The sequence below is a fragment of the Trichosurus vulpecula genome, chromosome 7 (genome assembly GCF_011100635.1).
Source record: "Trichosurus vulpecula isolate mTriVul1 chromosome 7, mTriVul1.pri, whole genome shotgun sequence".
Taxonomy (NCBI): domain Eukaryota; kingdom Metazoa; phylum Chordata; class Mammalia; order Diprotodontia; family Phalangeridae; genus Trichosurus; species Trichosurus vulpecula.
Window position 1 is genome coordinate 106,542,269 of NC_050579.1, and position 144,179 is coordinate 106,686,447.

The 144,179-nt window shown below is 39.7% G+C and overlaps 1 protein-coding gene, 1 long non-coding RNA gene and 1 pseudogene across 5 annotated transcripts; all 3 read right to left on the minus strand.

The window, feature by feature from the left end:
* Positions 1-51,219: 51,219 nt before the first annotated feature.
* On the minus strand, positions 51,220-97,266 carry IYD (iodotyrosine deiodinase). Of its 4 annotated transcripts, XM_036768501.1 has the most exons (7): positions 97,181-97,266; positions 86,694-86,908; positions 85,117-85,257; positions 60,988-61,179; positions 57,722-57,881; positions 54,629-54,785; positions 51,220-52,245 (listed from the first exon to the last, which is right to left on the minus strand). In XM_036768501.1, the coding sequence occupies exons 2-7, from the start codon at positions 86,734-86,736 to the stop codon at positions 52,063-52,065; spliced, it is 876 nt and encodes a 291-aa protein (XP_036624396.1). In that variant the 5' UTR covers positions 86,737-86,908; positions 97,181-97,266; the 3' UTR covers positions 51,220-52,062. The 4 variants fall into 4 exon arrangements, with proteins under 4 accessions (XP_036624396.1, XP_036624395.1, XP_036624398.1 ...); XM_036768500.1 differs by lacking the exons at positions 86,694-86,908; positions 97,181-97,266 and adding an exon at positions 68,939-69,022 and having other exon boundaries at positions 85,117-85,463; XM_036768503.1 differs by lacking the exons at positions 85,117-85,257; positions 86,694-86,908; positions 97,181-97,266 and adding exons at positions 68,939-69,022; positions 71,823-72,087.
* On the minus strand, positions 78,398-82,894 carry LOC118856407 (annotated as a pseudogene).
* A 744-nt stretch (positions 97,267-98,010) lies between the features above and the next one.
* Positions 98,011-107,788, minus strand: LOC118858060. Its single transcript, XR_005010924.1, has 3 exons — positions 107,729-107,788; positions 99,083-99,235; positions 98,011-98,115 (listed from the first exon to the last, which is right to left on the minus strand). It is a non-coding gene; the product is annotated as an uncharacterized LOC118858060 (long non-coding RNA).
* Between the last annotated feature and the right edge of the window lie 36,391 nt (positions 107,789-144,179).

Below are 144,179 nucleotides of genomic sequence, written 5' to 3' on the forward strand. Positions count from 1 at the left end.
TTCCTCCCACTGTCTACTCCATTAAAAAAAAAAAGAAAAACAGATTCCTTATAACAAACATGTATGGTGAAAAGTTGTAAAGGCATGCCCATCAAACCATGAAGTTTTAATTAGTACAATTCAATTAAGTGATTACCTCACTGAACTGTCTTCTTGTGGCTCAAAGAACAAAAGCAACTTCTTTTTAAATGTATATGTTTATTACATATATATTATTCTTTTCACTTGCAATAATCCATCTTTTCTCCCTCCTACTCAAACTCTACCCCTTCCCAATTAAGAACCAAAGAAAAATAAAACTGTTACAAATATCCATAATCAAGCAAAACAAAATTCTTTCTTGGCTATATCCAAAAAAATCTATCTCATTCTGCACTCTTAGTCCCTCACCTCTCTCCCAGAAGGTGGGGAGCATTTTCCTCTGAAATTATAGTTGGTCATTACATTTCACAGAGTTCCTACTTCTTTCAAAGTTCCTTGTCTTTACCATACTGTTGTCATCTTATTAGTTGTTCTCTTGGTTCTGTTCATTGTACTCTGCATCAGTTCGTACAACTCTTCCAGGTTTCTCTGAAGTCATCCCATTCATTTCTTATAGTACAATAGTATTCCATTACACTCATATTTCATAACTTATTGAGTTGTTTTCCAAGTTATAGGCATCCTCTCAGATTCGCATTTTTTGATATCTCACAAAGAGCGCTAAATATTTTTGTAATCCTTAGAGTTTCTTTTGCCTAGGACTAATTCCTCCCTTAATCCACCCTTCGTCTATTCCACTTTCATCTTTCTCCCTTTTCCTTCCTATGTCCCTACTGAGTGAAATGTATTTTTGTACCCAACTACACGTGCATATTCTTCTCTTCTTTGCCCAGGGCAGATGAGAATGAGGTTCAAGTGTCAGCTGCTCTGCCCCCTCACCTTGTTTGTATAGATGTCTACTTGGGCGCCCTGATTATGCAGGATAAATTTCCCTAACCTTCTTTTCCTTTTCTCCTTCCTTGCCCCACCATTTCTCTTCTTTTACCGTTCTTCTCTTAAGATCATCAAGTCGTAACCGAACCTTGTTTAATTAGACTTTATGACCCCTAATGAAGACTTAAAGGGGACATATGTATAATCATTTCATATTAGAATATAAGCAGTTTTTCCTTGTTTAGTCCTTTATAAATCTTTATTCATGATTACCTTTTTATGTTTCTCTCAACTCCCATATTTAAGTGAGTCGTGTTATTACAAGACACCTCTTCACTGGGAATTCCCTTCACCGATGACATTACAAGTCCAAATCTCCTTTCCCTCCCCTAACACCACCCCAGCCCCCATCATCTACCTCACTGGATTGTTGTATCAAATGATATTGACTTATTTATTGATATGTTTCTATAGGAAAACATTATTACAATGTGAACTGTTACTATTTTTCTATCCATTTAAACCAGGAGATGGACATAATAAGACATTTCCAGCACTGTATCTATAAGCCATTGGCTAATTCTTCTGTAATTCCTAAGCTCGGAGTCTGGGTAGCTCTGTTAGTAGAGTATCAGACTTCTAATCAGAAAGTCCAGCATTCAGACGCACATTGTTAAAGAATAACATCTAATTTTTTAAAAAAGGTTACCTTTACAAAGAAGAATTTATAAGTAATTAGAGATTTTAAGAGCACTAGCTCACATTTGTATGGCACTTTAATATTTACAAAGTGTCTACCCTCAGCACAAGCCTGTGAGATAATATTATAATCCCATTTTACAGATCAGGAAACCGAGGCTCAGAGAGGTTTTTGAGTGGCTTGCCTAACAAACGCATACCTTTTCAAGTTTAAAGAAAAAAAGATTTGTGGTGCATTCCAAAGTAACTTTGTTTCTACTGCTTCGATTCTCATTATGGGAATCATTTGATGGAAATGAATTAGATGCTTATGCAAGTTGTGGTGACTCAGGTCATTAGAACATCTCAATGAACTGGAAGAGGAAATTAACTAAATAGTGATTAAACCAGGTACTGTCATTCCCTTTCCATTTCAGCTTCCTGCCCCTCACTCCCCACATATACAAACCTTTCCCAATCCCTAAAGAATTCAGTGGAACCTTTAGAAGTTGCATCTGTTACTGTGCCCTTTCCAAATTAGATTGAAGTCCATTTTTGTTTTCACTTTCCTTTCAGTGTGGAAGGAAAGGGTCAAGGTAATTAATCTGATGTCAGTGGTTTTCTGCCTCCTACCCCCTCCCCTCCCTATCCTCATCTCCCCATTAATTAAGAAAACCAAAGGAGAAAGCACAAGCTATTTGTCTGTGACCCCGCATTCCAGGTCTTTTCTCCACTGCTTGACATTTTGATTAGAAATGAAACTTTGTGAAGTTACTTTTTTTGGTGGGAAACCAAAAGCTCTGTCATTTCTTTTACCTGCTTTTAGTGAGTATTTTAAAAAGAGAAAACCCACTAAATAAAGAAAACACAAACATATAAGAGGAGATCAGAGCAGAAAGCTGGTAATATATCTATGTGGCAGGGTCTGGGGGTCCAGCAAGAGGGGTGAGTTTGCTGATGTGGTCAACATTTTCAGTGCCATGTCAGCTAGCGGTCATGGCCATCTCAAGGTTAATGCCCCCTGTCTGAGAAGAGGAAGACAAATGTTGCCTTGCATGGACCATATCAGGGCTGGAAGGATGTGGGTCTGTCTCCATAAATATTTAAATAACAGTTTTTATGTGTGCTTACTATATTTCTTATTTTAAAACCATTCTGCAAACTTAATTGCAAACAAAATAGCATGGAGAAAGCATATGATATGACAACCAAAACTATTTTGTTTCTTTTAATGCACCAAATTCAATTCTCCTTGGCCATGCTTGAGGTTAAAAAGATTTTTCTAAAGTGCTTAGCCCCTCTTCCCCTCACATTTCCTGTCTTTTTTCTGTACTTATGGCTCCTTTCCTGGAATAACATTTAAATGATTAATCAGCAAATAAGGACAAGATTTCGTCAAATACCATTAGTATCCCACCCTCATTGCCCCCATTCTCCCATCCCACTCCCAAAGACTGGTCCCTCAAGAGTATAATAGAAATGTTATCACCGTATTATTTTTATAAATGCTGATCCTTGAATTTGTAAAGTGAGTCATTGGTTATATTAATCACAAGATTTAAATGAAAAATCATTGGACTGAGTTTGCATAAGTTATCTCTCCCTTGTGTCTGGAATACACTCCCTTTCACTTGCCTTTCCTGGTATTCCAAGCTCCCTTCAAGATCTGTTTTAAGTAAGATCTCCTTTATGTTGCCCTCTCTGAATCCGGAAGTTTTTAATGCTCAGTGTACCCCCTTCCAAATTGCTTAGTATTTATTCTGTCCATGTATACTATGTACTTGTCTGTTTACATTTTATTCTCTCCAGTAGAATGTATGTTCTAGGAGAGAGGCTGTTTCTTCTTCTTTTTTTTTTTTTTGTATTTACATATACCCAGTACTTTATATAATGTTTGGTACATAGTAACTAGATAATTAAATTAAATGTTCAATTAAATGAGATTGAAGGCAGGGCAGTTGTAGATAGAGGGCAGGCCTTGGAAAAAGAAAGACCTGGGTTCAAATCCAGTCTGTGACTGATACTGATTGTGTGGCCACTGAGAACAAGGTGCTTAATATCTCAATTCCCCCAAAATACTATCCATGACTGTAACATGAATTACTGATAGAGGAGGTTTCCACCCTGGGAATTTCTTATACCAATTAAATCACAAGTCTGGGCAAAAAAAATGAGGAAGGGAGTATTTTAGGACTGGAAGGGACTTTAGATATCTTATCTTTTAACCTTGACCACCCCCGTTTAATAAACGAGAAAACTGAGACCCAGAGAAATGAAGTTAACAGATCAAATTTCTGTAAGTAGAGCCAGGATTCCAATTCAGGTCTTTTCTCTCTGAATGAAGCACTTTTCCCACTGAACCAAGAAGTCTTTTTGCGACATTATGACATAGGTACATGACATTGACAGTGACACAGGGGAGAACAGAATACCCCACTTAGACTTAAATTTTTGGAAGGTCATACCTGAGTGAAGAGCAGAGTTAGCTCCATATACCACGTGTGCAAAGAAATGGATACAGAGACACTCCTCTCTCAGTCCCTATAAATAAATAAAAAATTGATGTACTGATATATATCTGCAGAAATTAAGGTAGATAGTTTACCCTTAAGGGGAAGAAAAACCTCTGGCTCCCACATCAAAATAAATGGAAAGGTATTAACTCTTGGCCATGTGTAAGAAAGACCACATTCAGCTCAGGCACATGCCCATACTATTCCTTTATCATCTTCTGTTCTTAACCTGTCTTTCTTCTCCCCAGGCTCTCTTCAATATAGTTCACCATCACTCAGCCCCAAAACAAAATGCTTTACACATCCTTACATCAACAGAAACACTATTGGCCACTTCTTTCAACTATCTATTCAATGACCCACAGGGCTGAGAAGGGTGTTCATATATGCTCCCCACTGTTACTTTCAAATCATCCCACTATGAGACCCAGAGAAATATTCCAACTTGTAGAGCAGGTCCCACAAAGAAGATTACCCCCGGTTCAATGTACTCTAGGCTCATATAACCTAAAAACACAGCTCACAAGCACTCATTAATGCGTTCACCTTTAACAGTCATCCAAAGGACACAATTAGGTCAAAGCAAAGGCATTCCATGAAATAATATAGTAAGAAAGTAATTTTAAAAGTATTTCCCCCCAAAACCTGGAAAATAGATGATATGTGGTAGTACTAGAAACAAAAACGTTATTTGTGTTACCTTCTTTGTAGGTCAGCAAAATTCTAGGGGGAAAAGTGATGGTTTTAGCTGTGTCTCGGATTTTAATATCTCTCCTGATCTTCAGACCAATACTTCCAATTGACTAAAGGGCACCTTGACTAGGTCCTCTCTTTGAGATCTTATATTCAACACATCCAAAGAAATGAGGACTAATTTTTCCCCCAAGTTTTCTCTAAATCCTGATTTATAACCCAGAACACTAGTCTCCCATATCTGCCACCTTGCAATTATCTTAAAAAAAATAAAACTTTAATTTGACCTTTCCAATTTCTGTCTTTCTTTGCCAATGTCCTAGAAAGAATAGTCTATATTTGCTGCCTCCACATCTTCAAACTTCATTTACTACCCAATCCCTTGTGATCTGGCTAATGACCTCAACCCTCTATCAAAGTTGCTTTCTTAAATGTCATCAGCGGACTCTTAATGACTAAATTCTATAGCATTTTTAAACGTTCATCCTTCCCTACCATTCTGCATCATTCAACAGTGTTGAATATTCATTTCTATTATTTATAGGCAAGTGCATGTGGGTCTCTGTCCTAGAGGAGACTGGAAGGCTGAAGCTTTGAACCTTTTGTGGTCCTTTTACATGCCATGGACTCTACTTTAGTAGTCTGGTAAAGTCTGTGGCATCCTGGGCCATCTCCTGTTGTCCTGGTGAATATCAGGCCACTGGACCCAGATGGCTCTGGAAGAGAAAGTGAGGCTGATGACCTTGCGCAGCCCTCCTCACTCAAATCAAAGTCAACTGCAAGTCACGGCATCATTTCCCTGATATCACGGTCCTCTTCAAGAATGAAGGACAAACACAACAACAGCAACAACAAAGTCTATGGGCTCCTTATTAGACAATATTTATAAAGTGTTAAGCAAAATGCCTGTCTTATAGTAGGTGCTATATAAATGTTAGATATTATTGTTACTCTCAGAATAATTTAAAATGCATAAACTATTTATGATTATGAAAGAAACCAATCAGATTGAATGCAGTTATTGAAATAAGCAGTACAGAAGCAAGCATAGATCTCTGAGGTACTCTGTTGGAGACCTTCTTTCAAGTTAACACCAATGATTGCTCCTGTATCTGGCCAGTCAGTCAATTCCTGATACATCTAAATAGGATATTGCCTTTTATACATCTTTCCATAAAAAAGCACAAAAGGTTTTCGAATACCTACTAAATCTAAGCCAATTATACGTAGATCATCTTCGTCTCTTTTGCTGGCTCATCATCTTACTCTTGTCCAGTAACACTGGGCACATTCCAAGCCCCTCTCTTTTCTCTACTTTCTTTTCTCTTTTTACTCTCTTCTTTGGTGATCTCAAATGCTTGGAACGGTTCATGTATTAACCCTACATACACGACTCTGGATCTATATATCTAGTACATATGTACTTTGGACTCTAGTCCAGCCTCTCCTGCTATTTACTTGATCTCTCCACCTGGATGACCTGTTGACAACCTGAACTTAACATGTATAAAACATAAGTTATCTTCCCCCTTAGACCTTTGGCATTTCTTCCAACTTCCCTATTTGTGCTGATAGAACCCCCATACTCACAGTCCACCCAGGCTCAAAATTTTAGTCATGTTTGATTCTCCCCTTTCCCTATCCCTCCCACATTAAATTAGTTTCAACATCTTTCACATTTGTCTCCCTCTCTCTATTTAGTACAGGCAGCTAGGTAGTAGAATAGACAGAGTGCCAAGCCTGGAGTCAGGAAGACTCATCTTCCTGAGTTCAAATCTGGTCTCAAACACTTACTAGCTGTGTGACCTTGGGTAAGTCATTTAACCCTGTTTGCCTCAGTTTCCTCATTTGTAAAATAAGCTAGAGAAGGAAATGGAAATTATTCTACTATCTTTGCCAAGCAAACCCCAAAAGGGGTCATAAAGAGTTGGACCCAACTGAAACATCTGAACAGCAAGAAAAACTCTACAACTCTATTCATTAAGACAGCCTATTTCACAGCCATAAAATTGTTCAGTATAGTAAAAGAGGCAAGTAGTCAAAGCTGGAGGAGCTGTGGGGAAAAAAACTAATATATACAGCTGGTAGAGATGTGAATTCAACTATTCTGGAAAAGAATTTGGAATTACATAAGAAATTATTTATACTCTTTGATCCAAAGATCTCATTACTGAATGTATATCCCAAGGAAGTTAACAACAGACATACTTGCTGAGGTATTCATAGCAACACTACTTGTAATAGAATAGTTAACTTGGGCTTTACTGGCTAGATTCCTTTTCCCTCCCTTCCTTCCTTCCTTCCTTCCTTCCTTCCTTCCTTCCTTCCTTCCTTCCTTCCTTCCTTCCTTCTTTCCTCTTCTCAACCATTTCACTCAGAAGCTCATAGACTGGACCATAATAGGTCCTTGCCCAAGCTCCACTTAATGGCTATATTTTGGGCCCTCCTGGCTCAGAGTGAATGTCAATGGTAACTGTTTGTCTTTTGACTAGCAACCCTGAGGGTCTTTCCCTCCCAGTTTGATTTTTCTTTCTTCTGATTAAAGGGCCATCCCTTGATTGGCTTCTTAAAGAGGCCTATTCACTGAGTGGGCCTTACTTCACTTAAAGTGATATATTAGGAAGGCAGAATTTATGATTTCAAAGAGAATCTCATATGTGCCTAAAAGGTCTGGAACCGCAGGATATAAGGAATTCTCTAGGCAGAAGGCAGGAGAACTAAAGCATGTATTTACACTCCACAGTAACAATCCCACAAACCAGAGTCCGCATTTTGATATTTTCATCAAAAGCTTCCAGGCCCAATAAGTCCGCCTCACAAGGGTTACCAGGAGGCCACAGAGAAGCGAGATGGTATAAGGCAAAATCGTATACATGCTTCCCCTCTACGGTAAGAAGATTACCCACTAGCCTCCAGTCAGCTCTGCTACCGGCAGCTCAGCTTCGGCTGTAGGCGTCTCTGGCTCCAACTGGAAAAGGAAAGGAGGATCTTCAAGCTGTCCTCTCCCCTCTTACAGAGTTTTTGACATCATCAAGCGCTGCCTGAACGACCAGGGCCGATTGGTTCTTGACTTGGCCCCTCCCCCAGCGCAGACCACGTTAACACACCTCCCCTCAGCCAGCGCCATGACTCATCACACAGGAAGCTCTGGCCCTGCCCCGGAAGAGCAAGCCCCAGCGTCCAGGGAAGCTCAACGAGGCGAGGCGAGCTGAGTCATTCAAAGAAAACAAAGTCCATTCTGGCTACAAGTGAGAACCTGAAAAGGCCTTAGCCTAAAAGGGCCAGGGCCTCCCAATGCATCCTGGGCCATCTCCAATCATCCTAGTAAATATCAGGCCACTGGATCCAGATGGCTCTGGAGGAGAAAGTGAGGCTGGTGACCTTGCGCAGCCCTCCCTCACTCAAATCAAAATCGACTGCAAGTCATGTTATCATTTTTCCTGATGGCATGGTCCTCTTTGAAAATGAAAGACAAATACAGCAAGAACAAACAACTTGTAATAGAAAAACACTTATGGTCTTCCTTAACTATGTGCCTAGCAAATCTGGGGTGGGGTAATTGAACAAACTGTGGCATATAATAAAGGTAAAGAATTTAGAGAAACAAAGAAAGACTTATATGAACTGATTCAGAGACAAGAAACCAAATATCAACATAACACAATGATTACAATAATGTAAATGAAGACAGTCCTAAAAGACAGCAGACTTCATGCCAAATACTATAGTCAATGTTGGTGCCAGATGGCTGAGGTTAGAACAACTTTACTTTCTTTTAAAAAATAGTCAATTATGAAAATAGAAATTCACATGTGTTGTTGATTACATTCACTATATTAAATGGTCCTGCTTAACTGATTTTTTAATAGGTTCTGTGCAAAGCATGTTTATTTGGAAGTGGTCAATATATCAAAATTGGCCAATATGTCAATCAATCAATAAACATTTATTTAACACAAACTATGTGCCAGGCACTGTTTGCAAAGCTTAATGAGACCCTAAAAGTCATCTAGCTCAGCCCCTTTATTTATGGCTGTGAAAACAGAGGTCCAGAAAGATTTCATAACTTGCTAAACATGCTGGAGTCAGAGGACTTGTATTCAAATCTCATCTGCCACTTATTACCTGAGTGACCATGAGCGAGGAACCTGACCTCTCTTGGTCCCTGTTTCTCATTTATATAATGAATAAGTGGGACTAAATGTCCTATAAGGTCTTTTTCAGCTCTAGATCTGTGATTCAATGACCCTGTGATCTTATGATCCTACCATTATACAGATAGTAAGGAGAAGAGCTGGGATTCAAACCAAGGTCTTCTAACCCTCCCTGTTCTCTCCCCTGGCTTCAGTGTATGTAACATCTACCGCATCTAAAATGTGAAGTTCCACCAAAGTGTAAAATAATATTATTGACTTCTAGCACCGCTGAGAGATGTTATCTACTATACTGGGATTTTCTCCATCCTGAGTATAATAAAGTATTTTTTTCCTTTTCATAGTCAAATATTCAAATGGATATGTGAGCTCATCAGTTTGAAGATGATGCAGATTACAGCCCATCCATAGTAATCCATCCTATGAGATTCTTATCCACGCTCTCCCACAAGTTCTTCAATGGGAGGCCCACCCAATATGCTGGAAGCTTTCCTCACTTTCTTCTGGCATCATAAGGATGCCAATAGAACACTCACCCTGTCATCCATCATCCTTGGCAGGTGACTGGCCCATCTTGTTTTAGTCTCATAAATTTCCCTGATAACATTTTAGGCTCCGGTTCTTTGAAGTTGGTTATATATCATATGTTGCAGCCTGCTCATGGCCACCGTAATCTCTCCCCTGCCCTCTATGTGAGACTCTTTCCATTCAGTGTCCTACGTCTCTCAATCATACAACAGTACTGTACAAAAGTGTAGACACAAGTTTGTGGAAAAGTGGCCCAGATACAGCTAAATAAAAACTAAAATAAAAAGAATTTATGGCAACAGATTAGTCGAAGAGTTCTTGAACTGAATGCAAGAAGGGAAGTAATTGTGTTTATATTTTAGCTTTAGTCACTAAATGGTTGGGATGACTAAGCTAAAACACATCTGTATTTACACGATCTATAAAGCACCAATTAGCAACACATCTGAAAGTTCCCCGATAAAATGCAAACTTCGTAGCTATTTCAATGTTCCAGCAAAGCAGTCTCCCAAGCCGGTTCCTGTTCCCATAGCTTCCCTTCAATGCTAGGAAGTCAAGCTGTCATCTGGCACAACTCCGCCATCTAGTGGTACTGTAGCAATAATAAATTACAGCGCCGGACCATGCTTTGAATTTTCCTGTTGTAATTAAGAACGAGTGGGTGGCACTCAAATGCAGCTGTTTTCTGCATTACAGGAAGTAACATGGGAGTGAAAGGCCAAGGATAAATCAAATCCACATCATACAAAAGCCCAATTTCAAATTGCCAATTTCAAAAGCATCATCAAGTATTTCTTAAAGGCTGCTGTGCTCCAGGCACTCTGCTAACCACTGGGGATAAAAAGAAAGGCGAATCGGGACAATATAAAACAACGACGGCAGCCCCTGCTCTCCAGGTGCTCTGAAGTCTGATGGGGGAGACAACATGTAAACAACCATCCACAATAAGATGTAGGCAGGATAAAATGGTGGGAAGGCACTGAGGTAAAGGAGGACCAGTAAAAAGCTTTTATTAAATATATACTTGCGTATCATGGCTGTGTACAAAGACCACTATCTAAAATGGTCCTTGGAGGCTAGATGTATATCATCTGATGCATGAGTCACAGTTTATGTCCCCGCAGAACATTTAGAAGCATCCTTACCCAGCAATAAAGCTGACTGATCTGAGTCTGTTTCTGTCTCCCCTTTCTTTGTACTCTTTGTCCTCTTTGTACTCTCGTCCTTTTCTAAGGGTGAAGGGATAGGCAACTGGAAGGAAGGAAGCTAGACGAGAAGAAGCTGGGAAGCCTAGATAACACTGAATGACCAGCCTGTGAGTCTGGGAGTTTATCACATTTTAGACAAAGTGAAACGGTCGTTTGTTCAGTCAATAAGCATTTATTAAGTGCTTACTAAGTTTCAGGAACTATGCTAAGGGCTAGAAATACAAAGAAGTCTAAAACAATCTCTGCTTTCCAGGAGTCCAAGGTCCAACATGGGAAACAACGTTGGGGAAAAATTTTTGTTTATGAAAGATATAGACAGTGTAAATGGAAAGTAATCTCAGAAGGAACTGGGGAGAAACAAGAAAAGGCCTCTGGCAGAAGGTAATACTCGAGGTGGCTCTTGAAAGAGTGAGAGAAGAAAAGAGACAAAGAAGAGAAGGGAGAACTTCCAGGCAGGAGAAAGAGTGTTATGTACGAGGAAGAGCATGAAGATCAGCACTGATAGATCATAGAGAAATTCCAACTGGAGCCTGGCATTTTAAAGGTCCCTGATACCCTCCACTTCAAGTTTGAAACAAACAGCTTAGTCAACCCAACTCCTGATCTCATCCTCATTCACTTGGCAGCTCCGTATTCCAAAGCATCATGTGGATGCATCTACATCCTTGTGTGGCCTGGGTAAGGTTTCTAGTGGCCATTATCATTTCCCCCTCACACTGCTTGTGGCTGGGCAGGTGGTGAACTTTTGTTTCATTTTGTCATTTGAGACTTGTCTCCCTGTCTTGCCCAAGCTGGAAATATATTGGCAACTTATAATCCCAATCCCAAAGGTGATGGGCATGGGAGCTTTGACCTCCTCCATTTCTGATGGGGCTAGTTTGTCCCTCCTTAGACAGCCTGGTCCCAATCCCAAAGGCTCATCCGTCGTGTTAATGCCAGATTTAGCGTGGACATTCAATCAGCTTTAACCCTACTGTGGCTTAGAATTCCTGAGCTCTACTGATCCACCGAGTCTTGGCCTCCCCAATAGTAGGGACCACAGGCATATACTACCACGCCTGGCCATGGTATTCTTTTGGGAAGATTCTCTTCTAGCAGCAGAGCTTTATGGCAATTGTAAACAGTAAATAAGCAACATTTGTTAAAACTAGTCTTCAGGGAGGGAATAATCATAGTTTTAACTCAAAAATAACCATAGTTTTAACTTAAAAATCATAGTTTTAACTTTGACTTGAAAATAAGACTAAACAATCTATTGCTGACATACTAAATGCACACACACACACACACACACACACACACACACTTGTTAACAAGATTGTTCCTAGAGTCTAGAAATTGAGGTTGGTGGAGAGGAACAAGATCAGCCCGTGCCCCAACTTGGGGGCCCCTCTGAACTGCCAGAGCAGAAGGGAGAGAGCAAGATTCTCCCTGAGGCCACAGGAGGTTTGAAAGGAATGATTATTTTGAAGTTACAGTGTTCCTATCAGGTTAGAGGTCTAAGACACTTGTGTAGCACCTCATTAAAAAAAAAAAAAGCACTGAATTGGGGTGGGGGTTCAGGGGAGATCTAGGTTCAAGTCCCAGATTTGACATGTACTTGTCATATGACTCTGGGTTAATTACATAGCTTCTCTGTGGCTTGCTTTCTTCATTTTTAAAATGGGGATAATAATACTTTATTAGTCCACATCCAATCTATATCTTTTCCTTAAACTTGGCTGATATAATACCTCACAGCAGCCTATAAGCTATGTTATTATTCATTGTAAACACAAACATTTGCATGTGCATATACGCTCAATCAACAAGCATTTATTGAGCATTTATTATGTGCCAGGCACTCAGCTAAGAGCTGGGAATACAAAGAAAGGCCCCAAACACAAACAAAAACAAAATCTATACCACAGTCCCTGCTCTCAAGGAGTTCACAGTATAATATACACATGGATATGGATATGTGGATGTATATATATATATGTTTCCTTTTGGAGAAATCAAATTTTCAGGATCCAATTTATATTTGGGTGTAACCCATATGTGAACCAATATGGCCTATATCTGAGCCTCTTGCAACATAATATTTCCAGTATTCCAATATGTTAAACCTCAAACAGAAGTTGACCTTGGCTGAGATACAGACATTTAAGATGTTGTAGATGAAGAATGTAGCAATTGTGAAGAAGACATCCATATTTTATTTTGGCAAAAAAAGTTCCATATTCTCTTCTGTAGTAATGGCGGAACGGAAGGAAAGGGGTCAGAGGGTGCTGGTCACAAAGTTTTTAGAACATTTATAAACTTTAAATCAGTTATTAGTACTCTAAGTGTAAGCTCTTTGTTAAATGTCCGGTGGCTAGATATACTCCCAGAAGAACTGAATCATGTCAATTCTGACATTCTCACTATACACGAAACCAGAAGTCAGGAAAAGATAGCAGCTAGACAGAAAGATTGTTCATTGATTCTCTATGTAGGGACAAACAAAGGAGGTGGAAGAGTTGGTTTTATTGTGTGTATGAAGCCAATAAGAAACATCATTTTATGAAATCTCATTTTGCAAAATATATTTGCAAAAAGATCATCATATAAACAAGCCACCTAGGCAAATATCTTTTACAGAGGATAGTCATAAAGAAATTCTAACAAGGTCTCAGAAAGATCCTCCGCATTAGATTGATATGCACCTTGTCCAGTGACGTCAATATAAAGGTGTGTGTTGGAAAATATAGACTCGGAATAACGAATGACAGTTGCCCCCAAAGCGTACTCTCATGCCGACATGTCTTGAGTGCTTTATTTCAGAAAATAAAACAAAACTAAAAAGTGTTGGACATGGCAAGCATTGAATAACATCACAAAAAATGAAATTGACCCAAATGATGTGGAAATTATTCTTAAATCAGCTGTTCGTGTAGAGGCAATTCACTCACTTGTTAGTGCAAAGTAAAAAGTAAGAAGAAAGACCAAGCATGAGGAAAATACATGGCTTGAAGTTAAAACAATCCCATGTTGACTTATTTAAATAAGTTATTATTGGGGCAGCTAGGTGGCATAGTGAGTAGAGCGCCAGCCCTGGAGTCAGGAGGACCTGAGTTCAAATCCAGCCTCAGACACTTGACACACTTACTAACTGTGTGACCTTAGGCAAGTCACTTAACCCCAATTGCCCAGCCTTCCCCCTCCAAAAAAAAAGTTATTTATAATGGGAAAATGGGGTATGGATGAAAGACAAGGCATACATACTGACTATGATAATTTTGTTTGAAAGTTTCAACTGCCTTAACAAAAAGACCAAAAGACCTAAAAAGTGCCTTAGTCCATAAACACTTGGATTACTTGCCAAGAGGGGAGATATGACAGCCAAGAACAACAATGGTTATAATGGTTATAATCTGGGTTGTAAAGTGTTAAAGGGAAGGATGGTGGAAGATTACAATGGTATCACCTCGTAATAAAGAGAGAAGTGGGGAGATAAAACTAGTTTAAATAAAGACTAGCAAGAAACTCAATTAAGCAAAGCCGTCCTGAGAGCATTTCTGGATAAAAATGGAAGGAGGGAATAAGGAATCAGCTTATGTTAAATGCCTACCATGTGCCAGACACTGTGTTAAGAGCTTGACAAATTTTATCTCATTTAGATAATAAGGAGGACAACGGAAGAGACATAGAGGAAACACATGCAAAGACTTTTGTAACATCCTTAAGGAGAGGGGAGACTCCATACTTGGACTCTTAACATCTTAGTCCTAGATAGGCTTAGAGAGGAGACAGAAAAATCACTGAATAGAATAAAGGTGGAAAAAATCAGTTGGATTAGCTGTGCAGGAGGCAACAAAGTTCTCAGGACATAGAGGGATTGATTCATAGGATATGTAAAGAAGAAGATGCAAATGCCTCTAGCAACAGAGCCATTATTACCTCTCAAGCCTGTGGTTTGAGAAGTCCATTCCATTTGGGTCATTTTATCCTTTCTTGAATACCTTAAGTAACAATGAGATCGCTACTTCACAAGTCAGCTCGTTTCAGTGTCAGAGGAATCCAGTTATAAGGAAGTGTTTCCTTACGTTGAAAGGAAATCTGACTCAATGTAATTTCTATCTACTAGTCCTCTGTCCTCCAGAACTATGTGAAATACATTTAGTCACAGTTTCACATGACCAGACAATCCTTCAGATCTTTCAAGAGAGTTATTATGTTGGCCTACATCTTCTCATCACCAGGACAAATAACTGTTGGCTTCTCAACCTATTTCTTGTGCCTTCTAGTTTTAAGCTCTCTTTTACCGTGGTCTTCTGGGCACTCTCTTGATTGTCAATAGCCCTTTTAAAATGTAGCTCCCAGAAATGAACTTAAGAATACAAGTGTGCTTGACCAGCTTGTACATTCCTTTAAAGAAGCAACCATGTTTGATGTTTCTGCACAGCTAGTTCAGTGCCTAACCTAGGATGCATTGCCCCTAGTTGGTTGGTTGGTGGTTGTCCACTCTCAAAAAGGACCAACATGATATCACTGTTGAAGTCAAGGTGCTATGTGTCCAGCTGTGACTGATCTAGACCAATACAAGCTCAGAAGATTCTACCACAGGTCAGGCACTAACAGTCCGTATCAACATCTGGAGGAGAGATGTCTCTAGGCACATAATAGATATGAATGAATCAATGAATGATCAGAGCAGACCATGGTAAAACTATTGTCTCATTTGTTTGAAATACTATTCTTTTAGTAATACAATCTAAGCCAAGGGTATGCTGGTAAGTATTTAACAATAAGTTGGGAGGCATATATATGTACTACTTCAAAATTAATCTGAATTATTAAGATTTTTAATCACTTTCTTAAACCTAGATCAGTAGTGTTAAACTACAATACAAACAGATCCCTGTGGTTATCATGTTGACTTAGAAAACCACGACTTAACATTATCTATGTTGTATTGTATTTTATTTTGTTAAACATTTTCCAATTACATTTCAATCTGGTTCAGGCCAATGAATATCCATTTTGACACCTCTGCCCTAGAGAATCGATAATACAATAATCCAACCTTGGTTTACAACATTTTCCAGTTTTCAAGAGGTAAATGCTCACTTAACAATCTGCTCTCATGAGCTGGTTCAAGCTGGCTCCAGCACATCTCTGGTCTAAGTTTATATTAGCTTTTTGACAACCACATCATGCTTGACATTGAACTTGCCATTAATTAAACCTCATAAATCTTTTCCATAGGACCTGTTACAGGTCAATCAGTGTGTCTCTCTCAACATGCATTTCTGCTACTTACTTTTTTAAAATGTGTGAATAAGATAATAAGGTTTCACGAACATTGAAGTTCTATAGTAATATTATCAATTATTATTTTTATAGAATTTTACCTATGAGGTAAAGGTGAAGAGGTAGAGTATTCCATGCATGGGTACAGTCAAGTTCAAAGATAAGGACACAGGAAATGGAACGTCATGTTTAAGAAACTTCATTGTAGTAGGATCATAGAATGTGAGGAGGGTAATGTAGTATAAAGAGCCTGGAAAGTTAGAAAGGACAAGATTATGAAGAGCTTTAAACACCAAACAGAGGACTTCATATTTGATTCTGGGGGTAATAGGAAGCCACGAGAGATCACTGAGCAAAGTTAGAAAAATCACCTTGGCAGCTGAGTGGAGAACGGATTTGGAGTGGGGGGAGACTTGAGGCAGCAGCACCAGTTCAAAGACATTGCAACAGACTTGGATAAGGGCCCAAAATAGGATTGTAGCTGTACGAGTGGAGGTAGGGGACTTATATCAAAGACATCGTGAAGGTAAAAACGGGAAGATTCGGCAATGTTGAGTGAGAGGATGAGGAGTCGAAGATGATATTAAACTTATGGGTTTGGGTGAGTGGGAGGATGGTAGAGACCTTGACAATAATAGAGAAGTTGGGAAGAGGGAACAGTTTTGGGAAATATGATGAGTCCTATTTTGGACATGCTGGGTTTGAGATATTTAAGGGACATCTAGTTCTAAGACATAGTAGGAAATGCATGACTAGCTTAGCAGAGAGACTAGAGCTAGAAATATAAATCTGGGAATCATCCTAATAAAGATGATAATTGAACCCATGGGAGCTAATGAAATCACCAAGTGAAATAGCATGAAGTGAAAAGAGAAGATGGCCCTTTCCACCTCTGGAACTTTTTGGCATTCTCTTTTTTCCTTCTCAGTCAATGTTTCTTCCAAGTAAGTTTTGATAAGTAAATATATATATATATATATATATATATATATATATATATATATATTTATTTTTTTATATATCTAAAATATATTTATATTTTAGTGACAAATGCTTTGTATAAGGTAGATAAACATTAATTGGCCTACATTTGGAGGGGTTGCTGGTGTTCTCATTTGGTAATAGATATACAGGATCAAATTTATATCTGAGAGGAAACCAGTAAGATGCCTTGCTAATCATTTATCTGTCACTGCAAAACCATTTTAAATTATGTGGGCCAGTGATTATGGGTTGTATTCAGATGGAGCAATTTCTAATTTTGTAGAGAGATAAGAGTTTCAAATACTTCATTTCCCACCTGGCTGCACTCTTTTGGATTTCTTTGGAATTCACCATTTTCTCTCTCCTTTCCACACCTTTTTCAGCTTCCTTTCCTGTGTTGTCTTCCCCCATTAGAGTGTAAGCTCCTTGAGGGCAGAGACTATCTTTTTCTTTTTTGTATCTATAGCACTTAGCTCAATGCCCGACATATAGTAGGTGCTTAATAAATGTTTAGGGCAGCTAGGTGGTGAAGAACATAGAGCACTGGGCTTGGAATCAGGAAGATTGATCCTCTTGAGTTCAAATTTGGCCTCAGGCAGTGACTAGCTGTGTGACTTTGGGAAAATCACTTAACCCTATTTTCCTCAGTTTCCTCATTTGTAAAATGAGCTGGAGAAGGAAATGGCAAACCAATCCAGTATCTTTGCCAGGAAAACCCTAAATGCAATCACGAAGAGTCAGACACGACTGAAATAACTCAACAACAGATAAATGCTTATTGACTAACTCAAATGCTTTCCTTGTTGTCATTACTTGGTCCTTCATCACCTTAACTAGGAGTAAGATTTCTCTTTCCCATATGATCGAACTTGCATTTTCATTATGTTGAATGTCTTGCAACCATATAATTGACCAGAAATTTTCCACTTCCTCCTTCTTCAGGGACTCCTCTCTCTCTCTCTCTCTCTCTCTCTCTCTCTCTCTCTCTCTCTCTCTCTCTCTCTCTCTCTCTCTCTCTCTCCCTCCCTCCCTCCTCTGATTTTTTTTTTTTTGCTTCTCAAGCATCTACAATAAAGTGTCTGATTGATATTGAACTGGTTTTTTTCCTTTGAGCTGCTTTGATTCCTTCTGTCATCTCAACCTTCTGACTTTTATTTTCAAATCTAATTAAAGGAATCTAAGATTTCAGATATGCTGTTGTTTTCTGAATTTCTTTCCACATTTCTTTTTTCATTGCCTTTAATGGGGCAATATGGCATTCAAGTTTTCCACTAAAGCAAATCAGATAAATTTTTTTGTTCTCTTCCAACACCTTTCCATAGATATTCGATAGTTCTCTCAAGTCAATTCTATGATGATGGTGTTTGATGCCTATCCTTAGGGTTATTCCTTAATAGTTCTTTCTTATATTTCTCATCATGGCAATGATTACTGCATATACTGAAATGTCTTTAAACTTTCTGTCAAATGTTTTGGGAAAAGTACTCTGGCATAAATGGTCCACTACTTGGATTCATGTCATCAAGCTCAAAAAAAATAATTTGAGACTTTGGTGCTGTTTTTCTCTTCTATTTGGTTGTGAATTATAATTTTTTGAGTACAGCAAGCGAGGATAATCTCAGGATCCTCAACTTTTACCTCCTCAGACTTAGTAGCTCCTTGATTTAATCTAGTTCAACTAATCAACACTTAGGAATGTGGGGTGGGTGTGATTGCTCAAAACTAGTCAGCAATATGTTGTGTGACTTGGAATGGAAGATACCATTGACAAAAAGCAACATGAACCACAACAAAAGGACAGATTTGTATTGTATTTGTATTGTATTGTACTGTATTCAAGGAGTGGAATAAAAGAGATTATCCAAAAAGTTTATGATCAGAAGAGGAGGAAGGCTAGTCTCCCAGTACATGACTCCTGATCTGGCCTCACCTTCCTCCCTTCATAATCTTGGCCCTACAGACACCGAGTTCAACTATTTGCTGTCATCCACCCTTGAATTCTCTGCCCTCCTCTTGTCATACCGCCATTTACATTCTGCCAGTCTTCCATCACGGGTCATTACCACTTTCTGTCTGCTTTGTTCTTACTCTTGTGCTACAAGATATAGCTGGAGGAATTAGTCTTGTCTATAATAGATGCCTAATAAATATTGACTGACTCAAATTGCTGCTGATTTATTTCTTGGGCCTATTCTTCCGTCCTGTCTAGGAATTCTTTATCCCCTCTAATGAGCTAGAACATATAAGATTCTTCAGATCTTTTCTCATCTTCTATCAGGGAGGCCAACTTGGAATTTTTAGAACAGAGTCACTGAACAGTTACGGTAGGAAGACAAATATAACCCTTTATATGACTGGAAGTTGCTTTAACTTACATGCCCTGAAAATTTCCATTACTAAATGCTCTAACTACGCCTGTTTGCCGCTACCAGGCATCCATGAACTGAAGATGCCTACTTTCAGTTCCTTGAACAGGACACTATCTCCCATCTCAGTGACTTTGCCCTGGCTGTCCCCTATGCTTGGTTGCTCTGCCCCCCTCACCTCCATCTCTTAGTTTTTCTGGCTTCCTTATTGAGCCGGCTTAAATACTACCGTCTGCAGGAGGCCTTTCCTGGTTACGGCATTTATTATTGCCTTCCCCTCCAGATTACTTTCATGAGCTTTGTACATATTTTGTATGTATGTATCTAAATATTTACACATTGCTCTCCCCTTTGGAATGTGCACTCCTTGAGAAAAAGGACTCTAGGCTGCTTTGCTTTGCTTGTTTATTTTCACCTTTATTTGTATTCCCAGGGCTTAGCGTAGTACCTGGAACGTGGTCTGAGAGTAAACAAAATACATATTGACTGTTGTTGTAGCCCTATTTCCAGGACAAAATTCTCTAACTAGTCCTTTAACATGTTTCCGTGTTATCTGGAAATAATTTACCTGGGTCACAAAAGTGAGCATTTAGATACTGTGTTAAGGCTGATAAAATACTTTGCAAATAATCAGTACATTTTATCCTTACAACTGTAGGAGATAGATGTTCTTATTAATCGCAGATGAAGAAATTGAGACAGAAAGTTGTTAAGTGACTTGACCAGAGTTACACCTACTAAGGGTCCTGGTCTAGATTTTTTTTAAAAAAATTATCTATTTATATATTTAAGCGAGTCAGTCGAGGTTAAGTGATTATCCAGGATAACAGAGCTGGTAAGTGTCTAAGTGTCTAGATTTGAACTCAGGTCCTCTTGACTCCAGGGCCAGTGCTCTTGGGCTAGATTTTAACTATAACTCCAGGTCCAGCACTTTATCCACGGTGCCAACAAGCTAGGTGGGAACAATTAGTAATTAGTAATGATTTGCTAATGTATTAAATGAAAATAAGCAGAGAGAAACTATGATGAGACTATCTGAAAGTCATTCCATATTTCCTGCTTCTTTTCATCTCCTCTGTGGCTTTCTGTCAAAACTACCTTTTTTTTCCTTTCCAGTCTTTATGAGATGACTTCCATCCCTTGTCAAGAGCCTGCCATTCTGTTATCATAAGCCATAGTGCAGGAAATAAAATCCAATTCTTCTACACCATTCCTGTGGCCAGCTGTTAACTTCCCGTGTCCTCCCTTCTCTTCCAAAGTCATGACCTTCAGCTTGAAGGACTGATGAAAACACCATCTGCACTTCCAAGTTTTTTCAATAACGTTCCCGGGACTTCAAAGTTGCTAGGGGAGGATTCCAAGCTCCTTTTAGTCATGTATTCTGGCCCCATGTGAATTAGCAAAAGAGCCCTGGAGTTTCAAAGCAGAATAATAGTCTTTTGACTAAGCAGAAATTAAGTAGACGAGGGGATGTGTAATTACTGCTACAAACTCAGTACAAGAGTGAATAAAAAATCCTATGTCATGCTGATTTGCAATAGCCCCAAAGAAATATAAGTAAGGAACTGGGCCTCTGATTTGATTTTGGTAAGGTTATTGATTCACTTTACAAGCTGAGGGGAGAAAAATAATGTAGAACCATTTTAGCCCTGGTGACTCCAACCAACGGATCCTCATTGGATAATGGGCCTTTGTTTGAGAAGACAAACAAGACAGCAGGTGGATGAATGGGTCATATTCATTCATTCATTTGGAGGCAACAAGGTTTATGTGACTTGCCCAGGGTCACACAGCTAGTGAGTGTCAGGCCACATTTGAATTCAGGGTCGTCTTGACTTCAGAGCCAGTGCTCTAACTACTGCACTGCCTAGATGCCTTCACATTTTTTTTTTTTTGTTGTTGAAGTCTTCTTTTAGCTTTCTGCAAACTTTCGTACTGATGTCTTTTGTCTTGACCTCACACTCATTTCTGCAAAGGTCACCTCCTCTACCTGGTGAGCTTTCCCTCATACCAAAGATTAAAAAACAAAAAACCAGTTCAGCAAAGTTAATAGACACGTTGACAGCATTTGACAATATATGTAACATTCCATACCCATAACCCCAGTGAAGGGAAGAAGGGGTGTTTTCTTACCTCTTCTGTGGAGCTTAGCTTGGTTTTCATAATTATACAACATAGAACTTGGAGTCGGGAAGACTATCTCCCTGAGTTCAAATCCAGCCTCAGACACTTACAACCTGAGTGACCCTGGGCAAATCACTTAACCCTGTTTGCCTCAGTTTCCCCATCTGTAAAATGATCTGGAAAAGGAAATGGGAAACCACTCCAGTATCTCTCCCAAGAAAACCACAAACGGGGTCACAAAGAGTCAGACGTGACCGGAAACAACAAAATCACAACCCATGACCAAACAACAAAATCACAATTTGCTTAACCATTACTCAGTTGAGAGGCACCTACTTGGTTTCTGAACTGTTCACATTTAGAACATTTATCTTTCATCTTTGGGGAATGAGGTAGTCCATATATGTGAATTTTCCAGATAACTAAAACATTATTTCAAGTACCAACATTTTAAAAAACATTCATAATGGACATTTTCTAAAATTAAATTCAATTAAACAAATATTTATCAAGTATCTACTATATGAAAGATATATAAGACCACAACCCAAGTTTGTATGAGGCATTTAAGAAGCATACTTCTTAGAAGAGGATTCGTCATAGGGTATAAGCTGGAAGGGAGCCAAGATGCCATCTTAGGTCAACTCCCTCACTTTAAAGATGAAGAAAGTGAGGCACACAAAGGTCAACTTTCCCAGACAGAGCCAAGATTCCAATTCTCTGTCTTCAAATCCTGCATTCTTTCCACTGAACCATGATGATAATCTAATATTTCTTGAATGATTGTGATCATTAGTCATTATTGCATTGTGCTCTATTAAAGTTAAGCAGAAAAAATGTAATAGAATGAATGCTGGGTTGGGGTTCAAATTCTGGATTTGCTCTCTGTGTGACATGGGTCAAAACACCTCACCTCTTAGGACTTCCATTTTCCTATCTGTAAAATGACAAGGTGGGATAAGACCAGTAAAGGTTCCTTTCAGCTCTGAAATTCTATGATCCTAAGGTGGTTAGAGAGAATTCAATAGGATATTTCAGGATGAAAGCTACAAGATAAGCTGTATTTCAATAGAGTCACTCACCAAAGATCCAGAGTCTGGTCTTCAACTTTGTAGGGTCAGAAAATCAATTTTTCAGCCCACCCAGGGAGATCAAATTATTGGGGAAGGAGCTGACTTGTGCTAAACCAGGGGTTCACAGCCTGAGGTCTGTGACTTTGTCTTTTTAGTATTTTGATAATTATATTTGGATAGAATTTGTTTCTCTTATAATGCTACATATTTTATTTAATGCACTTTAAAACATTATTCTGAGAAAGGATTCATAGGCTTCCCCTGACTGTCGCTGGTATCCATGACACAAAAAAGTGAAGAAAACTTTCATTAAACAAACTCTTGACATACTACTTAATAATATGATGAGCTGATTTACAATTTTTTTAGTCGAAGCCCCAGGATCAATTATTTCCACAGGGCTCTTTCTTCAGGTGGTAGAAAAAAAATCAAACCAGAAAATTAAATGCATAATCAGAAGGTTTCCTGGTTAGCAGAGACTTGGAAGAAAGGAAAGTGGAACTAGAAAGGGTTCACTCAAGTGAAGTTAGACTGATGAACTCCTCCACACTAGGGATAGTTCTGTTTATAGGTTGGGAAGCAGTGTTCTAGAACTAAAAGACTGTCTGACCTATGCCAGAGACGCAGATACTCGAATGGATCTGGGATGCAATCAATCAATATTTATTAATCCCCTACCAGCACCTATGACATGCAGGTAGCACAGTAGATGGCACTGGGCCGAAATCAGGAAGACTCGTTTTCCTGAGTTCAAATCTGGTCTCAGACACTTACTAACTGTATGACCTTGGGCAAGTTACTTAACCCTGTTTGCCTCGGTCTTCTCATCTGTAAAATGAGCCGGAGAAGGAAATGTCAAACCATTCCAGTATCTTTGCCAAAAGAACCCTAAATAGGGTCACAAAGAGTGGGACGGGACTGAAATGACTGAACAACAACAAAACCCCCTACTAAGTGCCAAGCTTTGTATTAAGCACTGAGGATACAAAATAAGGCAAAAGACACATCTTGCTCTTGAGGAGACTACAATCTAATGGAATTGAGGAATTGATTTGGAAATTCCCTCCAATGATGCTGATTTCCACCTATTCCTGCCTCCCCATCCTATTAGACTCTCGTCCATGCCCACCATCAGCTTCTTCACTATCAATAAAGCCACTATTTTGTGTTGTTTTCTTTTTTGTTTTTCTCTGTACTTGCAATTTCATCGATATTTCTTCCAATGAGGAATCTCATTCTATTAATGTACCTCTACAACCATTTGTACCTTATCATCTTAGAAAGAAGTTTGGGGTACTGAGGGGTTAAGTGATCTGCCCGGAATCACACAACCAGTAAATGTCAGAGGTGGAACATGAACCTAGGTCCTCCTGGCTCAGAGGTCAGCCCTCTCTCTACTACAACACCCTGCCTCTCAGGTATCTGTTAGCAGTTAGTTTTGCTGTTGATGGGTTTGCATTGACCATTCAACATGCCTGCCCCACTCATGACTGACCCATTCACTTTCTAGATGCCTCTCCAAAATGAAGGAGTCAGTCTCTGACCAAAGAGTAGATTTTTCCCTCTGTGGGGTAATAATTGTTCCATGACTGTCCATAAACCTAATTGCCTATAAATAAATAATTATAGTTGATTTTTTTCAGCCAAGTATACTTACAAAAATGCCCCCTTATTATATCATTTTATATTCATTCATTCTAAAATTATTTATTTGGACAGAGAGGTGGCACAATGGATCGAGTGCCAGGTCTGGAATCAGGAAGATTTATCTTCATGAGCTCAAATCCAGCTTCGGGTACTTTCTAGTTATGCGACCCTGGGCAAGTTACTTAACCTTGTTTGCCTCAGTTTCCCCATCTGTAAAATGAGCTGGAGAAGGAAAGAGCAAACCACTCCAATATTTTTACCAAAAAAGCCCCAAAGGGGTCACGAAGAGCCGGACATGACTAAATCAATACAACAACAAAAGAATTTACCAGGTACATATTATCATTAGGCACTGTGCTATATACTGGTGATACAGAGACCAAAAAAAACTAGCCCCTTCCCTCGAGGAACTTACATTTTCCTGGGGGGTGGAGGTAGGAAACAATATGGATACAGATAATTAAACACAAAATGTATTTAAAGTAAATACAAATTAAATACAAATGAGGCATGTATGTTGCCCATGTAATTTATGTTTATGTCCACCCATGATGTCTACATGAAGTTCATAGGGAGGTTTTGATAGTTATCTCTGGATCTTGTCCATACTTCTCCAAGAGAGAATTTGATTCCATCTTGAAAGAGAGCAGAAGTGGCCATGTGGCTGGCCCACTCTGCTCTCCACAAAGGAGAGGGTACCAGATTAGAATTATATCTCTCTGTTCCCCTAAATATTGCTAATCTGATGAAATTACTTTTTTTTTCTCCTTAGGCTTGAGCTGCTTTCCTGGCTAATATCCCTTAAAGAGGTAAGGATACTCCTGGCTTATATCTGAAGACTTGACCCCTTCCCACCAATGCACGTGCACACACACACACGACACTGGCTGGGTGGGGTAGGGGGTGGGAGATAACAACCAGGGATAGGGGCAAGAAATGTCTCATGTAGGTGTTAGCCCTCAAAGTGAACCTTGAATGGAGTTAGAATCTAAGTAGGCAAGTGAGAAGAGCATCTGGGATTAATCAACACCTGAATTGAACTGAAGTGAATTGATTTCATTCTAGGCATAGGGGACAGTCAGCCTATCCAAGGCACAGAGAGAGAAGATAGAATGTTGTGTATGGGAAAAGATAAGTAGGCCTGGGGTTTTGAATGTAGACTGTGAAATAACACAAATTCAAAAACACAATCCACAATATACAAAAGGCCCTATACATAAAAGTCAGTAAATTGGCTGCCAAAATGTACTTTTCGATGAACCTAGCCTTAAAAATGGTAAGGCTGATAACTAACTAGCCTATATTACAGCTTATTTTTTTCCCCATGATCCATGAAAGCAGTCCTGATGGTAAAGGAAAAATATGACATTTAAAATTACTTTTTTTCTGTATAAGACCTGGAGTCATTTTCATATCTCACAATGATTTATGCCTTTGAAACAGAGCTATTTCTCTACATGGCTATATTGCTTTTATGGCTGCTGCTATAAAAGCTGTTGCCACCCCATCCCTTAAAAACTGAGCCTGCAGCAAAATGTAGGGACTCAGCAGCTATTCCAGTGTGCCAACCTTTTTTCAAGAGGTCTGACATTTGGAATGAAGCAGCTTCATACCCATCACTTAAGACAGTCTTCTTCAATCAGTCAGTGAATTCACGGGCATTTCTTACATATTTACTCTGTTCCGTCTATCTGTTCACAGGGTATCTACAAGGAGCCTCTTTCTCCCCTCCATGGCATAGTAAATTAAAGAGAAAGCCTGGTGTAATTAAATTCAACCCAACAAGCATTTATTAAATGCCTACTATGTGGAAGGCTCTAGGCACTAGGGGTTTAAAGACAAAAATAATAATGTCCCTGCCCTCAGGGAATTTACATTCTGCTACGTGAAGGATGGAGAATAAGGGAAGGGAACAAACATTTATTAAGGACCTACTATAGGCCAGGTACTGTGCAAAGTGTTATTTGATTCCCCACAACAAGGTAAGGCATGATTATTATCCCTTTTTCACAGATGAGGAAAGTGAGGTAGACACTGACTGGGCCAAGGTCACATAGCTAGTGTCTGAGGCCAGCTTTGAACTTGTCTTTCTGACTCCAAGCCCAGTGCTCCATCTACTGCAAATGCCAGGACCTTTACAAATATCATCTCATTGGATTCTCGCAGCAACCCTGGGGGGCGGGTGCTACTATTGTTCCAATTTTATAAATGAGGACACTGGGGGATATAATGACTGGTCCAGGGTCACACATATAGTAAGCATCTGAGGCCAGATTTGAACTTGACTTCCTGACTCCTGGCCCTACCGCACCACATAGCTGCCAACAGACAAACAAATATAATGCACATGTACATATATGTGTGTATGCACATATGGATGTATATAACATTTCTATATTATATACATTGCTTTATATATAAATATTAAATTATATACTATTCATATTGCACACACACACACACACACATACATGCACACACCATTTGTTTGTCTACATACAAATGATAAAGTCCTTGCTTTCAAGTATGTTCTACCAGGTTGGGGAACAAGGGAAGGGAAGAAGCATTTATTAAACACCTACTATATACCAGGTACTTATATGTGTGCATATACATATATGACACACACACATATACATGTATATATAGACACACAATACATACACACAAATACACACACACAGAGTAAAAAGTAATTTCCGAAATCCATAGTTTAGGGGAGAGACACTAACAATTGGGGACTCAAGCAAGGCCTCTTACTAAACTAGAATTTTGACATCATTAGAGGATCTAGAGATTCCAAGAGGCAGAAGAGGGAAAGCATACTAGGCATGGGGCACAGCCTCTGCAAGAACATGGAGGCTAGAGATAGAATGTTATATATAGGTGAAAGGAATAAGTCCACAATGACTAGAGTGAAGAGTGCATGAAAGGGATCAAAGCATCCTGGAAAGACAAGTAGGAGCCAGATTTTCCCTTGGCAACAGCATCAGCTTTGCTATAGTCCCTAGCAAAGTGTGATATTCAATCTGTTTCTAAGCTCTCTGAAGAAAATAGATCGAATGGCTGCCATCTGGTGATGGATTCCGTTGTGAGATGCTCCATAAAGCACGGCGTTTAGCAAGATTTTACTCGGAGGACTCTGTTTTCATCGGGTTTTGTTTTCGTGACTGTCCACTGCAAATGTTCAGTTTGTGACCTGAGCCAACATACTAATGATTCAAAATAATGGAAGGCACCCACCAGAGAAATAATATAAAGAAATATTTTAAGCATCTGCTAAATAAGCCTGTAATTTTCCAGTTTTGAAGAATTAAAGCTACCATCTCTTTCCTTGGATTGTCATGCCCAGAGTAAACTTTAATTCCTATTTGCAGTACTTTAGTTGAACTTTCTGCTTTCTTTTCAGCTCAGCCTCTCTCATTCCCCCTCCCTTGCTTCCCACACGCTCAAAGGCTTCCCTTTAGAGGTCAGTGCCAGGATTTACTTTAGCTCTGCCTGAGATTGAGTTTCTGCCTCTAAGCTAGGAAACTCTATAAGTCTTTCCTCCACTGTGGAAAAAATATTTCACGGGTGCTAATTGGCAGAAGTTAAGTCATTTCATTCCCTTAGATCATAATTATATGAATTGCAGAAGTGTTCACTTAATTACATTTAAACACTTAACTGAAATACAATATGCCTTTAGTTTCTAGGGTCACAAACCTGTACTTCAGCGTCAGTGATCACAAAATATCTTCTGGTGGTTGCTCAGGTTTATAAACTGCTCTGCTGCTTACAACAGCATGGCTTCAAGCGTTACCTGAACCCAGGAAGCAGCAGAGGTGAGCAGTGGCAGGTGGGAGTGGGAGGCAGGGAGCGGCAGCTGTTGTCAATTGCTCAAGAGAGGCCTCTGGTCCCCTTTCCACTCTGGGACTGTCAGTGGGGTAATAATTACCAGCTGATTTTAGCTGATGTTTCTAAATTGGCCCCTATATTGTGACTGTAGACCTGATGATCTTCAGATAGTGAGATCTAGCAGAGAGGGCTGGATTTAGAATCAGGAGACACAAGTTCAAATCCTAGCTTGATAAAGAACAAGAGCCTATCACAACCCATTCTGAAAGCTTCGGTTTTCTCATATGTAGATTGGGGATGCCTTATGAGTCTGAAAGCACTACTTAAACGTGTTCTTGGTGTTGTGTCATTTTAGTTCACAAACATTGACTCAACCCGCACTCTGGAAGGTCGAACCCCCAGAACACTGCAGGCTGCATCTCTCCTCAGGGTGCTAGGGATAAATCCGAGGGGCTGGATGTTGTCTTTCTAACACTATTGTTCACGAGCCCCCATCTGACATGTTCCCCCAATATCATCAATCACTTACTATCTCCCCAATATTATTTAGTCAATTATCATTAATTACCTTTTTACAAAGGGACATTTTCTGAGAGGATACAGCAAAGACCAAAACACGACAACATCCCAAGGCAGGAACACACTCCTCTTTACCATCTTGGTCCCTGAGAAGAGCAGGTTCAAATGTAGAGCGGTTGCTACAAAATAGTCTCCCTACCAAGTTCCCTTCAGGGTGCAGCATAGTAAACGAATGCTCCCTTGCTTTCAGGACCCAGGCCCTTAGAAGCTAGGACAATTCATCTCTGGGTGGTGTAAAGCAGGTGACTTCTTGAGGCTGGCTCCTCACTGGATTCAGCTACTGCTGCTAGGGACTCTGGATGACTCTTCTAACCTCATGAAGCTCTCAAGGCTATAACCTCATTCATTCTGACTCCGATACTCATCTACTTAAGATCCAGAAAGAATGAAACACAATAGAGACAGAAAAAAATGGTGGTGTGTGTACAACAATAAGACACTGTTGCTTCTAGTAACTCTACCCCTATGTGGAGATCAATAGGATTTCTTCTTCCTCCCCACTGGAAAGTTACCAAGGAAAAGCCTCCCTCTGCTTAAACCTTTTGCATGCAGTTCAGTTCTACTTCAACAGCCAATTAAAAACCTTTTCACCACAGAATAAACCAACAGGGCCTTTTAGACTGGGGTCTGTGAATTTAAAAAATATTTTATTAAGTTCAATGTGAAGGTGTATGTAGAACCTATATTGGATTACATGCTGTCTTGGGGGGATGGGGGAGGAGAGGGAGGGAGAAAAAATTTGGAACCCAAAAACTTGTGGAACTGAGTGTTGTAAACTAAAAATAAAAAAAAATACATAGAAATTTTTATAACTGTTTTTCAATATAATTAATCTTTTTTTTTTATAAATCTATGCATTTAAAAACATTATTCTGAGAAGGGGTCCATAGGCTTCTCAAGACAACCAAAGGAAATGATGACACAAAACAGTGTTAAGAATCATTGAGTTAGAGAATACCTTGCAGACTCTGAAGCAGAGAAGAAAAGGGTTCCTCTATTGTGCATCTCTGGAAACAGGTTCACCAAACTTGTACATGGACATCACACATGCTGGACACCCAACGGCCATACCTCCCATTCGGTAACTGTTCGGTTGTTTTTCAGCTGTGTCTGACTCTTCGTGGCCCCATTTGGGGTTTTCTTGACAAAAGTGGCTTGCCTTTTCCTTCTCTAATGCATTTTACAGATGAAGAAACTGAGGCAAACAGGGTGAAGTGACTTGCCCAGGATCACACAGCTAGTAAGTGTTTGAGACCAGATTTGAGCTCAGGAAGAGAAATCTTACTGTCAGGCCCAGCACTCTATCAACTGCACCCCCTAGATACCCATATTTTCTATTACACTATTGTTATTTTTGAAGAGAAAGTAGGAAACCCAGTAAGACCTCTTCTTCGCAAAACAATGCATTTCTTGGGCTTTAAGTAGAATCATCCTGGTAAATGTTGTCTCCTCCATTTGAATGGGAACTCTTCTGGAAGAGACCTTGTAGATCATATAATCTGAGCCTCATGTTTTACAGTGAGGAAACTGAAGCCCAGGAATATTAAGTGACATGTACTAATGTGACACAAATAGTGTCAGAACCCAATTTTGAACTCAGACCCTCAAGTTCCAAGCCCAGGCTATTTCCACTATATTATGCAGACCTCCCCTTCATTAACAGTTTGTGGCATATAGTAAGTGCCTAATAAATGTTTTTTATTCACTCCTTCAATGACTCAGATCAGGAATTGAACACTTACATTGGACAGTCAGTAAAGGAAAACATGACTAAAACAGGTCTCTCTGGGGATTCTCCTAGTAAAGACCATATTGTACAAGAAACACCAGAAAGAGATCACTGGATAGCAGGCCCCTATATCATTCTTACTTTCCCTATATTGTACAGAAACAGGTTGAATATCAGAGTTTGTGTGTGCCTTTAGAGAAGTCTTGGGCATTGGGCTATGAGTCAAGTTGGGGGAATCCTTGGGCACAGGAAGTCCTGACGGGCAATGAGGATGACCCTGTTGTTACAAGGTCAGGGTCACCTGCATCTTTGACAATACTTGGAGTTGGTTTCTTTTCTCTTAGCAGTACCTGGCAGAGGCCTGCCAGGAAGACTCTTGCAGTTAGAAATCATAGGACCCTCACAACCAGCAGTTCTGGGAAATACACCCTTATTGGTGCTGTAATTTGAGAGGAGAAGGCAGAAAAGAGCACCCACTATAGAATGTGGGAGGATGGAAGAATCAATATTGAGAAACCTGTTTTGACTGGTTAGCCTGATGAACAGATGACTAGATAATCAGCTTCTAAAAATGTCACTCCTTTCAGGAGGGCTGGGGACAGCTGCTAGGAGGCTGATTGCTGACTAGTCTTAACCTTGCTCTCCCCTGGGTTCACCAAATGTAGAATCTGGTCATTTTTATGCTTGTGTATGCCTGAGTGACCACGTTGTAAACCAGACCTTCATTGACCTAATTCTGCAGGTGCAGCATATCAACCCTGATCAATGCTGGGGATGGCAGCTGGGCTTTGAGTGGCACGTAAGCCCTTCTGTAGCCTTTGAAATACCATGTTGAGACAAAGGGAGGGCTTATTTTTATCCTTCCCATTTCCTGCTGCTAGTTTAATTTTGTCCCAACAGGATGACATTTGGGAGGCTGCCAAAGCTGCAGTAGACAGTTCTTGAGTGCTATGGGTGGAAACCCTGTGTTTGATTAAATGCTGAAAAATAATTATATTTGATCTGCACATCCAAATATTTACATGGGAGTGGGCTGAGGAGCTAAGACGGATGAAACAGCCTTCCCAGCTTTGTTTTGCCTTGCCGAGGGGTGGATGGGTGCCGCTGCTCTACAAAGGAGTGTTTTCAGTTACCCAAGGGACAGGATTATATGGAATCCAGTTGTTTGCAGTGCAAAGACATTGGGGTCCTGGGGGCAGAGTCTATATTGATTCACTTCAGTTCTCTTCAATTCAGTTCAGCTGGATTCACTTAATTTTACATAGGATCATAGGTATTTAGTAAGTTCCAAATAAATGCTTTTCCCTTCCTTCTTTGGTTCAGATCAGGAAGTAAAATTTTATACTGGACACAAGTGAAAAAAACACACCAAAAACCCATTTATTAAGTGCATAGTACATGCTAGGCAGTGTGGATACAAAGAAAGGCAAAAGACAGCCTCTGCCCTCAAGGAGCTCACCATCAAATGGATATTCAGCCAAGGAAAAGAGGAGATAATCCTACGCCCAATGGAATGTCCATTCTTGACCTGAGTTATCATACTAAAGATTCATTAAGTGCCTACATTTATTAAGTGCCTAATTCATACAAAGTACTGTGTTAGGCACTAGGTATAGAAAGAGTAAAAAAATGAAACTATTCTTGGACTCAACGAATATGTGTTCTACTGAGTGGCAAGAACCCCTACCCAAATAAGCCTAATGCTTGGAAAATGGAGACATGAGAGGACAGTAACAATTAGGGTGGATCAGAAAAAGCTTCACAAAAAAGGTGTTGGAGCATAATTGTACCTCCAGCACCCTCTCAGGTCAGGTGTGTGGTTGGGAGGTAATGTGGTCACTGAGCATTTAACAAAGGAGGAGGTTTTGCTTTGACTTAACACAGTGAGAGTATGTAACAAAGATATGGTGGCAGGTACTTAGCTTTTCTGGATGCAGCCCTTCTCTTCTCTCACCATAAATGCTATCTCGTCAGTAAGTCATCAGGATTTAGCAACTCAAATGGTGTCAGGCACTGACCAAGTTAGAGAGGCCCTAACTGGACAAAGCTGGAAGCTGAGACCAATCAGGTTGCCTTGGGGAAGCTGGGGCTGCCAGGGAACTGGGATTACCAAAGCAACCGGGATTATCAGAAAACCTGGGGCCAAAGGAAGTTCTGTTAGGAAACCCCTGGTTGGAAACCCAAGGTAGCTCCTGTGCTGAGCCTTAAAGGGAAACAAAGATTTTGGCGGATCCAGGATAGTTTGGGATGGAAACCAAATGCAAATCAGCACAAAAGAGCAGCCAGAACAAACATGACCTGGAAGGAGTCACATTTTTAAGTCTGTGAATACATTTGAGGGGTCCCCACCCCAGCTTCAAGTGAATTCTGGGGTCTGCCATCAGAGACACAATAGGAGGAAAAATAACCCTTGTTCTTTTCCTTTGAAGTTAAAAATTGAATGTTGGCTGTGAAGCCTCACACTCCCTGCCCCCATCTTGAGTCTCTGCTTTGTCAGCACTACCTTTGCCAGGCCAGAAGGCCTTTCCTTCCATTCTACCCTCCTTGCTCCTGCTTTCATCCCTCCTGGCCTTTTCTGTGCCCACCCCCAACATCCTGTAGCAATACCCTTTGCATTCAAGCCCCTGGCCTACCAGGGGCTTGTTCTCAATGGTCTTCGGAAAATATTGGCTTCTGTTTCATTTTAGCAATGGATATAAAAATTACCCGAAAGGAACCCAGGACATCATGAGAAGGCCTACTTTGATAGCCAAGATGAACTGATATCGCAGTTTTCTGTCCGAAGATGAGGCTTTCCAAATCACTTAGTCTCATGCTTGTGAGCCATGACTGGGCAGTTCATACAGTTCAGTGATGAAAACAATGTTTTTCTAATAATAACAGCTCATACTTTTATAGTACATAATAAGATAACAATAATGATAGCTGATACATACAGTTCTTTAAAGTTTTTACACACTCTAAACATACTAGTCCTTGTGATCCTCTTAACAACTCCAGGAGGTAGGTACTATTATTATCCCAATTGTAGAGATTAACAAGTGTTCTCCACAGCAATTCCCTTGAGATACATAAGAAAAGTATCATTATCTCAATCAACCAACCAACATTTATTAAGCACCTACTAAGTGTCAGGCTCTATGCTAAGTACTGGAGATACAAAAAGGCAAAGTCCCACACCTCAAGGAGCTCACATTCTAATGAAAGACCATTGAGAAAGAGAAATCTAGGAATATCTGCTCCAGCCAGGGCGAAGAAGAACCAAGATCTAAGGTGACTTTTTATCATAAATTCGATAAGAGTTGAACTGAAGCCAGGGGAAAAAGTAGAGGATAAAGAAATTCAAAGAAGTATTCAAAGAACAGAGGTGTTGAGGAACCCCAAGCACAGAGAGGTGAGTGGCTTGTTAAAAGTCAAATGACTAGTAAATGTTGAAGCTTGGACTAGAACTCGAGTCTTTTGAGACCATGTCCAGATCTTTTCCTTCTACAATATGTTGTCTGAAAGGCCAATTAAATCAATTCTGAGATTGTACCTCATAAAATCAGAGTGCTAAAGATGACAAAAAAGCAAATGACAAATGTGGAGGGGCTATGGATAAACAGGCATATTGGGGCACTATTGATGGACCTGTGAATAAGTAAAACTGTTCTGGAAAACATTTTGGAAATAAACACAAAAAGTTTCTAAGTGCCCTTTGACCCATTACAGAGAGGCGATTGTTTTGTGGTGCAGAATTTTATACATATACACACACACACACACACGCATATATATATATATATACACACACACATAGACACATAAGTATACATATGTGTGTATATACATATATAATTTATATATGTATATACACACATGTATATACAACCATTGAGAACATTTGTTTTGTTTGACTATGCATATTTGTTACAAGAATTTTTTTTTGAAACTTCAATACAATAGAGGGTAAAAAGGAAAGAATATGTGAGTTCAGTCATTTTTCAGTCATGTCCAACTTTTCATGACCCCATTGGGGGTTTTCTTGGCAAAAACACTGGAGTGGTTTACCTGAAGAGAGTTATAATCTACGCTGAAGGAGAGAAGTTTATTAATAACAACTCTCTCCAGTGAGTGCAGCATGAATGTAATAGCAGTTGGCCCTGAACACAGGCCTTCCTTTGAAGACTATAGTTGAGTTCCATGAGGAGGCTAAAGGAGCTAGCTAAAACTGTGGTCCTGTCTTGTAGTAGAAAGGCCTGCTAACCACAGCACCCCCACAGCAGATAATAAATGTTGATGAAAGAGCTGTAAGCACTCCCGTTAAGGGAGAAGCTTACTAGACGTGGCACCCTTAGTGGAGGTGGACTGGGTATTAAGTGACTCTAAAGATAACTGGGCAGATAAAAACTACCCAGAGCCAAGTACAGTTCCTGAAAGGGGCCAATGAAGCAGCTGAGATGTGACGTCCAGCAGGAAGCATCTGAGACATGACAACTGGTGGAGAGTAGATCCAGAAGATGGCAGTGCCAAGCTATCATCCAAAGACACTGAAGGCTCTATAACGTTAGAGGTATAAGCCAATCTTCATGTTTGCTCTCTGGCCACCTATATTCCTTTTGTATCTATCCTCCATGTAGGTACCCTTAACCAAACATATCCCCCATGTTTATATGCCTAATGTCTGGTCCTTGTGCAGAACTATTCTTCCCAATGAGTATCTATATGTATTTGTAGTAGAGTGAGCTCAAAGTTTATGGGTGAAATGTTCTGTTATTTTATTATTATGCTAGATAGAGCATTTATTAAGTGCTTACTATATACTAGATACAGCGTTAGATGCTAGATACACAAATACAAACAAGCAAGACAGTCTCTTACCCCTGAGGGGCTTATATTTTAATTGGAGAAGACAAAACATAAAGGGGAGCTAGAAAGGGGGAAAGTGGAAATGGTAGCCATGCGGGGGCAAGGTGATTTGCAGGAAGAAGAAAAATGCAGAGAGTTGAGCCCTGGGTGAGGTGGGGCATGGCTGGGGCTACCTCCTGAAATAATTGAAGGAGATACCAGACAGAAGAGCACGACCTCAAAATAGAGATTTCTCTAGGGTGGGAAGATGGTTGGCAAGGAGGAAGAGGAGGAGAAACCTGGAGGGATGAGTTAATAAATGTTACTTCACTAGATATCTTTGCTTTAAACTGTATAAGTTTTGACTTAGGGGTAAAATTATATACAGTGCTTGGGGTTTGTGTGTTATCTTCTGGAAGCTATTCTGTCCCACAAAGTACCTTGATCCTGGCATATTTTCAGAGTCTACACCCCTTCCACTGATGCCAATTATAACCTCTATAATTAGATGGTTTTTAAGAGTTGCTTTAGATGAAAAATAAGAATTATTACTATAACAATTGTTAGAGCTCATTATAGCACTTTAAGGTTTGCAAAGTCCTTTACAAATATTATTTGTTTCTCATAGCAATTCTTCGGATACATGCTATATTATCCCCATTTTACAGATGGGAAAACTGAAGCAGATGGAAGTGAAATTATTTGCCCTGGGTCACAAAGCTAATAAGTATCTGAGACCAGATATAAACTCCTCTTCTTGACTGCAGGTCTGTTACTCTATCCGATGCTCCACCTAAGCTGTCTTCTTCAGCCTACAGTCAGCCTCTCAAAGTTTAGAAGGTTGAATCTCAGACAAAAGCCATATCATTGGCCACTGGTCTGGACTTTTTTAGCTTGGTAGGTTCTGCCAGAGATCATGCTGCACTGGTCAGTTTTTGGGAACCCTGAGCCAGCTCTACACTACGATGAGGTACTGGAAGATTACATTAGTATAAGCATGGATTGATAATGTTATTACATAATAGTTAAATTGGAAGAGGGGATAATATAATAATGATAAGATAATAACTTTAGAACTGGAAGGGATCATATAATCCAACCCTCTTATTTTACAGATAGAGGAACAGGCGCCCAGAGGTTGGCTCCCATGCAAGGATATTGAAATCTTTAGCTATTAGACCCTCCCTGAAGTATCGAAGAGTTCAAGAGAAAACGTAATGATCCTTACTACATGGAGATAGATCCTTTCATGTAACTAGTGCATGATGGTAATTGTACTATTAGGATTTGTTGATTGAGAAAACATATAATGATGAAGTAACAATGTTTGCCATGCATATGGATTTGGAGAACCCTTGCAATAATTCCACAGCCCCCTAAAGGTCCAAGGTCCACAGACTGGAAGCCACTACTCTGACAACTTGTAGTTTCAAGATGGATCCTAACTCATGAGTTCCAATTTCTAGTTCTTGAAGCAATCCTTTGCTTAGAATTTAGGTCAAATTATTAAGCAAAGTATGACTTCTGCAATGCTTCAATCTCTTTTTGTAGTCCCTCCTCCCCTTAACATATTTCTTTCCATTTTCCCACTCCCCTCCAGGGTCTCAATTATTTTGTTTCACTCAGGCTTGCTTTTTTGAGCAATACCCACTCCCTTGGCTTTTCCAAATATTTCCTCCTTTCCTACCCCAAACTTGTCAGTCTTAAATCTTATTCTCCCAAAATCCCATTAAGTGATTAGATAGTGAATCTGATAAACAAATTTGAGCTAACAAGTTAATGACTTTCTGCATCACTGGTCCTCTGGAGACATGACTGATCAGTGTGTTGAATGGATTTCTTTCATCTTTCAAAATCCTTCATTTTTATAATATTGTTGTTGTTGTATAAATTGTTCTGTTTCGACTCATTTCATTGTGTATTTTGGTTTATTTGACTGCATATTCATTACAAAGGTCTCCTTTTTCTTGTCTTTTTCAGTGGGGTGCTGGGAGATGGGAAGGAGAGAAAATAAATACTTCCTAAATGAAAAAAGTTTTTTAAAGAATTAATGGCTAATAAGGGTTTAATGTGTTACCATTACTAGTTTACAATTGCATTTTAACTGAGACTTCCCACTATATTCTGGGCTTCCTTATGACAATGCCTTAATCCTAAAGAGGCAAGGGGAAATATTTTTGGTAAGGGAAAGGAGGCTTTGAGTGCCTCTCAAATCTCCACACAGAGGTAGCAGGGGTGGTTCCATTTTTTAAAGAAAATTATAATTTCTATAGTTATCTGTGTGAATTCAGAATATCCCATACTAGTTCTATTATAGTCCCATGAGTGAGGTAGAGGAGAGCTGAGGAAGTAACAATTACAGATTGGTGTAGTTGAAAGAACATTGGATTTGGAGTTAGAGGACCCAGGTCCAAGCACTGGTTTTACTACTTACTATCTGTGTGACCTCTTTAGGCATCAGTATCTTCATCTATAAAACAAGGGGATTAGACTAGATCAAGACTTCTTAACTTGGGATCCATAGACCTCTGGATGGGAAAAGAAATTACAACTTTATTTTTTTTTTGCTTTTTGGCAGGGCAATTGGGGTTAAGTGATTTGCCCAAGGTCACACAGCTAGTACATGTGTCAAGTGTCTGAGACCGGATTTGAACTCAAGTCCTCCTGACTCCAGGGCTGGTGCTCTACTAACTGCGCCACCTAGCTGCCCCTACAACTTTATTTTTACTAATGTGTAACTGAAATTTAGCTTTTCCTTCAATTATGGGTTTTTTTTTAAAAGCATTCTTCTGAAAAGGGATCCATAGGCTTTACCAGATTGCTAAGGGTCCATGATTCTCAAAAGATTAAGAACTCCTAAACTAGGAGATCTCCAATTTCCTTCCAGTTCCTATCATGGAATCTGAAATGTAAAGGTCTCACTGGAGAGTATCTAATCTAACTGGTACCGTCCTTGAAGAATACAGCATCCCTGATGAATGATGATCAAGGCTTTGTTAGAAGACGTCAAGTCAAAGGGAAACCATGACTGTGCAAGGCAACCCCTTCCCTTTGGGGATAGCTCTGTTAGGAAGTTTTCTCTTCCAATAAACTTGAATTCTCCACTTAGTAACTTTTACCCATTGCTCCTACAGTGGTTCTCTGGGCTTAAGAAGAACCTCTTGCTTCCCTCTTCCACATGACAATTTTTAAAATACTTGAATACTGCTATCATGCTTCTCCCACTCCAAGTCTGCTCTTTTCTGGGTTAAACAGGCAAAGCTTCTTTAATGAATCCAAACTTCTCCTGGAAAAAAGCCCACCTGCTTAATACTAATAATTCTACCAGCATTGTTGAGGAGCTTTATCATGGAACATTATGATCTCTGAGTAATTAAAAATGTGAATCCCTCAAAGGGCAGTGTTAGTCACATGGGCATGAGGAGGTAAGACATATTACCAACATGGGATTATTCAGGTGAACCAGAGGAAATTATGTCGTCAAAAACAGATGAACAAAGAAGTAAATAGTCTGGTTGTAAAGGATAAGAAAGGGATAACTGATGGACTGCCCAAGCTCCACTGGTACCCACTCAAGGTCAAATGGATTCAAGGATGAGTGGACCCTCTGTGCTAAACTTGTAAGAGTTTGTTTCTCACAGGTGGGATAGGCATAGATCATTTGTGATAAGCATATAGCTTACTTCACAGATCCATTGGCAAATCTCAGTATCTTGTTTCATATAATCAACATCATCTTTAAAGTTAGTTATTTAATATGGATTTTTTAAATTACATTTTATTTTTTCAGTTATCTATTTTCTTTCCTTCCTTTTCACTTGGGAAAAAGAAAAATATATCCAAAATATATGTCTTATTCTATGCCCTGAGTGCAGCACCTTTCTGTCAAGGTTGTAGGCTTTGTTTGTGCCTCTGGAATTGTATTTGTATTGATTGTTTTGTATTGTTTTGATTGCATTGATTCATATCGATCAGGGTTCTTAAGTCTTTCTAAGTTACAACTTTTTTTGTAAATCTTCAAAGATCTGTTGTTTTTATGGTATAATCACTCTTTCCACTAATACAATTCACAAAACCATTAACAGCTGGTCTTCAGGAACAGCAGTGGCCAGAAAAATCCATGAGGTACTAGCCAACTGGATTGTGAGCCTCTCAGAACCTAGTCAGGCTGGTCCTTAGATGTGCCACAATGTCCATCCCTGGCCCATAATTGAAGCAATTCCAGTTTGGTAGGCCATGCCGGGGCTTGTATTATGCAGACATAGCATTTAAAAATCCAGGGTCACCCCTGAGTCATGATAAGGCATCAGAAAATGACTTTATAGAGACCATTAATTGTTATCACATTTTAAATGTAATTGTTCAAGAGGCTATTATTGGAGCAGTAGTTACAAGCCCAGGGACCAAGGATATGGGGGGACAGGAATGGAGTTTATGAGGGATCTCCAAATCCTTGTAAACACTATCCATTGTCATGTAGTCATAACATATTTTCTTAATTAATATATGCTACAAAAATAGCTACTATCAAAGGAGCGGTCTATAAAATGTTTTTCTATTTAAAAATAGGTTCTAATATTTTAAAAGGTTGGAAGCCGCTGATTTAGAGGATTCTGTTGGTGAATCCTATTGCAAAGTAAATAACCATCCTGGCTTAACTACTTACCAGGTTTACTTAAAGTTAGGGTAGGTCTATATATTAATTTTCCATATTATTAGGCAAGACCATAATAAAATCACATCAGATGAATGAGTCCTTCTCAAACCATGGTCCAGCGACCCTTGGGAGTCTGTGAACCCTTGTCTACAAGGTCAAAACTATTTTTATAATAATACTAAGATGATTTAGTTTCTAATATGATTAGTTTCAATGAATGTAACCCACATAAACAAAATCTCATTGGGAATTCTAAATAATTTTTAAGACTATAAAAGAGGTACTGGAATCAAAAACCAAAGGTGCTAGCCCTCCCTGGAACACTGAGGAGTTAAGTGACTTTCCTAAGGTCACATAGCCAGTATGTGTGAGAAGCAAAATTTGAACTTTGGTCTCCTGGCTTCATAGTTGACTCTCAAAAGTCAATTGCGTGGTACAGTAGAAAGAACTTTTCCTCTGCAATCAAAGAACCAGGGTTCAAATCTGGTCTCTGATGCTTATTGACTATTTGATAATTTCTTGCATTTAAAAGAAAAAAGGCCAAGAACTCCCATTAAATCTGGGGCCATCTCCGGTTGTTCTAATATACATCTTGCCACTGGACCTAGATGGCTCTGGAGGAGAGAGTGAGGCTGGTGACTTTGCATAGCCCTTCCTCACTTAAATCCAGTTCATTTGCAAGTCATGGCATCACCTGCCTGATGTCATGGTCCTCTTCCAGAGTGAAGGACAAACAAAAGAACAACAATTAAAAGAAGAAAACTTCCCAAGAAAGACAGTCATAAGCCCCATTTCCAAGTTTACCAAACGTTCATTGGAATGAAATAGGAGAAAATTTATTAAATGTCAATCACTGGGAATACAAATTTTTGAGATTTTAAAAAGTAGATTTGGTGTGACTAATTTTCTTTACCAAATTCAGTCCAAGTTATGCACCCCTAACTAATTTTTTCCCTTTCTTCCTATCATCCACACACTTCAATTGAGCCCCAGCATTTCAACACAAATTGTTTCCAGCTCTTTTAATTAATTATTCCCTTCAGTTATGAAACTACTGAGTTGTTTCCCTTGTTTTCAGGGCATTGAAACTGCGTGAGGATGTATCTTCAAGGCCCCAGACTATCTCTAACCTCAAAGGCATCAGCTTAACAGCTGTGTTTTTTACGTACTCCAGTGAGCAAGACATGAAAGTCAGTTAATTGGGGCTTGAGGCTGCAAAGGAGAGGAGAAGACTTCCCTTTAGTTTACCTGGCATAGGTACTGCCTGGGGACTGTCAGGATCTGCCCAGATCATGAATTAGCTACAGCAGTAAGTCTGACACATGCCTAAGGGGGCAGGGACTATTGGGAATTTACCGAGTTACACAGAAGGACTGTCCTTCGAGCATTGGGAATAATCCTGTTTATATTTATTGTCAGAGCTCCCCCTGCCTCATTTATGTAGAAATACACAGCGGGCTCTGTCAGTAAGGGGAACCTCTGTTCATCTGCCCTCTGAAGAGTTCATAGGATATCATAGGATCATAGTAATAGAGCTGGAAGGGACCTTAGAAAACATCTAGTCTAATTCTCCCATTTTACAGATGAGGTAACAGATGCCAGGAGAGATTAACTGACTTTTTCTATCTTGTATCGGTAGTAAATCACGCTTTGATTTCAAATCCATTGACTCCAAGCTCTATGGTCTTTTCAGTGAACAATAATGGCTCCCACAAGAACTGAAAGGAACATAGGCGATAACCTAGCCCATCTCTGCTAATTAATCATTCCCTCCAGTGAAGAAGAGATCTATGATAATTGCATCATAGATCCAGAGCCGGAATCAATCAGTCAACAAACAGTTCTTGAAATGCCTATTATATGTCGGGCACTGTGCCAAGCACTGGGGATACAAAAAGAGGCAAAAGAGTCCTGGCCCTCAAGGAGCTTACAAATTAATGGTGGAGATGAGATTTAAACAAATATGTACAAAGCAAACGAATTTCAGGATAAATTAGAAATAACAGAGGGAGGGCACTGAAATTAAGAGGGATTGGGGAAGGCTTCCTGTAGAAGGTGGGATTTTAGTTGGGACTTAAAGAAAGCCAAGGATGTCAGTGGTTGGAGTGGAGGAGGGAGACCGTTGTAGGCATGAGTGGGAGCCAGAGAAAAATGCCCTGGAAGGGATTTTAGAGATCATCTAGTCTAATTTCTTTAATTCATAGATGTGGAAACTGACTCAGAAAGATAAAGTGATTTGCCTAGCATCCCTAAACTAAGTTGCAATCAAACTGAAATTGGAAACCAGGGTGCGTCACTCTTAGCCCAGTACTCAGTCCCCCTCCACCATGCATGCTGTTTCATACCTATAAGCAGGCCTATTTTATAACCTCGGATGCTTCTGAGTTCAATTCAAGCCTATCTAAACCCAATGAGTTTGGTCATATGCCCCTTCAGCTCCCAGCACCAGTGGCAAACTTAAGTGAAAAAAGTCAACCCTACTCCATCACTCGAAGTGAGAAGAACCAAGAGAACATTGTATACAGCACAGAAATATTGTTTTAAGAATGACTTTGAGAGACAAAGTAATTTTGACTGTTTAAATATACAAATTAAAGATAAAGGACATGTAAAGAGAGACGCTATCTGCAACCAGAGAAGGAACTAATAAATAGAAGTATGTATAGAATAATTTAACATATACAGACCTATTTGTGTCTAATGGTTGCCATCTCTAGGGCAGGGGAGGGGGAGGGAAGAAAAAAGGGGGAAAAGACATTTACATGATAGTTTTGTTGTATATTTGGAGGCAATAGCAGGTTGTACATGGTGGATTTGCAGTTTCATGTGCAACATCATTTTTATTGTACTGTGTTATGGAAATGCTTGTTTTGTTCCCTGGTTTGAAAATAAAATAAATTTAAAAGAAAAACATTACTCTATCACTGGAAGAAACATTTTTTGCCCATATAATGAGGGACTAACCAAATCCAGCCCTTGTGAGCATGTACAGCCTTCTTGGCTTATGCAGCCTGCATGTGGAAAAGCCTGGGCAGCTTGCTTCCATGAAGGCTTGATGACATGGAATAGATGAGCTGTGTTACTTAACTCAACCTGTGCATAGATATTTTGTACCTGGTGAAGAGATGGACTTTTGGTTGAGTGCTGAGCTGAAAATGGCGGGGCGTTCAAAAGACACCATCCAGCCAAAGTGGGTCTTCGGCTGCTGTGTGTGTGAGAGGTGCAAGCAGTAAGCCTTTGGATGGGGAGAGACTTCAGGCCTTCCCCACCTGGAAAAAACAGGTAGATGAATGTGGGCTTCTATTCTTAGTCTCTTTGAACTGATTCTTTCCAATTTATAAATAAAGGAATATTGGAGATGGACACAAACTTACAAACTTCAAAAAGTCAGAATAATAAATGTCAGAGGTATGGGAATTGGAATACTAGCTTTTATGGCCAAATTCGATGGTTCAGAACAAATTGTGAGCACCTTGTTTGACCCAGCATCGATGTGGGATGCAGAGTATTTCACAATAGCAATTCATCCATCATCTAATGACTTCGAGCAAAGTTAGAAGTGGGCAAATACTATAAAAACACCTTTCCTTTTAAGCCTATTCTCCCCAAGGACTGAGTTGTTATAGGGAAGAGAGTGCCCCAAGTGATGGAAGGAAACATTTGTACAGAACTTCATAGTAAATATCCTTATGTAAAATCTAGTTTGTATTAATCCACTGAATTAAACTAGGATGCTACGAACTGGTGGCTGACATTGGAGATAACACACCAGAACGGGGGGACTCAAACCAATAGCATTAGGGATTCACCCAAACCCTTCAGGATTATTCCTAAAACCCTGCAGTGTAAGTAGTAATTGTTTTCCGTTCTGGCCAGAAACTCTGAGGGTCTTCCTCTCCCCGACCGATATCTATGTGATGGTAAATCGAACCATCTTTTGTCTCAACTCTTACCCAGTCCTTAGTCATTGAATGGGTACAGTCTCAGACAAACTGAGACCTGGGAAAGACCTTAATTTAGAAAGGCCAGGGCCAACCACTGCATCCTCCCCTACCGCCAGTCATCTTGATCTTTGTCTTGCCACTGGACTTCAATGCCTCTGGAGGAGAGAGTGAAGCTGATGACTTTGCAGCCCCTCTGCCCCACTCATATACAATTCATGTGCAAGTCAAGACATCACCCTGTTGATGTCATTGGTCCTCTTGGAGAAGGAAGGAGCAAGAACAGCAGCAGCAATCATGGTGCCTTCCCTCTGAGATTATCTTCATTTTATCCTGTGTGCATTTGTACATTATTGTCTGAATGTCATTTCGCCATTAGAACATAAACTCCTTAAGGGCAGGAACTATGTTGTCTTTTCTTGGTAGCACTAGCACTTAACACAGTGCCTGGCACATAGTAGGTACTTCATAAGTATCAGTTGAATTGATGAGGAATGCATGACCCTTACCCTTTTGCCCAAATGAATTTGGGTACCTACTTCTCGCTGGGGGGAGATGATGAGATTAACACTTGCCCTCTGCTCTGGGCAAATGGGCTGGACAATGGAATCAAAACCCTGGCTACACCACCCCCTTGCCTGCATATTGATTACCATGTTTCCTGTATAAGAATCCCTAACTTCTCCTGGCTAGCTGGCTGTCTCCCTTAAGCAGCCATCCCCCCTTAGAGGCTGCTGGGTTGCATTACCCCAAATAAATGCCTTCACTTGACTTTGGAGACAGCCTGAGCAAATTCTTTTGAGATGGCACTGTGACACACACACACTTTTTCACCTCAACAGACTGACTGTTAACTACCTGTGTAACCTTTGAGAAGTCCTTTCACTTATCTCTCTTGCCCTCAAATTCCTCAGCTGTAGAGCTGGAAGGGGACATCTAGTCAGAGGCCATCTAGTTAAACCCCCTCATTCAACACATGAGGAAACCTATGCCAAGGAACGAGGTTAATTGACTTGTCCAGAGGTAGGAAACATATTTAAATGCAAGATCTCTGACTTAAGAGACAACACTTGTTTCCACTGTACCTCCTAGACACTTTAGGACTAGATGGTTTCCAAGGTCCTGGTTAACTCAGTGGTGCAATGGATAGAGTGTTGGGCATAGAATTAGGAATACCTGGGTTCAGATCCGGTTTTAGACACGTCCTGGCTGTGTGACCCTGGCAAGTCACCATCTCTGTCTGCTTCACTTTCCTCAGCTGTAAAATGGGGATAAGGATAGCACCTTCCTCTCGTTGCTGTGAGGATCAAATGAGATGACCTTTTTGAAAGTCGCCTGCTTGGTGCATATTAGACACTTAATAAATGATGAGTCCCTCCCTTCTTCTCCTTTCCAACTCTACATCTATGACCCCCAACCTCTCCCACCCCCACCCCCCATGCTGGCCAATGATAACACATTTTGAAGTGGGGAACAAGCTGGGAGACTTTCCCAAACTGTGGCCCACAGAGTCTTTGAAGTGGCCTGGAACAAGGACATCTGGAGGGTGGGGTCAGGGAGGGGGATTGCTGGATATTTCACAATATCTTGCTCTGTTCTTGCTCCTGTGTACACATATCTGGTCTAGAGCTTCCTATAAGCTGCTATAGAAGTCCCAGAAACACTGCAAGCACCCAGATCCCTCCTCTCACCAGTTCTATTCCAAACCTTTTAATTTAACAAATGACTTACTTCAAGAACATGGAAAATGATGGAGGAGCAGGAAGGATTTTTTCATGTTTTCCTACCATTTATATGATGTTCCAACTAGTAAAATATCTTATCCCAAAAATCTAAAAGTCAATTGTTTGCAATTCAAGGAACATTTTCTATTCCATTTTATTCAAGAGGCAGCGTAGAATATTGGAAAGATCATAAGGGTCAGTTAAAAACCTGAGCTTGAATCACATGGTGTTTACTGTGTGATTTTGAGCCAATCATTTCACCACTCCAGGACTCAGTTTCTTTTTTTTATACAATGAGGGGACCAGGCTCCAAGATCTCCTAGAACTTTCTAGCTCTAAATCCTATGATAAAATTCAAATTAAGAATTATTGAGCACCTAATTATATGTAAGTGCTTTATATGGTGATTAGGTTCCTGTTAAAATTATTAAAACAAGATAGAATCTCATGTAGTATATTTTTGTAATAAAAGACTGTAAGTACAATACTGTTAATATCAATGGATCTGTGAGCTGCCTGAGGTATGTGTTCCCTCCAAGGATGCAAATTATATCCCACCTACACCTTCTTACCATGTGCACCTCTTGTATCTTCATATACATATATATGTGTGTGTGTATATATACGTATGCATGTATATGTGCATATGCATGTATACACATACATATGTATGTGTGTGTGTTGTATAATTTCTCTGAGTGTCCAAAATGTTAGAGGAGATAGAGGCCTTCTAAGCCCATTACCATTTCTTGGGTACCCCTACTACTTGGGCTGTCTATCTTTCATCCCTAGCTCTCAGTACATGCCAGGTCAATCTCCTTTTTCCGATCATACATTTCCTAGGTGGTATCTTTATGCTACTTCTTGTACACAAATCATCACTGGGAATGTGATCCAGCCTATTTATGCCCACCATACCTCTTTATATTGTCCTTTGGGTGACCCACAATTTTGATTCATTGGAGATAGTGATGTTTCATGATTTGCAGCCAGGAGAATACGGGTATTAAAAATGCGAGGTTTTATTTCATGAAGCAGCTTGGGATCCATGAAAGTGCCATGCAGTTTCTCAAATGCAGTCCAACCTTCTCTCTTCTTTTTATTCATTTCTGGATCAAGCTCCTTGCTTACTTACAGTTATTGTATAAAGTATGCATGGAGCAACTAGGTGATACAACAGTTGGACCTGGAGGCAGGAAGACTCATCTTCCTGAGTTCAAATATGGTCTCAAACACTAGTTGTGTGACCCTGGGCAAGTCACTTAACCCTGTTTGCCTAAGTTTCCTCATCTGTGAAATGAGCTGGAGAAGGAAATGGCAAACCATCTTAGTATCTTTGCCTTGAAAACCCCGAATGGGGTCACAAAGAGTCAGACGTGATCGAAAAACGACTGAACAACACACAGTACGCATACTGATAGATGACTCAATGGGTTGTCCATTTATCTTGAAATAGCTTGCACAGTAGGTATTCTTCGTTGGTTTTTACCTGTGATAATCATTAGGCTGAAATTTTTTGAGTTGTAAAAGAGTTCATTGATGAGGCTTGAGGCACTGTAGAGTGTTACCTGCAAACAGTGACATCCTGAGGCCCTCCCCACCTATGGAGAATACATCTTATATTTGGACTTTGAACTGGAACTTCCCTATGACAATGGTAAGCATTTTTGTAGAGGACTATATTTGGAGTCCATGTTTTATACCTCACTGTGTTGGTAAGCAAAATGGGCTCTTAGCACTTAGTTGGCTTTTGTTTCCTTTGAGTAATTCAGTGTATTTCATTGAGCCTTACTAGGTGCTAAGCCCCAGGCCCAAACCCCTATTAAGTGTAAAATCTATGTGGGTGTGACCTGGTAACCAAGGTGGGGTCCCAGGTGGGGCTAACTAAGGGAGGGCCTAGTTTACACATGAGTTTGAGTGATAGGTTTAGGACATCAGAGGCTCTTAGACCACATGGGTTTAAGTCGCCTCTTTGTGACGATTTTAGGTCATGTGGGTGAGTAGCGTGTGTGACTCACCCCTGACCCTGAAAAAGATATAAAACCAGGGGTTGGTTTCCTCATCTTTGGAGCTCTTTCCCACAGCAGTGGTGGCATGAGTGACTCTGGGCCAGCCCATGTTATGAGCTCCCGGGCTGAACCTAGATGTTGGTAACTATGAATCTGTACTTGGTCTGCCTGTTGATGTTTGTAATTTGTTTGTAATTTGCTCTGAAGTTCAGTGCGCTGGTGTTTTCCCCTGAACTAGGTGAATGATATTTGTATGCTGAATTAAAGTAAGCTTGTCAACCCTTTAACATAGCTTTCCTTAGTTAAGCAGATCAAAAGAAACTGTGCTTTTGCAGTGTGCTGGTAGCGTTCTTGTTGTTGGGCTTATGTTGGTCTTTCACCCCCACAACAGCTGCTAGTCAGATTGTTGAAACACTCACCCATTAGAATATAAGCGTCTTGGGGGCAGGGACTATTTCTCTTTCGTCTCTCTAGTACCAAACAAAATGCCTGGCATGTAATAGGCCCTCAATAAAGGCTTATTGATTGACAGTCTGATAACCATCCAACAAAATTATTTCTATTGTTATCTCTACCAAGGAGTCTTATACAATCATAACACAAGCATGAGACATTTCGTTGAAGAATAGCTTTTAAACTTGCATTTTACTCTATCATATCAAATACTTTTTATCATCTGCAGGTAAACAAACACAGAAGATGGCAGCTGGGAGGTTTGCAAAGCCCTAGATACATCATCACATTTGCTCCCCACAGCCACCCTGTGAGGTAAATACTACAGGTATTATCCTCATTTTACAGATGAGAAAACTAAGGCTCAGAGAGGTCAAGTAACTTGCCTGTAGTTACCCAGTCAACATAGGTCAAAGGTGGAATGTTGGCTCAGTTTTCCTAGCTCAAAGTTCAACATCTCTTTCACTATGACGTGATGCCTGGTGATGGCACAAATGATTCTGAGCAATATGACTTGGGCAAACTATTCTGCCAGCATCTTATCTTTATTCTGGTTCCATTTGCCTCACCTTCCAGCCCACACTCTGTGGGAAAACAACAAAGTTTTGCTCTTACTGATGACTGGTGATGGTAAATTGCTTATTATTAACAGGGGGATGTAAGTAGGTCATCGTCCTAATGGCTGACTCCTGTCTTACTTCATGGCTGAGGCCAGGAAGCTACTGTTCATTAAGGGAAGGCTTAGGATGACAGAATCATGTGAGACTTGTTCCTAGACAGAAGGTTCCATTACGAGGTACCAACCAGGTTAAAGAAGAAAAGAGAGGAGGGGAGAATGTCTGAGTTCAGCAACATAGCTATTTTACTGAAGGGGACTGAGAGCAGGAGAAGGTTGACACATGATTTGCTGGGCAAGAGATTCCAGTGTTGCAGCCGATACTCTACAGACTAGGCTTCTAGAGTAAGGAGAATTCCAGGAGATCAATACTACATGGAGGTAGCTGCCAGAACCAGAGTAAATCCCTGTACTGAAAGGTCTCTGCAGAGTTGGTGCATGTCAAATAACAGTTTTAGGTCTGGTAACCATTTCGAGATGGTCAAATACAGTACCAGCAGGAACCTTTCCTCAAATTCTCCCAATGCCTTCCTAAACGCAATGAGATCACCCTGATCTGCCAACACTTCCACATGCTTCCCACGAGATGCTTAAAAGTGACAGGGGCCATACAAATCCCTTGCATAAGAGATGAATTTGGTAGAATTCCAGTGGATAAATGAAGTCCATCTTTTCCTTACCTTCTTCTGACTTGGAGACCTCATAGTACCCTCTGTGCAAGTCCAACAATGAAGACCAATGGCTGTTCAGAACATCTCATATTCTATGGAAAATGGATTTACTTTGATTTTCTTATTCAGAGTTCAATTGTCCCTACATATTAGGATCTGCCCAGTTTTCTCTCATTCTACCGTAGTGTATAAGCCACAGAGACTATGAGACTCCATAATGATACAATTAATTTATTTTAAGAGATTCCTAAGATCTTCCATTTCTGCAAGGACAATTTTCTGAGACCATCCTCAAAAAGGACAGGCATTGCTGAGATGGATTTTGTGCATTTCTCCTTCTTTACATCCCACATCCCACTCATGCAGTGAGATCACTTGGCTCTTGTGCTGAACTTCTACCTCAGACAATCCCTCCCACTCTTGAGTCTCTGGAAAGCCCCAAAAGCCAAACTTCTCAGCATCTACTCTCAAGGTGGAAGGTTGGGTGTGTCTTTAATTCTCTCTGCCAACACTCTCATTTTTCTTCCCTAAACTTCTACACAGAAGGCTTGGACTGTCAGGGTGTTCAGCTATTAGGCTCTGACTCATTGCCTGCAATTCTCTTACCAGTGATTTGAGTAGGCTAGAAGTAGTCCCAATCAGAACCCAGACTTTGGAGATGTGTAAGGCTAGGCTATGTTGTCATACCTCTTCCCCGAGGCTGTCCTATTGATCCTGTGCCTGCTAATGAAATCTCTACATCCATGAACAAGTTTCACTGAATTCTGACATCCTGGGGCTTTCCCTATGAAAGGTTGATCCTTTGTTTCAGCCATTATGAGCAAGACATGGAACGGGAGACAACCATCATGGGCAACTGACATTTTGCACATGGAAGGTATATTTCTACTGTAAATCTGTACTGGATGGGTCTCCTTGGGGAAGGGATCATAAGCTACAAAGAATCTAAAGCTAGGAGAGACCTCAGAACCCACATAGTCCAACCCCTTCTTTTGACATTTGAGGGAACTGAGGCCCAGGAAGGTTAAGCAACTTGCCAAAGGTCACGAAGGAGATATCAGAAGAGAGATGTCCTCTGACTCTGTGGTCAGTGTTTGTTGTATTGCACCACTCAGATTCCCAAGAAAGTGGGCAAAGACTCATGCTGAAGATCACAGATTTAGAGCTAGAAAGAACCTTAGGGGTCATCTAGCCCAACCCCTTTATTTCACAAATAAGAAGACCGAGGCCCAAGAAAGTTAAATGACTTGTCTAAGGACAAATAAGGAAGTGTCAGAAATGAGATTTCAACCAAGGTCCTCTGACTCCATGGTCAGCGTTTGCTTGATTATACCACGCAGACTGGGCAGCTATGTAGCACAGTGGATGGAGTGCCTGGCCTGGAGTCAGGAAGATGAGTCTTCCTGAGTTCAAAGATGGCCTCAGACACATACTAGCTGTGGTGACCCTGGGCAAGTCATTTAACCCTGTTTGCCTCAGTTTCCTCCTCTGTAGAATGAGCCAGAGGAAGGAAATGGCAAAACACTCCAGTATCATTGCCAAGAATGACCCCATTTGGGGTCACAAAGAGTCAGACACAATCCAACAACAACAAAAATTCCCTTCCAGCTCTAAATCCTATGATCTCACTATGTTTATTAAAATATACCCTCCTTGGGAGCAAAGACTGTGAGTTATTATCTTTATACCACTCTAAACACCTAGAGCTATTTTTTGCATGTTGTGGACACTATCATAAGGAATGTTAATGAATTGAACTGGAAGTCATACAAGTCTTGGGTCCAGTCGGGTGTCACAGTGAATAGAGCAGGGCCTGGAGTCAGGCAGACTTGGATCCCGTCTGGTCTTAGATACTTACTAGCTGTATGACTCTGGGCAAGTCATTTAATCCCTGTTTGCCTCAGTTTCTTCATGTACAAAACAAGAATAATAGAATAATGATAATAATAATAATAATAATAATAAGAAGAAGAAGAAGAAATGACTTGGGCAAGTCACTTAACTTTCTTGGGCCTCAGTTTCTGTATTTGTAAAATAAAGGGGTTGAGCTAGAAGACCTCTGAAGCCCTTTCTAGCTCTAAATCTATGATCTTAGGCCTGATCCAGGTTCGTCATCGATCAAACGAAATAACAGTTGTAGATCATTTGGCACAGTGTCTGGCACATACTAAGTGCTATATAAATGTTAGCTATTAGCTATTATTACTTGTGAAATAGCTATTTCTACCTCACCGAGTACCCGTGTCCTATTTTTGTGGGCGGCCATCAAGAAAAGAATGGATGAAAAGTGCCACCGACTCCATAGAGCACATTAAAAACTGTGCATCCCAGAGGTACCATTTAATGATAGCAAAGCTCTGAATGGTGTGTGGCAAAAAAGAAAAGAAAAGAAAAGCATCCACTTAAATAAAAGCTATGGGAATCTAAGGGGAAAGGCTGCGTGACTAGTCTGAATTTATTTCAGTTTGAAAGTTAAATTTCCTAGAAACTCATCGAATTATCTGGTAATTCATTGCTTTCTCTCTAGCCAACAAAACTACTGATGATTTCATAAAATAAACAGGGAAACTTAAGGCAGACTTGAATTCCATTCTGATGCAGGGTTGGGAAATGTGACAGCAAACGGCTGCTTAAGTGGAATGTTGTCTGTTCACCTCATCAGACTGTCCGCTGCCTCAGGAATCATCAGATCCCAAGTGCTGGGGAGGTTAGAGTCATTTATTAAGCTTTGTGGCTGTCACGCCTGAGAAATGGAGTGCTACAGAGGTCTATCAACATCTACAGCGAGTGGCTGCTGAGCTTAGAGAAAAGGGAGGAAGGAAAGAACAGGAAAGACAGGGAGGCAAGGGAGAAGCTTCCAGTCTACACGACCACCATAATCTCCTCCAGGGGTTTTCGCTTTAAGTTGGGAACTGTGGCATCTTTCCTGGGATACCCAACAGGGAGGAGCATCAGCAACTTTTCATTGACAGGGCGGTCCAGCAGTGTCCTCAGGCGAGGCCCGCAGTTCAGAGGAGTAGTCGTGACAGTCACAAGGCCTGCGTTCTAAAAGAAGAGAAGCCACATGCTGAAGTCACCAGGGAAAGCCTCTTTTCTGGGGTCCTTTCAAATTCTGACTTAGGATCTTCAAGTCTTGGAATTTTGAATCTAGTGCCCAGAAGTTACAGGGCAAAAAACAAATGAAGGTTGCCTGCTGTGGCCATAGATAATTAGTCCCTTCTTTATCCCCAGACCCCAGCTACACACTTCCTACACATGACAGGCTCAATGATGTGTAACTTTACAGATGGAAGGGACCTTGGAAGCCAATGAGTCAAATCTTTCATTTTATAGACGAGGAAACTGAGGTACAAAGAGGTTAAGTGACTTGCCCCTAGGATTACACAGCTAATAACTATCTGAGGTGGTATTTGAACCCAGGTGTTCCCAATTTATATTTTGTAGGAATGGAATAGCTGGTTTTATTTGATATTTTTGCCTAAGAAAAAGCAAGGTATAATTTTCCAGGGATAGACGTTTGGGAAGTCCAACTCAGATGAAAGAAATGATGACAATGCCATATGGCTAAAAATCATATGTTTGTCTGAAATCATCCGGTCATAACTACACATCCAACAAGGATCAAATAAACCTTCATGGCCACGGGGTCACTGAGATGCTACTATCCCATGCAGCTCGGAAGCCCATAACCAGTCAATATACCGCTTGTCCAGGTGGGGGCTGTCTGGAACCATTTTTTCCTCTTTCCTTCCCTCATAAACCCTGGTTGTCATGTGTAGAAAAGGGTGAGAATAGGACCATTCATAACGTGGCTTGTTGAAAGCTAGAGGGCAGCAAATTCAACAGCAAAATGAAATGGGGAGAGGAAGAAAGTATCTGTGGCTGCTGGATTCTAATGCAACTCTATCAAGGCTTGAGCCCTTATGGCCTTCACTGCTCTGTGCAAGGACTGATGACTGAAGATCCACCTGTGGTCCAAGGAAGCAGAATAATTCTTATATTGCTCTATTAGAATCAGGCGTGGGGTGCAAAGCTATGTTAGAACACAACAAAATATACAATTTTCTCTCATATTATCATGGTATAGTGGGAATGATTCTAGCTAGATTAGGGGCTGAATTCCAGCTCTGAGATTCATTACCTGAACATTAAGAAAGGTACTTAATTCTCTGGGCCTCAGTTTCCTCATCTTTAAAATGAAGGGGCTGGATTAAATGACCTCCACGGTCCGTTTCAGCTTGAAATGTTATAAAGGAAAATTTTATCAATATATTTTTATTTTTCTATCATCTACGTTTCCCAATATATGTCCTTCCTGCCCTCCCAGAGAGCCATCTTAAACTTATAACAAAGAATGCAAAAGAGGGCAAAACTAACCAACATGTCAACCAAGTTTGGCATTAATGCAACAATGTTCCATACCCATAGTCCTCCTCCTCAAAGAATGGAGGAAGGTCCATTCTTATATGTCTTCTTTGAGGCCAGCCAGTTTGAAAGCTTTGATGATGATATTATTAGAGGAAACACTGGGGCAGGATGAAGAACAAAATGGTGGATGGGCCCATTGGGTTGGCTGCCATGACAAAGTACCGTAGTGAAAAAGTCCTGGCTAGATTTCTGATCCATGCTGTTCCAAGAATCACCCAAGTTCTACTGTGCATATGATTTAAAAAGCAAAAAACAAAGCCCACCATCCTAATGTCCTTCTAATTGCAATGTAACTCAAACAAATCTCTCCAGCTATGATTTCTTATAGAACCCCTTTCCTGTGATCTCTCACAGAGATCCATCCAATCATCTAGTCTGATCCAGTGGCAATAATGAATCCAGATACGCAGAGAAGGAAGAACCACTTAAAACTCCAAAGTTCTTAGGGCGTGTCTATCAGACAGGCTTAAGATTTGGTTGGGTTCCCCTTAATGGTAGTGTGCCTCCTTCCTGACGCTACCACCAATTTCCTCTGAATATACTTTGTATGTATACAGTCATTTGAATGTCATTTCCCCATCAGAATGTCCTCCCTGAGGTTGGGGGCTGTGTTATTATCTTTCTTTGTGTCCCCTGCTTAGGACAGTGCCTGGTATATAGTAAGTACCTAATAAATGTTTGTTAACTGACACAAAATGCTACAATTTCTCTGATCCAGTAACTAATCTGGAAATAACTTAGTACAAAAACTTCCCAGCTATGTTTTTGGGTCATGACAATCACCAAAGCAATTTTTCTGAATATCTTTTCTACTTGAGCTACCTTGCTTAGAAATTCAGAGATAGGATTTTTTTAATGAATAAAACACTTGCAAATCTCCATTGGGTTTGAAGTTCAATAGGAATTTTTAAGTAAAGGCTTCGATTGTATTCCCAGAAGATCCCCTCTTTTCTACCACCAATATCTCCCCTTTTTTTGGCTGGCTGGGTTAGTAACATACCTGCAAGGCAGCAAGGAGGATGCCACAAGCAATGGAAACACTGATCTCATTGTAGTAATGAGTCTTTTTTCTGCCACTCGAGGTTATGCCATAGATTTTTTTGAAAATGAGAATCAGAAAAGGGGCTGTATCCAGGTATTCTTTGATCCAGTTGGTTCTAAAAGAAGAAAAGAAATGGTTGTTTTTTTATTCGTTTATTGTCCTCAAAAGATCACTCAATTAAAATTTTAGAAATAAATCTAATTTTTGTTTTGTCTATCAGGGTACAAAAGGATAAAAGAGTCCTAGATTATTGTTTTTCTATTTCTCATATTATAATATAATAATATAAAAACTCTATTTCTCAGATATCTCCTTCTTTGATTACTGCTACTACCCTTTACATTCCCTTACCTCTGTCCGATGTTGACAATATAGCAAATCGTTCAAAGGAAGTTTGTCCAGTGCAATCTTAGTGCTTTTGAGGATTTTCTGTTAGAGAATATTATATAGTCTCTGTCTGTCAAAATCTTATCCATCCTTTACGATTTAGCTTCAAAATCACCTCCTCCACAGAGCCTTACCTGATAATCTCAGCCAGAGACATTCCTTCCTAATCCCATTCTGCTAAATCAGTATCAATAACAAGCAAGAGGCAAGCAAGCCTCACTTAGAACCAAACTTTAGTTCGCTTAGTTGTTTTTCAATCATGTCCAATTATTTGTGACCCCCTTTGGGGTGTTTTCTTAGCAAAGTGATTTGTCATTTCCTTCTCTAGTTCATTTTGCAGATGAGGAAACTGAGGCAAACAGGGTTAAGTGACTTGCTCAGGATCATACAGCTAGGAAGTGTCTGAGGCCAGATTTGAACTCAGGAAGATGATTCTTCCTGACTTCGAGCCTGGCACTCTATCCATTTTGCCATGTAACTGCCCACTGTGCTAAATGCTTTACAATTATTATCTTTTGATCCTTACAACGACCCTGAGAAGTAGGTGCTGTTATTTTATAGTTAAGGAAACTGAGGCAAAGGAGGTTAAGTGACTTGTCCAGGATCACAGTTAGTAAGCGTCTGAAGCTGGATTTTGTGGGTGTTATCATTATAGCCATTTATTTTATTATTATATACCCATTATCATACCCAACAGCCTTCCTGTTTCCAGATCCAACAGTCCGTCTACTGCACCACTTAACTGCCTAGGTACAATTCTGTGTTTCTTGCATAGTTATTTCCTAGACTGAGAAGGCAGAGGTGAGGGGTGATGTTCCAGAAATGGAGAGGAGTCCACTTGAATGCTCAGAGGCATAACATAGAGAGAATTAGGAGACCAGCTAGTAGCCCAAATTGGCTAGAACACATAGTGCATGAAAGGGAGAAATGGGAAGGAAATAAGCCTAGAAAAGAGGCTGGAAGTGGGATCTGTGCCTTGAGGAAGTTTATGAGTTAACTCATGTTAAAAACCGCACTGTTGCATTCAACTTAGTAACTCAAAACGTACAAAACATGGAAGAAAATACGAGGGTTTCCCTTCTGCGTCTGTGCTAAATCTGGCCAAATCTCTCCACTGGGTCTGGAAGAAATATTACACTTGTTTTTCAGCGTGTTTCTCACAAATAGACCAATAATGATGCACACTATTATGAAGATCACTGACTCATTTCAGAATCTCATAACACAAAACAATTTTTATAAATCTTATGTTTTTAGAGAGTGTTTTGATGTCTTTAGAGAATAAAGCGAAAGTAGACCCGATTGAGTCAATGTGGGCCCAGCCTCTGGCTTCTGTAGTCCTCTGAGAGCTGAAGGAGGAAAGGCCGGAAGAGCTTTGTTTCTAAGCATGGAAAAAGTGAGAAGGTTCCAGAACTTCAAATACTTGTTGTTTCTTGTTCTTATATGGTTAGGAGTACATATGGGCTCATTAGTGGAGGAAGCCTACTTGTAAATGGGTAGGAATCATATCAACTTCTGGTATGAGGTCAATGTTTAAGGACCTCTGTACAGGAGAACAAAGCAATTAATTCTCCTGCCAGGCACTGTTAAGTGTTTCACATACTTCTGCTCCAGTTCCAAAGAAAAGAGAAGTTTAATTGCCCTAAATCATATCATCGGTTCAAAGGTAGAAACAGGGAAAATTCCCTAATTCCCTCCCACTTAAAAATTCCTATTGAACTTCAAACCCAATGGAGATTTGCAAGTGTTTTATTCACAGAAGGGAGCACACAGTAATTACTACCAACGAAAAGGAAAAGTAAAAATGGACAAACCAAAGAATCCTGAGGGGGACCGAGAGGGAGTGACTGGAAAAATGATAGTATTTTATGCATTGAATTAATTTAAATGAAAATAGTTATGAAGCATTTAATTCTTTATATTGATATTTAATGCTAAGTTTTCCCCAAACTTTTAATTTTTGATTTTTTTATTACCTTTATTTTTAATATTTCTCTTCTTTCTCCCCCCTCTAATGAATTATCTTTTGTTACAAAAAAAGGAAGAAAGGAAGAAAAGATGGAAGGAAAGAGGAGAGGAACAGAGGGAAGAAGTGAGGGAGAGAGGAAAAGAAGGGAGGGAAGAAGGAAGGGAAGTAAGGAGGTAAAGGATGGAAGGAAGGAAGAAAGGAAAGCAGGAAGGCAGGAAGGCAGGAAGGAAGGAAGTAGGAAAGAGAAGGAGGGAAAAGGGAAAGGAAGGGAAGATAAAGGGAAAGAGAGAGAAAGAAAGAGAAAAGAGAAAGGCAATTTCACAAAACTAACCAACATACCAGTCAAGTGTACAGTATGTATGATGTTCTATGTCCATGGATACCAACCACTGCAAAAAGGGAAGGAATTTCATTTTCTTACTTTATTTTCAGTAGCAGTCAATGTTAAGCTTGGTCCATGTTAAATTTTCAGTAATACATTTGAAAGACAGAGACAGAGATTCAAAGAGATGGACAGAGAGACAGAGACATAGAAATAGACAGAGAGTTCCCTTGATGCTCACAATTCTTCCCAGAATTGGACTCAAATTATTTTTATAAAGTAAAGCTAAACTCACCCAGCACCTTCAGGAGTCCTACAGTTACCATCATCTCATATTTTAAAAACCTAATATTGATTCTGCTGGATTTCTTACCTTAGTTTCTTTAGGTCATTAACCCATCTGTCTCCCATTCTTTTCTTGTAATTTATTTCCTCTTCATCCTCAATGATCACTCGAATCTTGTGTTTCACTTCTTCATCTTGCACAACTACGAAGGACCAAGGCTCTGTGTGTGCCCCACTTGGTGCTGTTCCTTTGAACCAGTAAATTAAAATAAATAAATTAAAACCCAGAAGAGGAATGTGAAGGCAGATTAGAGAGGAACTTTGTTGTTCAGTCATTGCAGTTGTGTCCAACTCTTCATGGTTCCATTTGGAGCTTTTTTGACAAAGATACTGGAGTGGTTTGCCATTTCCTTCTCTAGCTCATTCTACAGATGAGGAAACTGAGGCAAACAGGGTTAAGTGACTTGCCCAGGGTCACACAGCCAGCAAGTGTCTGAGGCCAGATTTGAACTCAGGAAGATGAGTCTTCCTCACTTCAGGCCCAGTACTCTATCCATTTTGCCAACTACCTACCCCAAAATATGCTTCCCTGACCAGGAATCGAATCTGGGCAGAGGCAGTGAAAGTGCCAAATCCTAACCATTAGACCACCAGAGAGGAAAGAAGGTAATAAAATCATATTCTAAACATCCAAGCCAAGCAATGTGATTTGAAATGTAAAGTGACAGGACAAATTTATACCTTTCCCTGCTCCTTCAGTCCATTTTACTCAGCACCATTTTCTTTCAATTAACTTCATGTTTAAAGTTTTATTGATGCTTTTTAAAATTTGATGCTTTATTTTTTTATTGATGCTTTTGCATCATGGTCATTTTTAGATATCTTCCTCCTCCCTTCCACATCCACATGAACTTTCCCTTGTAACAAAGAAAAAGCATTAAGCAAAACTCAACCCTCTGACAGCATATATTGACATTCCATACTCCCAGTTTCTCATCTTTAAAATGAATAGGGAGAGTTGCAAATCCTCATCTCTTCTCTGAACTGATTTGTCATTTTAATTACACAAGTTTGTCTTCTTTGGTACGTTCTTTTCACTTCATGTTATTGAATTCATCGTGTATATCATTTTACTGGTTCTGCTTACTTCACTCTGTATCAGTTCATAAAAGGCTTCCCATGTGTTCTGAATTTCTAAAATCAGCCCAATTTTAAGTGCCTCTATGATAACTGGTTGGAACCAATATCGCTGCTTCTGGAGATTGCAGTGATTCACTACCACCTTTCTAATTATCTGGGGCAAGGCTGCCTGATTCGCTTATATTACCACAGATGCAAAAGTCCATTCATTCTGACAGCCAACAAAAAAATAATAAAGTTATGAAGTTTACCACAGAGGTATAAATTCAATTCAAAGGCAGAGTCAAAAAATTGTGCCTCTGAGACATTGAAGCACATGAAAATCAGGTCAATAGCTCAATAAATCTTTACAGATTTCCTCCTGTGTGCAAAGCACTGGACTATGTGCTCCATGGTATATGGCCCCTTCCTTTAGAGAGATTATAATCTAGTTAGGGAGGTGACATCAATGCAGGAAAGATTAAATAGCTGTTTCTGCTCTGTACCGGTAGATTAGTTGTCTGCAATGCCTTAGTATCTAGCATTGATAGGCTTCAATAGCTCACTGGCTCATGACCTTAGCCAGCTTGGGAGTTCCACAGTCACTCTGAAGACTCAAGATCAGGCCAGAAGACTGCAGGAGTGTCCCCATCTCCTCCTACTCCACGAGTTAATAAGTATTTGCTGAATGAATAAATACTGAAGAATGGGTGGGGACTCCTGTTAATGTCCTGTCTCATGTATATTCAGAATACCACACTCAGATGGCAGACAGGTAGTTCTATTCTTGGTAAGAGTGCTTAGCTTAGGTAAGAGTTTACTTTGGAAATGCACATTAGAAGCTATACAAACACCATGAATTTCAGGCCATTCCAGTTTTGAATTCCCTTTGTTTCTAAAGCTCTTCACTCTACCTTTTTTTGTATTTCCAAACAGAAGAAGAAAACTATTTTTCTTTTTATTTCAGCAAAGCCCAATTTCCCTCAAATTTGAAACTAAACTGCAAAGAGAAACTCAACATGTGTGATTTCAGAGAGATATCTCTCACACTGTGGAGGACAGCACACAATCAAAAAATTAGGGTTTCAGCTCCTGGATCTGCTACTTCCTATGGGGCCTCAGATAAGTGTCTGGGTCTCAGTTTCCTTAGCTATAAAGTGGGCATGACAACATTGACACCATCTGCCTCAGAAGAATACCGTGAATATCAGTGAGATATTGTAAGAGAAAGTATTTTGAAAGTATAAAAACCTCTGTGAATGTGTCTTTTAGATTGGAAGACCACCAAGGGCACGGATGACATTATTTTATCTTTTGCCTTGCAGATCATACGTACTTACTAATCCTTTTTGAATTCCATTTAATTTAACCCAAGCATTTGGCTGGCAGGCCCAGCAGCCTGCAGTGCAACTAGAGTAAGGCATTTGTGTACCCTCAGTAAGGTTTGAAAATTACACCAGATACGTGTGGCCATTCGGCAAACACTTTGAGCCACTACATAATTATATCAAAGACTCTGACTCCACACAAAATAATCCATACATTTTAAACTGAAACTAAATTTATTCTTGTTTATTTCTTTTTTTAGAGAGACAATGAATCCAGACATGGACCAAATTAATCTCTCTAAATGAATTAGAATGTGGTTTATATAGGAACAAAACACCATCAGATGAAAAAAAATCAAAGAAGGACTTTATTAGTAATCCTCCTCTTTCTATAACTCTCAAATCTTTCTCTTCTTTGGACAGACTCTTTCATACTGAAAACTAGTTTGCTTGGTTTTTATTATTATTATTTGTTCATTCACATGTGCATGCTAGCTAATCCGAATTTGTAATGGAGAATCATGGCATGCAGCTGGATAACATTAGTTCCAGGAGAAAAGAGGAAAAAAAATGACTTCCTGTGTGTCTGGGTCTTTTGGCATTTTTTTTTTAAATAAGCACTTGTTGGCTAGGATACTTTGGATTTATCAGAAGTCCATAAGTTTTTGCGCCATCTGCACCCAAGCCATGTGAAAGATGTGTGTTGCTTCTTTAGAGATAGTCAGGTTGTTGACAATAGAAAGCACAGGATTCCAGAAATGGTGCATCGGTGGCAGATAAGCATGTGTGCAGCCAAAGATGGAGCGCTATGCTTCACGAGCCGAGTTTGAAAATCACAAATTCCCCATTAAGTTGCATCAGTCATGTGGCTGACAGCCTCAAGAGACCCAGCTGCACAGTCTCATACCTGCTGTTCTGATGACATTGTCAATAACCTGCCGTGGGACGGGCTCATCACTTATGAACCTGACAGACCGCCTCTGATTGAGAAGCTCATAAAATGCCTGAGACCTCTTAATCATTTCATGCTCAGGAAAGCGTGGGCTGGAGAATGGGATGTGTTCAAGGTTTTCTTCTGATTCGTGGAAATCATCTACATCTGCGAATAAAGGCAGTGACAACAGTAATGAGAATGACATTCACATAATGTCTTACAGCTTATGGAGCTGGTTCACCCATAGGATCTCACAAAGGGAGTAAGGCAAGCCCTATTATTCCCATTTCACAGATGAGAAAACTGAAGTTGGGAAAAGTTAAATGACTTGTCTTAGGTCACATAGCTATTGCTGGCCTAGGTGCTGTTGCCTGGACTTGGCATTCCATCTCCTGATTTTGTTTTGTTTTGTTTTTTACTTTCTTTTTTTTTTTTTGTATGAACGATTGATTACTCATGCCTAGAATGTATTCTCTCAGTTCTTTTTCTTAGAGGATTTCTTCAACACTCAGCTCAAGTGTCACCCCCTACAGGAAGCCCTCACTGAGGCTCCCTAGTTGCTAGTGCATTCTCTTTCTCCTCAAATTATGCAGTATAAAAGATATTGGATTTGTTGTCAAAGGACCTGGTATCATGACCACCCTAGGTCTTCTCTTATCCAGGCTAAAATTTGGAGTTCTTTCAACCAATCATATAATACGTACTCAAGTCTCTTCACCATCCTAGTGGTCTTCCTCTGTGCACTCTCTCTCTCTCTCTCATTATCTTTCATTTTAAACTATTTTTATTACTCTTGCTGTCCCCCATGCCTAGAAGAGTCTCCCTCCTCATCTCTGCCTGCTGGCTTCCTTCAAGTTCCAGCTAAAAGCCCACCTTCTACAAAAAGCCTTTCCCAACTCCTCTTTAATTTTAATGCCTTCCCTCTGTTGTCTATTTCCAATTTATCCTGTCTATAGCTTGTTTGTACATAGCTGTTTGCATGTTGTCTCTTCCATTAAACTGTGGGTTCCTTGAGGGCAGGTACTATCTTCTGTCTTTCTTTATATTCCCAACACTTAGCATAGTGCCTAGCACATAGTAGGTACTTAAATAATGGTTATTAATTGAGTTATTGACTTAAACTGTGGTGTCCACAACTGAACACAACACCCTGGATATGGTCTGACCTGAGGCAAGTACAGAGAAACTAGTGCCTTGTTATACCTAGAAGCTATGATTCTCTATACAGCCTACTAATATTTCACTGTTGACATATATTGGGCTCAAAGTTCACTCAAATGTCCAGATTTTATTAACATTGAAGCCTTAACCATTCTTCCTTTAGCTTATCTCTGAGAAGTTGGTACTTGGACTCCAAGTATAAGACTCCATTTGTATCTACTGAAATTCATCTTACTGGATTTAGTTCAATGTTATAGGCTGCCAAAGATTGTTTGGTCCCTGACTGTCTAATTTAGAGCCAGTGTATTAACTATCCCTCCCAGCTTTATGTCATCTTCAAATTTGATAAACATGCCATCTGTGCCTTATGCCAGCCCTTTGCCACTAAGCCCTTCTCATATGCCAAAGGAGTAGGTGGTTTTAACTATAAAGAAATGAAAGGGAATCTCTAAAATCTTGACCAAGGGGATCAAAATAGAAATTCAAATTTGTAGTACTAGGCAAAAAAAAAAAAACTTCTGAAAGAATTGATGAGACCTTTAGTTTTGGTAAAAAAACAAGCAAACAAAAGAAAGCAAAAATCAAAATAAAGTTAGCCATGTGTCCATGAAGCAATTAACTGACTTCTGTGATAAAAATGGAAGCCAAGCCTGTCAAATACTGGCAGGTTGGCAACTGTAAGTATTTTAAAAATATTATAAATTTCTAATAAGCAAAGTCCAAATGGAATGGGACTTTAATCCCTTACAGTTGGGTGACTACTCTCCTGATTTTGATTGCAAAATCAATTAAAAAACAGTCCTGTTTCTATTCCTAATAAGTAATCCATATCGTGATAAGCATAATAATTCAAAAGAGTTGTGGGTAAAATGAGATTGAATTAGTTGGACTCACATGGATACCTAATAATTTCAGGAGAGGGATTTAATGGAAAAAAAGACTAAGTACTTATTTTATGCATTACACATTAGCCAGTTATAGTGTAGCAGGAAAAAAAATAAGGGAAAAGTCTTAAGTTATCTCTTGTTTTGGAGGAACATTGTGCTATAACTACAAATGCTCCATTTTAAAGATCCCTCCAAGGAATATACAATGTGTATAGCTTTTCCTTTCTTAGCTTCTACTCTCTAGCTAACAAACCTAAAATGTTAACAGGGCAGCAGATTCTTCTAACTTATATGAAAAAGAAAGCACTTATTTTACATCTGGATGCCAATGGAAGCCTTGGCATGGGCCCTTCGAATTCAATTTAAAGACAGAGTTACTAAGTTACAAGGGTGTGATAGGGGAGTGGTAATGAGAACCTATCCCCTTTCCAGCTACTAATTTTGAGCCAACATTGTGTCAAGGATAGACACTGGAAATAGAAAAACCCTGACCCTTGTAAACTGTGTAAACAGATTTTCAGTATCCAAGGAAAGCAACACCAGAGGCCTTCCTTATTTTTTCAAGGTTGAAGGGCTATCTGTAAATCAAATGTATGTGACAAGAGATCCATTAACAAACCCACCAAATGCTTTCTTAAGTGAGTTTTGATATATACATATCCATAAATGACACTAACCTGTAGGATATTTGTACAATATAAGGAAGGCATACACCTAAGATAGGCAGACTGTGCACTTGTGACTTCCATGTGGCTATTACATATCAAAACCTAAGGACTCAGTGTTGGATCCTGGATTTGTAGCTCAAAGGAACCTTAGAAGCCATTGGCTCAGTGCAATCTGAGTGAGGCTTGGGACTCTAGAGCATAATACAAGGAAGCATAGAAGACAAGACAGAATCTGCAAAAAGTAAAGCAAATCAATGTGATTGAGGCAATATTCACAATAAGAAGGGTCAGTAAGGGAAGATGGACACAGGTCAGGGCCACTGGAATCCCTGGTGGAATCAAGCACCCAAAACTGGTCAAATCCAGTGGGGTTTTACAGGGTTCATATGTGGGTCAGGCAGGACCAGGCATTGAGGGGAAGGAGCCAAGAGCATGCACCTCATGGGCAGATCAAGGTTAGTGCCCTGGTACTCATTCATGAGAGGGAAGGGAGGGGAGGAGATGACTGAGGAATTAGTAGCTAGTTTTTTTTCCCCAATATATTTTTATTTATTTCATTAAATAGTTATAAAATGTAAAAAGAAGTTTTAATATTCTTTTTTTTTAAATTTTGAGTTCCAAATTCTCTCCCTCCCTCCCATCCATCTCCCCTCCTTAAGAAGTCAAGCAATTTGATATCAATTATACATGTGAAGTCATGCAAAATATATTTCTATATTAGCCATATTGCAAAAGAGAGCACAGACCAAAAAAAAAAGAAAAAGAAAAAAGAGGAAGAAAAGAAAGTTTGTTCGTTTTTTTAAAGTAGGCTTTGAATCGCATCTAAATTCTGTAGTTTTTTTTTCTGGAGGTAGATAGCATTTTTCATCATGAGTCCTCCAGATTTGTCATGGATCACACTGCATTGCTGAGAATAGCTAAGTCATTCACAGTAGATCATCGCACAATATCGCTGTTACTGTGTTCAATGTTCTCCTGGTTCTGCTCACTTCACTTTGTATCAATTCATATAATTCTTCTCAGTTTTTTTTTTCTGAAATCATCCTACTCATTATTTCTTATAGTATAAAAGTGTTCCATCACAATCATGTAACATAACTTGTTCAGCAATTCCCCATCTGATGGGCATCCGCTCAATTTCCTCCACAAAAAAGCCACTATAAATGTTTTTGTACATATAAGTCCTTTTCCTTTTTCTTTGATCTCTTTTGGGATACAGATCTAGTAGTGGTTAGTAGCTGGCCGATATTCAAACTTCTAGCTTAGTGGGAAAGCAGGGGGGCGGAGTTGGGCTATTATTACAAGATTTACTTTGATAGCATGACTTTATCTAACAGGGTGCAGATGCTACTGAATTACTTTATAGCCATCAAGTCATAGAACCATAATTATGCTCCTGGAAGTAATTTTAGAGGGTATGTAAACCTACCCCTTCATTTTACAGATAAGGAAATGGAGTCCCAAAAAGGTTAAGTAATTTGCCCAGGGTTATATAAGTAGTAAAGAGGCAGCCAGATGGCTCAGTGGATAGAGGGCTGAACCTGCAGTCAGGAAGACCTGAGTTCAAATCCAGCCTCAGACTCTTACTAGCTGTGTGACCTTGGGCAAGTCACTAACCTCTGTTTGCCTTAATCCTCTGGAAAAGGCAAACCACTCCACTATCTTTGCCAAGAAAACCCCATGGACATTACGGTCCAAGGGTCACAAAGAGTCAGACATGACTGAACAGCAACAACATACAAGTAGCACTTGAACCCAAGTCCTCTGACTCCAAATCTAACACTGTCCCATACCTTTTTTTGCATGGCTAGTACCAGAAGGTAGTGTCAGAAGCTTGCAGTATTAGGAGTTATACGTTACTATGACAGTCCCAAAGAGACAGAGTAAAGACAGAGAGTGGATTTATAGACATTGACAACTGACAAATTTGAGGCTTCCTCTGAAGTGATAGCTCACATTTATGTTTTAGAGTTCATAAACTTGACATCAACCTGAGTTCATTTCCTTGCCAAGAGGCAGCCTGGTATAGCAGCTACAGTGCTGGGCTAGAAGTCAAGAGACCTAGATTCAAATCACAGCTGGGGTGCTTGTGAGGTCTGATTAAAGGCAAGTGGCTTAATCGATCAAGAAGCACTGATGAAGCTTTTGCTATGTGCCAGTCACTGTGCTAATCACTGGAGATACGAAGAAAGTCAAAACAAAACAAAAACCCATGGTCCCCGACATCAAAGAGCTCTCATGGTGGAGACAGCAAGCTAACAATGATGTACATACAGATATATGCTGTGTAAATGTGAGGTAATCTCAGAGGTAATCCTCAGTGGGGAAATCTGGAAAGGCCGCCAGCAGAAAGTGGGATTTTAGGTGAGATAAGAGGTGAAGAGGAAGAGCATTCCAAGAGGCAGGGGGGAGAGCAAACACTCTCAGAGTCTCAGTCTCCTTACTGTAAAACAAGGATCAATAACATTTGTACGAGTGCCTTGGAGGTTTGCTGTAACAAAAATGCTTTGCAAGTCTTAAAATTCAATGTAAATGTGAAATAATATCCCTGTTTTACAGACGAAGGAACAAGGCTCTCAGGGGTTAAGCTACTTGCCAACAGTCACATGGCTAGCTAGTTAAGTTTCCAAGGAAGAAAATGAACCAAGGTCTTTGGTTCCAAGACCAATCTTCTTTCTACTCACTGCTCCTTGCTGCAACAACTCTTTGGGTAGGGGCTGCTCTCTCAGAGTCCACCTCCCCAGCACATTGCCTGGGGACTCATCATTGCTGCCTGGAGAATGGTGTTCAGGTTTAAAATAGCGATGCAACTGGAGCAAAGAAGGCAACACCCAGACAAGAACTGCAAGGCAGGGGGAACCAATACAAAAGGTGTCACACTATTGGGCTCCCGAGAGCAACAAAGCACAGCTCTATTCAGGGAGGAAAGAACCCAAAAGCTGGGGAATTTTATTGTTGCCCAGTCTTCAAATCCCATCAGTTATGCCACTGGGGATAGGGGTAGGGGAAATCATTAAGGCAGCAAAGACTAGTCATTTCAAAGTAATTGTGTATAATCATGTCCCTTTTTCCCTACGTGTGATTCTGGTATTGCATATGCAAGCATGGTAATATGCTTTTAATATAAAGAGCAAATCTCTTTTCATCAAGTTTTTAATTCCAAGAGATCCTCAATTCTCTGTATCCAGGGGCAGCTGGTTTGCAGCCACAGCTACTCAAATGCTTCTACTTCAATAATGCAAGGATCCACAATTCCATTGATATGGAATGTTCCAGCCTGATCGTTAGCCAGAATTAAGCTATTCTGGTGAAGGTATTTTTCTCATTTTTTGGCTTTTGCCTACTCCCCAGTTCTGCTCCAAAGACTGATACTACTGCAAATGTCTAAAGGAAAGCCTCATTGTACTTTTGGAGTACTAAAGTACCTCTCCCCACCCCCATTTCCTTTATAGCAGAGGAGCATAGATCTGGAGCCAGAAAAGACTTCAGAAACCAACTAATACAATCCCCTTCAATTTACAGATGAGAAAGCTGAGGTCAAGGGAAATTAAGTGACTTTCCCAAGGTCACACATATATCAAGCATCAAAGGCAGGATCTGAACCTGGGTCCTCTGGCAATAAAGAGATTGCTATTTCAACTATACCAAATTGCTTCACCTAAAACATATTTTTTGTCGTTCGGTCATTTTAGTCATGTCCATTTGGGGTTTTCTTGGCAAAGATACTGGAGTAGTTTGTCATTTCCTTCTCCAGCTCATTTTACAAATGAGGAAACTAGGCAGTAGTACCTGACATTCTCTAGCATGTGGGACAGGGATTTTCAAATAATAGGAGAGACATCTTTAGGAGAAACAAATTTATTTTACAAACCTTGCAAGATTTGGGCACACCTCCATAATGGAGGAGGTGAGGTAAAAGGGAACCTGCCTTAATTTATACTCTTAATGAAAGGATTCCCACCCTCCTCTATCCCTTCTCACCATTGGCTGGGAGGTGGGCTTACAGTCTAGGCACGAAAACTAGACAGAGGACCAAGGTTAATCCAGTCCATTCAGGTTTTCCCTATCGGAACTCAACTGCTGGGGTGGCGTCTGAAAGTCTAGGAGAAGAAATGGGGTTGGGGGGAAGGAGAGACCTTCCTGGAGCAGAGAATAAAGAGCTCACAGGAAGTTCATTATCTTCTAACATCTGAGAGAGAGAGGGGGAAGGGCATGCCCACAGCTCCAGGCCCTGACCTTCCAGAATCACAAGGCCAAATCCCAAACCTCTCCTACTCCCTCAGACATACCCTGTGAAGTCTTCACAATTATCCATCCCATTCACTAGCATTCTCCCACTTAGATGAGATGAATTCAGTCATATTCAGGGTGGTATTGCTCACACATGAACAAAATCCCTGTGCACATATATACAGATATACATACATACATGCACATACACATATATACATGTATACACACACCACTTGTGAAACACAATACTCACTGACCACACACAATGCACACATAATGCATATAGCAACACACTCGAGGTTCATTCTCATTTCTTTGCCTAATTAGGTAGTCAAGTCCCAAGATAAGTTGCTGAGTCCCTTTTCTCCCTCCTTATTTTTCTTTATTCCCTGTGCCTCCTTCCCCAGAGGCTCAAAAAATACTTTATTTCATACTGTTAGATTGCAGCTTGAGGTCCCTTCCCCCCCTCCCATTTTTGCACAGACACTGAGAACTCTTTTGACTCAGCCAGAGTCAGTAAGCCTACTGGAGAAACAGAAGCTCAGATCCTTGATCTTACGCCTCCAGGGCTACTATTCTGCTTGTGAGAAAACTTTATTCCATTATTCTGAAGCCTCAATGCTTCCCCATGGCTGACCCATCAACGCCAGGCTCTTCAACCTGGCGTTCAAAGACTGCTACATTCCAAGTTCAGACAAGTTTTCTCTCCTTATCTTACTTAACCTTCCCTCATCTACTATTTTGAACCAAAGTTATGTATGTATATATTATATCTAATCCTATTAGATTGTAAGAGCCTTCAATGCAGCAATTCAACAAACATTAAATTCCTACTTTTTATAAGGTAGTGTGCATGGTTGCAGAGTTACAACCCTGAAAGTGAATCTTCACTCAAAGAGGTTGCATTCTACAGGGAGTATAACATGTACACCGAAAAGTAAACTGAAGCAACTTGAAGAAGGAGGAAGCACTCACCGGCTAGAAACAGGAAAGGCTTCACATAGAAGATAGCACCCAGTCTCCTTTCAAGCAGAGTGTCAAATCTATCTCTGTTAGTACCTAGTGGAATGCAATGCCTTGAGTAAGCATTGAATAACTGTTGGTTGAATACACTACATTGCAGCCAAACCAGATTATTTCCTCACTTTGGAATATGTCCTCCACTTCATCCTCCATAACTTTGTTCACATATTTCACTATATCTGGAATGTCCTCCCCTGCCATGTCTGCCTGTTGAAATTCTATCCAGACTTTGAAGTAATGTAGATAGCATTATTACATCTTAAAGAGCCAGAAGAATCTAAGGGTTTAAGTGTATCTATCCTTCTTTAAGGAGTCTATGAAGAATCTAAGTTTAATTGTTGTATGGGAGAAACTGAGGAGGATAGAGAAAAAAGGAAAAAGTAATTTCCTAAGGGAACTAGGTTTAAATCTTATCTTGCAAAGCAACATGAAACAAATTCTTGAGAGAAGATTTTAATTAGTATCCTGAGAAAACTAAATGGTGGAGCTGTGCTTCCAGAATTGAGGAGAAGTCAAAAGTTAAGAATCAAAGTTAAAGATGATTTAGGCTATAATCGAAATCATCCCATCTGGCTTATTGTAAATGTCTTTCTTTTATTATTGATTGTAGCATTAATAAATAGTATACCTACAGCCTTGATAATTAGAGACATAGATATATAGAGAGAGATAGCCTAGAAGATTACAGAGGTTGACAGAGAGAGAGAGAAAGAGAGAGAGAGAGAGAGAAATAAACAAAAGCTTATGGGAAAAGAGACTTCTGCAGTTTGTTAAATAAATAGTATTTAATAGATTGGGCTGGGAGCTTAGTGCTAATTAAAAGGGAGATATTGAAATTTTAGTAATTTATAAGGAAGTAGCAAAACATATGCCTTGAATGCCTTGAATCTGGGATGAGACTAAAGAAAAATGAGCTGGTAGCAGGTAGAAAAAGAGGTGATCATCTCTTCCCCCCACCATGCATACAAACACAGGCTACACATGAGGATGATTGGTTTCAAAATCTTCTTTAGTGGAAAAAGCACGGGACTTGTAGCTAGGTAACCTAAGTTCCAATCATGGCCAGGACGCTTTCTTCCTGTATAACTGATGGTAATTGCTTGTTATTTTCTCATCTATGATGCACTGCTACCCCACAGGTTTGTTATAAGGAAAATGCTTTGTAAGCCTTAAAGCACCATAGAGACATGAACTATAATTAACTTCTCTGAACCTCAATTTACTCATAACATCTCAGGGGGCTCGGTTTTCTCATCTGGATGAGATGGATTTTTGAAGTCTCTATCAGTTCTAAGTTCTAAGATCCTCCAATCATCCCCTTCCCTCAATCCTCATCTATTTCAGGACTGGTGCTAACAACCAAGAGTGATACTTATGTGCAGCAGCTTGCCTAAGACAGCAAATTCTGTGGGCAAACAGAGCCTCTCAGAGTCTCCACATAGCTGAGGACCTGGCTTGATAACTCATTCATTTTCCAGTGATGCACTACAATGCTATGCTTCATATTCTTGTCAGGGTCTGTTTCTAGCTCTCCCTAGGGTGACTCCCCTTGTCACACAGATTATGCCATTTTAAGCAAATGAAAACAGAGGGGAAGAGGACGATCCTGTTTGAGGAAGGAATACTTCCATCCTCTTTCAGCACACTCTTCCTTGGCCATGTTGTCCCTAGCTTTCTCAAACCATCTCCTGGTCTGAGAAAACCAAAGGACTTAACACTAATATAATTGATAAACTGTGCTAAAAGATTAACTTAAAGAAAAACATAGCATCATAGAGCTACCCTTAGAAGCCAGACCTATGCCCTCATTTTATAGGTGAGGAATCTTAGTACCAAGGTCACATGGGTAGTAAGGGCCCTCTGCTGTGGCACCCTACCCATCCCTTTTATACCTAGGTAGCATTCCATGTTTTATGCTTCGTAAAATTTGTACCAAATGATCCCTAATGTCTCTTTAAATTCTTCAATTCTATGATGAATCTGCTGAACTTCTTACCTTCTTTGTAAATTTACTTTTCCATGAGAACCTGTTAGCTAATCTGATAAAACTCGGTGGGCTATTTGATCTATAGATCAAATAGATGGTAATAGCTTAAATGTTACCCCTACCAGGTAGCATAGGTAGCACTTAACAAGAGCTTTCCTTGGCACAGGTTGTATAACTGTCCATGGAACAGTGACTTCAAGTACATGGTTATGTCCTTTAATGGTATAAACCACAACCTCTCCACACCATTCATCCTGTCCATGCCTTCCTATAAATACTCCACAGGGGATCCATCCAACATCCTGGAAGCCTTACTCCAGATCTCTTGAAATGTCATAGATACCAGTGTAATACTCAGTCTATCCAATGGTTATCCCTCATTCTCACCACAAGACTGGCCCATTTCCTTTTGCATTTGATCATCTCTCTGATGACACCCTTTATACCATTTCTCCCGCACACTTTCTCATTGGCAATAAGTTTCAGAATACATGCACTCATAGTATTGACCTCTGAGTGACCTACAATTTTAATTCTTTGGAGATTATGGTATTCTATGACTCATAGCCATACATCATCACTGGAAGAATGTTGATGTTAGAAAAATGACCCTTTGTTTCAATAAGATTGGGATCATTAAAAGCCCAGTGCAGCTTCCAAAAAGTAAGTCAACCCTGTCCAACTCTAAGCCCAGCCTATCGTCCATTCATAGTATCCGTCCAACGTATGTGCACTGATGGACCATTTCTATGGGTTGACCATCCAATTGCATATTATAATCTGAGCAATAGACATTCTTCATTTTCGTTATTTTTTGAGCATCGTCTGTGGGGTGATTTTGGATCTCACCTAGGAAGCCCTGCAGTGTTCTGGAGCCTATTGCAATCAGCATCATGCCATAAAGAAGAGAATCCAGGAAACCTCATTATTGAATCCTGAGAACTCCATCATCCACAGAAAATTCCTTCTTCCATTTGGACCAGATCTGAGCTGAGCATCTTTGGTGAGAGTGAGAAATATCTTTGGTAAAATTATCTCTTCCTGTTTTATAGCTTGTTTTATATTAATAATCAGAGTCATCTAACAAAATTATTCCTGTTGCTCTAACTTTCAAGGAATCATATGATTTTCACATACACACAGGAAACATTGTTGGAGGAGATTATTTAAGAAAATGCTTTGCTCTAATGAATCAAAAATTTTTTTTCCCATTCAACAAATTAGCACAGTGGGATTTTGTATTCACAAACACACAAATACAGTCAGTTGTGTAACTATAAATGTATGATCTACTGCAGAGTATCCTTTTGCAAAAGTCTGTCTGTTCCCTTCTTCAAAACTTCACCATCAAATATTCCTCTAATACATATTCATATTATTCTCAAAAGATTTTGTGGTGATGGAGAAATAGTTATATGGACCAATAGCAATTAGTCAACAAGAATTTATTAAGCATTTTGCTATATGCCAGGCATTGTCCAGAGTTTTGGTGACACAAGGAAAAATAAAACTGTTTCTGCCCTCAAGCAGATTACATTCTATAGGGAAAAATACAATATATTAGTATTAAATAATTATATGCAAAATAAATACAAAGTAATTTGGAGACCAAAGCACTAGCAACTAAGGGAATGAGGAAAGACTCATTTAGGAGATGGCATTTGAGCTGAGCTTTGAAGGATACTAAGGAGTCTAAAAGATGATAGGGTATATCCAAGCATGAGACATGGCTTGTACAAGGTCACAGCAGGGGGGTGATGAAATGGTACGTATGAGGAGTAGCAAAAAAAGTCCAGTTTAGTTGGATTCAAGAAGACATGAAGGAGAATAACACATAGTAAGGCTGGAAAGAATAATTGGAATCAGGCTGTAAAGGACTTTAAATACCAAAGAGAGGAGATGGCATTTGACCCTGTGGTCAGTAGGGAGCCAATGGAATTTAATGAGCAGAGATTACCTGGTCAGACATTTACACTTTGGCACCTTGTTTGGAGGATGGTTTAGAGAGGGGAGGCTAGAGCAGATTATAAAGGACTTTAAATGGGAAACCCAAGAGTTTGTATTTGGTTCTAGAAACAAATAGAAATTCACTGGAACTTTTGGGACAAAGTAGAAAATGGCCAGGCCTGTGCTTTAAGAATATCGATCTGGCAGCTGTGTGGAAGATGGATTGGAGGGCAGAATCAGGGACACCAATTAGACACCAAGCTATTACAATAGTCCAGGTGAGAATTAATGAGAACACTAAATAGGGATAATGACTATGATTGGAGAGAAAGTCCAAGGAACTTTGGGGAGCTAGAATCAATAAGACTTAGCGACTGATTGGATATATGGGTTGAGAGGAAGTGAAGAGTTAAAAATCCTGAGATTAAGAATTGGCATTAATAGACTGAAAGTGGTTCCTTCTCCAGAAATAGAAAATTTTGGAGGAAAAGTGAGTTTTGAGGGGAAAGACAATGAGTTCTGTCTGAGACGCCTATGAGACATCCAATGGGAAATGTCCAATAGGCAATTGGTGATAGTTAACTGGAGCTCAGGAGAGAGAGTAGGGCTAAATATATAGATTTGGGAATTGCCCAAATAGAAGTGACAACAGAACCCACTGGAGCTGTATCCGAAGAGAGGTAGCATAGAGAGAGAATAAAAGAGGGCCCAGGACTGAGCTTTGGAATAAACTCACATTTAGAAAGTAGGAATGAAACCAAAGAAGGCAGTAGGAGGGGAGTGACAGAGAGCATTCCAGGTATGGAGCATAGCCATGGCACAGACTCAGAGATGGAGTGTTGGTAGGTGTTGCCAGCATCATAAAGCACATGGAGGGAAGTAGAGTGTAAGAAAACTGGAAAGATAGGAATGGGGCATATGGTGAAGGACTTTAAAAGCCAAAAAGACCATCTTATATTTGATCCTGCAGGTAATAGGGAGCTGGTGGAGTTTGAGTCAGGGGTGGGGGTTGACATGTTCAGTTAGTTTAGGAAGTTAATTTTGGCAGCTGAATGGAGGACATACTGGAGTGGGGAGAGACTAGAGGCAAGGAGACCATCCAGAAGACTACTGTAACAGTCCAGACAAAAGATAATGAGACTCTGCCTCAGGGTGATGACTATGTGAGTGGAGAGAAAGGGAAGTATATGAGAGATGTTGTGAAATCCAAACAATTTTGAGGAAAAAAAGAACCCCCACTATGCCACACCCAACAGATCCAAACTTTGCTTCAATATGTCCAATAAAAGAAATCCTAAGACAGGCTGTTCCACTTTGAGAGAGCTTTGTTAGGCAGGTTTCCCTGACATCAAGCCTAAATTGTCCTTTTAGCAAATTCCACCCGTTGCTTCTGGCTCTATCCACTAGGGCCAGATAGAACAAATCAGGTACTGCTGACAATCCTTCAAATATTTGAACATAGCTTTCATGTCCTCCCCCGAGGCTTCTCTTCTCTAGGCTAAAACACCCTCAGTTCTTTCTACCTATACTTACATGGCAAGGACTCATGGACCTTCATCATCCTGTTTGCTTGAGGAAAAATCTCTATTCTATCAATGCTCTTCCTCCATTCTGGCACTCAGAACCAGGCATGACCAGATCTGGAGTCTAGGAAAATATTTTATCTTTTATCTATTTCCTATTATTCAGGACTATTGTTAAAGAGGTCAAGTAGGAGTTGGCTCATTTGTTTTCCATAGTTTTAAAAATATTTTTCTCTCTTCCACTTTGCTGTTGATTTTGACCTTTCCTGAAGCTAATCACCACTCTGACTTTTCATAGATGGCTGAATTGGAAATAATTCCTACATCAGTAAACAGTCATTTCTGTTGACTAATTCCACTTTTAGGAAGATATTTAATGCTCACCATATCAGCGCCTCTGTCTAACTTTCTTCTTAAGGAAAATGTCTTAATGTGTAATCATGAATTTTATCTACCTGTGTATGTGTGTTTGTGTGTGTGTGTGTGTATACATATATATATACATCTCTTTGGCAAGCCTTTGGCCTCCCTTGTTTCTTACTCATAAACTATGTTTCTTAATATATTTTTCAATATCTATTGCTATGCCCATTTTGATATTGAAGGAACTAAGTATTAAAGTGCATCTTAATTCTATTTGGAGGCCTCTTTTAAGTTCATTGCTGAACTTCTACACCCCTGCCCCATCTTCCATGACAGATGTTCGTGCATAAGCTGCAGTTATTTCATGGTGGTTTTATTGTGGCTATTCTTCATAAGCAATGAATATGCAATGGCCAAGAGTCTTAGGATGTGATATTTCTTATTCCCTTTGTATGCACAGGAAAACCAACACTCACAACTCCTTTATTTGCTTCTCCAAAGAGAGCCCTTGACCATCTTTCCATTTAGCTGCAATATCCTTCTGTTTTAACTTAAGAATGTCAAGATAGACATGATTCAATTCCTCCAATTGCATACCAACTTGTTGGTCACTGGTCAAGGATCTCACACTTTAAGTGCCAACATGTAGATAATAATTATAGATGTTTTGAAACTGTGTGAATCTTAGCACCCTTGCTCCCCTGCTAGGATCACTGTGGGAGCGGGAGCATATACACGACTTGGGGCCATTTTGTGCTTTTCTTTGTTTCACAGGTTGCCATAGGCAAAGAATGGATCATCAAGTCTTTAACATACTGATTCTGAGTATCTTTGTACTTGCTCTTTTATGTTATTACTTAGCTTTAGACAGTAGGACCATATTCTAAGACTTTCCATCATAGTAGAGCCTGCTGGAGACTATGCGTACCTGCCACAAGTTTAGAGAACACAGGATCATCTCCATACCATGATGAAACATAATGATGCATCAAAGTGGAATTTTGTTGAGGATACATATGTGTGTGTGTGTGTGTGTATCTATATATCTATCTACTTATGTACATTGATACAGGAATAGATAGATAGACAGATAGATATAGATATATGAAATTTATTTTTTCCCAAACTTATAATCTCACTGGTATAGGCAACTCCCAGTAAGGAACTTCCTATATCCATGCAGGTGGGCATCCTCTTAACAACTTTTAATCTTAGAGAATTTCCCAGAACACCGAAAGATTAAGTGACTTGCTCAGAATCACATAGCCAGGATATGTCAGAGTGGGGACTTGAATCGAGGTGTTCCTGAATTGCTTTCTATCCACTACATCATATTTTTCCTTATATATGTGTATAAATGCATATGCATGTATGTATATATACTAACAGATATACTATTATATCAAATAAGTAAAAAAAAATATTAAGCATCTACTATGTGCCAGGCACTGTGCTAACACTGAGGATACAAAGAAAGGCAAAAAACAGTCCCTGCTGTCAAGGAGCTCACAGTCTAATGGGGAAAACAAGCAAACTATCATGTACCAACAAGCTATATACAGGATAAATTAGAGATAACCTTAGAGGGAAGATCATAGCACTAGGAAGGATCAGGAATGGTCTTCTTGCAGAAGATGGGATTTCGGCTGGAACTTGAGGGAAGCCAGGAGGTAGAGATGAGAAGAGAGACAAATAAAGATGTACAATCTGGAGATAGGGCATTGTATTTAAAGAACAAGGAGGCTAATATCACTGTATCAAAGAGTACATGGAAGACAGTAATGTGTGAGAACACTGGAGAGGTAGGAAGGGGCCAGATTATGAAGGGCTTTAAAAGTCAAACAGAGGATTTTATACATGATTCTTAAGCTAAAAGAGAGTTGAATGGTGGAGGAGTGAGGGAGCGGGGTGATACAGTCAGACCTGTCCTTCAGGAAAATCACTTTGGTGGCCAAAGGGAAGATTGATTGGCTTGAGGAGAGACTTGAGGCGGGGACACCCACCTGAAGGTTATGCAATAGTACAGGTGGGAAGTGATGAGGGCCTGAACCAGGGTAAGGGCAGTGTCAGAGAAGAGAAGGGGACATATTAGAGAGATGTTGTAAAGGTGAAATCAAAGGGACTTGGCAACTGACTGTATATAGGATATGACAAAGAGTCAGGAGTTGAAAATGGCACCTAGATTATGAGCCTATGTGACTAGGAAGAGGTGGTGCTCTCAATAGTAATAGGAAGGTAAGAAGTGAGGAGTATTTGGGGGGAAAGATTATGAGTTTTCTAGACCAATGGTAACAAATATTTTATGCGACAGGAGAAAAGGTCCTTAAAGCTGCCTCCTTTACCCTAGATCAACCCACAGAGATATTTGTCTTTCTCTATGTGTAGCACAGGACTTTGAAAACACCGCCCCTCCCATCTCAGTCTAACTATGTATTCTAAGTCAGTCTTCATCATGGTACAATCAGCATTGGTACAGGGTAGAAAATCATCTAGTATTGACATACCCTGTCAATGTAAAGTGGGGACCTCTGGGTTATCAATACTACCTACATTTCTAGGGCACAAAAGTGCCAGAGAGCAGTCAGATCTGTCACAGCTCTGCTCTCAAAGCTTGTTCTAGCCACCTTCTCTTAAATAAAGGTTACTTATAGAGGAATCAGTGACTATCTGATCATTTGTGGCCCTGAGGACTAGAGGTTTCCTCTTCACTACATCCTTCTAATTACAAGCATTGGGAAGCTATAAAAGAGGGGCAGTGTGGCTTAGTGGAAATATCAATGAACTAAGGTTACAGACATTAATTTCAAGTCCTGGTTCTCCCACTCATCACATATACTTCCCTAGGCAAATCACTAAGTCTCTCAAAACCTGAAATTCCTTTTCTGTAAAATAGGGATAATAATATTTGTCCTTGAGTGGCAAGAATCACAGGAGATCATGTGTATGAAAGTGCTTAGTAAAAATTATACCCATATAAGCCAGCTGTCATCAATGGTTAATGATAACTTTCCCACCAGCTATTTTGTAATTCAATAAAAGTAATTTTAAAATTAACTTTTTTTAAATAAGTAAGAAAATATGTTTTTTAATTTTACTTAAAAAGACAGCCTCAGTTTTTGGCTAAAAGAAAAGGAATGAGAAGGGTCTTAATCAGTTATTAGGTCTGGCTGCAATGGCAACCAATCACTTTGCTTCAGGCTGCATACCATTGTCAAGAAAAGAGGAAAGGGGGAAAAATAGTGGAAAACTCTCATCTACACCTCAATAAAATATATACATGCAGAACTCCCCCCACTCAAAATAATTAAAGGACTTAATGCTGGGCAATCTCTTGTGGAAAAAGTGGGAGACATTTGAATTATCTAATAGTTACATTGTTTTTTTAAAGTAAGTTATCCTGGGTCCAACTCCTCTCCTCTGGCTCATGTTTGAGTGACTATAGACCAACCAAGTTTCACCAACACAGACCTTGGTTCCAAAGGAATGATGCTGGCACCTGAAAGACCCTGCTTTCTAATCTGCAGAGATGGGAAAGGGGTATACATCTTAGAAGGCAAGACAATTTGGCTTTGGTGGGTCCCCAGACTTTGGGCAACATCCTATGTCCAGCTGTGTCGCATGTGGAAGTTAACAGCATATTTAGCATTAGTCCTTTGCACTGAAATGGCAAAGGGCTCCAAAGGGTGGAAGGTAAAGGCAACTAGGCATCAGACTACGTGGTTGATGGGGCAGCCCAGCAAGCCTGCCTGGATCTCAAACTTGAGCTGACCAGAATCCCAGGCAAGGAACCTGATTGGGTGATCTCCACAAGTCTTGGGCCACTCCATGACTGATACCCATTTATCTCATAGCTGAAGAGAGACAGATCAAGGTAGGGACTGACACTGTATGACTGGGCACTGATGGGGAGCTGACCAAGCAGCTGCCGTACTGCCTCTCTGTGCTCTCCATATTTTACATTTACAATAGTGTCTTCAAACTGGCGCTGGATCTGCCTTGCAAAGCTGTTGCTAGAAGCTGAACAGGGAAACTAAACAACCTCGCTGTGCAGGGTAGCATTGTGGAAGAGGTCACAGAAATTCTCAAAGAGCTCCACCAATTCATCTGAGGTATTCTCAAACACTGCTATCACCTCTGTAGTCACCATATTGTACACAACAAAGAAGGAAGGCTGTGATGGGTCTGTGACCCGTAGTGTCACTACATCCTTACTAGTGTACTTGATAAAGAGGTGATTTTCATCTAGAAGCTACATCTTCCACATGTGCAACTGTCATAGCTGGTCAAAATACTAGAAGAAGCGCCTCTTGGCCTTGGCACTACCCTCCTGCTCTTCCCAGTGCCACAAGTATACCAATAGCCGGTGCTTTAGGGAATTAATGAAGGGCTCCTTGTAGGGGTGGGCCATGCCTGCTTGGCTGTCTTGCTGTACCTCAGGATAGACACCTGATAGAGTGTGCAGGTCATCCTCATAGCAGAATCGACCAATGGTACGCACATCAATAAAGGTGCCCTCAGGAGTGACCTGGAAGACATGAATAGTCTGCTGTACTGAAAGAATGGCTAGTATGTTCTTACATAAGTTTAGCCCTTGATTGTGGGACAAGATCACTTTATCACATTTGAACGTGTGGGTGTCACACAACCTGCCACTGTGAAGATCAGTGATGTGAAGGGAATAGTCCTCCAAAAGGCAGCGGGGATTTTGTGTCACTGACTCGCTGTTGGGCTATACTTCATAAAAAGGAGTGTGGGGCTCTTCAGGGAGGTAGGCAGCTGAACACACAATGACACAATGGCAGTGATCTGTGAAGAGGCTACACTTGCTAGTTAGGTGTTCACCATTAGCAGCTACATTGGTGGTATGCAACAAGATGAAGAAGCATTCAAAGAGTCGGCCTTGGATGTTCACTGACCTCTGGTCATTGCCATTGGCCAAAATTTCACCTTCATAACCCTGCAGTCGGTCCTCTGCTGCTTGGCAGCCCTGATACACATAAATCTCCAGTGATGTTTGGTCTGAAGAAATGGCAATAAAGTAGCGCCCATCAGGTGAAAATTTTCACAGGAAGCAAGGTGGCTTTTCCACATTAACCACCGTAAAGTTGGAGAAGGCATTCTGGTGGAATACTCGAACCTGGTGCCAGTGGGTACCAGCTTTGTCTGAACTGATGCGCCAACGCTCCAAGCTCCCCAACCCACCCCCCCAGCTGCTAAAATTAACTTTATGATTGTCTGGTCCTCATTGAAAGTTTTCTGGTTCCTAACTCACAGTTTTCTGCTGCCAAATAGTCTCATGTAAATCATAAACTAGAGTCTTCAGTGAGCTTGGGAGCCTAATGATCTCTTCAGTCAAGACTGCAGTAGTTAAGGTGGTGGGGGTGGGAGGTAGAGTTCATTCACTCCCATGTAAACAATGGGAATTCTGTGAGAGGGAATTGTGAAACTTCTGGCTTTCAAAACAAACATGCCTTTGGCTGTTGAAACCATTTAGACTGCCAGGTGGTGAGAGAAGTGGAGCACGTGGAGGCTGGGAGACAGTGGGAGAGAGAGAGAGAGAGAGAGAGAGTAAGAGAGAGAGAGAGAGAGAGTGAGAGAGACAGAGAGAGACAGAGAGAGAGAGACAGAGAGAGACAGACAGAGAGAGACAGACAGAGAGAGACAGAGACAGAGACAGAGAGACAGAGACAGAGAGAGCCAGATAAAGAAAGACAGAGATAGAAAGAGACAGAGAGAGCCAGATAAAGAAAGACAGAGATAGAAAGAGACAGAGAGAAACAAAATGACCAAGACAAAGACAAGAGGAGACAGACAGACATTGACAAAGTCAGAGAAAGAGACAAGAGAGACAGTGTCAGAGAGAGAAGGAAAAGATGTTCTATAAAAATGGTAAAGAGCCAGGAAGAAACAAGGGTCTAGAAGAAAACTAATAGACACTGAAGGAGGCATTAATTTTTCCCTGCCTTAGTTTCATTCTTAATCCCCAAAGTAAATCTTTCTACCTCCCTGTCCCTGCTCCTTACTATTTCCTCAGCCATCCCACAAAAACAAGTGTTTGTAAATTCAACGAGCTTTTCTTATCTTTTATTACCCTTGACCACTTTTCAGCTTTTGATACCATTGACCAATTTTTTAAGGTTTCAATAGTGGAAGCTTTTTTGTCCACTAAAACTGAATGGAAGTTTGGGGGAACCGCAAACGCACTAAGAGTCCATAATGTGATGCTTCAGCAAAAGAAACAGATGTAATTTGGGCCTCTGTTAAAAGAATCATAAGTCCAGGGATAGAGCGCTGGTAGTCCTGCTGTCCTATACCTTAGGCCGCATTTGAAGTACTGGGCTCAGCCCTTGGTGCCAAATCTTAGGAAGGATCTTCATAAGCTGGAAAGCATTCAAAGGAAGGTTACTAGTATGATGAAGAGTGTATTGACTTCATGTGGTATAAGATACAAGATACATATTTTAGGAGGAAAGAGACCTCATTCAGGAGGTGGTCTTTAGATTGCACTGGGAAGGAAGCTGGGAATTCCAAGAGGCAGTGATGAGGAGGGAATGAATCCCAGGAATGAGGGAGAGCCTGTGCAAAGGTAGAAAGACAGAAGATGGGGTGTAATGGGTATGGAAGAGAAAGAACACAAGCTTACATGCACCATAAAGTACACGAAGATGAGTGGTGTGAAATCAGACTGGAAAAGTAGATGGAACCTAGATTGTAAAAGGATAATTAAGGAAGAGAACAGGAAATTAGGCCAATTTGCCTGGAACATACTATAATGTATACAGTGTTGTTGGGAGTCAAAATGTATGAGGTCATAAATGCAAGGATAAAAAACTTTATATTTTGTTCTCAAAATAATAGGGAGCCACTGAAGGTTTTTTGAAAAGAGAAACGACACGGTCAGGTCTGTTCTCTATTTGGGCTTCACTACATAAAGGATCTGTGATTGCATTGTTTACTCCTGCCACCCATAAGTATCACCATCCTCCTATGATTTAGTAGACTGTCATTGAGAGCTGCTGTGATCAAAACGTCATCATCCCATAGCCAACCTAGCAATGAGCCTTTCTGAACTTAGCTGGACTAATTTTTGAAAAAAAGGCTTAGAGTCCTCCATTGAACTTGTATTCAAAGTCTTTCCTGCTTGATAGGACCTGCCAAACACCTACGTATCTCAGAGGCCTCCAGGTAGGAGCCAGGTTTGGCAGCTGTATTGAGTGGACTGGGGAGGAAGAGACCCAAGGCAAAGAGAATAGAAGACTGAAAAATAGGCAAGAGGCAAGGAAGACTTAAACTAAAATGGTGACAGTAAGAGTGGGAAGGGGTGGAGGGATGTGGAGAAATCGTGGAGTTAGAAACAATAGGATTTGGCAGTTGGGTAGATATGGATGGTAAGGGGTAGTAAGCTAAGAGTCAAAGACGACTGAGAGTCTGAGTCCAAGTGATCTGGATCTTCAATAGAAACTGGAGAGTTTGGAGGAGGCATAGGTTTGTGGGACAACATGAGTTCAGTTTTACATGGGCTGAGTTTGAGAGGCTAATAGGATATGGACATGCAAATAACCAATGAGCATTTTTAGATGTAAGACTGAAATTCAGGGAAAGACAAGAGGAAGAGGGCAGCTAGGTGGTATCAGTGGATAGAGTGCCAGGTCTGGAGTCAGGAAGATTCATCTCTGTGAATTCAAATCTGGCCTCAGACAGTTACTAGCTGTGTGACCCTAGGCAGGTCACTTAACCCTGTTTTCCTCAGTTTTCTCATCTATAAAATGAGCTGGAGAAGGAAACGGCAAACCAATCTGGTATCTTTGCCAAGAAAACTCCAAATGGGGTCAGGTAGAGTTAGACATGACTGAAATGACTGAACAACAACAAAAGAGGAAGATATATAGATTTGGGAGTTGTATACAACAGACCATAGAAACCATGGGCATGGGCATGGACCAAATTGCCAGAGGAGAAAACATAGGGATAGGAGAAAAGAGAGCTAAGGACAGGGACTTTTGAGGAAACTGGCTCCTTTTCTTCTTCTGGTCCCTTAACTTGGGTAGCTCCCAAAGCTTTAGTCCTCTACTTTTACTCTCCTCTCATGGTTTCAACTGTCATCTCCAAGGACAGGTGTGGGGAGGCTACAGCCTGGAGGCCACATGGGGCCCTCTAAGTCCTCAGGTGTGGTCCTTTGACTGAATCCAAACTTCACAGAACAGATCCCCTTAATAAAAGGATTTGTTCTATAAAACTTGGACATAGTAAAAAGGCCACACCGGAGGACCTAGAAGGCCACAGGTTCCCCACCCCTGTCTAAGGAGATGGCTCTCAACTGATCCAAAATTTCAACTACCTTCAGAGCATATACATTTAGATATCTCATTTTTCCAGTTACCCAGGTTCACCACCCCGGAGTCATCTGCCACTCTTGATTCTCACTCATGCCTCCACATCCAATGAGATGCTACATCTTATTGATTCTTCTTCTCATCCCCCTCCTCTCCATTTTATGGACACCACCCTAGTTCAGGCCCTGATTCTCTTTCTCCCGTGCATCCTAATTGAAAACCCCACAGCCACTCTCTTCTCTCTCCAATACAATCCCTACAAATTGGCATTACTCAAGCTCAGATGTGACTGTGTCACTCCCCTCTTCCAGTGTTTGCCCATTGCCTCCTGGGTAAAATATAAACTCTTCTGTTTGGCATTTAAAGTCCTTCCCAATCTGACTCTATTCTACCTTCCCAGGTCATTACTCTTACTCACTTAGTTTGGTTGTTTAGTCTTTTTTTAGTCACGTTCGTCTCTTCATGACTCCATTTGGGGTTTTCTTGGCAAAGATACTGGAGTGCTTTGCCATTCCCTTCTCCAGCTCATTTTACAGATGAGGAAACTGAGGCAAATAGGGTTAAGTGACTTGCCCATGGTCACACAGCTAATAAGTGTCTGAGGCCAGATTTGAACTCAGGAACATGAGTCTTCCTGACTTCAGGTCCAGCAGTCTATCCACTGCGCTACCTAGCTGCCCCACTCATGGACTTTACCTTCTAGTTAAACTGATCTATTTGCTGCTCCAAGTACACAATTATCCCATCTCCTTACTCCATACCTTATCACTGCTTCTCTTCACACCTCTCCCTCTTGAAAGACCTAGTTCCCTTAAAGTCTCAGTTCCTTCAAGAAGTTGTTCCTAGGGGCAGCAAGGTGGCATAGTGAATAGAGCATGGGCCCTGGAGTCAGGAAGACCTGAGTTAAAATCCAGCCTCAGACATTTGACATTTACTAGCTGTGTGACCTTGAGCAAGTTACTTAACCTGATTGCCTTGCCTCCCCCCTCAAAAAAAAAACAAACAAAAAAGAAGTTGTTTCTGACTTGCCTCCCTCCAGTTCTTAACATTCTCCACTTCCCAAAACCCCTTCATAGTAATTCTGTACATATGCCCTTTTAATACACTTGAAGCCGTGTTGCATCCATCTGAAAGAATTTAAGCTCCTTGAGTGAAAAGACTGTCTCACACTTGTATTTGTATTCCTTATACAGTGGCGGACACATAGCAGGTGCTTAATAAAGGCTTGTAAGTTGACTGTTTACCACTCCTACTCAACAAGTTTGAACTTATAATACTTTCTCCTCAATTATATCTCCTTTCCCAACTACAGCGCCTATTAGGGAGAAGAGAAGTAGAGCCAGCAGGAATAAAGCCATCCGTTTATAGGAAGAACAAACCTATTGATACATGTGGTCTATCCTGACCGCACGTGATCTTAGCTTTAGGTATAGATCTGGAAGAAACCTTAGAGATCATGTTATCTATTCTCCTCATTCTACAGATGAGCAAACAGTCCTAGAAAAGCTAATTGACTTGCCCAAAGTTGAGGGCAGCTAGGTGGTGCAGCAGATAGAGTGCTGGGTCAGGAAGATTCATCTTCTCGTGTTCAAAGCTGGTCTCAGATGCTGACTAGCTGTGTGATCCAAGACAAGTCATCTAACCCTGTTTGCTTTAGTTCCCCATCTGTAAAACAAGCTGGAGAAGAAAATGTCAAACCAGTCCAATACTGTTGCCAAGAAAATCCAAAAAACGGGGTCACAAAGAGTCAGACGCAGCTGAAATGACTGAACACCTTATAGCCAAAGTCAAACAGTTAGCAAATGACGATGCTAGGATTCAAACCTAGATCTTTTGACTCCAATCAAACAATTGCTTGAAATTCATTTGAACAGCAAGTAAAACTAATTAATTTCTATTAATTTGTATCACCAATATAGATTAATATGATTAAAACTGCTAAATGCTAAAGCTAAGCAATATTCCTGTTTTCTTTACCTTCTGTTTGGTGGTCATCTGTGTGGTCTTTTAAGTCTTCATCTACCCATGGCTGGTATTCCGGCTTGGTTTTAGATTCATCGTCTGTTTTTTTGCTGGGGCCTTCACTTTTAAAGATCCACCCAATCACAACTACGATAACTGTTATCAAGACAGAAGTCAGGAAGAAAGACATGACTTTGAAGCTTGGTACAGAACAATGCTCAGCTCTCCTCACTCCACTGCTCTCTTTAAATGAGAGTGGTAAGAACAGGGAAGGAGGGAGAGAGGGAGGAGGAGGAGAAAAGCAAAAAGCATAGACAGGAATATGCCCAAATGAGTGTAACAGGTTTCAAAGTCTGTCCCCTGAGGGCAAAGTTCACCAGTGTGCATGCCTGCTCATGTGCCTGTGCGTGTGCGTGTGCATGTGCGTGCATGCGTGCGTGCGTGTGTGTGTGTGTGTGTGTGTGTGTACACACCCATAGTCACATTTAAACCTTTGTTGTAGCTCAGCAATAAACAGGCAGCATATCATTGCCAGAATCTGAGCAAGCATTTCACTGCACTGGAATTTGACAGGAGTAAAAGAAAGCATTTAATTTTCTTTATAAGCATAAACATTTCCCTCTGGGGTTTTGTGTTTTGCTCAATGGTTTTTTTTGAAAACAAGCTTTAACTAACCCGCGGAAACAGTAAATACACCCTCCTATAATTGACACCAGAGGATATATTTTCGTTTTGTTTTCACAGATAAACCACAGTGTGGCAAAGAATTTAACGAGATAGTAAGATTAATTAGCTAACCAACATCTTTAAATAGTACTGCATGGGCAGGTTATAGAAAATTCAATTAAATTCAAGAAATATTTATTTTTTAATTTATTTTTTAATTAACAAAAATTTATTTTCTCTCTCCAATATCCCCTCACTGACAATGAAAAAAATGAAAAGAAAAACAAAACCCTTGTAACAAATACGCATAGTCAGGCAAAACAAGTTCCTGCATTGACTCAGACTAAAAATGTATGTTTCATTCTGTACCTTGTACCTCTCTGTCAAGGGGTGGATAGTCTGCTTCATTATCAGTCCTCCAGAATTCAAAGATTATATAAGAGATGGTTCTCTGCCCCTATATTCTTGTAGGGGGACATGACACATACAAAAATGATAATAATGCAAAGTAATATGGGATAAATATATCAGAAAGTGTAAAGAGTTATATAGATTAAAGTGGAGAAACATCAAAACTGACAAGGGGGAATAGGGAAAGCTTCCTGAAGAACATGATATTAGAAGGTGGGCTTTAAATGAAGGCTAGGAAATCAATAGGTAGAGGAATGGGGAGATAATTTAGGCATAAAAAACAGCTTGAGCAAAGGTATGGAAGTAGCAAAGCGTGAAATGTATAAGAGGACACAGGGAGTAGTTCATTTTGCTTGGAATTTGCCACTGGAGACAAGTAGCATGGTTAATAGCAGAGCCAGAAGTAGGAATCAAAGAACCATAAAATCTTAGAAGTGGAAGGACTTTAACAGATAGTCTAGTTCTCTCATTTTACAGATAAGGAAATTGAGGCCCAAAGAGGGTAAGTGACTTGCATAAGAAGAGCAGGTCTCTTCCTAAGGATTCTACCAGTTCCATCCAATATTTTGATTAGATTGGGCTCTCACTGAAGGCACTCTCTTCAACAGCGCAGCTCAAAATGCATCCATCATCTTCTCCTTCTGCGCCACTCCTGACAACGTCATGCCATAAACCCTTAAGGGGTTCTATTCAAGATGCCGGGGACCTTCGTCTAGATCTTTTGACATTTCTAGGATAAGAAGGTAAGAAGCAAAGGTTTAATGGTTAATTATTGTGGAGATGTTATAAATTAGATTCCCATTAGAGGTGGAGTTTGCACTAGATGATCTTAGAGGTCCCATCTATCTCTGAGGTTCTGTGAATTCAAACACATTGGCTTTCCCAGTTCTCTGCAGTATTTCCTTCACTTTGGCTCAGTCAGTCATATGTCTTATTTCCCATTTGACAACAGAAGACCAAAACAACTTTCTCTTGAATCTTTCTACACAAAGCATTTGAGTACTTTATCTCAATACAGAAAATATTATAACCTATTATAATTCTGGAATTTTAAACGTGAGATGACAAGGATTTCCCTCCCTTAGGAATGTTGCCATAGTTTGAGGGAGGCACTAGAGAATGTGTTATAAGCAAGGGAGGCGATCTGGACAAAAGTATAACTGAGTCCTTACTCATGTCAGGGTTTTAGTCCACACGCAGGTCTTTAATTTTGCCTGAGAATGAAGTTTTTGCTTACTCGTGATTTTCCATTCCTGACAACATGCCCTCTGGAGCATGAAGCTCTTGGGTAGAGAGCCCTTAAATCAAAACCTTGAGGGGAAGTTTTGGACAAGGTACATTTGAGTTTGCTTAAGGGTGTGATTCATCAAGTGAGGTTCACTTTGCTCTACTGAACCATGAGAAAATGGATTTTAAGAATTTCTTAGGTTGGCCTCATTCTTTAGCTGTGGAGCTCCCCCAAAATGCTACCTAGTTCAGTGGTTTGGTGACCATAAAAGAAAAGAAAGTGATTATTCAATCTATGTGTCACATTTTGAAAAGTAATATAATTCTATGAAAAGTTAAGCTATAGGCCAAATCCATTCAAAGCTCCTCTTAATTCAGAAGGCAGGAAAGAAGGAAGAGAAAGAAGGAAGGAAGGAAAGGAAGGCAGGAAGGAAGACAGGAAGGCAGGAAGAAAGAAGGGAGGAAGGGAGGGAGGGAGGAAGGGAGGAAGGAAGGAAGGAAGGAAGGAATGAAGGAAGGAATGAAGGAAGGAAGACAGGAAGGCAGGAAGAAAGAAGGGAGGAAGGGAGGGAGGGAGGAAGGGAGGAAGGAAGGAAGGAAGGAATGAAGGAAGGAAGACAGGAAGGCAGGAAGGCAGGAAGAAAGAAGGGAGGAAGGGAGGGGGGGAGGGAGGAAGGGAGGAAGGGAGGAAGGGGGAGAGGGAGGAAGGAAGGCACAATTTCTTGTTTTGTTGACTGCCTAGATGTAAAAAAGTGATAAATGGTAATGCAGATTAAACTTTAAAATGTGTTTTGCATGCCCCCCGCTTTTTTTGTCAAGAGAACTGGCTATTAAACATTTACCAGCACATTCCTGGTTATGTGTGTTCCCATGGGTCTCTCTAGATGTGGCTAGAAGGGAGGCATGGATAGTCATCTCTACAGTGTCCTCTGTCCACCCTTCTCCAAGGGAGATTCTAGTTCCTTCTAGGAAGGGAGCAGGAAAATGGGGCCACTAGACTGGCCACTCTGCTCTCCTCAGAGAGTGGTATTAGGCTAGAATCATATCTGCCTTCCCCTAAATGTTGTTAGGAGAAATAATTTTTAGGTTCAAGTTGCACTCTTGATTGTCATTCCTCATGGAGAAGGAATGTCCCAAGATTTGGAATATCTAAGGCATATCCAAGATTTGACTCATTTCCCACCAAATGCAGTTACACAAAACCCACACCCAACAAATAGCAAATAAACTCACTTATCAAATTGATGGCGAACAGAAATCAGGGAAATTATACGTATGAGAAAATATCAGATAATACATAGAATGACTTCTCCCAATAAAAGCCAGATATCCCAGCTCCACCAAGAGAGAAAGTCCCAGATTTCACCCAAAGGGAAATTTCCCAGAGTCTCTATCTAGTATGGTAAACTCAGATTAAGTACATGATTGAGGTGCTGGCTTCTCTACCTTCTTTTCAGAGACTTTCTCTCCCTTCAGGAACCTTTCCCTGAAGAGAATGTAGAACCTGGTATCTTCTCTCTTAAAGTTCTAAGTCAGAAGACTAAGATTTCTCTTCTCCCAATTTCTTACCCAGGGGTGGGGAACATTGAGTAATCTGTCTCTGCCAATGAGAGTCTTATGCAAATGTTTTTTTTTTATCATAAATTGCCCAGCTCAATCACTTAGGAGCTGTGTAGGCAAGTCATTTAAATTGTCTGTGCCTTGATTGTTTTCATCTTTTAAATGGGGTCAATACTTGCTCTGTTAATCTTTTTTTAAATTTATTTTTACTTTTTAGTTTACAACACTCAGTTCCACAAGTTTTTGGGTACCAAATTTTCTCTCCCTCCCACTCCTCCCCCTAACCCCCCAAGATGGCATGTAATCCAATGTAGATTCTACATATGCCTTCACATTGAACATATTCACATAATAGTCCAGTCATAATGAAGAATTATAACCAATGGAATGAATCATGAGAAAGTGAACCAAAAAAAAGGAAAAAAAGAGAGAGCAAAAAGTTTGCCTCAATGTGCTTTCAGACTCCATAATTTTTTCTCTGGATGTGCATAGCTTTTTCCATCATGGGTCTTTTGGAGCTGTCTTTGAACTTTGCATTGATGAGAGGAGGCAAGTCTATCAAAGTTAGTCCTTACAGATACTGTGTGTCTATAATCATGTATAATGATCTCCTGGTTCTGCTCTCCTCACTCAGTATCAGTTCATTTAAGTCTTTCCAGGTTATAATGAAGTCTGTCTGCTCTTCATTTGCTATAGCACGATAGTATTTCATTACGTTCATATACCACAATTTATTTAGCCATTCCCCAATTGATGAGCATCCCCTTGATTTCCAATTCTTTGTCACCACAAAAAGAGCTGCTTTATAAATATTTTTGTACATACAGTTTCCTTTCCCATTTGTATGATCTCTTTGGGATATAGCCCTAGAAGTGGTATTGCTGGGTAAAAGGGTATGCACATTTTTATAGCCCTTTGGGCATAGTTCTAAATTGCTCTCCAGAATGCTGGATCAGTTCACAACCCCAACAACAATGTAATAATGTTCCAATTTTCCCACGTTCTCTCCAGCATTTGTCATTTTCCTCTTTTGTCATGTTATAGCCCATCTGACGGGAGAGATGTGGTACGTAAGAGTTTTTTTTTGATTTGCATTTCTCTAATCAATAGTGATTTAGAGCATTTTTTCATATGCCTATAGAAATCTTTAATTTCTTCCTCTGAAAACTGCCTGTTCATATCCTTTGACCATTTCCCAGTTGGGGAATGACTTGAATTCCTATAAATTTGGCTCAGTTCCCTGTATACTTTAGATATGAGGCCTTTATCAGAGATACTGGTTGTAAAGATTTTCTCCCAATTTTCTGCTTCCCTCTTTATCTGGGTTGCATTGGCTTTGTTTATACAAAAACTTTTCAATTTAACATAATCAAAATCATCCATTTTGCATTTTGTAATGCTCTCTATTTCTTGTTGGGTCATGAATTCTTCCCTTTCCCATAAATCTGACAGGTAAACTATTCCTTGCTCTCCCAAATTGCTTATAGTATCAGCCTTTCTTCCAAAGTCATGAACCCATTTTAGTTTTATTTTGGTATATGGTGTAAGATATTGGTCTATGCCAATATAAGACATTATATTGTGGTGTATATATATATATATATGTATATATATATATATATATGTATATATTCTGCCCAACCATTTCCCAATTTTCCCAGCAGTTTTTGTGAAATAGTAAATTCTTAGCCCAGAAGCTGAATTCTTTGGGTTTATCAAAGAGTAGATTGCTATAGTCATTTACTACTGTGTCTTGTGTACCTAACCTATCCACTGATCCACCACTCTGTTTCTTAGCCAGTGCCAGGTAGTTTTGATGACTGCTGCTTTATAGCACAGTTTAATATCTAGTATGGCGAGGCCACCTTCCCTAGCATCTATTTATCTTATAAGATTCTTACGAAGAGACCTTTGTAAAACTTACATGCATACCAGGGTATTTTTTATTATTGTTCATTGTCCTTTTATGTCTCATATTCCTCACAATTCCTAGCCCAATACTTTTATATTACCAGCTCATGCTCCTTCCAATTTTATTGTCTGTATATCTAGTACTAGGCAGCTAGGTGGCATTGTGGATAGACTGCTGGACCTGCAGTCAGGAAGACTCATCTTCCTGAGTTCAAATCTAGCCTCAGATACTTACTAGCTGTGTAAACCTGAGCAAGTCACTTAACCCGGATTGCCTTAGTTTCCTCATCTGTAAAATGCGCTGGAGAAGGAAATGGCAAACCACTCCAATATCTTTGCCATAAAAACCCCAAATGGGGTTACCGAGACTCAACTGTGACTGAAAAATGACTGAACGACAACAAATATCTAATACTTATCATATGGAAACTTGTAGTGCTATTTTTCCTCTTAAGAATATATCCTACCACCTCAGCTAGATAGTAAGTTCACCACCACCCTTGTAGCGTCTTGTAGCACAATACCATATTGTAGATTTTGAAAAAAATTTTATTATTCATGATAAGGATAGCAAGAAACAAATAAATGCCTCTTGGCATTGGTTGATTTACTGATCTTTTTTTGTTATTTCCCATCAAGATTTATACCAACATTATCTCTTTACAGGTGGGTCAGGTTTAGGAGTCAAGAGACTCAGGTTCTAGTCAGGTGTTCCACTTTGGCTCTGTAACTTTGGCCAAGTCGTCTATAAAAATAAAAGGACTGGGCTAGACATCTGAGATTCTCTCTCTCTCTCTCTCTCTCTCTAGACAGATAGATACTTTTATTACTAATTAGGTGACCCAAAGTCATAGGGTCAGTGAATTGAGCACAAGAGGACCTAAAAGATCATCTAGTCTAATCCCTCCATTTTACAGATGAAAAAAAATGAGAGATAAAGAGTCTTGCCCAGGGTCATACATATAGTAAGTGGCAGAACTATGGTCTAAACTCAAGTCTTCTGACTCCAAATCCAACTTTATTCCCACTGCAGCAAAGGCATAATTATTCATAGAGACTCTTAGTAGCCAGGAAATCTGATAGGTCCGCAGACAAAGAATTTTTAAAAATTTTTTCAGCACTCAACTATTAATACTTTTAATTCTCATGTGCTTCTATAAATATGCACCATTATGCCAGGCCTGCTATTGAGCACTGACTCACCCTTTATATACTGTCTTCCCTTGGAAGGATTAGCGTTAGAAAGTATTTCTGGAGGCAAAGAAAAGTGATCTGCGCTTTCCTGCTAAAATGGCTTTTTTCAAAGTTCTCTTTAATAATATATGCTACAGATGAGTGTGTGTAGCTATCACTCCACCTACTTCATATGCTAAATGAATTATGATGCTCCTCTTTTATGAATAATTAATCTAATCATTTTACCAAATAAACCTCAAGCTGACTGCATGCAATTCTTCAAATACTGGCAGACAAAGATGTCTTCTAGGATAAAGGCAAAAGCCCCAGAGCTTAAGCTAGATCACAAGATGAGATATTGCTGAATAAAAATGTGAAGCGTTCAACATAGGAAACTGGTTTACCTGAGAGTTGGGTTATTTAAAATTAATATCCCAATGCCCTTCAAATCCTGGTATTCCTTTACCAAAGTCTTTATTTTTTTAATTAAAATTTTTTTTCCCCAGAATACATTTACATATGTGTATTTTTCTGTCAGGTTAAAAACTGAACTTGAATTAATGTCAGAAAACAGGGCACAAATGTTAACCAGTTCACTCACTAAGTTTTAAGTTTGAAAGACTCTCTGATGAATGCTATAACCATCCATTATTTCAGAGAACCAAGGAAGAAACTAGCTGTCTACTTCCTGAATGACTAGGTGATGGCTCAGAGAAAAGAATGAGAAACATACATATACATGCATGTGCATACCCACACATATATAAATAGAAAATATATGTATATATTTACATATATTTATACATATGTATGTATATATACATATAAATTTTATATGTCCACACATATTTACATGTGTGAACATACATCTATAAATGTTTATAAATATATTTTATACCAATATTTATAGACATATAATATAAATATACTTTATAGAAAATATATATTTATGAATATGTACATATATATTTTTAGAAATTTACAATGTGGGAACTCATTTTGCCTAAGGATGAATACCTGTTGCAAGGGTCTCTTTGTCTTTTTTTTCTCCAATTGGAGGAGGTAAGATAGAAAGAAAATAGGTTTTTGTTCTTTGAAATAATTAAATTAAAAACTAAAAAAAATCTATGGCAAAGAATAATTGTTGTCATCAGTATATTTTCTGAAGAATTGTCATCAGACTAAACTATTGATGAGACTAGGAAAAGTAAAGCAGGAGTAATTTGGGGGCATTTTTGTAATTTAGCACTGATTATAACAAATTAAGGAGTATTAACAGAGAATCTGGAAGTTACCAAATCCTGGACTTGGAAAGGATCTTTAAGCTTGCTTTTTAATCATTCAGAAATCCCTTTTTTGAAATCTCCAACAAAAGTTAGCCAGCCTTTCTTCAAAAGCTCCCCAGGAAAGAGAGCTCAGCGATCATGCAGGCTGCCTGTTCCATTGTCGGATAGATCAGATAACTAAAAGTTTCTTTCTTTCTTAAGCTGAAAGCTGCCTGCCTATGACTTACATCCACTTACTCTACTTTGGCCCCCTGAAACACATAGAGTAAGTAAGACTTTTGATACGCCGTATCACAAGACAACCAACATGTTACCCAGTCTTTGGACCAAATATTGCTAATTCATTTGCCCTTTCCTCATACGACAAAGTTTCCAGGCCCTTCATTATCCAGAGTCCACCTACTCTAAACTAAGGCAGCTGGTGGCACAATGAATGGAGCACTAGGCCTGGAGGCAGGAAGACCTGAGGTCAAAATCTGGCTTCAGATGCTATTATTAGCTCTGTGATCCTGGTTATTTAACCCCTGTTAGCCTCATTTTCTTCAGCTATGAAATGGGGATGATAACACCTACCTCTCAGGACTGTTGTGAGGATCAAATGAGATAATTTTTTTTGTTTTTTTAAAGTTAGCACATAAAGACTTGCTCTCTTCCTTTCCCCTCTAAAGACATTCCAGCTTGCTAATATCCTTTCTAAACTCTGCCTCCCAAGATTGAACACATTATTCTAAATATGATCTAATTAGCAAAGAATACAGAGGAATTCTTATCTCCCTCATTCTAAACATTACATTATAACATATTTCTTTTAATGCAGTCTAAGATAACATAACCTTTCTTCTTGGAAGCCATGTTACACTGTTAAATTCATATCGTGTTTAGAGTCAACTAAAATTCCTAAATCTCTTTTCACATGAACTATTCTTGAGTTTGACTGACTCATCAAATGTGATATTTATAAAGCACTTAATACAGCGCCTGACACATAGTAGGCATAGGCATAGGCAAATGCTTATTCCTTTCTTCCCTCAACTTGTACTTTCAGTATAATTATTGCTTAACCCAGGGGCAGGACTTTACAGTTATCTCTATTAAATTACAACTTGCTAAATTCTGGTCTTTATTTTATTCTGTCAGACCTTTTTTTGGAGCTCACTTCAGTCTTCCAGATGTAGGATATTAATCAGGGAGCTCAGAGATGAACTTGATGAGCTAACAGGGTAGTGAGGGGGACTTTGAAAGCATCTCCCAATGGACAGTATAAACATCCCCATTGGCATCCTGTTGAGAGAGCTAAGGACATTTCCTGATTAAATATAATTGACTGCGGATGACTTGGTTGGCTTAGACTAATGTGAAACAGATATTGTGGGATGGGCTATCATTTGTACTGGCCTATAAAAGGGAGGTTTTCACTGGAGATTACTCACACATCTCACTAGCAACCCCAGATTTGCAAGTTCTGGAACCCAGCTTCCTAGCAAGAGAAAAGGGAGTTCCTGGGCATTACCATCCTCTTGGGGAAAAGAGGATTGAGCATGAGGTTCCAGAAGCTGGAAGGCCAGCCAGGGACTAAAGTCATTCATCAAGTGAGTGAGTTATTCAGATGTATCCCCATGGAAGAAAGAAGTTATCAGAATGTCAGGGGGTTGTCTGGCCAGCAATACAAAGTTAATTTCTCTTCCAAGGATAATCCAAACCATAGGGTGGTACTATGAGTCTGGGGAAACTGTATAAATCCCTATGGAAAGTGGGATTCACTGACAGTGAAGAATTATATCAATTGTATTTGTTGCTGTTGTTTAGTCATATCAGCCATGTCCAATTCTCTTCATGACCCCTTTTGGGGTTTTCTTGGCAAAGATACCGGAGTGGTTTGCCATTTCCTTCTCCAGTTCATTTTACAGATGAGGAAACTGAGGCAAACAGGGTCAAGTGACTTGTCTAAGGTCACACAACTAGCAAGTATCAGAGGCCAGGTTCAAAACTGGGTCTTCCTGACTCCAGGCCTGGTACTCTATCCACTTTGCCACCTCGTTGCTATATGGGGCCTACTATAAGTACCTAATGTACATTCTTCACTGTTTGCGGTCTCTTGTAAGTAATATGTATTTTTTAGGATGAAATAAAGCTGTCCTGTGCCTGATATACACATTGCTACACTGAGTCCCAGCAAAAGATCTGGAGACCTATTTACCCACATCTGTACAGACCCAGATAATTTGGTTTAGGTGATTGGATTCAATTTATATAGGCTCAGAGACCAGAACCACAGCTTTTACTAGCTAATTCTCCCATCTGTGTCATTCACAATAGATATTTTATGCTTAAAGCTTCATCTTAATTAAATATCCAAGCCATTTAAAAATACTAAACAGGGAAGGGATGATTCACGCCACTGGAATGCTCTTTCCAGATTCACATTAATCAATATTCTTTGAATAAAATCAATCAGAAACTCAGATTGCATACATCAGATTGGCAAAGATGACAAAAAAAGCACATGATAAGTATTGGAGGGGCTGTGGGAAAACAGGTTCATTGATGCATTGTTGGTGAACATGTGAATGGGTACAACCATTTTGAAAAATAACTTGAAATTATATATAAAAAGGTACTAAATAGTGCACATCCTTTGACCCAGCTATACTACTGCTAGTCCTATACCCAAGGAATATGTGTGTTTGTCCTTCGTTCTTGAAGAGGACCATGACCTTGGGGAAATGATGACATGACTTGCAGTTTACTTTGATTTGAGTGAGGGAGGGCTGTGCAAGGTCACCAGCCTCACTTTCTCCTCCAGAGCCATCGGGATCCAGTGACCGGATATTCATCAGGATGACTGGAGATGACCTAGGATACAATGGGAGACCCTGGCCCTTCCAGGCTAAGGTCTTTTCATGTTCTCACTCTGAGTGAGGTAACCAGCCAAAGAATATAAAAAAGGGGGAAAAGTCCTATATGTAACAAAAAAAGTATATCCCTCTTTTTGTAACAGCAAAAAAAAATATAAACTAAAGGAATGCTTATCAACTGAGGAATGGCTGTATAACTGTGGTACATGAGTGCAATGGAATATTATTTTGTTATATGAAATGAGGAAATAGTATTTCAAAGAGACATAGAAAGACTTGTATGAACTGATACAAAGTAAGCAGAATTAAAAGACCAATTTATATCATAGCATCAATATTCTAAAAATGAGATACTTTAAAGAAATATAAACTGTTCAAGAGTAGAATGAGCAAAATCAGAAGAGCAAGTAATAACACTATAAAGATAGCTTTTGAAGCCATAAGAATTGTGATGACCAATCACAATTCCAGATGTCTGATGATGAAACATACTATCCACTGATAGATTGAAATGCACAGAATGAGGTGTGTGTGTGTGTGTGTGTGTGTGTGTGTGTGTGTGTGTGTGTGTTTGTATACAATGAGAGAATTTGTTTTCCTCAAGTATGCATATTTGTTACATGGAATTTGTTTTTCTTTTCTCTTCCAATGGGGTGGAAAATGGGAGGGAGAGAAAATAGTTTTCTGTTAATTTTTTTTAAAGATAGAGAGGTGGAGGGGGCGGTGCTACAGATGTGGAATATCGCATGTGCTTTCAGATGAAGCCACTGTACTGTTAATTTTGCTTAGTTTATTTTTTTACTTTGTTATAAGAGTGTTCTCATAGAGTGGGGAGTGATCTGGAAATGTTTGTAACATAAAAACAAAGCTTGTCAATGAACTCTTTTTAAAGAAAGAAGGAAAGGAGTGGGGAAAAAAATAAAAGGTATATATAACTAAAACGAGAGGTAGTTTGGAATAATGAATAGACCCTGAGTCCAAACTCACCTCTTATGCATACCAGCCATAAGATTCTGGGAAAGTCTCTTAACTTCTCAGCCTTATAGGCAATCCAAGACTATGTTCTAGAGAAAATGCTGACCTGCATTGGATGAAGCAGTTTCTTAATTGGGTAACTCCCTATAACACTGAAATCACAAGTCTAGTTTCTATATCTATAAAACTGAAAAAGACATTATGAATAAAGAAAATACAAGGGGAAAAGGGGAAGAGATCAGAAGAGAATAGGTTAATCCCAGGGTGAAATTCCTTTCTTTGACAAGGAAAGGGTGGGGGAAGGCAAATATAAAGGGAAAGATCAAACTGTAATGATTCTTCTAAGGTTAATAATATAAAATATAATTTTGTACAGTGTTATATTAAGTTCTGTTAAAAAATAAATGTAGTAAAATAAGAAAAAATGATGATCGTTCAACCAGCTTTATACACATCTAATTAAACTATTATCCAACCCACATTTCTCCATCCAATCCTTAAAGATATCATGAAAAAAATAAAAAATAAAAAAAATTTTAAAAGGATATCATGAAAGATATTGAGATCCTGACATATTTTACCTAAATGATTTCCCTGGCCTATAAATCTAGTAATGTGATTTTTAAAAAAATAAACAGAAAATTTAGCATGGTTTGTTTTTAGTGAAGTCATTTTGGCTCCTTAGTTCTCACTACTTCTCTTTCTATGAGGCTAGAAAACATAGGCTTAACAATATGATATCAAATGCATGATTATATGGTATCTGAAAGATGGAGAAAATTCTGTCAATCTTCAGTTTTTAAATATCTTTCTCACTTTCCTTTAGGGAAATTGAAACATATCTCTCACAAATAGGCTTTTATCGCTCCACTAAATGTGCCAGGAAAGAAGCCAGGGGCTATTCACTATCTTCTTCTGTAGGTTCATATCCATGGCCATTCTAAACGCTAGAGATGGCAAAAACACAGAGAATTACACTCGTATCCATTTAAAAGTGACATTCCTCTATTCTATTTTTATAATTTCACTAGCAATAAGATACCAATGAAATAAATTCCTATTTTCATTTCCTTTCCTTGAAAATATCCTATCTATACATACCTTTACCCTAAGATTCACAGTGCCATCTGCTGGCAATAAGAGATTTGAACAGGAAATTGTTCATGGGATCATAGCTTTAGAGCTGTAAGGAACCATGAAGATCATCTAGTCTAATAATTTCATTATACATTTCAGGAAACTGAGGCCCAAAAGAAAGAAGTGACTAACTTAAGTTTACCTAGGCTGTAAGTGGCAGAGCTGAAATTCAACCTATGCCTTCTTATTCCAAATCACTACCATCACCATCTCATTTTATATATGAAAAATAGAGTCCCAAAGGTACGTGATTTTCTCAAGGTCACACAGAAAATTAGTGGGAGAACCAGTATTAGATCATAAGAGCATAGAATTTAGAGATGAAACTGACAATAGAGAGTCCTAGTTCAACCCTTTTATCTTACAGGTGAGGACCCTAAAGACCAAGAAGTAGAAGTGTCCAAAGTCTGCTAGTAAGTATAGAGCCAAGATTAAGACCCATATCTTTTGACTAAATCTGATGCTCTTTCTTCTGTTCTATGCTGCCATGGAAGTCTGATTCCAGTCAAGTTAAAGGCCAAGGTCATCCACGGCATCCCAGGCCATTGGATTTTGTCTTGCCACTGGACTTTGACTCTCAGGGAGAGAGTGAGGCTGACTACTTTGCACAGCCCAGCCTCAAGTCCAATTCACATGCAAGTCAAGACATGATGTTCTTGGTCCTCTTCAAGAATGAAGGACTAATGACACAATCACATCCAAACAAGACCAATTCAATTCATTCTTGTAAAGCCATCCTAATACGGGCAAACATTCCAAAGGGCACAGAATACTTACAAGGAATTCTTCTAAGGGAAAAAATTATTTTCTTTCCTTGGCCCCAAGTGCAGAAATTCTTGGGAGTTTTATTTCAGGCTGGATCCCATGGAGTCACCAAATGGCTGAAAGAGCAAGAGGCTTAAATCTCAGTTGGATGAGCCAATGATCCATCTGTTTGGAAAGAAATATAAATAGTGTGCTTTAGAGAAGTCTCCAAAGTGGGACCAGGGCTCTCAGAGATGGTGGCTTGACCCTCAAGGGCTTTATAATCAAATAATTAAAAGACGGAAAGATGAATCAAAACCCATCTTCCTAGCAGTAGTCAATCCTGGGCCTTGTCTCCAACACAACAGCTACCGTTATTCCTCCAATGGTTGCTGATTCCTCTCTCTCACTCCATAACCTTTCTCTTCCTGACCCTTGTGTAAATCTCTCAGGACAATTATAACCTAGACCCTCCTGAAATACTCATATCAGAAACTGCACAAATACCAATGGGAAATGCCTCCTCTGCCTACCAGCATGCTTACACTTTGTCCCTCAGAGGGTTGGCTCTGCATTAGGAGGCAGTCATTCACAAGTAATGGCTCCACCCATCTCTTTTCATTTTTGGAAGCTAGGGAGCACAATGCTGGACTTGGGAAGCAGGAAGACCTGAGTTTAAATCTAGCCTCAGACAATAATTGTGTGACCCTGAAGTTGTCACTTTATCTAGATGAGCCTCAGTTTCCTCATCTGTAAAATGATAAAATGACAACCACACTGGCATACCCAGGATGGCTGCTACTGTAGGTTCTTTTATCTGCTTTACTAAGGAAAGATAGCTGTTTCTGGGGTCAACAATCTTCTTTAATCACATAAAATACAAACAGAGGAAATAGAGAGAAGAGAAATAAAGACCAACAGACAGGGCTCGACTGCCTGAATCAAAAGAATATTTCTATGTATACTTTACATTCACCACTGGATTGAGAGAGCCTTTACCTCTGAGCAGTCAGAAGTCTGTGAACATACGGCTACTCAGAGTCTTGACCAGGGAATCACAAGATCCTTCTTGTAAGGGAGCCTCCAAAGTAAAAGCTCACCTCTCCAAATATATACTCTTTCAGCTAATAGGCTCAGGGCCAGAACCCTCCTGACTCAGTGCCTAATTAGGAATTAGCAAAAGGTGTGGTAAGCCTTCCTACAAGCAAACTTCCCTTAATGGGCTCCACATGAGGCCTATTGATGGGTGGGGAAGATCTTATTCCCCATTAACCTTACAAATGGGGATGATAATAATAGCACACATCTTACAGAGTTGTTGTGAGGATAAAATGAGATAATATTTTAAAAGATTTTTACAAACCTTAGAGTGATGTATAAATGCCATCTACCTACCATCATCATTATTAGGAGAGCAAGTAACTTAAGAAGATAGGAATAGACGGGTTATGATCTTCAGCAAGGATCTCATTACACTCTCTTCCAGCCCTTCCCTGCCAAACCTATCCATCTTCCAAACTCCTTTGTTTTCAAGGGCACCACCATCCTGCCAGTTACCTAGTTCATGAACTCATGTTTCCATCTTCTCTCCTCCTCATCCTCCCTCACCCCATATATCCAATAACTTGCCAAGTCTTGCCATTTCGTTCTCCACAATATCTCTTCCACTTCTTCCACCCTACCTTTTTACATAGCTACCATCCTAAATCAGGCCCTCATCTCCATGTCCTGCAATAGCCTCTTATTGGTCTCTCTGCTTCAAGTCTCTTCCTTCCTTAACCCTTTCTCCATAGAGTTGAAAAAGCAATTTTTCTAAAGTACTAATGCTATCATGTCATTTCCATGCTCAGCAAACTCCAATGCATATTTGACTCTAGGTGAAAAGTTATTTCATCTTGATCTCAACCTTTAAAAATTATTGGTTTTTGGTTTTATAATAAACATAATAATTAGTATAGTGTTACATTATACAATTTATTAATAAGTAAATATATACAGGGGGGATATGCTAAAATTTTTTATCAATTTGGTATGCAAACAAAAAAGTTTGAAGACCTCTCTTCTAACTGGGGCCTTCATTTTGGACTCTGGTGGACTGACTCATCTCATCTACTTGAGATGGTTCCGAATGAATTAACTTCATCTTTATTCTGATTTTTTACTAAAAAGGACGTAATGCATGCCAGGAAAATATATTTATTTGAGGGGAAATTTTATAAATTAGAAATGTTTAGAATTGCTACACCATATCAAGTTTCATTCTTATTCTGAGGTAGATAGGATCAGAGACATAGAGTAGAAAGGGGCCTCAGAAGCCACTTAGTCCAAACCTTTCATTTTACAGATGAGGAAACTGAGGCCCAAAGAGGTTAAGTGACTAGCTAAAGGTCACACAGAGAACAAGTGTTAGAGTCAGGATTCAAATTCTGGAAGGTCCTTTGGATCCAATACCAGTGCTCCATCTACCATACCCCACTTAAAGTGGTTGAGGAAATCGTAAAGAACTGGGGAAAACAGCAGGACAAGGATAGGAAGGTTACTCTGCTGGTATTGTACACGCCTTAAACTTATATCTACTCAAAGTAGGGAAAATATTTGTCTCTTTTCAGGAGCATAACCTCAAGAAGTCTAGAACTGAAAAATCCATGAGTGTTCACCCTCATAATCATGGGGATTAAAATTCTAACATGGGACAACATTCACTAATAAGCTCTAGAGATTCAAGTTTTTAATGAAGTCACTCCAAACTCTTCTCTCTGTCTAAAAAGGACATTAACTCCTTTCACCCTTATGCTGTGCTAAAAGAAGAAACAAAATGAAGTGGAAGTCAGGTCAGTCCCAAGATAGAAGAAGGCTGTTACTCAACACCCAAGGAGACACTGGGGCCACAGTGACTGGAAGGTATAGCTTACTCACTTAAATCAATCTACTATCTGACAGTGCATGTGATATTTAGCTTATATTTCTTTGGGGATCTCTTTCCTTACCACAGAAATCATGTAAACATGTGGAAAGATGGGATCCCATTACCAATGAGGAAAAGATAAATTTCCAAGAGCAGAATCATGGACAGGGAGACTACTTAGAAGAGAAGTTGCCACTTATAGTCACAGTTTCAAGGTTTCATGTTCCACTGCTTTTTCTCAGCTCACACAATAATACAGTTTCTCAAAGAGAGGATTGTAGGAAAGATTAATTGTTATTTCTGCAAGAAAAGACAGAGAGTTTTTACCATTTTGTAATTAAATAGGCAGCCTGCCAGAAACTTTTCTCTTGATGTCAAAGGAAGAAGTTTACTTTTGCCTTTTGGGCAGGTTAAGAAATATAATTAAGTTCATCCTGATTTTCTACTTTAAAGGCTAAAACATACCAAGAGAACTTTTTCCAAGGAGAAATATGACTAAGCAGACAGGGTTAGAGGTACTGGACTGGGAATCAAGATGCCTAGCTCCAGCACTTAATAGTTATGTGGCACTAGGTAATTCACTTAAAGTCTGAGCCTCAGTTTCCTCATTGATCAAAAAGAAAGAATAATTATTTATCTCTCCTACCTTATAGAATTGTTGTGAGAAAAATACTTTGTTAGCCAGAAAATTATATTATATTACCTGTAGGTAATTAATTACCTACAGGTAATATAAACTGTCAATATTACCATCATCATCAGCATCTTACAGGATTATACTAACTGCATAGGATTTGGTTTTTTGTTTTTGTTTTTGTTTTTTAATTACCATCATGGTCAGACTATATAGGTAAAAGCAGTGATTTTGGAAATTGTCAACCTATATTTGCGTAGATACTGGAAAATACTTCTGTAAGATGGGGAAAAAATGGTCCTATTACCTATCCTTCCTGCACTGATAAGCCTGCTTTCTTTCTTCTCTAACTTCCCAGTCTGGTGTTCTGAACTACCTTCAATCTAATTCTCAACAAGTATTTATTAAATGCTTAGTATCACCAGGCATTGTGCGAGGCACTGAGGTCATAGACACCGAAACAAAGCAATCCCTGCCCTCAAGGGGCTCACATTCTACTGGGGTGAGGGTAAGGGAGAGAGGCGCATATAGAAAGAGAAGTTCAAAGATATACAAAGTAATTTCAGGGCTAGGAAGAGCAGTAACAACTGGAGTATCACGCAGGATATGGAATTTGAGCTGAAGTCTGAAGGATTCCAAGAGGTGGAGATGAGGAAGGAAAACATTCCAGGAATGAGAGACAGTCTGTACAATGGTGATGAGACAGGAGACCGAACGTGTTGTACAGAGAAATGCAATTAAGCCAGTTCAGCCGGAACATAGAATATGCGAGGGGAAAGTAATATGAAATCAGCTTAAAAGGACAGGTTGGACCCCAATTGCAAAGGTCTTTAAACACGAAACAGAAGAGTTTCTATTGAATCTTGTAGGCAATAGGAAGCCACTCCTTGAGTGGAAAAGATAAATGGTGAGATCAGCGCTTTGAAGAATGAATTAGAGAAGGGAGAAACCGGAGCCACAGAGGACAATTATGAGACTATTGCAATGATTCAGGAAGAGGTGATGAGAGACTGAAGAAGGTGATGACTGTGTGAGTAGAGAAAGGGGACAGAAAAGTTGGCAAAATTTAGCAATAATAATAATTGGCATTTATAAAGAGCTTTAAGGTTTGTAAACTTCACACCTGTTACCTCGTTTGAGCCTCACAAACCTGTGAGATAAATACTACAGTTATGATTATCCCCATTTTACAAACGACGAAACTGAGATTGACAAAGGCCAAGTGACTTGCCCAGGATCACACAGAGAGTGTGACACTGAGGCAGGATTCAAATCCCGATCCTCCTTACCTAAAGTCCAACATTCTATCCACCATTTTAACCCAATTGATTAGCTATGGGAAATGAGAAAAAGTAAAAAGTTGAAGATAACACTGAAGTTATGAATGGAAATGACTAGAAAAATGGTGGTGCCCCTAAAAGAAATAGGGCAGTTAGGAAAAGGGGGAAATTTGGGGTATTGGGGGTAGCTAGATGGTACAGTGGACAGATTGCCAAGCCTGAAGTCAGGAAGGCTCATCTTTGTGAATTCAAATCTGGACTCAGACATTTAAAAGTTGTGTGACCCTTATACACAACCACAGATATATGGATTCCGTGAGGACCAACCCTGACAGACTTCGCTCTTCTCAGCAACACAAGGTGTAGGCACAACTCCAAAGGACTCACGATGGAGAATGCTGTCTACATCCAGAGAAAGAACTATGAAGTTTGAATGCAGATTGAGGCACACTTCATGCTCGCCTTTTTCTCTTCTCTGTTGTTTTTGTTTTTGGGTTGTTTATTTTTTTTTTTGGTTCTGTTTCTTCTTTCTCATTATTCATTCCATTGGTCATAATTCTTCTCCGCAACTTGACTAGTGTATAAATTAATTCAATGTGAAGTTATACCTGATAGTTATATGAGATTCCATGCCGTCTTGGGGAGGGAGGGGGGAGAGAGGGGAGAAAATCTGGAACTTAAAATTATGTAGAACCGTGTGTGGTAAACTAAAAATAAATAAATAAATTTTTAAAAAGTTGTGTGACCCTGGGCAAGTCCCTTAACCTGTTTGCCTCAGTTTCCTCATCTGCAAAATGGGAATTATAATAGCACCTACCTCCCAGAGTTGTTTCAAGGATTAAAAAAGATAATAATTGTAAAGCACTTAGCATAGTGCCTGGAACATAGTAAGTGCTATATAAATGTTAACTATTATAATTACTAACTATTAATAACTATTATAGTTAATGATAATTAACTATAATACATATATAACTAATAATAACTATTAACTATTATTAAAGATAATTTGTGTGTGATGGTAGCCAACTGTAGAGGGAGAAAGAAGAAAAAAAGAAAAAAAACAAGCAATTTACATGATAACTTTATTATGTATTTTAAAAGAATAGCAAGTTCTACATAATAGATTTGCAGTTTCATGTACAATCATATTTTTAATTATACTGTGTTATGGAAATACTTGTTTAATTCCATACATTAAAAATAAGATAAATAAAAATTTTTAAAGGGCAAAAAAATAAATATAATAAATACTTTTTTCAGATATGTTGAGAGAGAGATGCCTATAATATGACATGCGGATGTCCATGAAGCTATTGGTGAATAGGGGTACATCCGCAAATAGAGAACAAGACATAGATTATGATCCAGCAAAGGAGGCTGAGAAAGAGTCATCTCACAGGTAGGAGGAGATGTAGGAGAGAAAAGTATCATGAAACCCAAGGAAGAAAGTACATATGAAGAGACTGTAACACTGTGAAGTGCTTCAGAGGGGTTAAGGATGAGAAGTAAGAAAAAACTTTTGCTTGGGCCAGTTGCCCCCTTGTCTCTCCCCACATGTGCATACACACAAAGCTTCCGTTGCACACATTTCTTCCCATTCTGACTATACCTTTGATATTACTTTCTGGTGATGGTGAGCTATAAGACAGTAGGCCCTCAGCATTTCCCTGGACATGACCAACAGACAAATGTTGACGCAGCTAAACCAAAAGATGAGGGAGGAGAATTATTCTGTACCTAGAGTGAAAGTGGGAATGTCAGTTCGTTCATGATGGTGAATATTCTAGGACAGCTTTAGTCCATTAGGAGGTGTTGTGAGGACCTCCTGTAGAGAGTCAGGATGTTACCCCATTTATCCCATCCTAACTTAAAGATTGTTGCCAGTACCTCCTAGCGCCCCATTCTGCCAGGGCAGAAGAATGGTCAATAGTAACGAAAGAATGATAACCTATTAAGGTGATAAACAAACATTAGGTATTATTATAACCCTATTTATTCTGTGGCCATTCCATTGGTCAACAATCCTGTCCTGGCTCTATTGGGTCAAAGGGAAGATACTTTATTATGGGCTATCCCATAACTTCCTCTCCAGTCTCAACTATTCTGGCTTTAAAATGGGGTTGCGGCAGTTTTATAAAATTCGAAGGATTCCGTGGGAAAATAAGTAAATAAACTATTATTTATGGCATCTCTTCATGCCACTGAGTCTGTAGTTATCTGTGATGATAAGTAGCTTAATTATGTATCTTAGCTAATATGCTCTTAGTTCCTAATAAATTTTTAGTACCATCATCATTGAGATGACCAGTCTTGTTAATCATTCTACTTTCCTCTACATTGAGGGCTCTGATTTTTTTCTAAAGAATTGAAAACCCATAAATGTAGTAGGTATGGTGAGCTTTATTTTATTCACATACCCCATGCACCTCCATGCAATTATCTTCTAAGTCCCCTAATAAGAATTACCATCCAATTATATGTCATATTTTCTGCCTAACATTCCTTAAAACATGTTTATTGGAGCTGATCTTTGGGAGTGATTGCCAGCAATGGCAGAAAGCAAAAGGCTCTTAGAACATACCTGGCTTCACCCAAAAGTCTGCTATATTAGAATGACTCAGATTAGTACCAATTATACTTTTCTTTTTCAATATGGCTCCTAGCCACAACCATCACTATCAAGAAGAAAGAGCACTGAACTGGGCCAAGCCAAGAGAATTGGATTCTTGTTCAGACTCCACCACCAACTAGCTGTGTGACCCAGGAGGGCAAGTCACTACTTCTCTGGGTCTTGGTTTTTTCAGTGGTTGGACTATGATCCATGTTATCTAATGGAAATAAAGCTATATATGGAGTTCAAGGGTGAACTGGGTTTAACTTGGTTTTGAAACCTACCTCTTCTGTTACTCTCTTGTGTGACCTTAACCTCTCTGGTTCTCAGTTTTCTTATCTATAAAATGAAGGTGTCAGACTAGAAGGCCTCCAAAGTCTCTTTTAGATCTCATTCAATGCTCATGAGTTTCATGGTGATAGAGAGTTGGAGTTCTTGGGTTTGAGCTGGGACTCTACTATCTATTCTTCATCAAATAAGTCACTTAACTTTTCTGACATTCAGTGTTCTCCTGTCTAAAATGAGGGAATTGGACCCAATGATGTCTAAGATATTTTCCACTCTGTATCTATGACCCCATGATTGCTAAGGTCCCTTCTAATTCTGACATTCCATTCTTAGTAAGATTTCTTAGATGGACTGAAAAAACTTGAATCTTTTTTATGCTAAGGTTAAAAAAAACACTTTCAGAAGTGTCTCAGTTGTTCTTTACAAAAGCGTAGCTGTTCAGGACTCTGACCGATGAAGCAAGAGTAGCCCTAGAACAAAAATGCAATATTCATTGCTAAGTAGAATTCATGGAATTCTAGATTCTCAAAGTTGAAAAGGATCAGGCTTCCAGTCAATTCAGTGAGGACATTAGAAACAGAAGCGGTGAGCATTTGATTAGTTTTCATTTTTTCAGTGGGATGAATAGTGGGAGGGAAAGAAAATAGATTTTTCTTAATTAACAAGAATACAGTGATGGGAAGGGTGCTACAGATATGCCCCATGTGCTTTCAAATGAGGTCACTGCTCTGTTAGTTTTGTTCAATTGTTTTCCTTTGTTACTGGAGACCTCTTACAAAGTAGGGGTAATCTGTAAATGCAATGTGAAAACAAAGCACACCAATAAAAAATTTAAATTAAAAAAAGAAATAAAAAATCCAAGCAGAAGGTGGTTTAAATATTACTTGTGATTATAGAAATGCTGGTTTTAGTCCATAAATTAAAAATAAAATAAATCAAAATATTAAAAAAATATTACCTGTGTAATGAGAGGACTGGACAACAAAGGCCCTGGAGGATAGTCAGTATGCTCTGCCTTGTACCAACCCACAGGGAGGCTTGGAGCCCTTTCTATATCTGCTTTAGAGGACTACGAAGGTACGCTCACTTGGCTGTCAGCTTACTGTGTGGTTTTAATTGGCTGATAAGACGGAACTAAATGTCTATTCGGGGGTTACTTTACTGTTTGGTTTTAATTAGCTGATAAGGTGGAACTGAATGTGCATTCAGAGGTTTGGAGTGACGAAATCTCTTCCCTAGAAGCCTTTGAGTGAAGAGGAATGTATCAGGAGGGCCGAGTTTATAATCTCAAAGAGGATCATAAAGATCATGTGAGATCCAAAACATTGAATTTTGGACTGTGAGGGAAGATGTCCCACTACCAAGTCCAGGAACACCTGGTTCAGCAGGATATGATTTACATTGTATAGAGAATTTTAGGTTAAATAGGAAAGAGATAAGAAAAACCCCTACTGGAGTATGTATGAGAATCCCCAAGAATCATCTTGGATGGATATTACCTAAACCAGGATTAGCGGCTCAAGGAATACATGTATTGGCTGGAGTGATAGATTCTAATTATCAAAAAGAAATTGTTGTGACACTCCAGAATATGGGTAAAAAACCTGTACAATTTTGTAGAAATGATAGGATGGTTCAAGTCATTATTATCCCCTGTGAAAAAATACCCTTTGTGAAAACTGACCCTCCTCCCAAAATAACTACTAGAGGGGCAAAAGGGTCTTGCTCCATTGATAGAATAAAGTCAGGAGCTAAGGTATGGGTAAAACGGAAGCCAGATGATATTCCAAAGGCTGCAGAAGTTATAGCCCATGGGAAGGACAACACTGTAACAGTTGTCTATTCAGGGGAAAATAATTACCAAATCGTACCCCTGAACCATATATTTTACCGTGAATAGGTTATAATAATAGATTCACAGACTATTCTTTTTGTCCTTTGTTTTGGCTAACCTTGTTGCTAGTTTTGTTTCCTTCAGGCTTAAGCACCCTGCACTTTCCGGTGACTGCCTAAGCATGTAGCATTCTTGGAATTCCTGCCAGCTCGTTAAAGAAATGACCTCTGGAATGGGACTTTTTGGGGGCAGGGCCATCTCTACATCCAATTTCAGCATGAAGAAGCTATGGAAAATGAGACCTTCACCCCTCACCCCAAGATTTTGAGCCCCAATCGTTCAAGGGGGGTGGAAATGATGATAGTGTTCTGTTTACTTATTTTGTGTTATCCTTGCTGTGTTGTTTTATTGTTATGATATTATTGATCCTATGTAATGGATACAAGGATTTAGGGGTGGACATTTGAATTATTAATAATTATTTTGGGGATGATTGATTGAAGAGATTATTTTGCTGGGATCTAGGGGTGGATCGCATTTGAATCGTTAACCAATGTTTGGGAATGTCACTGAATGATATGTTTTGCTTTATAATGAATGATATGTTTTAGTTTCCTTTGTAATTGGATCACAATGTATGTTCTAGGATACATGGCTGATTAGATTATGTATCCTATAACAAGGGGTGGAGTGTAACCAGAATGGCCTTTGTTTTCTTTTAATGACTCAGCTTACCTCATTGAGCTTCCCTGGACGCTGGGGCTTGCTCTTCCGGGGCAGGACCAGAACTTCCTGTGTGATGAGTCATGGGGCTGGCTGAGGGGAGGTGTTAACCTCTACCCTAGGGGGAGGGGCCAACTCAAGAACCAATCAGCCCTGGTCATTCAGGCGGTGCTTGATGATGTCAAAAACTCTATAAGAGGGGAGAGGACAGCTTGAAGATCCTCTCTTCCTTTTCCGGTTGGAGCCAGAGGCAGTTACAGAGGCAGTTACGACAGTTACGTCAGTTACAGCCACAGCCACAGACACAGCTGAAGCAGGAGCTGCCAGTAGCAGAGCTAACCTACGAGAGAAAGCTGAACAAAGACTTCAGGCCATTACAGCGACAGTTACAGCGACAGTTGGAGCCAGAGGCAGTTACAGAGGCAGTTACGACAGTTACGTCAGTTACAGTTACAGCCACAGACACAGCTGAAGCAGGAGCTGCCAGTAGCAGAGCTGACCTACGGGAGGAAGCTGAACAAAGACTTCAGGCCAGTGGGTAATCTTATTACCATCGAGGGGGAAGCATGATTTTGCTTTACGCAATCATGCTTCTCTGTAGCCTCCTGGTTACTCTTGCAAGGCGTACTTATTGGGCCTGGAAGCTTTTGATCAACATATCAAAATGGGGCTTCTGGTTCATGGGTTGGTTACTGTGGAGCCTAAATAAATGTTTTGATTCTTCTGCCTTCTACTTTGAGAGTTTCTTATATCCGGCGGTTCCGAACCTTTCAGACATGTTTATGATCCTCTTTGAGATTATAAACTCTGCCCTCCTATTACAAGGAAGAAGAAATGCTTTGACATTAATGGAGAGGGGTTGTAGCTATGGTAGCAGAGACCTGCTCCTCACCAAGCCACCATGTGGTCATGAATGCTTGTTGCTATCTCTGTCTCTGTCACTCATGTATTTATTCTTTCTTATCTTAGGGGAATGAGTATCAGAAATAAAACAGACCGAGTTATGAGCTTGTGAGCTTTGAAAGGTTGAAGAACCATGACGGGTCCAAGACTGCCAGTAGCTACAGTAGCTAAGCCTGGCAAAGAGTCAGTCTTGATCCATATCAACGGTTTATTGACTCAGCAGCTGAGTCACTATGTCCTGCAAAGAAGAAACTTATCCATCAGCTACACCACATAAAGAAGTGAACTTGGTGAAGGAAATGTTTGGTAATCACTATTTTAAATTTGAGCTGACTCTCCTGAGGGACCAAGGGGGTGGATGAGAGTTAGCTTCCAGTTTTGTAAGTCTAGTCCTTGCTGTATCATCTCAAAAGTTAATTGATTTTGAATGGTTAATTGATATTGAAAAGAGAATAACTGATAATCAATTATACTGGGGACATGTTAACTGGCAATTGATACTGGGAAAAACACACTAGATATAGGCTTGTGGACTAGAAAGACCCAACCAGCAACCCTAGAATCCAAAGGGGAGGTGTAGCCAGTCTTGCTCTACAGACCCAACCTGATAGTACAAATGTTAGGAGAGTGATCTCAGAGCTTCTATATTATTTCTAATTCAATCTCTTCATTTTACAGATGAAGAAACAGAGGCCCACAGAGTTCATTGACTCATGCAATGTCACAGGGATAGTAAGTGGCAAATCTGAGTTTCTAACTCCATATCCAGGTAGCTACTATGCTTTGGTATAAGGTGAGCTAGCTGTCTTTGGTTCTTTTCAAGGGAGATTTGTTATTAAGGTAAGAAAATCACGTAATCACAAACACCACTGACATTCATGAAATGTAAAGGTTCTTGACCTATGGTCTACGAACTTTTAAAATATATTTTGACAACGATTTCAATATAACTACTTTCCTTTTTAATTCCATGCATTATGTCTTGTGCATTAAGAAACATTATTTCGAGAAGAGGTCAATAAGCTTCGTTAGACTGCCAAAGGGGTCTATGATACAAAAAAGGGTAAAGAACCCTTGGGGGTGTTCCTTTAAGATTCTAAAAGGTTTTGAAGGGGAAGGGGTGTCTTTTTTATATCATATAATTCCCCTTGGTTCTCTGGGCCCTAAATACTGATCAACATTTTCCATGAAGGGTGTTTTTTTCTTTGCTTTTTGAATACATTTTAAATTGTCATTCAACCAATTGAGATGATTAACACTAATCCTGTATCATTTTCTTACTGATTCTATTTACAGTTAATTGATTTTGGCCTGTAACTGCTGGGTTTTTTTCCTGGAGGCAGTCAGGGTTAAGTGACTTGCTCAGAGTCATGTAGCTAGTAAGTATCTGAGGTTGGATTTGAATTCAGGTCCTCCTGACTTCAAGGGCCAGTGCTCTATCCACTGCTCCACCTAGCTGCCCCAAACCTTTTGTCCTGTAACCACTTAAGTCACGGTTCTTTGTCTCTGAATTTAGTTCAGAGTTCAGCTGGTCTGTAATGGGTTAAGTTTAAAAATCCGCCTTTCTTGTCTCAAGGAATTTTGCTAACTTTGGGAAATGGGTATGAACAGAAAGGGAGTTGGGCTTATTATCTTTACACCACCAAGTTAACCTGCAAAAGTCTGGCCCATTATCTCGAAACTGGACTCAAAGAGCACTTCTTAAGTCTCATGAGAGAAGAAGGTGGGGAGGTTGTTGTTAGCCCCCATTACAGAATTCCAACCAATCAAGTTGTTCCCTGCACCTCAGCTCTGTGACCAATCATGTTGCCCTTAATCCCATGATGCCATTTCCCTGTTCTGTTCTTTATTCTGCGCTCCCTAAAACCTATACAAGGGGAACTGCCCTTTTGCTCAAGGTCTTTGGCATTAACGGAGGCAAGCCATCGACCCATTTATGGACTGGCAGCATCCTCCTGCTAATAAATGTTACTTTGCAGAGAGATCTGCCTCAGTTTACCCTTTTGTTAAAACTTCAATGGCAATACTTTCTGAGCTTCAATTTCCTCTTCTGTAAATTGAGGATAAGATAACCCCTATCTCACAGGGTCGTAGTGACTCAAATGAGGCAACACAAATAAAGCACTTTGAAAACATTAAGGAGGTATATAACCATGAGTTAGTCATTATTACGCATAGAGAGAGGTTAATAAAAGACCATTACAATTTGGTGTAATGGATGAGGCACTAGACTGCGAGTCAAGAAGAATTGAATTAAAATCTTACCTTAGATACTAGTTGGGCAAGTCATTTAACTCCTTCCGTGCCCTTCTGTATCCTCATCTGTAAAATGAAGAGTCTTGACCCAGCCTCTATTGATACTAGCCTCCTTGCTGTTCCTTGTACACAGTGTTCCATCTCCCAACTCTGTACATTTTCACTGGCTCTCTTCCGTATCTGGAATCCTCTCCTTCCTCATCTCCATCTCTAGATTTCTCTGGCTTCCTTCAAGTCCCAGCTAAAACCCTGCTTTTGATAAGCCAACTTTCCATCTCAAGGCTAGTGCCTTCCCTCTGGGATTATCATGAATTCATCTGGTATATTAAGCATCTAAACAGTCCCTGCTCTCATGGAGCTCTCAGTCCAAATATGTTTATGTCTTCCCTTATTGTACTGGACTCCAATGTCCCTTCCAATTCTCAGTTTATCAACCTACGATGATTGTGTTTTTGTCTTTTACTTGAAGAGGACCATGAAATCAGGGAGATAATGACATGATTTGCAGTTGACTTTGATTTGAGTGAGAGAGGGCTGTGTAAGGTCACCAGCCTTACTTTCTCCTCCAGAGCCATCTGGGTCCAGTGGCCAGATATTCATCAGGACGACTGGAGATGGCCTAGGATGCAATGGGAGACTCTGGCCCTTTTAGGCTAAGACCTTTTCAGGTTCTCATTTTGCATGAGGTAATGCCCTATGATGATAGGGGATTTGAGAAGGGGACTTTGCAACTAACGGCAATCCTCCAACTTGGCTATATTTGCAGCATCAGTCAAAATACAAAGACAATTACAGTAATAGTTCAGGCTAGATTCACCAACTTGCAGTGACAGAACCTATGCTTCCAAAATTTATAAGAAATAAAAAAGAGTCTTCTTGGAAAGCTAGAGGAGCTGTGGTGTTCACTGAACAAAATCCAACCTTTAATTGATGCCTCAAGGTCTTCATTATGAATATCAATTATAGTCTTATAATGTACACATAGCTGTGGGAAGAGACACTGGGATTTCCTGTTGAATTCGTATGGGTAAATGCCCTCAGAACTTTTAAAGAGTATTTGGCTCACCTGCCACTAACAATTCCTGCAAATCTCAATCTCTCTCTCTCTCTCTCTCTCTCTCTCTCTCTCTCTCTCTCTCTCTCTCTCTCTCTCTCTCTCATATTCTCTTTCTCTTTTTCTTTCTCTCTCTCTCATTCTCTCTCTCTTTCCCTCCCAGCCCTTCCTTCTCTCCCTCCCTTTTTGTCTTCATCTCTGTCTCTGCGTCTCTTTCTGTATGACTGTCTCTCTCCTCTTCTCTCCCCTCCCTTCCACTCCTCTTTCATTAACTCCCCTTCCCTCCCCTCCTCTCCTCTCCTTTCCTTACCCCACTCCCCCGCCCCCATCCCCTCATTGCTCTGTTTCCTACCTAGACTGGTCCTGCCGATTTTCCCTCCTTACTATTTTATTGACATGGATTCTAGGGTGCTAAAAAAGATCTTAAAGATCACCTATCTCGACTTCCTCATTTTACAGACGAGGCAATTGAGACACAGAGAAGTTACAGACTTGCCCAAGATTATACATGGGAAGGATAGCCAGGTCTTCTGATCCAAATCCAGCATGTATGTTTCATTTCCCATAACCAGTTTCTACCTCCTACTCTCATCATTCCTGATCTCCATTGTCTCATTCTTTACTTTTCTTCCTTCCACTTTGCCCTGCTTGTCTTTGTTTTGGCATGCATAGGCTTGGCTTTTATGGCCATTGCCAATTAATAAAAGAAATCTTGGCTTTGGGCCAACAAACTTGCTGATAATATCACATCTGTAAAATCCATTTCTTTAGCTCTTTCTAGTGGGGCCACACTCTGAGGCTCTTTTGTTTATAATAATAGCTAGTGTTTAAATAGCATTTTAAGGTTTGCAAAGTACTTTAAAAATATTATTTCATTTGATCGTCACAACAACCCTGGCAGATACATGTTCCCATTTTTACAAAGAAAGAAGCTGAGACAGCGGCTAAGCGACTTGCCCAGAGTCGAACAGCTAGTAAGTGTCTGAGGCTAGATTTAAACTTAGGTCTTCCTGACTAGGTCCAGTGCTAAGTCCACTGTACCAACTACTAGATGCCTTTTGTTGACTTCTGAATTTGTCATTATGCTTGTCCAAGCCCAATGTCCACCACCACAGGTTCAATAGGTCAACAGAGCTGGGGAAGGGGGAGGAGGAAGCAGAGATGGTACCTGATCAAAAGAATAGACCAAATACCAATTAACATGGAAGAAATTCAAGGTAGTGAAATAAGAGGTAACCAAGACATACTCCCCACCCCCTTCACCTCCCACTTACCACTTCAAATCAACAAGAAAGGTATCCAATGATGCAATTAAAAGGACAACAATAAGAAGAAAAGAAATGAAACAAGGCACCATCACACCATAATTCTTAATGAAAAACACACTAGAGAACCACCTCACCCGCCTGTGGATCTTGGTATTCCTCTAACACTGCTCTTTGCCTTCATGTTTGTCTAGAGTATTTAGAGCTCTGAATACTTATTAGCTGCTATAGGACAAAGTTTGAGCTTTCAGAATTAACCTTTAGAGTATCCAGCCCGGGTTGGACTGTGTGAGTGAAGCCTGTAAATGGAACTAGTCCTTTGGGGGTCAGTATATAAGAAAAGTGGTGGCTGGAGATGAGAGGAGAGTCCAGAAGTGCATAGCTTTTCCAAACACCATGCAGTCATCTTGAATTTTGTTTTGCTACTGGATTTCAATGACTGGAGAAGAGAGGAAAACTGCCAACTTTGTGCAGCTCTGCCTCACTTAAATGAAATTCACTCAAAAGTCAAGACATCACCCTCATGACATCACTCTCATGACATCACTCATCTTCTTCGAGAACCAAGGCCGAACAACAACAAAAATATAGGAAGCAAGAACCACCAATAAGAGGGTCAAACAAAAGGCGGAGAAAAAGGCCCAGGTCCAGAGGTTTTCCAGATTTTGCCCTTGACAGTGTCTAAACCAGACTTTCCCTAAATCCATTACAGCAGGGGTTCTTAACCTGAGTCCATAAACTTGGATGGTAAAATCTTTATTTCAACATAATTTGTTTCCTTTGTAATCCTATATAATTTATTTTGTGCATTTAAAAGGGGGTCTACAGGCTTCATCAGATGGCCAGAGGAGTCTAACGCACACAAAAATTAAGAACTCCTTCATGAGAAGATTGAGACTTCTGAAGACAATCAGCCCTCAGGACTGGGGAGGGGACAAGGTCCCTCACACCCACTCCCATAAAGTTGTGGTGAAAGTGATGGCAAATAGGCAACAGCTGGAGTCCATTCCTTGGTAGGAGAAGAGAGCTAAGAAGGATTTGATCAATGTTGTGCATGGAGAACGGAGAACTGGGAAGCCAGAATGTTTAAAGAGTGGTAAGGGATAGGGATCAGGTTGAGGCAAAAAAGAATATTGTGAGTCAGGTATTAATTTATTGGCAAAGAGGGAGACTAAACTGAACACTTATAAATATGACAATTAAGATCTACACAGGATGGAGTGAATATTTTTTAAAATTATTATTTCTTTATTTTTAATATTCTTTTTAAAAAATTTCAGTTCTAAATTCTCTTCTTCCCTCCAGTCCTTCCACCCACCCACTGATAAGGCAAGAAATATATCAGTTTTACATGTGAGATCATGCAAAACATATTTCCATATTAGCCATGTCATTAAAAAAGCAAGAAAAATAAAATGAGAAAAATATTCTTCAATTTTTGCTCAAAGTTCATCTACAGCATTTTTCATCATGTGATCAGAATTATTTTGGATTACTGTATTGATTAGAGTAGCTAAGTCTTTCACAGTTGATCATCATTAGTGTTACTGTTGTGGTTCTGCTCATTTCACTTTGCATCAGTTCATATAACTCTTCCAAGATTTTTCTGGAACCATTCTGTTCATCATTCCTTATACCACAATGGTACATCACATTATATACCACAAATTGTTCATCCCTTCCCCTATTGATGAGCATCCCCTCAATTTGATGGAGTGGATTTTAAAGAAGAATTGGTTAGTGAATGACCAAGGGCAAAGGGAAGGTATTAAAGTAGCAGGGAAGGGCAGGGCGTATGCTAACTGCTCCTTTTAGAACTGAGTCTGAGGGTGAGAGAGAGCCAGCCTTGGAGGAAGATGTCAAGAAAGGCATTGTCTTCAGGAGAAAGCAATATTTTGATAAGCAACAGAAAGCAAAATGAATAAGAAGATAAAAGATCTAGGATAAAGGGATATTTGTTAATAGCCTAGAATGGTTGCAGAGGGCAGAGGTATAAGGCGTGAAGTGTCAGAATGATGGCAGGGGTGTGCTGGTAAATGTTGAACAATCAGCTCTCCAAAAACCCGTGATTTAAGTTTAATTTACATGATTAACATTTTTCTCTATCATTTTTTCCTAGACAATCAACAAAAACAATAAAGCAAACCTTTATTTGTAGCCCATTTCTGAGGTGTAAATGCTCACACTGAAAAATTTTAAATTGGCTAGTATGAGCTGGTTCTGACACACCCTGAATGGTACCCTCTGGACTACAAGCAGGAGAAAGAAAAGCCCTTGGCCTAAGAAAGTGGTACCTCTAGATGTTAGCACCTGGAAAAAGCCCAAGCTGCCCTACCATGGTTACACCTCTGGTTCTAGCTATTTAAAAAACACAAATGGTTGCTTGAGCTGAATAGTGATTCTTCTTCCCTGATACTCTTCTAATATTAATTTCTTTCTTATGTCTGTCATTGTTTTAAAAGGTGAATTATACATTCCCCCACCTGTAACCCTAGATACTTAGTAATTTTGTTTTAGGATCTTGGTGTGGGAGAATGAGTCAAAAGGTCATGGGAAAAAGAAATCTAGGCTATGTAATTTCCTATTAAAAGAAAAATTCATCTAAACAAGCTAGAGTTGGAAAGAGACACAGAGTCTTGCAGATCATGCATTTCAACTCCATGAATGGCCTTTTATATTTAACAACAGAAATGTCTGTGTGCTTGTTACTCTAACTGGTTTCCAAACTTGGTGTAGCAATGCTTGGCTTTTTTATTTTTTAAAAATGGCCATGTCCTCCCCCACTTTTCAGAAAACAACATATGCAAATAATTTTCTTAGTTTCCTTATTCCAATAAAATCGAAAACTATATACACATAATATACATATATATTCACAAATAAAGTAGTAAATATATACTTTATTTTTTTCCTGGGCTGGATCTGTGATTTTGTTAATGTAGGGAGAGCCCCTTGAGGAAAATCCCTCTACCACTGCAGATCAACAGCTGTTCTACAAATTATAGTCTTAGTTACTTGGGGGGACAAGGAGGTTAGCTGACTTGCATAACCACTATGTGTCGGAGGCAAATCTTGCACCCAGGTCTTCCTGATTCCATGGCTGGCTCTTTAATTACTACATGCTTTTCTTGTCACTGATGATTTGGTCAAGGTCACACAGGGGGAAAGTAAGAGAGAAAACCAGCATTTGAATCTTAAACGTCATTATTTTCTTTCTTGTTCGGGACCTATGATTTTATTCGTAGACTCTGATGCCAGCTTCAATACCCTTCCCCTGTACTGTGCTTCTTTCAAAGGTGGTGGGAAAAGCATAAACGTAGTTTATACCTATCTTTGGAGCAGTGAGGTGGCACAAATGGATGGTGCACTGGGCCTGGAATCAGGAAGTCTCATCTTTGGCCTCAGACACTTACTGGTTGCGTAACCTTGGGCAAGCCCTCTTCATTGAAATAGATTTTCCTTACATCTCAGCCTTCCCTCAGTACCCCACCTTTCTGTGACTTCTTATTTTGTTCCCTCCAATATAAAATTTAAATGGGAAATCTCATGTTTTATTTACTTTATTTGTCTTTAAAAAAATTTTGTCTCTAAAATTGTCTTTAATACTTTTTTTTCAAGTATGCCAGAAACAAATTGCAAATGGCATTTAAGAACAAACTGGAATTTCTCCTTATGATTCTGCTCTAGCACGGTATCTCCATGACTTCGAGTCTAGGGTTTTTGGCCAGTTTGAAGCCAAAAGTCCTTATCACAGCTTTCATGATCTTTGTCTATCACCTGGCTGGACCGTAAAAAGTCATTAAAGATGCAATCTTAGTTTCTCAAAATGCCAGAGTATCACAATCCAGTGGGACCTCAATGGTTACTGAGCCCAACTAACACCTGACCAAGAATCCCCTCTACAACTTTCCCAAAATGTAACCATCCAGACTTTCATTTTATATGTATATGTGTATGTGTGTCTCTGTGTGTGTAGTGGTAAACAGATAGACAGAATGTATGTATGTACATATGTGTATATCTATATAATGTATGTATATAGTGTGTAGGTTGTATGTCTATATAATGTGTATAGCTATATAATGTGTGTATACATGTGTGTGTGTGTGTATGTGTGTGTGTGTGTGTGTGTGTGTACGTGTGTATGTGCATAGTGGTGGGTCTTGCCTGCCTCAAATCTCTCCCCAAATCTAATCCATTCTTCATTCAGCCACCGTAGTGATTTTCCTAAAGTTTATGTCTGACCATGTCACTCATCTACTCAATAAACTCCAGTGGCTCCTTATCACCTCCAGGATCAAATGCAAAATGCTCTGCTTGCCACTCAAAGGCATTCACAACCTAGCCCCCTCCTATCTTTTTAGTTTTTTTAGACCTTACTTACATATGCTTCGATCCAGAGACACTAACCTCCTGGTTGTTCCATGAACAAGACCCTCCATCTCTCACTCTGGGTATTTTTTCTAACTGTCTTCCCTGGTTGAAATGTACTCTCTCCTCAACTCCAACTTATTGACTTCCCTGGCTTCCTTTAAATCTCAACGAAAATCACATCTTTCACAGGAAGCCTTTTCTAACCCCTCTTACATCTAGCATCTTCCCTCTGTTAATTATTTCTTATTTATCATGTACATGGTTTGCTACGTATGTATTTGTTTTCATGTTGTCTATCCCCATTAGATTGTAAGCTCCTTGGGGGCAGGGATTTTCTTTTGCCTCTTTCTATATCCCCAATGCCTGGCACATAGTAGGTGCTTAATAATTGTTTACTGATTGATTGAAGAACTAGCTGTGTGACCCTGGGCAAGTCATTTAATCTGTCTGCCTTAGTTTTCTCATCTGTAAAATGGCGATAATTGTAATATGTGAGGACCAAATGAGACAACAGTATGTGTAAAATTCTTCACAAACCATAAGATGCTATATAAAATCTAGTTCTTACTATCTTTGTTGTTATTCTTTCCACTGAGGCAGCCCATCCCAATATTAGATAGCTGTTATTGTTAGGAAGTTTTGCTCTCTGACACTATGGACAGAACACCTGGGAGAGGAACTTTTAGGGATTAAAAATTAATTAATATTAGGTCAGGTCAGAAGAGTTTGAGGTAGAAATTGGTCAGAGAAAGAACTTCAGTTGTAGTCTCCTGGGTAACAACAGAAAAGTCTAGGATTTAAACTCATTCTCCTGGAACAATGCTGATCAGGCATTCCAAGGAGAGCTCTCAAGTGAATCAGAAGCCTGAAAAAACTGGCCCCTTTCCAGGATCTCTCAACCCGTGTATGAGTACAGTGCAGGCACACTCTGCTTTAGAGGAGTCTCGACCAATGTCATTTTGCAATAACGTCCTAAATAAATCTGAACCAAATCTCACCAAAAAGGCTTAAAATGCTGCTGTGGCATTGCTCCATTGACCATCCATCCACATAATTTCTAATGTCTTACCTGGGAACTAAGTCCACATTCCCTCTATAACCTTGTTCTTATCTATCATTAAATTGTACAACTTGGCATCTTCTCGTATCTACCATGTACATAAAGAGGTTTAGTACCTTTTTGAAAGCAGTGCTCATTGGTTGTCCCAAATATATGCAAAAAAAGCAGCGATGCTATTTTTATAGAGAGCACAAATTTTCTTTGTGCTATATTTGGACTTCTTTTCCTATCTGTATCTCTGAGGTCAAGGGCAAGAAGAGAAACTTCTTAAGCATGCTAGTAGAGGTATAAGATAGAGAAAATAAATGAAGCAAAGCCTCTACACAGACACACAGATATTAGTGTTGTCCATCATTATGGGCTCTACTGCTTCTCTCTCCCAGCAACAATTCTACCTTTTTAAAAATCTAACCTACTGGTCAAATTCCATCTTGGCATGATTCAATTAATTCAATAAGCATCTATTAAGCATATACAATGTGCCAGTCACTGTGGTTAAAAAAAAAGGAAGCAAAAGATGTTCCCATGCCCTCAAGGAGCTTTTAATTTTGGAGCTAATTTTCAACCTCTGTAGTTCTTTAAGAGGGTTCTGGAGTCAGGAAGACTCCTCTTCCTGAGTTCAAATCTTGCCTCAGACATTTACTAGCTGTGTGACCCTGGGCAAGTCACTTAACCCTTATTGTCTCAGTTTACTCATCTGTAAAACAAGCTAGAGAAGGAAATGGCAAATCACTCCAGTATCTTTACCAAGAAAACCCAAAAGGGGTCACAAAGTGTTGGACACGACTGAAAAACGACTAAACCACAACAAAATTCCTTAAGAAGGATTACTCTGCTTGAGATTTTAGTAGCTTTGGGATAATTGACATGTGAGGTGATTTGATACTCAAAAGCACTCAAGAAGGAAAAGAGTCAGAAATTGCTAAAGCAAGAAAGAACCTCAGTCCAGCAGCTCTCAATTTGTTTAGTCACAAGAGCCCTTTACATTTAAAAATTATTGAAGACCTCCAGAGTTTTCCTGTGAGTTATATTTATCAATATTTGCCATATTTAAAATTAAAACATCTTTGTATTATTTTTAAAATTGTTTTGATATTGTAGACCCTCTAAAAAGGTTCCTACACCACAGTTTAAGATGGCTAGCGTGGTCTGACCCCTTTTATGAAGAACCACAGGCCCAGAGAGATTAAGAGACTTGGGCGAAGTCACATGACTAGCCAGAACCAGAGCCAGGACTCAAAGCCAGGGTTCCTGTTACCTGTATCCATGTACAATGCTCTTTCCCCTATGCTAAGCGGCCTAACCCCAGTGGGCTTTGGGACCCTGTGAATACTTAAATGTTGATTTTGTTTGTACTCACAATTGAATACCTCTACAATTTCATTGATGTGGGAACTTCCTCCACCAACACAGATATTAACCATGAATGCTCTGGTGGATGAGTTGTTTCATAATTTAAAAAAAATCCCTGGAAAACAATAATTATACTCTACCATGTGTGATATAGAGATAAAATTTCAATTCTTTTTGACCCATTTGGGGTGTTCTTGGCAAAGATACTGGAATGGCTCAGCCATTTCCTTCTCTAGTTTGTTTTACAGATGAGGAAACTGAGGCAAACTGGGTTAGGTGACTTGCCCAGGGTCACACACGGTTGGATGTGAATGCAGGAAGACTAACTCCAGCCCCAGCGTTCTGTCTATTGCACCACCTAACTGCCCAGAGATAAAATGGGGAAATGAAGTTGTCCTACTTCTTTCTCACTGGGACATTCAGCCTCTTGAACACACTATCCCCTAAGCCTGTAAAGCTCTCTCTCCGCCTCTCAGAGTCTCTAGCTGCCTTCCAATGTCATCTCCTACAAGAAGCCATTCCTGATCCCGGAGTCCTTAGTCTCTCCCCTTCCCCAGTTACTTTGCATTGATTTTGTATCTGCATTCCACCCTCCCCCCTTTCCTTCCCCATATACCGCCCTCAATACCAGGTAAGCTCCTTGAGACCAGGAACTCTTAATTTTTTTCTTTATATTCCACGCACCTAGCGGTTGCTTAATAAATGATTTGCTGAATGAAATTGAATTGAATGTTACAAGAACTTAAAGCTGTTTTTCAAAAAAACACATTATTGAGATGGGGGAGGGGTGAAGGGGGATGGGGAGCATAATGCTTGATAAAAGCTTCTGGCACCTAATTCTCTGACCAATCAGCTGCATGCCGACTATGTTTAGTTTGTTCGTTCGTATGCTTGTTTTTAATGGGAGGTTAGGGAGAAGAAAAAAGGTAGATAGCAGTTTTCTGCGCTTTCCGGAGGTTTAAGCTGTGGAAACAAACAATTAGCCATAAGAGCGTTCTTAAAACAGAGAGAATGTAAATCCCGTCCTATTTCTTTGTAACCTTCAAAGAAAAGTTAATAACCAAAAGCAGTAACAGCCGGGCCAGAGTCCCCATGGGAACGGCTGTAATTGGAAAGCACCACGTAAGAGAGCTGAGCGGCGGCCCCCTCAGAAATGCTGAGATACCGTTATGCGAGACGAACATGGGCTCCCGGAACGTCCCCGTCATCAGAACACAATCCTGGGGGCAGACCCAGGGAGATGCTGTGATACGGCCGGGAGCCGACTGGTCCAGTTTTCAAATGCGCTCATAGAATGCGAGAGCCCTGCCTCTGTCCTCCCCGGGCGGGCGAGACGCTCTCTATCTTCCCACTCACAGGCCAGCTCTCATTTTCACAACTGCTCCCCCAACCAATCACCAGGCCTGTCTCATCAGCTTTGTTTTTGTCTCCAAGTCCTCTTTCTTTCTTGTTTGCATCTCATTGGCCACAGAGGTTGCGGTATTTACCTGGAAACCAGTGAGCCCAAGGGTGACTTTGTTAAGGCCAAGGACAGCAATCATAACACCTTTGGCTCGGAATCTACCTTCAGAGGAAATGGGAGGCGAGGGCATATAGGGAAACATTTTCAAAACGAAAAAGCCAAGATATACTGTAATGAATTTACTTTGTCCTCTGCCAAGGACCAGAATTTAGAATAAAATAAACAAACGACAACAACAAACAGCTGCAGGGTGGGAGTTTCTATTCTCTAATTACATTTCCTGCTCATATCACTGGGAATCAGGAGAGCTTCGCTGGGAAGTAAAGGGAGATTGGAGCCCCACTGAGAGAGGAACAATGATTTACTCAAAACCGCAGCAAGGCACTAACGAAACCATCAGTCAAAGAATTCTTAATCTTTTTTGTGTTGTGGACCCCTTGGGGGGGGAGGGTGTGGTGAATGATGTTTTTTAAATGCATATTAAATAATATGTATTGAATAATAATATTTTTAAGTGCATGAGACAAAATACATAGAATTTCAAAGAAAACCAATTACTCTGAGATATAATCTTTTTTTTTTTAATCACAGACCTCAATTTAATAACCCCTGCCAAGGCAGAACGTGGGACCTGGAGTTACAAAGACCAGAGTTCAATTTTAGTCTCAGATACTTCCTGCATGATTCTGAGCAAGTCACTTGACTGTTACCTGCCTCAGTTTCCTTATTTGTAAAAGAAGGATAGCTATAGCACCTACCTCCCAGAGTTGTTGTGAACATAAAATGAGGTAGCATTTGTAAAGCTCTTTGCAAACCTGAAAGCAATGAAGTGGATTCCACTTTAACAGACAGGAAACATTTGGCTGCCAATATGCAAGCCATTTCCGAATGATCTATGTGTATACAACCCAATTGTTTAGTTTTAAAGCAAAAATCAAGATCAATACCAAAGTACAAGAAAGAATGAAAGTGAGACTATATGGAACACAATTGGGGCAACTCCATTTTGACCATCAACAAACTGCTGATACCCAAAATGGCGAATGGATGAAAGAAGCATGGACTCAGGCTATTGGTATTTCCTTGTGGTTCAATTGTGTCTGACTCTTTACAACCACATGGACCATATAGCAGCAATATTGTCCATGGGGTTTTCTAGGCAAAGATACTTGGAGTAGTTTGCCATTTCCTTTTACAATGCATTAAGGCAAACAGGGTGAAGTGACTTGCCCAGGGTCACACAGCTAGTGAATGTGTAAGGCAGGCTTTGAACTCAGGTCTCCCTGACTCCAGTCCCAGTGCTCTACCCACTGAACCACCTGCCTGCCTCCATCATTATTTCCTAAGGAAATTTAAAGACCTTTAAAAAAATAATATGCTATTGTTGCCATATTTGGATTTTACAGAGTTCAACTGTAGAAATTATGAGCCTTTTTCATGGGTAACACAGAAGAGATTAATACTTTTAATCCCCCAACATTCTCACACCTTATTCCAACTCTTATTCCAGCTTTGGAGGAAATAAGCCCCACAGTGTGACCTAGAGCTGGAGAGAGTCAGTTGAATTTCCTCTTTTCCTCCAGCCTAGATTTCTTTTAGCCTTTCTGAAAAGTTAGCAAGAAAATAGACACACACTTAAGCTGCAATCTCCACGATAACAAATAATCCTCATAACCAGGTAAACACAGTAACCTGGAGAAAGAAAGGAAGAGCAAGATATCACAGGACAGAGGTTTGTCTAGTTTTTTTTTTTTTTTGCTTTCTCTGCAAAAGAATCATAGAAAATTATGAAATAAATGAGGGGATATTTCATTGTGGTCAGAGAAATATAAGTAGAATTAAGCACTTTAAAGAAAAACACAGCCAAAAACAGTAGAAACTAAATAGAACCATATTCATATTAAGCCAATAGTATCTACTAAAGGGGTAATGGTGTAATGGAATGAGTACTGTTCTAAATATCTGGAGTCTAGCTCTTAATGGTTTTACGAAGCCTTTATTTCTTCATCTGTAACATGGAGGTAACAATACCTTTATTTAGTTTTAAGAACTGTCCAAAGGCTAAAGAAACATCATTTCATGGGGCACTTGGTCCATTTCATATTCAGCACTTGTGATCAACATTTGCAAAAAATATCAATTCCAAAGATAATTGCTTCTTATATCTACGTCTTTTTTTGGCAGATGAAGAGGTGGAGAAATTCTACAAAGAACTTGATAAGACCCTACAAATTAAGTGGCTATATTCTGTAACTTCAGTATGAAGATGTGTTTAGGGGAGAATGGGAGGAAATAGAGATAATACAGTTCACAAGTTTAAATGAGAAATTGCAATGGCTTACAGATAATACAGAGACTTCACACCTTTCTATCATGAATAGTTTCTTTGAGAAAAGGGTTAAGAAGTACTGGACGCAATGATCAACAAATACCATCATAAAAATGAAATGGATTACATTTTAACCATCTGAAAACAACTAGCTGCCAGCGTGAGTCATTTCTGAATCATCTGTTTGTGAACAACCTGATCATTTGCTTATAGAACAAAAATCAAAATCAGCAACGAAGTAGGAAAATAAAAATGTAAATGTACAGCTTACAACTGAGGCAATTCCAGCTCCACCTATTTAGACAAGTTGTTGATACCCAAAAAAGGAAATGACTAAAAGAGATATTGACCAGGGCTCTCTTCATTGCCTAGGAACGTTTAATCTATGCACATCGATCATCAAAATGAGAGATGAATGAATGAAAACATGCTTATTAAGTGCTTACTGTATACCAAACACTGAGGATACCAATTTCATCTAACAAAGAGTTGATCTCCTTGTCAAGAGGAGAGATAAAGCGGCCACTCTGGCTTAGAATAGAAACTTTTTCTAAGATTTTGTGGAAAGTGATTCCTAATAATAGGCATATACCCCAAGGAGGTCAAAGACAGAAAGGAAGTTTCAATATATACTAAAATATTCATAGCAGCACATTTTCTAGTAATTCTCTATTACCTCCAGAATCAAATATAAACTCCATTGTTTGCCACTTAATGTCCTTCCCAGGCTGGCACACACACACTTTTCCAGCCTTGTTGTACTTTATGCCCTTCTCTGTCAAGTCAAACTAGCCTTCTTGCTATTCCTGATACCTAGTGTTCCATTTCTGGCCTTCATGCCTTTGCGTTGGCTATTCTTCCATGCCTGGAATATATTCCAAAATCCCTAGTTTCTTTCAAGGCTCAGCTCAAGTATTACCATCCATATGAGGCCTTTCCTGATCTCCCTCCTGCAAATGCACTTCTTCCTCAAATCACCTTGTGTCTATACATTCTTGTTATCTCCCCTTGCTGGGCTATAAGGTCCTAGAAGACAAAAGATTTTTTTCACTTTTACCTTTCTACCTCCAGTGTCTAGCATAGTGCTTGGCACACGGTATAAGCACTTAATAAATGCTCATTGATTGATTGATTAAGAAATGACCTAAACAAATCGTATTATGTGAATGAACTAGAATATTCTGGTGCCATAGGAAATAATGAGCATTAAGAATTCAGAGAAGCATGGGAAGATTTATATGAACTGATAAAGAGCAAAATAAGCAGAACCACAAAAACAGTTAGCTACACAATAATAGATTTGCTCTGTGAAGTCTGGATTCAGTCAAAGAGCCAATTTGTTCTCGGAAGTTTGGTTTTAGTCAAAGGGCCACACTTGAAAACCTAGAGGGCTACATGTGGCCTCTAGGCTGCAGGTTCCCCACCCCTAGACTACAACAATATCAATGTAAAGAACAAAAAAAAATCTGAAACAATGCTATACAATGATAATGATCAAGTTAGACCCTCAAAAAGAGAAAAAGAAATGTACCTTCTTTGCAGAAATCATGCTACAGGGGTGGAAACCTACAGCCTTGAGTCCACATGTGACCTTCTAGGTCCTCAGGTGCAGTCTTTTGACTGAGTCCAAGTCTTACAGAACAAATACTTTTTGTTCTGTGAAGTTTAGATTAAGTCGAAGGGTGTCACTTGAGGACCTAGAGGGCTACATGTGGGCTCAAGACCACAGGTTCTCCATCCCTGGTGTAGACCATTGCATAATCTGTCATATTTGTGTAGTGGGAATAAAGTAGTTCTACATATTCTCTGGCTATGTTCCTTCTTCCATCTATGTAGTGCCCCATTGCTAAAAGTACTTGGTATTTTAATAAAGATAGACCCTGAATGGTCCCTAAGTTGTCCCTGTCAACCCATGACATTGGCAGCGAAGGGGTACTATATCTGTTAAAAGAGGAGACAGCTTCCAGCTGGTGCTCTTTTGAATTTATCTTTAGAGTTGGCAAGATGTGACTCCAGTAGGGAATAATGGAAACACAGAGTCTTTTTCTACCCCAATGTCATGGCAACCCTGCCACTACTCCCCACATGCAGCATGGACTCAATTTGGCAACTTGGGCTCAGGACCCCTGGAGTCCTTTGCTGTTTTGTGTTTTGTTCTTTCCTCATCTTAGGTGACCAAGTACCCTGAGAGATACTTGCTCTGGGAAACTTGTGGGTTCCCTGGCAGTCCCCCCAGAGGTCCCATCAGCAAACAGAACTGAATGATAGCAGAGTCTGACTGTGTTCCCAGAGCAACGGTGCTGATAGCAAAGGAAGTTTCTGCATCAGATACAGAAACCATTGTAAAAAGAACTGACCCAGCTTGGTCATTTAAATCACTGACAGGTCGGTACCAGGAATTGGTAAAAATAAGATAAAAAGGTAAATAGACTTTCAAACTGTTTTATGTCCTAATGAGGCTTAATTACCAGCATTCCAACAGATTGTAAGAGTAGTTATAGATTAAGTTACTGACTCCTGCTTAAATCATTCTATTAATGCACACTGTTAATCTTTCTCTATTGAACATTTCTCTCCCTGTGGGAATAAGCTGCTCGTCTCATACCTGATTCATGTTTGAACATTGAGTACACTTTTATTTTTCCTACCCCTTTTGTAGAACCCCTTAGAATTTCAAGCATAACTCTTACTATAATTAGCAACTTTCTCCAGGATGCTGGGATAGAAGTTTGTTAATGAGCCAAGGAATATGAAAATGGGAAGCCTAATCATTATAATTAGCTGTTAGGCTTCCCAGGAATGAGCCCAGCATAAACTACAATGGCTGGGTATAGAACAGGGAGGGGTTCAGGTTGTTGTCCCCTGAGACCCAGCCAAGAGGTTCCTCTATGCTAGACTTGGTTGACATCTTGTTTAATTTTACAAAACATTTTTTTTCTCTTTCCTTTTTTATTCTGTATTACAAGGGATGGTACACTGTAGGGGAGGGGAATTAAGATTCTTTATATTTGGAAATGAAAATGATGAAAAAAGATATCAGTTTTTTTAATTTAAAAGATCTTAGGAAGATGAAGGAAGATTATGAGTTGTATGTCACCAGAAGATGATAGAAGTAAGTGGAAAAACACATTCGCAGAAATATTGGTAAGAGATCTACCTAAAAAGCCAGATTGCTCCAGGATTTGTTAAGAAGGAAACTTGAAGGAAAACAACAAAGAGATGAAAAATGGAAAAGCTCCATAAAGATTTCCTTCAGAAATTCTATTCTCTCTGCCAGCAGTAGAACTGCCGCATTTAGACTCTAACATCATAGTCCCTGGCACACTGTATGAAATAGTATTGACAGTAAAGAAAATGAAGATAGGAAAAGCAGCTGAATTAGATCAAATAGACAAAGAGACAGCTTGGCATAAAGAAACGAGGGTAGAGCTTAAAGACTGAAAACAGGATTCAATCCTGCCTCTGAAAAATGCTAGCTGTGTGACTGTAGGCATGGCACCTAATGTCTCACTACCCCCAGGAAAATCTCAAAAACCTCTAAATTATCTGTATCAACGAAGGGAATTTCTAGCCAGGAGGACACTATACTGCTGAAATCACAGGCCTTGGCAAAATAATTAAGTAAATAAAGCAAAAGAAAAGAGGCCCCCCGCCAGAGATTAAAAAAAATTCTGAAGGCCTTGTATGATCAATTCTGAAGATATCTAAAAGAAGAAAGGATGACAAATACTAGAGTAAAAATACCATTGACATTTTTAAAAAATGACTCAAAATATCAATAATGGCTTATCCATATGCCTGCTTTCTCATTTCTACAAAGCCTTTATGAGAATAATCTAAACCTACATCATTTGGATGATGATATGAGAAGGAAATAGCGAGACTTCAGAAAATTACATGACATAGTACCACACATACGGTACATTAGAAGGAGCACTAAATTTAGATTCTGGACACACCCTGGGTTCAAATCCCACTTCTGTCTTTTATACCTGTATGACCCTGATCAAGCCATTTTATCTTTCTGGGCCTCAGTCTTCTTATCTGAAAAGTGGGAAGTTTTGGCTAGATGTACAATAGGGTCCCTTCTAATTCTAAATCTGCAATTCTGTTTATTTCTTGTTCAAAGGTTAACATTTTTACAGCTGTATAACTGATTAAAAGAACTGAACTTATTGTTTACTGGCTACAAAAATTTTTCATTTCATAGATCAAAATACTGTCTTAAGGCTCTTCCCCCACAAAGCCTCTCTCATGCTTACGAAAAAAATCATTCGAGATTACGTGAAAGACATTACCAAGCAAGGTAGAAGGCTAGACATTGTCTCTGATCCTCATGACTTCTCAAATCTCTCCATATAAATGAGAACCACAATCACTCAGAGTTTGACCCAACTATCCACAAAAGAAAAAATAAAGTGGATGAAGGATGGCTATTATACAGTCTATGACATGCTTTTGGATAGACTAATGGTCCATCAGTGCATACAATCCGAACACAAACTGCAGGGAGACAATAATCAGAGCTTAGAATTGTATATGCGAAGGAAAGCCGACTGAATTTTTAGAGAAACTGCAGAGTGCTTCCAATTACCCTGAAACAAAGCTTCATCTATCTATCTTCATCTGTCTATCTATCTATCTATCTATCTATCTATCTATCTATCTATCTATCTATCTAATTTATTCCATTAAATATTTCCAAATTATGTGTAAAAAAATTAACAATCTTTTTTTTTAAATTGAGTTCCAAATTCTCTCCCTCCTACCTCCCCTTCTTGAGAAGACAAGAAATTTCCTATCAATTATACATGTGAAGTCATGCAGAACATATTTCTGTATTAGCCATGTTGCAAAATAAAACACAGAAAAAATAAAGAAAGTAAAGTATGCTTTGATCTGCATTCAGAATTTGTCAATTCTCTCTGGAATTGGATAGCACTTTCATCATGGGTCCTTTGGAGTTCTCATGGGTCATTGTCCTTGATCAGAGTAGCTAAGCCTTTCACAGCTGATCATTCTTACAATATTGCTGTTACTATGCGCAATGTTCTCCTGGTTCTACTCACTTCCCTTTGCATGAGTTGATATGTCTTCCAGGTGTTTCTGAAACCATCCTGCTCACCATTTCTTACAGCACAATAGTATTACATCATAATCATGTACCACAGTTTGTTCAGCCATTCCCCAATGATGGGCATCCCCTCAATTTCCAATTCTTTGATAACAGCTAGGTGGCACAGTGGATAGAGGGCTGGGCCTGGAGTTAGGAAGACTCATATTTATGAGTTCAAATTTGGCCTCAGATATTACTAGCTATGTGACCCTTGGCAAGTCAATTAACCCTGTTTGCCTCAGTTTCCTTATTTGCAAAATGAGCTAAAGGAAATGACAAACCACTATAGTGTCTTTGCCAAGAAAACTCCAAATGAGGTTACAAAGAGCCAGACACAACTGAGATGACCTAAAATACAAGTTCTCATTTTTACAAATTTGACTCAGTTCCCTATATGTTTGAGAAATGAGGCATTTCTCAGAGAAACTTGTAAAAATTTTCCCCAGTTTCCTGTTTTCCTTCTAATTCTGGCTACATTAGTTTTGTTTATACCAAAACTTTTTAATTTCATGTAACCCTAAATTGTCCTATTTTGCCTTCCTGTGATCCTTTCTATCTCTTGTTTGGTTTATAAACTCTTCCTTTATCCATAAATCTCCCCTAATTATTTATGATATAATTTTTTATGTTTCAATCATTTATACATTTTGGCCTTATCTTGGCCTACGGCATGAGATTTTGGTCTGTGCTTAGTTAACTTTTCAATTTCAATATCCTTTTGGAGACACTAAGTATCTGAAATCATTAAAACAACAATATCACCAGAGAATTAACATTTTTAGAATCCAAGCCTCCTAGTGAGTAGGGATTGTTTCATTCTTAGTAGCTATATAATCAGTGCCTGGCCCAGTATTTGGCACTCAGAAGACATTTATAAAAATGTTTATTGATTAACTGAATGTATAACCTCACAGTAAGCATTAAGGAAATTACAGGATATCACCATGAAGAAGTTGTGCCTGTTGCGGAAGAAAATTTTGCACTCTTCATTTTAGGCTCAAGCCTTCCAGAAATAATTTTATTCATTTATGTTAATGCTAACCTAAGCACTCTGTTTAGAAAGCGAGAGATGTCCAAAGGAGCAGAGTCTCTTTATTGTCAGATATTTCTCTACCACAATTCATTTTGAAGTCTCAATTTATGGGATTCTTGGAAAAAGAATACTTCATAGCCAAGTTTAAGCAAGGGTCCAGAGTTTAGGTTCCAATTCAGCTAACTTCAGTTCACTTCATGAGACCAGAACAGTAATTAGTAGTCACAGGCTTAGAGAAACATGCCCCTCAAGCCATTCAATCATTCTTTGACTTTTGAGAAGTCTCCAGCTGGTCAAAAAGATATTTCCATTAACTGAAGTAATTAAAGAAATTTTTCCTTCTCTGGGAGGGTCAGGTGGCAGGGGGAATCATTGTCCTAATTCCCTTCTTGACATGGGGACAAAGGGTATTACAGATCTTAAGTGTATAAATTAAAAGCCTCTTGCCTTTGTTCCACTTGAGGATCTTCCCCTTCCAGTTTGATTTTTTTCTGGCCTAGGTTAAAGAGGTGTCATTTTTTTAACCTAGCCTTAATCCTGAATAGGCATTGCCTAAGTCAAACTGAGTTCAAATCTAGCCTCAGACACTTGACATACTAGCTGTGTGACCTTGGGCAAGTCACTTAACCCCAATTGCCCTGCCTTCCCCCCTGCAAAAAACAAACAAACAACAAAAAACAAACTGAGACATGCTCAAGACCTTAGCTTTAAAACCCCCAAGGTCTTCCACAGCATCTGGGGCCATCTCCAATTGTCCTGATCTATATCTGGCCACTGGACCCAAATGGCTCCATAAAAGAAAGGAAGCTAGTGACTTTGCACAGCCCTCCCTCACTAAAATCCAATTAACTTGCATGTTATAGCATCACCTCCATGATGTCATGGTCTTCTTCGAGAACTTAACTACCTCCACCTTGATTCTGGGTTGATCTAGAAAGAGGAAGGTAGGATTTTTAATAGTTAAAGAAAGACTGATAAGGATTTCTCTTTCAGATTAGTCCAAAGCTGTCAGATTTGGATCATTTTTAAATGCTTTCTAAATATGTCTACTAAAGGGACTTGGAGGAAAGGATGGGGGCTTTAGTCAGCTTCCATACTGTGAAGCAACAAAAAGGACATTGTTGGAAAGATGTATAACCAGAAGAAGTGATAGGTCAGTCATACAGTAAAAGCAAAGGATAGGCTATAGATAATCTCTGTTTGCTACTGGTGTCACCCAGTGTCAGGAGAGATCTATACAAAGATATTCAGCATTTCAAGTATCCCCCGCCCCATGGAGGATTTATGGGAGAACAAAACTGGATTGCACAGGATGAGAAGATTGTCATGATTTGTCATAGGCACCATTAGAGGGAGCCCCTCAGATCCATGAGGTCACGTATCCATCTAAGTATCAGTGAAATACTTGCTTCACAGGGTTGTTGCAAGACAAGTGATTCATAGAGCTTTGTGCAGTATAAAAACATAAGCAACCATTCATTCAGCTAACCCAGCCTTCTACAGAAATTACCTTTCTACTACTACAGGCAGCTAGGTGGTGCAGTGGACAGAATGCTGGACTTGGAGTCAGGAAAACCTGAGTTCAACTCATGCCTCAGACACTAGCTGTGTGACCCTGGGCAAATCACTTCACCTCTCTAGCCTTTGTTTCCTCATCTGCAAATGGGGATGATAATCATAGTGCCTACCTCACAAGATTGCTATGAGAATCAAGTGAGATAATACGTGCAAAGTGCTTTGCAAAATACCCAGTGGTATATAAATGTCAGCTATTGTTCTGTATACAACACTTCCTTGAAAGCAGGGATCCTGTTTCATTTATTAGTAGACTATAAACTCCTTAAGTTGTGCATTGCCTTGTTTTTGTTTCTATATCTCCACTACATGGAACATAGTACCCATTTAATAAATTCTTGTTAATTCTTTGTATCACCTGCCTCCTAACACAGGGTCCTGTACATACTATTGTGTTGTCAGCTGTTTTCAGTCATATCTGACTCTTCATAACCCCATTTGGGGTTTCCTTGGCAAAGATAGTGGCATGGTTTGCCATTTCCTTCTCCAACTCATTTTACAGATGAAGAAACTGAGGCAGACAGGGTTAAGTGACTGGCTTGAGGTCATACAGCTAGTAAGGCTATATGTCTGAAGCTGGATTTGAACTCAGGTCTTCCTGACTTCATGCCCAGCACTCTATCCACTGTACCACCTAGCTGCCATAAGCCTACAGCATCTGGTATCTCATCCAAGCACTAGCCAGGTCCGATCCTGCTTATCTTTGAAGATCAGATGAGATCAGATACATTCAGACTAGTATGGCCGTAGACCTGCACATAACAGGGACTCTATAAATGTTTCTGGAACTGAACCATCAATTCCATCCAATTCCATCAAAGCTTCTCTCAAAAGCAGAAAGGTACCACTGATCATCAGAAAGATTATTATCATAGGCAGGAGTAGAGATAATTGCATAACTTTAACTTAACTGCACGGAGATGTCAAATTCAATGGAGATTATCGTAAGCAAAAAAGAAACCACCAAAGATGACCCAAGAGATTCTTGCCATTGAATCACTGGCGGCTATGATTTTTTTTAGAGGCCAGTGCTCCCCAGCTCTGGGAATTGAAGTCACTTCCCTCACAATCAGGAAAGGAAATCAGGCTCCCCAGAGATGACTGGATAAAATCTCACATAGCCCTTAAAAGACAATTCTTATCAGTCAACCAACACGCTCTGGATTGGATACGAATTTCAAGAAAGAGAAAGGCTGCCAGCTACTGCTGAGAACTCATGTCATTACATTTTTCTTTCTCCATTCTATTAAAGTACTGCATCTATCAGTCTTAAGAGCATGGTCTATGTGACCAGGGCCATAGATAAGGTCATAGAACTGGAAGTCAAGGTGGCAGAGTAAGGCAGGGATTTGCCTGAGCCCTCTCAAATTCTCCTCCAAACAAATTTAAAATAACACCCCAAAATATATTCTGGAGAACCAGAATCAACAAAAGGACAGGATAAAAAAAATTTCTAGCCTAAGACATCTTAGAACGTTGGCAGGAAAGGTCTGTCTCAATGGGGTGAGAGTAGACTGCAATTCAGTACAGGCCACCACAGTGCTGGCCCTGCTCCCAACAAGCCAGCAGCAGGCCTTGGGGCCAACTGAATCTGTAGCTGAGGCTTCTGGCACTCCTACCTCACAGATGGTAAGGGGATAGGACAACTGCCCCTTTGCTAGCACTGGGTACAGGACTATGTTACATTGCCCACACATGGTTCTGGGTTGCAAGTCCATGGTGAGGAAGAGGAGAACTAGCACACTAGAGCATATGGCCACAGAAATACAGGGGACCTGGTCACAGTTCTAGGGCAGAGAAGAGTGCTTGTGGTCACTCACAGAACAGAGCAAAGGCCAGGAGAGCAGTGACCACACCTCTCCTTATATTATAATACCTTAGAAGAACTGAAAACTTACAGACCCTAGAACTAGCTCTGAACAAAAGCAGCGTGAAAAACATGAAGCTTGGAACAGTGTTCTCTCCACCCCAGGGACAGGGCCAACTTTAACATAAAGTTAAAAGTCAAGACATAGGCTGAAAAAAAATGAGCAAACAAACAAACAAAAAAGAACCCTTACCATAACAAGTTACTATGGTGTCAGGGAAGATTAAGACAAAATCAGAAGAAGATAATGAAATCAAAATAGCTACATTCAGAGCCTCAAAGAAAAATGTGAATTGGTCTCAGGCCCAAAAAGAATTCCCAGAAGAGTTCAAAAGGGATTTTAAAAATCAAAGAGAAATGCAGGGAAAATTGGGAAAAGGAATGACAGTGTAACACAAGAAAATCATGAAAAAAATCAACAGCTTGGTAAAGAAAGTACAAAAAAATTACTGAAGATTAAAACACCTAAAAAAACAGGATATGAAAATGGTAAAATAGGCACAAAAATCCAGTGAAGAGAACTCCTTAAAAAGTACAATTGGTCCAAATTGGAAAAAGATGGCCAATGAAAAAGGAGGTACAAAAGCTTGCTAAAGAAAATAAATTCTGAAAAATTAGAATTGGATAATGGAAGCTAAAGGCTACATAAGAATCAAGAAACAATAAAACATAGAGCTGGAAGTCATCTAGTCCACCAGCCTCATTTTACAGATGAGGCAACTGAGGCCAGAAAGATGAAATTTCTTGCTCAAATAACCAACTGTATACTTAGAATTAAGTCCTTGACTGCTGCTCCCATAGGAACACATGTAGAGAAGCTATGCCTTCCCCAATTTCCTGCTAAACTACATCCTCAATCATAGTTAGAGATTCTACCATCTAAAAGATTCTTTCCTTTTACTTAAGAATTCAAAATACAAATTCATAAGAGACATATCTATAGTGGCCATATTTTCTAAACCACCAATCTAGAAATAGGGTCTAATAAAGATATTCCTTTTTCAAAGGCTTATTAAGCATATATTTTCTCTTGAAACAGGGCCTGCCAAAGAAGTGTCATAGATACGACTAAGCCTTATTTGCCATTTATATTTTAGTGCAAATGAGTATTCACCCTTCTAGGGGAGCAAGTTTCAATAGGGTAAGGGTAGAAACAGCTTGGAGATAATGGAGACCTCATGAGAGTAGGGAGTACTATTAAGGAATAAAATAGATATTCCTGAAGACAACTCTGTACTTCACAGTTCTGATTCAAGTCAGTCCTGCCCATGGGCCTCCAGAAAAGCTGTATGAATGCCCTAGGATCATAAACTGACTCTTGGAAGGAGATTTAGAGTTCAGATAACTAAAATCTTCATTTTAAAAACTCATTATTTATTTATTTAATATTTTTAGTTTTCAGCATTAATTTTCACAAGAGTTTGAATTACAAGTTTTCTCCCATTTCTACCCTCCACTCCCACTCCAAGATGGCATATATTCTTATTGCCCCATTCCCCAGTCGACCCTCCCTTCTGTCACCACACTCGCCCCCATCCCTTTCCCTTACTTTCTTATAGGGCAAGATAGATTTTTATGCCCCATTGCCTGTATATCTTACTTCCTAGTTGCATGCAAAAACCTTTTTTTTGAACATCTGCTTTTAAAACTTTGAATTCCAAATTCTCTCCCTCTTCCCTCCCCCCCACCCTCCCTAAGAAGGCAAGCAATTCAATGTAGGCCGCATGCGTATCATTATGCAAAACCCCTCCATAATACTCATGTTGTGAAAGACTAACTATATTTTGCTCCTTCCTATCCTATCCCACTTTATCCGATTTTCTCCCTTGACACTGTCTGTTTTCAAGTGTTTGCTTTTGATTACCTCCTCCCCCTATCTGTCCTCCTTTCTATCATCCCCCTTTTTTATCCCCTTCCTCCTTCTTTCCTGTGGGGTAAGATACCCAATTGAGTGTGTATGGTATTCCCTCCTCAGGTCAAATCCAATGAGAGGAAGATTCACTCATTTCCCTCACCTGCTCTCTCTTTCCAACAGAACTGCTTTTTCTTGCCACTTTTTGTGAGATAATTTACCCCATTCTATCTCTCCCTTTCTCACTCTCTCAATATATTCCTCTCTCATCCCTTAATTTGATTTTATTTTTTTAGATATCATCCCTTCATATTCAACTCACCCTGTACCCTCTGTGTGTGTGTGTGTGTGTTATACACCTTCCTTCCAGCTACCCTAATACTACTTCTCATGAATTATACACATCATCTTTCTGTGTAGAAATGTAAACAAAACAGTTCAACTTTATTAAGTCCCTTATGATTTCTCTTTCTTGATACCTTTTCATGCTTCTCTTGATTCTTGTGTTTGAAAGTCAAATTTTCTATTCAGCTCTGGCCTTTTCATTGAGAAAGCTTGAAAGTCTTCTATTTATTGAAAGTCCATATTTTGCCTTGGAGCATGATACTCAGTTTTGCTGGGTAGGTGGTTCTTGGTTTTAATCCTAGCTCCATGACCTCCAGAATATCATATTCCAAGCCCTTCGATCTCTTAACGTAGAAGCTGCTAGATCTTGTATTATTCTGATTGTGTTTCCACAATACTCAAATTGTTTCTTTCTGGCTGCTTGCAGTATTTTCTCCTTTACCTGGGAACTCTGGAATTTGGCAACAATATTCCTAGGAGTTTTCTTTTTGGGATCTTTTTGAGGAGGTGATCGGTGGATTCTTTCAATTTCTCTTTTACTATCTGGCTCTAGAGTATCAGGGCAGTTCTCCTTGATATCTAGGTTCTTTTTTTGATCATGGCTTTCAGGTAGTCCAATAATTTTTAAATTATCTCTCCTGGATCTATTTTCCAGGTCAGTGGTTTTTCCAATGAGATAGTTCACATTGTCTTCCATTTTTTCATTCCTTTGGTTCTGTTTTATATCTTGATTTCTCATAAAGTCAGCTTCCACTTGCTCCAATCTAATTTAAGGTATATTTTCTTCAGTGGTCTTTGGACTTCCTTTTCCATTTAGCTAATTCTGCCTTTCAAGGCATTCTTCTCCTCATTGGCTTTTGGAGCTCTTTTGCCATTTGAGTTAGTCTATTTTTTAAGGTATTATTTCCTTCAGTATTTTTGGGTCTCCTTTAGCAAGTCATTGACTTGTATTTCATGGTTTTCTCACATCACTCTCATTTCTTTTCCCAATTTTCCTCTATTTCTCTAACTTGCTTTTCCAAATCCTTTTGAGCTCTTCCATGGCCTGAGACCAGTTCATGTTTTTCTTGTAGGTTTTGATGTAGGCTCTTTGACTTTGTTGACTTCTTGTGGCTGTATGTTTGGTCTTCTTGTCACCAAAGAACGATTCCAAAGTCTGAGTCTGAATCTGAGAGTGTTTTCACTGCCTGGCCATGTTCCAGCCAACTACTTGACCCTTGAGTTTTTCGTGGGAGTATGACTGCTTGTAGAGTATAGAGTACTTTGTCCCCAGCTTGAGGGGTTTATGCTGTTGTTTTCAGAGCTATTTCTACACAGCAAGCTCTGTCACACCAGCACTCCTCCCCCAAGAACCGCCAACCCAGACTGTGACTCAGATCTTAAGCAGGCTCTGCACTTCCACTCTGATCCACCACTTAATTCCTCCCACCAGGTGGGCCTGGGGCCAGAAGCAACTGCAGCTATAGTTCTGTCCTCAGAGCTGCACCCTCTCTGCTGAACTGTGAACTCCTTTCACTCTGTCCCCCACAGCTTTTCCCACTAACCTTCTCAGTTGTCTTTGGTGTTTGTGGTCAGAGTCTGGTATCTGCCACAGCTCACTGATTCAGGGTGCTAGGGCCTGTTCCACCCAGCTCCCAGTCTGGTTGGTCCAGGCACAGCCCACGCTGGTCTCTGCTCCCAGCTCCATGGGATAGACCTTACCCAGTGACCATCCAGGCTGTCCTGGGCTGGAGCCTTGCTTCCCTCTGCTATTCTGTAGGTTCTGAAGCTCTATAATTATTCAGAGCCATTTTTATAGGCTTTTGGAGGGACCTGGGAGGAGGAGCTCATGCAAGTCCCTGCTTTCCAGCCACCATCTTGGCTCACCCCGCCAGAATCCTCATTTTACAGATGAAGAAATGAAGGTTAGAGAAACCAAGTGACTTACTCAAGGTCACGTACCAAATAAGGGGCAGAGTTGTCACGTGAACTCTGGGCCCCTGAGGCCAAATTCAGCATGTTTCATCTTCAATATGTTTTGACTTGGACATCTTCTAAGAAAAGGCCTCTAGATTGCCAAAGCAGGTTTGTGAAACTGGACACTTTTCAGAGGCAACAGATTTTTTATTGTTCCCCTTTCCATCTAATAATGACAGGTTACCGTATAGATCGCTAAGAAAATTTCCAGTTGTACTTTGGGACAGGCTAAATCCTGCCTAGTATGGAAATAAACAGCCCTTCTGTTTAACTTTCTAGATTTGTTTTAATTACTTATATATTTAATTATATTGTACTCCAAGGATTTGCGGTAAAAGATTTTCTTAAAGATCTGATGAATAAATAAATGAAGTGCATTACTGAGAAATAGCAAGTTCCTGGTGCTGTTTCAATTATTACTGACTTATTACATGGAATGCACAAAACCTTTAAAGTTGTTTCACTGGATTTTATCTATGGCTCCAAATTGGGCTCAAGTCCAGAATTTGGCTTCAAGCAAATGATACCCCTCTAACAACTCAACAGATTTCCCTACAAAAACTGGGAGAGATGTCAGAGATCTGGAAGACCAAGCAGAGCTGGGAGTAGAGGGCAACTTTTTAGAGAGCCCAGCATACTACTCTTGTCAGTGTTATGCCAGAGAGGGCCATTGCTGAGGAGGCTGCCATTTTGGGAAGACCTGAGTGGAGCAGATCCAATGAAGACATCAATGAGATCACTGAGGATTCAGCCACAAGAGGTAGAAAAGAAGCTTTCCATCTGGTACCTTATGACGTGAGGAGTCCCCGCAAGCTTGTCCCATTCGGAGCCACCAGAGCTTTATTTTCCCTTGTCTTGTCTCTCTCTTTCCAGATTTATTTTACATTACTCTCCTTTGTACCCCCTTTGACCCAGACTGGCCTTCTCATGCAGGATACTCCATCTCCAGTCTCTATGGTTTTGCAGAGATTCTCCACCATGCCTGAATGCCTTCTGTGTCCTTGCCTTACCTTATTAGAATCTCTAGTTTCCTTGAAAGGCCAGTTCAAACATCTGCTTCCTAATAGAGGCTTTTCCTGAACACCCAAGTCGATAGTACCTCTCTCCAAAGGTCAATATGTATTTTGTATAGTTTATATAAGTTCATTAATGTAGGTTGTCTGCCCTTAGTTTCCTTGAAGGCAGGGATAGTTTGATTTCTCTCATTGTATCTCTAGCTTCTAACACGGCGCTTGGAACACAGCAGGTGCTTAATAAATGCTTAATGATCAATGAAAAATTAATTCTTCCTCCATCTGGAAAGTCAGAGAAAAAATCAAAAGCATCAGAAACAAACCTGAAGCAGCAAACAGCAAACTCTTCCCTCGGTTTTTTTTAAGCAGAGTAACAGCAAGGTTCTTTCTGAACATCTCTTCTTAGGACAGAAACTGAACTGGTGCCAATTATGCATTCCAGGAAGAGGCCTCCTGTGGCTCTGAGTCCTAGAAAAAGCAGCACTTTTGAGGATATTCCAGCCCCATGTGGGTGGTAGGACAATGTAGCATCCACTTTGGTACCCTGCCTGATCTTGCCTAGGCCTTTGAAGCTGAGAATACTCTGTGCCAAGATTAGCTAAATGAAGCTGGGGAAACACACTGCTGATGGGGTAGAAATAGTATCTGGATTTGGTATCAGTTGATCGATAAGGTAAGTGTTCACTTGAGACATGACATGGCTAAATTCCACTACAAGTAATTACATCCAATCTCCCACTTTGGGGATCTTGCTTTAATTAACTTAAAGTCCTAATCTTAGGTATAGTGTGGCCAGTGCCACTATGGTGACCTTTGCTAAAGGTCATGTCACTCTATGCTTCAACCAAATGATACTACTCTCCATCTCCCATCCAAGCACCTTGATTTACCATCTTTATGCCTTTTCTTGCATCATTTTCTATGTCTGGACTATCCCATGCACCCTCCCCACTTTTTCCATGATTCTACCAATACTAATAACTTTTTCCCTCTCAGAAGTTATATTTTGGTATATTATGTAGGTATCATGATTATATATATATATTGTGTGTGTGTGTGTGTGTGTGTGTGTGTGTGTGTGTGTGTGTGTGTGTGTGTTATCCCCTATCTATGACATACATGAAGTTAAGAAGGCGTTTATAGAAATTGGTTTCTTAGTGAAATTCCACATTTTCCTCCTAATGACTAGTGATGTACACAAAGTATATATTTAACAAATGTTTATTGTTTTTTTGGAGTTAGTTCTTTTTTCACGTCTAACTCTTTGTGGCCCCATTTGGGGTTTTCTTGGCAAAGATCCTAGCGTGGTTTGCCGTTTCCTTCTCCAGCTCATTTTAGATGATAAAACTGAAGCAAACAGGGTTAAGTGATGTGTCCAGGGTCACAGAGCTAAGTATCTGAGGTCAGATTTAAACTCAGGTCCTGCTGATTCCAGGCCCAGTATTCTATCCAGTGCACTACCTGGCTGCCCTAACTACCATTGGATTGAATTACCTTAAAACCTTGGCTTTCTCAATCTTCTGCTTTGGCAATGCAATTCAGTTCAACGAGCATTAATTAATCATCTACTGTGTGCAAAGCATAATATTAGATGTCAGGGGATACACAGACAAAATTTTAAAATACTCCTTATCTACAAGAAGCTGATATTCTAATAGAGAAAGATAGCATTTACACAAACAAATAAGTGCCAGAGGATGTCCTTGTTGGAGGAGAAAAATCATTAATAATTAGACGACTCAGGAAAGGATGCTGGCAAAAAGTAATCAAAGAGTAAAGCCTTGAAAAAAAAACAAACTTAAGATTATTTTTAGAATTTTCACCCCAATTCCATGTAGAGACAATTTTTAGCATTTTTTTAAATTTTGAGCTCCAAATTTTCTTCCTTCCTCCCTTACCTGCTCTCTCCCTGAGACAGCAAGCAATTTGATATCAGTTATACAAGTGCAATCATGCAAAACATATTTCTATATTAGTCATATTGTGAAAAAAAAACATAGACCAAAAGGAAAAAAATATGAAAAAATAAAGAACTAAAGAAAAAGTATGCTTCATCTGCATTCAGACTATCAGCTCTTTCTCTGGAGGTGGTTCGTTTTGCATCGTGAGTCCTTTGGAATCAAACTTATGATTCTCAGGAGCTGTGGAGGGGAGGGAATTCATTCTAGGCATGCAGTGCAGCTGATGCAGTGGAATGGATGTAGGAGATGGCTCTGGGATCGTTCCAAGTTGTGGGAATAGCACGTAGGCCACTAAGTCTGAAATGGAAAATAAGTCAAGAGGAGAATTCTACCCACACTTCTCCTGTTCACCTCTTTTAAGTCTCTTGTATTGTAAAGACCTCTGAACACATCATTCTCTCCCTCTCCTACCCATTATATGCAAGTTCCTTAAGACAAGGCCCTGTTTTAGTTGCACAGTGTGGTGTTTTGCACATAGTAGTACTTAATAATATTCATTGAATCGATTTGAGTTGAATTGTCTTGATTTCTGTAGTTCACTACCTGAATCCTAAAAAAGATAACCCAGTGTTCTATTGTGGCTAAGTCATACCAGGCTCAGCCTACCACACCCTTCCGTGTTACCCTACCACTGTCATATTGGAGAATGCAATTTGAGAACAGCCGCTGTGCACTGCCATATTGCCTCAGGGGTAGAAAACAGATTTATCCTAGCGGCTTAGTGGAGGATCTGACTAACGACATAGTCAGCAGAGCCGGCTCAGAGCAGCGTGGTGCTCTAGAAATTGGAAGAGTTTTCAGTTTCATGAATACAGAATAACACACTGAAGGTCTTATCAAGTTCTTTGATCAAACTCTTTTAAAAATGTCATTACAGTGTTCCACTCTGGTGAACTGTCCCAAGGCAGGGTCCCCGCAGTGAAGTGGACCTCTGAATGTAAATCACTTCAGGACTTTCTTGAAATGGAAATTGTGTAAGGACAAGGGTGGAAAGACAACATGATACTGTTTCACCAACAAAGTGGTTATTTCATAGGCTACAAAGGATTTAGCTCTGTTCCCAGCTTAAGTAATGATAATAATAACATAGTTTAGGTGTTTGTTGCTGGCCACAGTTGCTCATCTGAAAGGCAGGAATTTGGAACACAGGATTTGAGGCAAAGGGCAATAATATTTTTGTTCTCTCTTTCCTCTAACTTGTTCTTCTTTTTGGCACAACCAAAGGATATTGGGAATGAGGGAAACCACAGCATCTCAGACCTGAATTAGCTTCCACAGTTTCTTCAGCAGAAACCTCTGAAATATGTTTAGGGGCACAGGATCCCAATAAGGGGATAAACAATATTGCAAAAACTTTCTAACATTAAGTCAAATAGAGTATTGAGAAAAGAGCCTTTGAGACTATTAGCCGGTGGAGGTATTAAAAGGATAGACTTAATCTTAGCCTGACAATCTTCCTGGATGTTGTTTGAGCATTTGGCTGGGTGGTTGGCTCATAGCTTTTGCAATGAATGATAGAAGAGCTTTCAGCCTGGCCTTGTCAGAGAGAGTCTTTCTAGTCACTGCACCCTAGAATATAGGAATGATTAAAGAGTTTCTAGCCCATCCTTATCAGGCGGAGCCTTTCTAGCATATAGGAATGGAAATAACTACAGATGTCCAAAAAGATAATGCCTAAAGCTAGGAAAATGAAGCTCAGAAAACATGAGACCATCAGAGTGTGCAATGCCACAACTTGTAGAAAGCAACAGTGGTGTATTAAATGCCTTTGCTTGGAACTAATGGAGTCTTCTTCAGGAGGACAAGTAAAAGTAAACACATCATAATGGACATCACTGCACTAAAATGGAAGATGAATATGAATCTAGAGAAGCATTGGAATATGCACATGATCTGATGCAAAATGAAACCAGCAGAAACATGAACAAAAATATAAACAGAAAGAACAATAACAAAAATTAAAACAAAATTGAGTGTGCATACTTACAATGATCAAGCTTAGTCCTGAAGAAGAAAAGTGAATTAAACCATCTTCTCTTCTTTGCAGAGGTTGGAGATTATAGGTATGGAACATTGCA

Coding starts and splice junctions, on each gene's coding strand:
- IYD (XM_036768500.1), bottom strand. CDS start 85,291: ATGTCTTTCTTCCTGACTTCTGTCTTGATAACAGTTATCGTAGTTGTG. Junction 61,180..68,938: donor GCCTTTCCTGTTTCTAGCCG/GTGAGTGCTTCC, acceptor CTTTATTCGCAG/ATGTAGATGATTTCCACGAA. Junction 57,882..60,987: donor CAATGTCATCAGAACAGCAG/GTATGAGACTGT, acceptor ACTGGTTCAAAG/GAACAGCACCAAGTGGGGCA.